The sequence below is a fragment of the Acomys russatus genome, chromosome 16, assembly GCF_903995435.1.
Source record: "Acomys russatus chromosome 16, mAcoRus1.1, whole genome shotgun sequence".
NCBI classification, from domain to species: domain Eukaryota; kingdom Metazoa; phylum Chordata; class Mammalia; order Rodentia; family Muridae; genus Acomys; species Acomys russatus.
In genome coordinates, this window is record NC_067152.1 from 22,320,608 (window position 1) to 22,455,227 (window position 134,620).

The 134,620-nt window shown below is 47.5% G+C and overlaps 4 protein-coding genes across 7 annotated transcripts; 2 read left to right on the forward strand and 2 right to left on the reverse strand.

Moving 5' to 3' along the window:
- Window positions 1–19,223: 19,223 nt before the first annotated feature.
- On the reverse strand, window positions 19,224–65,192 carry Igf2bp1 (insulin like growth factor 2 mRNA binding protein 1). Of its 4 annotated transcripts, none has more exons than XM_051157822.1 (15): window positions 65,018–65,192; window positions 63,799–63,859; window positions 37,065–37,113; window positions 36,618–36,669; window positions 31,595–31,658; window positions 30,343–30,624; window positions 29,432–29,566; window positions 27,352–27,474; window positions 26,264–26,399; window positions 24,550–24,672; window positions 24,134–24,250; window positions 23,387–23,461; window positions 22,567–22,698; window positions 22,128–22,241; window positions 19,224–19,488 (listed from the first exon to the last, which is right to left on the reverse strand). In XM_051157822.1, exons 1-15 carry the CDS (start codon window positions 65,190–65,192, stop codon window positions 19,396–19,398), a joined length of 1,731 nt encoding a protein of 576 aa, XP_051013779.1. In that variant the 3' UTR covers window positions 19,224–19,395. The 4 variants fall into 4 exon arrangements, with proteins under 4 accessions (XP_051013779.1, XP_051013777.1, XP_051013780.1 ...); XM_051157820.1 differs by having other exon boundaries at window positions 24,134–24,253; XM_051157823.1 differs by lacking the exon at window positions 23,387–23,461.
- Window positions 65,193–85,972: 20,780 nt separating this feature from the next.
- Gip (gastric inhibitory polypeptide) lies at window positions 85,973–91,576 on the forward strand. Its single transcript, XM_051157825.1, has 4 exons — window positions 85,973–86,058; window positions 88,378–88,524; window positions 89,807–89,896; window positions 91,471–91,576. Exons 1-4 carry the CDS (start codon window positions 85,973–85,975, stop codon window positions 91,574–91,576), a joined length of 429 nt encoding a protein of 142 aa, XP_051013782.1.
- A 6,798-nt stretch (window positions 91,577–98,374) lies between these two features.
- Snf8 (SNF8 subunit of ESCRT-II) lies at window positions 98,375–110,582 on the forward strand. Its single transcript, XM_051158377.1, has 8 exons — window positions 98,375–98,511; window positions 98,790–98,840; window positions 102,507–102,645; window positions 103,749–103,853; window positions 105,084–105,156; window positions 107,208–107,349; window positions 108,173–108,247; window positions 110,371–110,582. Exons 1-8 carry the CDS (start codon window positions 98,458–98,460, stop codon window positions 110,506–110,508), a joined length of 777 nt encoding a protein of 258 aa, XP_051014334.1. The 5' UTR covers window positions 98,375–98,457; the 3' UTR covers window positions 110,509–110,582.
- Window positions 110,583–112,836: 2,254 nt separating this feature from the next.
- On the reverse strand, window positions 112,837–133,423 carry Ube2z (ubiquitin conjugating enzyme E2 Z). Its single transcript, XM_051158378.1, has 7 exons — window positions 132,989–133,423; window positions 130,911–130,983; window positions 128,799–128,986; window positions 125,081–125,192; window positions 122,582–122,694; window positions 118,967–119,057; window positions 112,837–113,982 (listed from the first exon to the last, which is right to left on the reverse strand). Exons 1-7 carry the CDS (start codon window positions 133,309–133,311, stop codon window positions 113,812–113,814), a joined length of 1,071 nt encoding a protein of 356 aa, XP_051014335.1. The 5' UTR covers window positions 133,312–133,423; the 3' UTR covers window positions 112,837–113,811.
- Between the last annotated feature and the right edge of the window lie 1,197 nt (window positions 133,424–134,620).

The window sequence follows — 134,620 nt, forward strand, 5'->3', positions numbered from 1 at the left end:
GATAATAATTACACTTAATACCAGGTTGTGCTATTGCGTTATTTTCCTTAAAGTCTAGATGATGACGACGACGGCGACGACGACGACGATGTTCGGTATTTTTTGTTTTTGTTTTGTTTTCCAGACAGGGTTTCTCTGTGTAACAGCTCTGACTGTTCTGGAACTTGCTTTGTAGACCAGGCTGGTCTCGAACTCACAGAGATTCCTCTTGCCTCTGCCTCCCAAGTGCTGGGATTAAAGGTGTGCACCACCACTGCCCAGCATTATTTTTATTATTTTATTTATTGATTGATTCATTTATTTACTTATTGGTTTTTCTGTGTAACAACCCTGACTGGCCTAGAACCAGGCTGGCTTTGAACTCACAGAGATCCATGTGCCTCCGCCTAACCACCACAGCAGGCTTATTTGCTGCTTCTTGAGCTGGACTCTGCATAATCAGAGGCAGTAGGAAGGAGTTCAGTCCCTGACAAATTGGCTTCTGTTAGCCACTAGGGATATTTGGTTATTGCTGGATGCACCCCCCCCCCTCCGAGTGTCATGGACTGGAATACAATGGAGGAAGACCAGGCATTAGTGAGGAAATCCCCCGTGTGAAAGAAGGCTCGCTAGAACAGAAAGGACTAACTCCACAGCAGAGGTAATTCGTCAAGGAGTTTTGAAGAGACAACCAATGCAGCAATGGGATTGCCCATGCACTGTGTTGGACTTTGCTAACAGTTCTGTTCCTGTTTACTAAGGCCCCAGCTACCGCTATGTGCTTGGAATGGACAATGGTGGGTCTTAGGATTCTGTGTACCTTCAATTAAAAGATTCTGGAATAGACAGACTTGGTGGCACATGCTCTTAATCCCAGCACTTGAGAGACAGAGGCAGGTGGAGCTCAAGGCCTACCTTGTCTACAAAGTGAGTTCAGGACAGCCACTGCTCTGTTACACAAAGAAACCCTGTCTCAAAATAAATAAATAAATAAATAAAATGAATTTTAAAAATTAAAAAAGGCTGGGCGGGGTGGCGCACGCCTTTAATCCCAGCACTTGGGAGGCAGAGGCAGGCAGATCGCTGTGAGTTCAAGGCCAGCCTGGTCTATAAAGTGAGTCCAGGACAGGCAAGGCTACACAGAGAAATTGATAACTCTTTCCATAGACAGTGTTGAGGACCATCTTGCCTGGAGCAAGGACATCAATGCTTACAATGGTGATGAGCTCACAGAGAAGTTACCATTCCATGTGTCCTTGCAGCAAGTTCAGTAGAAACATCCTGTCGTGATCACACATGAAGTCCTTAGGTCACCATACTTCTGAGTCATTAAACGGAAATGGCACCAAAAAAAAAAAAAAGAAAAGAAAAAAGAAAGAAAAGCCGGGCGTGGTGGCGCACGCCTTTAATCCCAGCACTCGGGAGGCAGAGGCAGGCGGATCGCTGTGAGTTCGAGGCCAGCCTGGTCTACAAAGTGAGTCCAGGATGGCCAAGGCTACACAGAGAAACCCCTGTCTCGAAAAACCAAAAAAAAAAAAAAAAAAAAAAAAAAAGAAAAAAGAAAGAAAAAAGAAAAAAGAAAAGGAAGAGGCCGGGCATGGTGGTGGCATGCCTTTAATCCCAGCACTCAGGAGGCAGAGGCAGGTGGATCGCTGTGAGTTTGAGGCCAGGCTGGTCTACAAAGTGAGTCCAGGACAGCCAAGGCTACACAGAAAAACCCTGTCTCGGAATAACAACACAACAACAACAACAAAGTAGCAAATGCCATCTTCAGTGATACGGAGGCGTAAAGTCAAACACAGTCTTTCCTCCCCAAATTGCTTTGGTCCTGGTGTTTCCCCTTAGCAATAGTGACCCTAACTAGGACACTAGCTTATATAATGCCAGAAAGTGCCATCCAGGATGCAGAACCAGCGCCAGGGACCCTGATCAGCTATGATCGTGTCACCCAAGACACACCTGTCTCAGTAAGCAATAGGTGACTATACAATGGTGTTGGTCAGCTGCCTAGGTTCCAGCTGCCGAGAGCTGCCCTTGAGCCCATAAGGAAGCCCACACTCTTGCTCCTGTAAATTACCCTCAGTAAAGTCGCTTGGTGGAGTCATTTCCTTGGTTTGGCATTTCCCTAGAAAGGGCTAGAAAGGGTCTATTTAGAGAAGGGTGTAAATTGGGCCCATAAGGCAGTCAAGAGGAACTATAAAACAGGAGAGCAAACAGGATCTGTCTGGTTCATTCAAAAGCAGCTGTAGGGCTGAAGGGAGGGAGGGTTCAGATGTTAAAAAAAAAAAAAAAGAAAAAAAGAAAGAAAAGAAAAAGAAGGGCTGGAGAGATGGCTCAGTGGTTAAGAGCGCTGCCTGCTCTTCCAGAGGTCCTGAGTTCAATTCCCAGCAACCACATGGTGGCTCACAACCATCTATGATGTGATCTGATGCCCTCTCCTGCAGATAAAGCACTCATATACAATAAATAAATTAATTTTAAAAGAAAGAAAGAAAAAGAAAAAAGCACTGCTTTTCCTGAGGACCCAAATTTGGATCCCAGCAACCACACCAGGGAGCTTATAACCACCCTAGCTCTGGGGGATCCAATGGTCTTTTCGGGCCTCCTAGGCCCCCACATAGCCATACATAGCACACACACATAAAGTATAAAAAGTTGTAATATGCCGGGCGTAGTGGCGCACGCCTTTAATCCCAGCACTCGGGAGGCAGAGGCAGGTGGATCGCTGTGAGTTCGAGGCCAGCCTGGTCTACAAAGTGAGTCCAGGACGGCCAAGACTACACAGAGAAACCCTGTCTCAAAAAAAAAAAAAAAAAAAAGTTGTAATAATAGCTATTACAGTCTCACTTTAGGGTGCTGGGAGGATAGCTTGGTTGGCAAAGGGCTTGTTGTGAGAGCATGGGGGTTTGCAACTTGGATCCACACTACCCATGAAAAAGCCAGACCTGGAGACAAGGGTCTATAATCCTAGGACTGGGAGGTGAAGACCAGCAGCTTCCTGAGACCCTGCCTAAAAAATAAGCAGGAAAGTGGTACAGACAGATGCCTGCATCAACCTTTAGTCTCCACTTGAGAGCATTGACACACAGACAGGTTTGCTGGTACACAGCCGCCCCCTACACCCCCACAAACAGGCAATCACCCATGTGAACCTGTATATACATAACTTTCTCTCTCTCTCTCTCTCTCTCTCTCTCTCTCTCTCTTTCTCTCTCTCTCTCTTTCTCTCTCTTTCTCTCTCTCATACACACACACACACACACACACACACACACACACACACACACACATACACACACACACACTCACCCCATAGCATTTTGGCCCAGGAACCACCATGTAGAACTTAAGGAAACCGGATTTTGTTTCCATTTTCTAGAAAGAGTAACCCTTTTCTTTTTCTTGGTTGATATTTATAACCATAAATTCCTAGTGATGGATGTTTATGAGCATTAACGTGGTTTCCTAGACTCCCCAAAACAATACAATAATCATTATTTGAATTCTAAAAACCTGTCTAGGATATAGGATTTTCTGTTTTAATTAGTTTAAATATACTTAATGTCATATTCAGCAGATCTCTGATAAGCTTGAGGGCCAGCATCTCTGTGCTCAGTCCTCTTCTGTCTTTAGCTATCTGTTGTAATTTACATCTTACAAACATAAAGCAGAATGCTATAATCTATAATCTGCAGATAAGTGCTAGAGGACCACATCTATCTAATTTTAGTATATCTGAATTGCATGTTTCTAGCTATATATTGGCTGATTATTTTAGAAAACACCTGTGATTAATGGACCTAGTACCTAACAAAACCATACGTTTTAATTATTTTAAACAGTTTGTGATAGTAGCTCTTAACTTTACACACTAGGTGTGGTTAAAGTACCAGTACAGCCCAAGAATGCTTATTACTAGGCCTATAATTATTATTACAGCAGTATTTTCTAACCCACTAGCAATTAATCAAGACACAGATACCTGTTCTATTTTGAAATAGCCTTAGTTAACCTGGGGCAGGGCAGATATTAATCTCTTAAACTATTTTTCATAGTGGGGGAGGTATGGGATCCCTGTTCCAATCCCATGTCATCTGTTTTTAATAATTTTTATCAAGTTATCTCCAATCCATAATCTCAAATACTTGTTAATGTTCTTTATCTGGGCCAAATCTCCATCTATGTCAGCCATGTGTTTTTTATTTTTATTTTTTTTTTAAACTTTTTTATACAACTTACAGCTCTTTGTCCAGGGTCTGGCAATGATTTCCAGTGTCTCTCTGAGGACATCTATGTTAGGTTAATATCTACTTATAAGTGAATATATATCATTGTTTGTCAGAACACACATTTTCCTGCACTCCCAAATGCACCTGTTCTTTCTACTGGAGTGGCTTTGCCTTTAATGTAAGGAAACACTAACAGCTGAACAATTTTATCCCCTGCATTAATTTGTATCTCCTGCTTTACACATGCCCTGATTTTTAATATTTTTTATAATCTTTATCTATAATACCTGGATGCACAATAAGACCTTGAGGAATCACATACCATTTTTAAGAATTATATACAATACCTTAAAAGAGTTGATACACAGTATGCTTTAATCAAAATATAACCTTCCTGGCAATCACTCATGACCGTAAATACAATCAAAGATATTTTAGGAATATAATTATTCATGAAGCAACCAATAATCTGTATTTTTAAAATTATTTTTAACAGTTAATAATAAAATGAAAACCATTAAATTTGAGCTCTTTTACCTTCAGCATCAAAATCTCTAAATATAGCGGCTGGAAACTTTCCTGGCTCTTACATGGCATCATAGACTATAATTTTAATTTTATATCCATATATAAAGATTTGGACAACCAAAACCCATCTATGCCACCTAGGGAATGAGGCATCATTTTCTTGGAATTGTTTTATTAACTATCAGGTAACTAACTGACCCATTGATATAGCTGACCATGAACTGTATTAGTTATTAGGACAACTTTAAGTATATTTCTGAACTAATATCAAAGCTAAACTTTTAATCATAGATGCTGCTCGTTAATAGACTGGCAATCTTTTTTTTTTTTTTTTTTTTTGAGACAGGGTTTCTCTGTGTAGCCTTGGCTGTCCTAGACTCACTTTGTAGACCAGGCAGATCTACCTGCCTCTGCCTCACGAGTGCTGGGATTAAAGGCGTGCGCCACCACGCCCGGCCTAGACTGGCAATCTTGTTGATTTTTTCACACTCTGTCATTAAGACTGAACAGTAAAGGCTAGCTTAAAAGACAGGAGTTGTCCTTGGTGCTAAAGCAAGGCACTGAATGCCGTTGGCAGCCTTCAATAGAGAGGTAAATTTTTTTTTTTTTTAAAGATTTATTTATTATGTATACAGTATGCAGCAGATCACATTATAGGTGGTTGTGAGCCACCATGTGGTTGCTGGGAATTGAACTCAGGACCTCTGGAAGAGTAGAGTAGAGTAGTCAGTGCTCTTAACCGCTGAGCCATCTCTCCAGCCCCAAGAGGTAAATTTTCCATAACCAAACAGGCTGCCAGCCTTGTGACTATTTTTAGCCAAGGTGGCAGAGAGGCTACAGCCTTACCCATTTTTATCACTGAATTAATATGGCAGTAGCCATGTGGGGTTAGAGGCTGTGGCGGCCAATTAAACACATAGTTATATGGGCTGGAGAGGTGGCTCAGAGGTTAAGAGCACTATCTGCTCTTCCTAGAGGTCATGAGTTCAATTCCCAGCAACCACATGGTGGCTCGCAACTACATGGTGGCTCGCAACCATCTATAATGAGGCCTGCTGCCCTCTTCTGGCGGGCAGGCACACATGCAGACAGAACTTTGTATATACAAAAAATAAATAAATCTAAAAAATAAGAACATAGTTATATTTAGAAAATAAAGCCAAACATATTTTTAAGGCAGTGATTTTTACCTTTTTGAGAATGAAGGTAGAACATAATAACTATAAATTTAGAAAAGCCTAAATTTTAACAGTGAAACAATTCAGTTGAGTAGCTCTAAAATTAATAATTCTTTTTTTTTTTTTTTTTTAACCATTTTTCTTTTCTTTTTTAATATTTATTTATTTATTTATTATGTATACAGTCTCTGCCTGCATGTACACCTGCAGGCCAGAAGGGGGCATCAGATCACATTACACATGGTTGTGAGCCACCATGTGGTTGCTGGGAATTGAACTCAGGACCTCTGGAAGAGCAGACAGTGCTCTTAACCACTGAGCCATCTCTCCAGCCCAAAATTAATAATTCTTAATTTAAAAGTATCTTTAGAGACCACCATGCTCATGTCATTTGCTGCTTAGAATGGCTCCAACTCTAATTTCAAAGTTTAAGTTAACCTTTTTGTTACAGATGTTAAAGAAATTTTTTTTGTTAACCATCTTTTTTTTTTTTTTTTCTTTATTTTTTATTTTTTGGAGACAGAGTCTCTCTGTGTAGCCTTGGCTGTCCTGGACTCGCTTTGTAGACCAGGCTAGCCTCGAACTCACAGCGATCCCCTTGCCTCTGCCTCCCGAGTGCTGGGATTAAAGGCGTGCACCACCATGCCCAGCTTAACCATCTTTAATAACCAGTAATTTATAACCAAGGCGTGCAGAACATAATAAATGTATACATTTAAAATCAAACATACAGTGGCTACATACATTAATACATTTTAAGATAGGCAAACAAACCACACATGGAGGGCCAGGCTTGCGACCAGGCTGTAAACTGGAGAAAGCCTTCACCAAGACCAAACAGCAGCCACCCCAAAACCCTGCAGTTCCAGTATCATCTTGGTGCTTGCTTGTTCAGCGCAAGTGGTGGGACATTTTAAAAGACAAGGAGGGAGTAGGCAAACCTTAGCAATCCTGTTTCCACACCTCTCCTAAGGCCTTACACTCAAGCTAGAGAGCGCAAGCAGGTGGAGAGCAGGGCGTATATCTCTTCGCTGAGGGCTCAGGTGTTTCTAGCCAGCCTCAGGGATCCCCAGAGGGCCTTTTGTGCTTGGGAGGAACCTCTCTATCAAGAAGTCAGCAGCAGCTGAGTATCCAAGTGGGAGCTAGGCAGCACTAGACTCAAGTTGCCACGCTTGAGACCTGGCCCATTTTTAGAACTGAGCCGGTTACAAGCAAACAGAAACACAAACCGAAAGTTACAAGCAAACAGAAAGGCAAAACAAATGTACCAGTACGGGCAAGAGAAAAGGACCAAAATTTAAAACTGCCACTGTCCTGAGAGCCAGCAGGTTCTGTTTTACCAGAAATCAAACTCCAAGCAGCCTATCCTGTAACCAGGTTCTGTCTGAATCAGAAAACCAGACCTGGTCTGGAACAAGTGGCAGAAACCGACAGGTCTCTAAAGAGGAGGATGGTCGCCGGCGGTGGCGCATGCCTTTAATCCCAGCACTTGGGAGGCAGAGGCAGGTGGATCATTGTGAGTTCGAGGCCAGCCTGGTCTACAAAGCGAGTCCAGTACAGACAAGGTTACACAGAGAAACCCTGTCTCGAAAAACAAAACAAAAACCAAAAACCAAAAAAGAGGAGGATGGTCTGGATGAAGCAGACCGTTTGTGGCTGGATCTTTTTGGATGACAGGCAGTGGCCGGCTCTGGCTGGGAGATGGTTCCGGCCCTGCACACGCCTGAGGAGGTTACTGTAAGGCAAGAATCTGGGGGACAGGGTTAGTCAAGAAAGGGGCGGACCCAAGTTGGGGGCATCCATAATGAGCTCCTTTTAGACAGTGATGTAAGGTCAGGATGTCCAGATGTGTTCAGTCCAAAAACAATCTTTCTTACTGCCATAGTCGTAGGGAGATAGAAAGTCCCTGTCCAGAGTCGATGCAAAAAGCAAAGGAATGTTATTAGACCGATGCACCGGGGTCCACCCAGCTCTGAGGAGATGGAAGACCCCGTCCTACAAAACCTCAGGGTTTAAATCTCTTTTACAGAAACAGAACTTAGTGACAATGGTCAGATAAAGAGTGCTAGGCTAACAATAGGGGGGGTCTAAGGTAGTAAATTCTAAGTAGGGTGAGATAAGGGCAGTAAATTCCAAGAACAGGGTCGAGAATGGAGGCTGGTGGAAAATTTTTAACTTGCTCCTCTCAGTTAGCGGTTACTTTGTTTGCTATTGTTATCAGCCTGCAATTCTTAACTTGCTTGTTTGGCTGACAACGCTATTGTCATGGCGTTAGCTAATAAAATACCATTTCCTTAGCTAACAATGTCACTGCTGAGTTCAGGCCATCTAGAATCTTACAAGGGTTTCTGTGTATTCCTAGTTGTCTGGGACTCATTTTGTAGACCAGGCTGGCCTTGAACTTACAGAGATCTACCTGCCTCTGCCTCCAGAGTGCTGGGATTAAAGGTATAGCACCACACTAGGCTTTTGGGAATGTTGTTTATTACATATACAGTGTTTTGCTTGCACGCCAGAAGAGGGCACCAGATCTCATTATAGATGGTTGTGAGGCACCATGTGTTGCTGGGAATTGAACTCAGGACCTTTGGAAGAGCAGTCAGTGCTCCTAACCTCTGAGCCACCTCTCCAGCCCTAAAAAAAAAATTTAATTTTAAAAGAGAATTGGAAGTCAGGCTGGTGGCACATTATTCCTTTAATGCCAGCGCTTGGGAAGCAGAGGCACAGATGTCTGAGTTTAAGGCCAGCCTGGTGAAGGAAGGAAAGAAAAAGAAGAAGGGGGAGGAGGAGGAGGGGTGTGAAGGGAATATCACTTGGCTCAAAATTAAATCAGTCTTGGTGGGATCTTTTGAGACACCACAGATACCCCACTGAGATAAACATTGTGATGGACTGTGAGGAGCCATCTTGGGTCCAGGCTACTGTATTGCAAATCAACCATCTATGGGAGGAGGGAACCGCAGAGGAGGCCAGGGAGTGGCAGACAGACTGGAGAGAGAGAGAGAGAGAGAGAGAGAGAGAGAGAGAGAGAGAGAGAGAGAGAGAGAGAGAGAGAGAGGGGCCTGCAGGCTTGGACCTTGAAGGGTGGATTGCTTCCATGGGGAGAGGGTCTGCCTGCAGGCCCAGAGCCGCCTAGGGACTCATCCTGTGAAACTGAGACCTGGAAAGTTTATTCTTGTTCTTTTTAATCTCCTTTCCTTCTTGCTTAGAGTAATCGAGTTGTAAGGAAGCTACTTTCGTTTAATAAATTCATAATAAAACCTAATTGTTAAGGAGCAGATGTAATTTAGAAACAGTCTTGGAAGGGAAATTAAAGAGTTTTTCTTCTTCTTCTTCTTCTTCTTCTTCTTCTTCTTCTTCTTCTTCTTCTTCTTCTTCTTCTTCTCTCTCCCTCCCTCTTTTTCCAGACAGGGTTTCTATGTGTATAGCCCTGGCTGTCCTGGACTCAACTTTGTAGACCAGGCTAATCTCGAACTCACAGAGCTCTGCCTGCCTCTCTGCCTCATGAGTGCTGGCATTAAAGCCAGGGGTCACCTCCCCCGGCTCCCGGCTTCTTCTCTCCTCCCCCCCCACTCCTGTGTGACCCTGGCTGTCCTGGAACTTGCTCTGTAGACCAGGATGACCTCGAACTCACAGAGATCCACCGGCCTCTGTCTCCCAAATGCTGGGACTAAGGGTGTTCGCCACCACTGCCTAGCTTCTGCTTCTTCTTCTTCTTTCCTCTTAAGATTTATTTATGTATATGAGTGTACTGCCTTCACGTAACACCTGCACTCCAGAAGAGGGCACCAGATCACAGTATAGATGATTGTGAGCCACCATGTGGTTGCTGGGAATTGAACTCAGAACCTCTGGAAGAGCAGACAGTGCTCCTAACCTCTGAGCCATCTCTCCAGGCCAGCCAGCTTCTCCTTTTTGACACAAGGTCTCACTATAGAGCACTGGCTGCCCTGGAGCTTGCTATGTAGACTAGGCTAGCCTTTAGCGCTTAGAGATCCACCTGCCTCCCAAGTGTTTAGATTAAAGGCGTGAACAATCAAGGGGGGTGTTTTCGTTTATTTTTTTTAATTATGCGTACATCTTATATATGAGTGCTCTATTTGCATAAATGCCCACAAGCCAGAAGAGGCATTGGATCCCATTATAGATGGTTATGAGGCCTCATGTGGTTTCTGGGAATTGAACTAAGGACTTCTGGAAGAACAGGCAGTGCTCTTAACCTTCTGAGCCATCACTCCAGCCTGACTTTGGGCTTTTTTTTTTTTTTTCCTCGTTTTGTTTTTTTTTTTTTTTGAGACAAGGGTTTCTCTGTGTAGCCTTGGCTGTTCCTGGACTCGCTTTGTAGACCAGGCTGGCCTCGAACTCACAGAGATCTGCCTACCTCTGCTTCCTGAGTAATGGGATTAAAGGCGTGCGCCACCACGCCTAACTTCCACTCTGGGCATTTTAGTTTGTTCTCTGAAAGGCCCTTCTGCCTGCCATGCAGTTACTTGTTAGCATTACAGCTGCCTTGCTGAACCTTTTGGCTTTCTTGGACTCTCATCTCAAAAGGGATGGCTCCACTACCCATAGCTTTCCTCTTCTTCATTTCCACCCCCGCTCCCAACTTGAGATTCACAGCTCACCTGCCCAGGGGTTCTATTTCTGAAATTCTAGTACAATTGTCCTCAAGCAGGTGTTTGAGATACTCAGAGGATGGAGATGCCTACTAAACAAGCCTGATGATCTGATTTGATCTTTACAACTCACATGGTGGACGGAGAGAATTGACTCCTGCAAGCAGCTCTCTGATGTTATCTGCATATGTGCACTGTTAAAACGTAACTTTTTTTTTTTTTTTTTTAATTGTCATCAGTGGGCTGGAGAACTGACTCAGTGGTCAAGACCACTGGCTGCTTCTCCAGAGGACCCAGCTTTTGTCTATCAGCACCCATGTGGCAGATTACAAACCCCTGTAATTCCAGTTTGGGGGAAACCACATGCTCTCTTCCAGCCTCTACATGCGTGTGATGCACATACATACATTCAGACCCCCACAAAATATAAATACAAACTAAAAAACAAGATAAAATCTTTACAGATAAATAAGTCAAGGATGGTGACACACGCCTTTCATCCCATTGCTTGGGAGGTGGATCTCTATGAGCTTGAGGCCAGCCTGGTCTCCATAGTGAATTCCAGGCAAGCCAGGGGAACAAAGTGAGACCCTGTCTCAAAACAACCAAAAGGCCGGGCGTGGTGATGCACGCCTTTAATCCCAGCACTTGGAGGCAGAGGCAGGAGGATTGCTGTGAGTTCGAGGCCAGCCTGGTCTTCAAAGGGAGTCCAGGATAGCCAAGGCTACACAGGAAAATCCTGTCTCAAAAAAAACCAAACCCCAAAACAACCAAAAGGAACAAATGCATAAAAGTGGGGGAGAGCTGCGCAGTTCTGAACAGCTCAGAAGAGCAAGCAGGCTTTGCACTGCTGCCTGATGGAAACTGAAGCTACACACAGGAGGGGCTTCTGGGAAATGCGAGTTCATCATCCCACTAATGGGATAACTAGTCTCCGCTTCTCTCTATCATGTGCCTTAGTTATGGTTACTGTTGCTATGACCAAAAGCAAGCTAGAGAGTAAAGGGTTTAACCAGCTTAGGCTTGCCACTCAAGAAAATCAGGGCAGGGGAAGCCAGGAGGCCTGATGCAGAGACAATGTAGGGACGCTGCTTACTCCCCATGGCTTGCTCAGCCTGCCTCCCTCCCTCCCTCCCTCCCTCTTGTTTTCCGAGGCAGGGTTTCTCTGTGTAGCCTCGGCTGTCCTGGACTCCCTTTGTAGACCAGGCTGGCCTCGAACTCATAGTGATCTGCCTGCCTCCGCTGGGATTAAAGGCATGACCCATCACGCCCAGCTCGCTTTTTAAGTTTAGGACTTACTTCCAATTTAAGCAGCTGAGGCCTGGCCAGGAGTGGTATTATACTCCTGAAATGTCAGCACTGGAGACAGGTGCTTGAAAGTTTGAGGCCAGCCTGGGCTACACAGCGAGAGGCAGGTGTGGTGGCTCTAATCCCAATACTTGTGAGGCAGAGGCAGGAGGATCTATGCAAATTGAAAACCAGCCTGGCTGACAGAGGTGGTTCCAGGACTACTCGGTGAGGCCATCACCAAGCCAGGAAGGACCAGTGCTGATCCTTATACTTGCAGCGGACACTTGTCTCATTCTCTGGCCCTTTGCAGAATTGTCTGCAGAAGGCACCATGCTCCAACGTGAAGCAAAGCAGATCTCGAAGAGGGGGCCCAAACGAAGCGCAAAGTACCTTCTAAGGTTTCCACATAGCCAAGCTCCCTTCGTCAGTGGCCTCTCACAGGTGAATAGGCTGGAAACCCGTGTGGTAGATGATGGATAGGTCCTGAAACGAGCCCAGGCAGTAGAAACAATAGATTTGGAGCTATACTCTTATGAATAGCAGCATTTCTGTGGGGGGTTTGCCAAACAAGAAACTGTGCTTAGGACAAAGGGAAGGAACCCAAGACTTGATGACAACAATGCAGACCGGGGTTTGAAGCAGAAAGCAGCCATCTGAAGCCGAGGGGCTGCAGACTAAGGCAGCCTGGGCTACAGTTAGACCATACCTCAAAAAGCAAAGGAAGGAAGGAGGAAAGAAAAAGCTGAGCTTGTAAAGGCTATCCCTCACACATGGATTAGTAGTGCACTTTCACCCGTAGGACAACACACGGCAAAACTCAGGTGTTTCGTGGCACTGTTCCAGGTCTTCAATGCAAGGGCACAGCCGAGCACCGTGGCTCCTCAAAGCAGCAAGGGAGCGAGGCAACCTGTGCCCTGAGCTTCCTGCTCTTCATTTCTTGGAGCACAGATGGTGCCAAGCAGACACCAGGGAACACCCAGGGCTGCACTCACCTCCCCATCCCTTTCCAGAAGCACAAACACATTCGGGTTTTCAATGTTTCTTTTTATTTTGAGATTGAGTCAGTGAAATGAAAAATGAAATCGCGTAGTGGCTGAAACAACGTTTACCGGGAAGGAACCCCGGCCTGCTTATCCATCAAAAAACAAAAACAAAAGCCAAACTTGCCAAGTCCGAGCCAGCTGCCCACCTCCCCCAGCTTCAAGAACAGAGAAGGGGGGTGGTGGGAGGAGGGCACAATCAAATTCAGGGTCGCGATGGCTGGCAGAGTTCTGGTAAAGTACAATTTTCAAAGTTGTCGCCATTACAGAGTACAACAGTCACAAGCAGCAGCCCTCCACCCTCTCCCAGATTTCCACACACACACACACAAAAAAAACCCAATTCCTCACTAAAGTTGCATCTTAGGACTCCCTATCAGTCTGTTTTGTGCCTTAGGGGAGCGGGCTCTTTTGACTTAACTGTTTCAGAGACCGCAATCAAGAATCTGAAAAGGGAGACCTCCAAATGGTAGGAAAAGGATGCTTACTTGCTAAGCTAATCGATCATACGCTTAAATTCATTTCGAATGAGCTTATGAGCAGTGGTTCACAAGAAACTGTAGTCACAAGTGGTCCCCCCAACCACCTGCCAAGAGAAAATAGTCAGGACTCATACTCCCCCAAGCCACTCTTCCTGCTTGGGGGTCTTGAAGTCACCTGGCTGGGAGGTGGGTCTCACTGGCAGCCATTGGGGTGGGGATGTGACAAGCCAAGGAGCACACTGGGAAAGCTGCACCTGTTCATAACTACATGGCATTACCTTAAGTGAAAAAGATTGCCAAAGAGTGAAACTTATGTATATGGGGGGGGGGGGGGGAGAACAGTTTAGGAAATTCATCCTGGTTACTGGAAATTGTCTTCCTCCTTTAAAAGATTTTTCTTTTTTTTTTTTTGGTTTTTAATTTTTTTATTATTTTTTGGAAAGTATTTTTTAAAGGTAATATTTTTTTTTCCTTTGGAAAAAGAAACCTTTCCCCCCCCTAACCTAAGCAAGTGGAGTTGCCACTACCTAATTTCTCTATATTGTTTTTGCTAAGAGGTAGATAAAAACAAAAGTGAAATGGGGTTTCTATAAGGAGGTCCTTTAGAGGGCGAGGAGGGGCTGGGTCACCCAGTGGTGTTCCCCAACTACAAAGGTGGCGTGGGTGAGTCTGGTGGACTGGCCAGGCCCCAGGGCAAGGGATCCTGCTCCATCTCAGAGGCAATAGTCCACCCCCTTCCATGGAGATGGGGGGGGGGTGTTCAGTGGAGATAGAGGATCTTCAAGAAACCCTGTTGAGGAGGCCCAGGAGCTGAGGGATCCCAGGCCAGTCCCAGAACTCCCCTCCAACCAGCGCTCTAAAGGAGGAGCCAGTCCTTTCCTCACCAGCTGGTCCACCCAAGCTAAATGGTCAGAGAGGGACAAGCTGGAGGGAAAAGGGGTGAAAAAAGCAGAAAGGGGGAGGGGGGAGACACACGAGATGACGAACCCTGCCAACCCGACCTATGTGAGTGGGGGATCCCGGCAGGCCTGCCTGATCCCCAAGACAAACCTTTTGTGGCATAAGCCTCAACTCTCTTCAGGCTGGGAGTCACACCCGCCTTAGCTCCAATCTTACTGTAAGGACTGAGGTAGTTCATCCACTCATCATCTGTGATTACAAAGAACATGTGCTCCAGGAGCTTCCTGATATTTACGAAAAACAAACTCTTCTTTTGTCAGTCCATATTCAACCATTTGGGGGCATCAGCAATGGTGCCACCAGACCCTGTAGGGCTGAGGTTCTGGCCCCTCAGGCACGCGGCCTCTCCCATGTCACATACCCTCACCGAGATGTATTCAAAGGAAGAAACAGGGAGTTCCAGCTGGTGTTACTCTATGTCTGAATGCAAGAGAAACTTTTCTGCACCTAAAACCATCAAGTATCTATCTGAAAGGAAAATGGCTTTGTCCGTCCCCTGGTGTTGCTCTCTTCAATCTTCCTACAAACGTCCTGTCAGGCAGAGCTGTTTTCCTTCTACTGGTTTTCAACAAACAGGCAAAACAGTTGTGTGGTTTGAATGGCAAAGCCGCTAGGATCTCCCCCCCCCCCCCAACCTTTAGGGAAAGGAAAGGAGACCTCACCCTAAAGAGAGGGGAAGAGCTGCCTACTCCTGGGGCTCAGTTAGGCTTGGTGCCCTCTGGGGCTGAGGTAGTTAGTAGCACTGATGGTTCCCAGTTTGGCAGAGGGTGTCTGGGAAGGGAGGAGGGGAAGGCACCCTTGAGAGCTAACTGAGGCCCCTCCTCACTGCCAGTCTGCCAGGCCTGAAGGGAACTTCCCAGTGCCATCTCTGCCATGGGGACAGGAGAAGAGCCATTCAACAAGGAGCCCAAAATATTCCCTCCTTTCCCAAAGTGCAACAGGAAGCCAGAGGGCTCCCTTCATTCCCTGCTCCCTAGCCCTTAGCAAGCACCATCCCCAAATCCCCCAGCAGTTTCAGAAGAGTGGGCAACTTGTCTTTAGTGTGCAGCCTCCAGGCCCCTCCCCCTTGCAGACAGGCCTAGGAGAAGTAGAAAGCTGGCTGGCCACTGCTTTTTTGTCTCAGAAAATAGTCTCTCAGCCTCTGTCTGTCTGTCTTTGGCACAAAGGAATACGAACATACAGACCCGCTTGGGGGGATCTTGCTCCAGCATCCTCTGGGTTTTGACACGGGGTCTCTTCGGGCCAACGGTGAGGCATGAGATTTCCCCAGAAGCGGAGCGCTCAGGGAGAAAATGAGAAACAGAAAGGACTGGAAAGAGTCAAGGGCTACACAACTTCCCTGTCCTCAACTATGGTTCTCTCCTGCCTAGACCCCCTCCAGCAACCAAGTCCACAACTCAAACTGCAAAAGGCAACCAGACCCCAAAAGGGTTAAAGCCACTGCGGTGTACACAGCAGACGCAGCTTCAAAGTCAGTCAGTGAATCAAACCATTTGGCTTTTTATGTCTTTCAAAGAATTTAAAAAATAGATCCTAAGTAGATGGTCCTTTCATAAAAAATACATGTGTAGCGCGCACACATACGCTTCTCTCTATATATACACCTTAGAGCACAGAAGCATTTTTTTTGTTGCTTTTCTCAAAACGGTCCAAATCTCCCAAGTGCTTTTTGTAATAGTTTGCTATCTTACCTAGGACAGGGGGGTAAAAGAAAGAGGTAACAAACAGGCAAAGGAGCTGCCCTAAAATCTGGCCCAAGACAGGCCAGGCTCTCCCTTCCTGCTGACCTCTGACCCCTAATCCGTATTCTTGCTTTCTAGTACGCCAACTTCCACAATCCTCCTGCTGGGCAAGTCCAGCTCTGACTGGAACCTTGCTTGGCCAATCCAGGTAAGTTTTCAGGTCCCTTGCCACACTTTCTGATCTCTTCTGGGAGCTCAAATCGGCCAAAGGAAAGGGACTTGGGCTTCAGGTGTGAAGGGAACGGAACACTCAAACAATCTCAGTCCAGGTATTGCGGGATCCCCTCCCTTGGTCACTTGAACCGGGGATCGAAGCATGCTTGCTGCAAGAAATCCACTTGAAATCACTAAATGGCCGATGTCTGAACATTGTCAGCTTTGTTTGGGGACAAAGGACGAGCCAGGTGGAAGCTGGGAGACTCTTTTCTTTGTGTCTGGGACAGGTGGTAGGCTTTAATTCTATTGGCCTGTGATCATCCTAAAGACTTTGTTTCTCTCTTTGGACTATAAGGTCTGGAGCCTATGAGGGGCTGTGATGGGACCAAGTGGTAAGATCATAACAGGTACTAAGTGGTTAAGATCATGACCGGGACTGAGTGGTAAGATCCTGCCCCAGTCTTGTTCAGCATCTTCCCCGTCCCCCGCTGGCTACGCACCACCCTAAAGTCAAGAATGTCCTAACAGGTCCGCTTTTTAGAATCAAGCAGATGAACCTAGGGAAGGCAGGGAGCTGGGGGCGGGCAGTCCCTGAGGACCTGCTTGCCTTGCAGTCTATGAATGACACGGACTAAGAACAGCAAGGTGGGTGGGATGGAGATCAAACAATAACCAAAAAATAAAACACGAAAAGCACTGCAGTTTGCAGCGACAAACCAGGTGGGCCTCTCTGACGGCGAGAGGGTGGTCTTGTCTTTCTCCCATAAACGAAATCTTGGCTCCCATATTTTTTTCTTAAAAAAAAAAAAAAAAAAAGAAAGAAAGAAATACAGGTTTTCTTAAAAGGGTATATTTTTTAGTTATTATTTCTCTCCTCGATAAAACGGAGGCAATATCTTAAAATAACAGCACCACGGGCAGGACCACCCAGCTAAGGCACTGGCTCACTGGAGGAGGGGGAGGGGTGCCCATAGGCCATTTGGTTAGTGGACACTGCTGTTTGGTCCCCAAGGGTTCAAGCTCTGCTAGATCTTAAACCCTGCTTCGAGGTCAGAGATCGTAACCCAGCAAAGTCCTGGGCCCCTTAGGGTTCCCCGCTCCACCCTGGCCTCCTCCCCTGGATCCAGCCCCCAACTCCCCACCTTTCCCCATAGGGCCTGTCCTCCACAGAGCACCTAAAGAGTTACTGGCTCACGTAAGAAATTATGAAACATAACTTTCTCGTTTTTTCTTTTCATTAAAAAAATAAAATATTCAAGACTATCAGCTTCTCTTTTGCTTTTCTTTTCTTTTTTTATATAAAATATCAGCAAGCCGCAGAGAAAGAAAATAAAAATTAAAAAAGTTAAAAAAAATTTTTTTTTAAAAGAAAGAAAATTAAAACCAGGGTTTAGGGAACAAAAGGAAAATCATTGCTGAGGTAACTTTCACACCTTGAGGTAGTTTACTTTAGCACAGCACTGCCTGGCTCCGCCCACATATCATGGTTGCTTTGTCACTGTAGTCCTTGCAATGTCGGGAAGAGGGGAGCTCAGTGCATGGGCTTTCCACATGCAGAGAGGCCTTCCTTTCTTCCCAGCACACTTGATAGTACTGTCCAGGGTAGCTAAAGTGCATCACCTGGCTAATATGCATTACAATCAGTACAGTATTAGGAGGGGAGGCCTAGCCTCACTTAACTGGTGGCTGCCGTCCTCCAGAAGGGCTAAACTTCCAACAGGATCTCATCGATCCTGGTACATTAATAAATTAAGTGTGTCCGCCCCTTTGTGCACAATGCTGCTGGTATTCTGAGGTTTGTTTTCAGGCATGCCTTTCATAATGACAAGACAATTCATGGAGGCATAAGCAGTCAGTTAAATACTCCTCTAGAATAAAAAAACAGAAGCGATATTCTCCAATTTTCTAAGGTTGTCAGCTGATGGACTTCAGGCTCTACCGGGAGCTCAGGGCTGGGCTCTAGTGCCACCACCACAAGGAAAACAGTGCCGTGGCGGGGACGCGTCGTGATGCCTGCCCCAGCCCTTGTAAGAGCACATGGTTGGAGTGAGAGCACCTTTGGGCCACTCGACTCCTCCACAGAACTGAGACTTTAATCAAAGGGAACTCACACGCCCTTCCCAGAGCTCATATATCCGACCATTAAAATAGACTTTAAAAAAAATTATATAAAATCCGCCTGAGAATGATGGGAATCAGGGACAGTGACCAGCCCCTGCCCTGCCGAGCCCGGGCCACCATGCAGGACCCACAGGGAGAGAGAGGGGCATTAATGAGGTGGGCCGTCCCTACGCGCCAGCTGACTGGGAGAAATTTCTGTTGGGCCAATTTTCCGAGACGGCGATCCGCAACAGCTCAGCCACAAGGGCACACTAATTTATTTATTTTTTTTTCCCTTTTTATGATGCCAAGGATGGAACCCAGGGCTTTGCCCAAGCCAGGCGAGCACTGTGATCACTGAGCTCTATCCTTAGCCCAAGGACTCCTTTTAAACGTGGATCAGTATGCATTTTAATTATCATCTCTCGCCTTTGCATCTTATACTCTGCCCAGCGACTGGTTAAGGAAGGACCAGAACAGCAGGTGCTCTCCCAGCTACTACTGTAAACACAGCTGTGTGCCAGGCCTCCTCCCTTAGACCCCTCACCCATAGAAACAAAGCTGAAAGACTGTGAATTAATACAGGAAGGCGTTGGTCAAGGCATTAAGAAGGGGACGAATTTTCATCAGTTAACCAAGAAGTCAGGAAGAGGTGGGGATGGGGTTAAGAAACAAACCATCCTTTGAGGTTTTATTAAAACCTGAAGGAAATTTTATTTCTCTCCCCGTCTCTTCACCCCCCCCAGCCCCCAGGATCTGACCCATCCTTCTGATGGCTGGAGAGCTTCCCCCAAAACAATCCACGTTTAAAAGCAATCCAAGCTACAATTGCAATGGTAATATGCCAAAGGGTGGGCCGAGGCCAGCTGGCTCAATTTTGGGGGGGAAGGGGGGCACGGTGGCAAGAGATCAGGATTCCGCACTGAGCCGGTTTTCTCAAGACAGTGTGCAAACCTGATCTCCAGCCAGGCCCAAAGGCCCCTGATTCCCACTCATTCTCAGGCCTGCTGGGAAGAGCACACTGGCCCTCCGCCGGCCCTCTAGTTTTGTGGTGCGCCTGCCGATCTAGAGCCATAGGGACAGGAAGGGGCGGGGTCACTTCCTCCGTGCCTGGGCCTGGTTGCTCTGTCCTTTCTGATGCTGTTGCTTAACCTGAGCCAGGATGTCTCGGATCTTCCGCTGAGCCATCTGCATTGAGAAGAGGCGAGGAGGAAGGTGAGGACCACATTTCGCATAACAGCAACAGAGAAGCCACCTGCAACTCAGTAGACTATTAAATAGAGGAAGAAGCTAGATGGAACCACAACTCCTAGGCATAAGGACATCTTACGTCATCCCAATCGTAAGCCAGAAGGCACCATTTTTAAACTCCCATGCAGAAAGAGAAGGCGAAGTGCCCAGACACCGCATGCCCAGCAGTGATGTCCCAGTCCGCCCCCTATGAGACAGATGAAGCACCCAAGAGTGGCTTCCACTTTCCTTCCTAAAACTTTCCTCCCTTGGAGCTGGAAACATGGCTCAGCTGCCGAGAGCACTGGCTGTTAGTTCCGAGGACCCTGGGTATTCCAGTTCCTACGTGGAAGCTAACAATTATTAGCTCTTGTTTCCAAGCGAACCCAAGGTGATCGTCTACCTTCTGAGGACACTGTGCACAGCACACAGACATACGTGTGCTATGGCTGGCAAACACTCATTCACATTAAAAAAAAAAAAAAAAAAGCAGGGCTGGTGGCACACGCCTTTAGTCCCAGCATTCAGTAGGCAGAAGCAGGCAGGTCTCTGTAAATTCAGAGTCCAGTCTGGTCTACAGAGAGAGAGAGAGTTCTAGGACAGCAAGGGCTACACAGAGAAAACATGTCTCAAAAAACCAGGAAGGGGTGGGGGGGAGAATCTTTTTTTTTTTTTTTTTGGTTTTTTCGAGACAGGGTCTCTCTGTGTAGCCTTGGCCATCCTGGACTCACTTTGTAGACCAGGCTGGCCTCGAACTCACAGCGATCCGCCTTCCTCTGCCTCCCGAGTGCTGGGATTAAAGGTGTGCGCCACCACGCCCGGCTGCGGGGGGGGGGGGGGGGGGGGGGGATGGGGGATCTTAAAACAGTCTTCCCACAGGGTGTAGTGGCACAAGCCTTTAATCCCTGCACTCCAAAGGGAGAGAGGCAGGTGGATCTATGAGTTAGAGGCCAAGAAGCCTACACATCAAGTCTGTTTTGTGAGCACATGAGCGCGCGTGTGCGCGCACACGCACACACACACGTACATTCGTACGTTTCCACTGACTCCTTTTCCTGAACAAGCGCCATTAGTGTCTGCAATGCACCCAGCACCGTGTGAGCCAGGATGCGCTACTCATCCTTCCAAGCCTCAGTCCCCTCATTTGAATAATGTGGGCGTAACTGAGTCAACAGACACAAAGCTGGGTCCACTATGATCATAAGTCTCAGCTACAATTCCTGTCTCTCTCACTGCTTCTCAAAGATCCTTAAGGGGGCTAGAGAGATGGCTCAGGGGTTAAGAACACTGCCTGCTCTTTCAAAGGTCCTGAGTTCAATTCCCAGCAGCCACATGGTAGCTCACAACCATCTATAATTAGATCTGGTGCCCTCTTCTGGCCTGCAGGCAAAACACTGTATACTTAATAAATAAATAAGTCTTTAAAAAAAAAAAAAAAAAAAAAAAAAAAAAAAAAAAGATCCTTAAGAGAATGCGGCCAATACAGAGGGTGTGTGTGGGGTTGAGCTGAAAGTATGAGTTCTGCCCTTCATTGCTCAAGCAGCCCCTGGGGGCCACTGCACAGGTGTAAACTAAAGATGACTGAGGGTTTAAGAGAGCCCCTTTGTCAACCATCTTTTCCACCTCTTGCTGGCGAGGTCAATAAAAACTTTAACCTAAGACTGGCTCATCTTCCTGCCTTCAGAGCCACGCCAGGGACTTAAAAGGAAAGGCGATAAAAAGTTACAGATGGCACAGAGTGACAGGCATGTGTGACCCCAGCTTTCAGGAGACTGAAGCAGGATTACTGGGAGTGGCAAGCCAGCCTCATCTAGACAGTGGGCTACTGGTAGGCCAGAGGGTTAAGTATGAGAAAACCCAGGATGTCACTAATCGTACTGTCATCCTTCTGTGAACAAAGCTGAATACCAACTTCCTATCCAGTTCAAAGGGGGTTCAGGACACCACACAGACTATGACTATATAGCGGATAAAACCATTAATTCCATACATAAACATTTCCCTTTTTTAAAATTTTATATGCCTTGGTGTTTTGCCTGCATGTCTGTGTGAGGGTGTCAGATCTTGGAGTTACAGAACAGTTGTGAGCTGCCATATGCCTCTGGGTGCTGGGAATTGAACCCGGGTCCTTTGGAAGAACAGTCAGTGCTCTTAACCACTAAGCCATCTCTCCAGACCCCATAAACAGAGGTTGTTTCTCGGCCACCATGTGGGCACTGAAGACTACACTCAGGTTTGTGCTTGGTGATAAGCACTTCCACACATCCCCCCAAACACAAGATTTCTGTGTGTTAATAGCCCTGGCTGATCTGCAACTCACTCTGTAGACCACGCAGGCCTCAAACTGCCTCTGCCTCCAAAGTGCTGGGATTACAGGCATGTGCACTTTACCCAGGGAGCCACTGAAGACTAAGCAGAAACAGAACATCCTCACATTCACTTCTCGCAACCTGAACAAGACCAACCTAGCCCAGAGCATGCGGATCACGAGGTGGTCAGGCACAGGGCCTGTGCAAGTCACATAGATCAACCGTGAGCACCGTGGTTTTCCTGCTCCTGGCTCGAGTCCTCTGGAGATAGGGGAGCATGGCACGTACCTGGCTGGCATAGAAATGGCCGATGATCTTCACAATGACTTGGTCGTTCTCATCCGGGGTCTGGTCTCTTGGCACTACCACCTCAGCTGCGGTCAAGTTCTGCAGCTCGTTCACCTAGGGGTGGGGCGGTCAGAGGGAAGCTCAGAGTACTGGCAATGAAATGTGCGGGGGGGGGGGGGGGGGGGGGGGGGTGAGGGCAACTCAATGGTACAATGCTTTCCTTAGCACGTATGAGGTCCTGGGTTCAAGACCTAGCTCCACAAGAAGGGGTGGGGGTGGGGGGAACTGGAGCTGGGATAAAGAAGGACGGAAGCATTCGGGCACTGGACTTGGGAAGTACAATCAGGTCAGCAGACAAATGAGAACAGAGGTGAACCGCCTAGACAAAGGCGTGAGTTTTAGACACCAAGGGCTGCAGCGTCCAGCCCTCAGAGCTCACCGTTTTGCCGCCTTTGCCGATGACCCGGCCAGCGGCTGATGCTGGAACCCGTATGTGTGTCTCCAGTTTTACTTCCTCCTTGGGGCCAAAGAAATTCTCTTCTTTTAGCTTGCCATAGATTCTTCCCTGAGCCTAAGGAGAGGAGGTGACGGTTAATCAGCCCTGTAGCTAGGCAGAAGGAGTGTAGTGCTTGCCCGGGATCCCGTCCAGCCTTTTCTACCTAGGAATACTGACCAGCTAAGGGAGATGGTTGCAAAGCCCCAGTGGGTGACCTTCAATGGCACCCCTGATTTTCTGTAACACTGGAGACCTTCAGATTATGAGCCATGAATAAATGAATATGCCAGCACTTCAGAGGCAGGAGGATCACCACAAGTTCATAGCCAACTTGGTCTGCACGGCTAGTTCAGGGCCAGCTAGAGTTACATATTCAAGGCCCTGCCTTACTCTGTTCCCACCTCAGAGGAGATGCCACACTTATATGTTCTGGGATGACATATGTGGCCACAACTAGTGCGTCACAACCATAAACGGCAACTGACGCTCCTTGGATGCCTAGAAAGCTGCCCAGACTATCCCCTCACAGAAATCCATGGAGAAGGGGGGCTGCCACCAAGTGCAAACACCTTTGTTCTCACATTTCTGTGCAGACCATGAGGAAGTGAGGAACTAAGGGGACACGAGCAGAAATTAAGCTTGACAGCGCTTTGAAAGCAGCTTAGCCGCTGTGTGTCCTGGGGAAACAACCTCAACCCTTTTCCTGCATGTTCCCAACCTCAGTTCCCCTGTATCCATCGTGGAAAGATGCTATAGACCAAACCTTGAATTGAGCCTCTGGGGGTCCAGTGATGATAACCATTCGAACCTTGGAGTCTGGTGTCTCTGGTGGAGCAATCTACAAAGCAAAGTTGATCAGAAGGAGCTGCTTCCAGAGGAGATGAAGGCCTTTGGTTCCCTCCCACTGCCAATTCTGAGAGGGGGAGGGGAGTAAAAAGCCTCAAGCCCAAGTTCCTGTCTTCACACAAGAACTGTGGGGCAGAGGGCTAGGACGACCTGCCTCAGGGGCACTTTCACAGTATGATCATGCCCACCACCAACTCTATCAGAGTGCTGCTGAGAGGCAGAGGATTATGAGATGACTGGGTAGAGATGCACCCCTCTTGGAGTCAGGAAGGGAATCGCAGAGCTCTAAATGCCACCCAGTGTAACTCATGAATTTGGACCGGCGAGATCAACAGCACCGGTCTGCTTGCTCTGGAGGATCCTGGATCCAGAGCGGTGAAAGTCAGCCAATGCTGCCATAGTGCTCCCTGCTAGGCACCACCTGCTTCCTAGCATCCGACTCTGCCGCGGAGTCCAGCAAGAGGTGCACATGTTACTTTGGAAAGGGGTTGGGGCTAGGTCTGTTCCACTTCGTGGCAGAATCTCTCTTGGGCCTATTGTCTACCTTAGTCCTGCCTCCTGTCTAGCTGGAAACCTAAAAGCACTGAAGACACACCCACAGGGGACCGGGCTCTCTCGTTCCCCAAAGTGTGAAGAGAGCTGGAAGAACTCAAGAGCAATTCACCTTGATGGAGGCGCTGGCGAAACGGGAGAGCTGTTTGATGTGCTGCCCTTTCTTCCCGATGATGGCGCCCACAGCCTGGGCAGGGATGAACACCTGAACCATCTCCTGCTCTGGAGCCTGCTGCCGGAACAATGGATTCCTTACCAAAGGCCCAGGCAGAGGAGCAAGGCCAGACCCAGGAACCGCCCCCACCCTGGGCCATGGAAGGCCCGCACAAACTCTTTTTAGCTCTCTTCTGGCTAACGGAAAGCAAAATTCAGAGGAAAGCAGCTGCCACACTGGAGACTGATGACTCGGCTGGGCTCCTTTCCTTGAGGTTGGCATTCTAGCTGCCAGCCTCTCTTCCCTCCCCCTCTTGCCAAGGTCCCAAGGCCCCATATTCCCACAGGTCCCCAGTTATAAGACCTTCCACCTACCATGAAGGAGCTATAGGGAGCAGCCCCAGTGACGCTGCTGGGAGGTGGTGGGACAGCACTGGAGGAAGCTGGGAAGAGACCTACAGCAGCCAGGTTGAGACCCGGGATGAGGTGGGACTGCAACTGGGGGAAAGAGAGGTGAGGTACACATCAGCTTGCTCACGGGTCCCAGCTTCATGGGTCAACTTGCCGACGGAGCCAGATGGGCCCTGGTGTTTGGCTCTAGGGGCCAGGACCCCCAGAGCAAGTCAGGGTCCCACAGGAGCTACTTTGTACAAAAACCTGCCTGGCAGTGTGGTTTCCCTTGGGCCATGGAGATGTCCTCACTGGACTAAGCTGGTGTGTCCAAGCAGGGAGGCAGCCAGCAGGCCCACTAGCTGTTTCTGCCTTGTTGACGGAAGCAAACCCAACTCCTAACCTGAGAAAGTGATGCCCCTTCTATGGGAAGCTCAGGCAACGCTTCCATTGATTCCTGGGGCCCAAGTAGTTCTGAACCTTTTGGCCAAATATCCCATCACCAATTTCCTCTAAAAGATCCAAATGGGGCTGGAAATGGCGAGAATAAAATTCCAGCACCCGGAAGCAGAGGCAGGTGAATCTCTATGAGTTAGAGGCTAGCTTGGTCTACTTATCAAGCTCCAAGCCGGCCTGAGCTACACACTGAGACCCTGTTTCAAGTGAACAGGATGAGATGGTGACAAACAAAATCAGATGGTAGAGGCGGGGAGGATGATGGGTCAGTGGCTAAGCGGTGTGAGGGCTGGAAGGTGAATAGCGGCACCCATGGAAATATCACGCATGCTCCTAAGCCCAGTGGGGTCTGGGGTGTGTGAAGGATTGGGGGTGGGGGTGGGGTGGACAGAGACAGGATTACTGGGTCTTGCTGTCACCCACCTAGCTCCAAGGTTTGGTAAAAGAGGATGGCGAGAGAGCTGGACACCCGATGCCACCCTCTGGCCACACATACACGTCTAAAAAAAAGAAGGAAAGAAAGAAAACTCCTACGCACTGGGCGCGGTGGTGGCAAACGCCTGTAAGTCCCAGCCCTTGGGAGGCTAAGGTAGAAGGCTTGATTCAGCTCCAGCCTCCATAGTGAAGGCTTGTCTCAGAGAAAAACAGTTGAAATTGTGACCCTTCTGTCTACTCCAGTTTTACTGGAGGTGGATCACAGACTGGCTAAAGTATAAGAACCCATAAAACCCAGATTCTGCCCCAACCCAGGAGATGGAACAGGTGCCATATTGAACAGTTTCCCATTTTTAGCAGCAGACTGCTTACCTACAATGTACAAGACCCCAGATTTGATCCCCAGTGGCGGCACCACCACCACCAAGACAAATTCAGATGTGTTAAGTCCAAAAACATAAACTGAGGGGCTGGAACGGTAGCTCAGTGGTTAAGGCCATTGACTGCTCTTCCAGAGGACCCTGGTTCAATTCCCAGCACCCACATCGCAGCTCACAAGCATCTATAATTGCAGTTCCAGAGAATCTGACACCCTCACACACACAGACATGCAGACAAAACACCAATCTACATTTAAAAAAAAAAAAGCGATGCTCCAAGTTCCAAGATTGTTCTGGCTATCCAGACTGCTAAATTCAGAAAAGAGGGGCTAGGGATATATATAGCTCAGAGGCACAGTTTCAGCCTACTCCCAGGGACCAATTCAATTCCCAGCGACGCGAACGGGAGCATGCCACCCCTCACTCACGCTCATGGCAGCCACATCGTTCTCGTAGGCCTCCCGAACTTTCTTCATGATCTCCTGCTCGGCCCTGCAGCAGTTCTCAATGGCTCCCTTCACAGTGATGGTCCTCTCAGGGTTATAGAGCGTGAGGTCCTGGAGCCTGGCAAGAGATGACAACGTCAAGCAGTGGGCAGTGCAGGACTAGGACAGAAGAGCGGCTGAGTGAGTGGCCGGGCAGGCATTTCCAGAGGCTGCCTAACTTCTGGCAAGTAAGTCACTATCTCCAGCCTTCAGGCAACCAGGGCAAGGAGGCCCCTTCCATGGGAACATGACCTATCATGAAGGTTGTTGCAGGCTGGCCGCAGGCAGCCCATCCTTTTGTTGTTGTTTGTTTTGTTTTTTTGAGACAGGGTTTCTCTGTGTAGCCTTGGCTGTCCTGGACTCGCTTTGTAGACCAGGCTGGCCTCGAACTCACAGCGATCCGCTTGCCTCTGCCTCCTGAGTGCTGGGATTAAAGGCGTGCGCCACCACGCCCAGCAGGCAGACCCATTCTTTACTTGCGCAGTTTTACAGTAGGGTTGCTCTGCAAACAGATCAGTCTCCTCAGGAAATAGAGGCGCAGGGTGCTCACACAAAGCTAACCGGTTCCTGTCATTGGTCCTTCACAGGCAGCCCAGCACGCCCAGGCTGTACGGGACCAAGGTCTGTGCACCCCTCACAGTGCCAGACACATCGAAAGCCCGAGCGATTGCTGCAGTCTTTCCTGAGGGTGCCAAGGGGAGGTCCTAGGGTGCTCCTTATTGAGGAGAAAATGATCCCACCACTTCCCCATCCGCCCCAGTTTAAGAGGCGGGTGCTAAGCCGGGCGTGGTGGCGCACGCCTTTAATCCCAGCACTCGGGAGGCAGAGGCAGGCGGATCGCTGTGAGTTCAAGACCAGCCTGGTCTACAAAGTGAGTCCAGGATGGCCAAGGCTACACAGAGAAACCCTGTCTCGAAAAACAAAAAAAAAAAAAAAAAAAAGAGGCGGGTGCTAAGGCTCAGTGATGAGGTCCTTTGTAACCCAGGCCCTGCGCTCGGCACTGCTGTAAAGGGAGCCAGGGAGAGCCTTACGATGAGATGGTGATCTTTGTCTCCGTGTCTTGCTCCACCTTCTTCAAGTTCCTCCCTTCCTTGCCAATGAGTCGCCCCACAAAGTTATTATGGGCCAGGATCTTCAAGGGAACCTCGTCTGCCCTGGGGAAGAGAGAGCCCGGCTGAATAGTGCCAACAAAGACCCAACCATGTGGTCATCCACCGCAAACCCAGAACAAACCACAATTACAAAACCCAGCAGAGATCAGTTTTTTTTTTGGTTTTGGTTTTTTGTTTTTTTTTGTTTTTTTTTGTTTTTTTGGTTTTTTCGAGACAGGGTTTCTCTGTGTAGCCTTGGCCATCCTGGACTCACTTTGTAGACCAGGCTGGCCTCGAACTCACAGCAATCCCTGCCTGCCTCTGCCTCCCGAGTGCTGGGATTAAAGGCGTGCGCCACCACGCCCGGCTCAGAGATCAGTTTTACAGACAGAGAAATGGTGGATGAGGACGGACAGCGGAAGGCAGGCTGAAATTTGGGAGGCACAGCTTTGCCTCCACTGTGATCAGGCTCAACAGGTGCCACCATATACAAATCGAAACTCATCAAACTACACGCTCGAAAAACAGGTGGATTGGATTTGGGGGTTTAGCTCAGTATCCCAGCATGCATGAGGTCTAGGCTCCGCCCCCAAGGGGAAGGAGCAGAAAGGAAACAGATGCAATACACAGTGAGGTGATGCATGCCTGCAGTCCCAGCTGCTGAAGCCGAAGCGGGGGGACCCATGGAGCCCAGGCCAACCCAGGAAACATGTCTACAATAAACACAGCATTATTACACTAATTGAACTCCAATAAGACTATATAGAGAAAGTAACTGAGGACTAGGGAGATGGCTCAGAGATTAAGAGGACTGATTGCTCTTCCAGAGCCACATGACAGCTCACAACTGTGTGTACCTCCAAAATCTGACACTCTCACATAGACATAAATGCAAGAAAAGCACACAACGCACATAAAGTAAAGGTAAATCAATTAAAAAAGAAAGTAACAACTGAGCCAGGCAGTCAGTGGTGGAGTGTGCCTTTTAATCATAGCACTTAGAGGAAGCAGAGTCAGGCAGATCTCTGAGTTGGCGTTCCAGGACAGCCAAGGCAACAGAGAAACCATGTCTTGAAAACAGACAAACAAGAAAGGAGGGGGGGGGGACCCTGAAACTTAGTGTAACGATACACCTATTATCAGAACACTCATGAGGATCACAAGCTCATAGCTTGTGGAAGAGGGAGGCAGAGTGGGTTTGAGAGAGAGAGAGAGAGAGAGAGAGAGAGAAGGGAGGAGCTGGATCCCTTGGAGCTTGAGTTCCAAGGGTTTGTGTTCCAAACTCTGGTCTTTACCTACTCTTAACTGCTGAGCCATTCTTAAGAAAACAAAATTAAAACGGACGTCAGGCATGGTGGTGCATGCTTGTAATTGAGCGTTCAGGAGGCAGACTGACTACAGGAGTTCAGGGTTAGCTTGGGCTACAGTGACCCGCTTCAAACACCCCAGGACCAAGGGAATCCCTTACACAGATGTGCATCGGTGGGACCCACACCCAGGTTCTCATGAATTGCAGGCACCTGCGTCATGCTACTGTGCCGTATTTCAAACCCCGTGTCACCTCCCCCCCCCCCATATATGGGCTTTATATTTACTTATATTTACTGATAGGTATGCTGACAAAAAAATTTATAAAGGTATAGGATAGAGCATCAGCCTGATCCTGCACACTCCATCTATGAAGACTGTAATGTGTACACACACGAACACAAATATACACATCACGAGTACATAAACACAGGAATCTTAGCTCTCAGCTTCTATGTTTGTGTGTAGTGACTCTCTCCTAATCTGTTTCATTACTATGAACAAGTGTTAGAGGCTGAGGGGGTGCTCAGCCGCAAAGCCTCTGCCTGGGCTATCAAAGCAGAAAAGAAAAGGGCATGTGTGTGTGGGGTGGGGGGGTGTAGGGTGTGTGTGTGGGGTGTGTGTGGGGTGTGTGTGTGTGTGTGTGTGTGTGTGTGTGTGTGTGTGTGTGTGTGTGTGTGAGAGCAGCCTCCCGAGAGCAGCCGGGCCTTACGTTTTGGTGTCCTTTGCCTCTTTATGCATAATCTCCAGGATCATCTTGCACGCGGAGGAGCAGCCCTCGGGGGTCGAGTGCACACTGATGGCCTTCTCCGCAGCCCCCGCGTTCTCCTTCCTGTGCACGTCTATCCTGAGGACCCCAAGGGGAAAAGCCGGATTAGTCATCCCCAGTAACCCGGGACTTCCCCCGCCTCCTGTCAATCAAAAAGGCCACTCCCTCCTTGGAATGGAAGATTCGTAGTATAGAACCAGGAAAGTCAAGGGGCCAGGGAACCATGACCAGGTAGGTGTTGCTCTGCCCACCCCTGAGAGGACAGCACAGCCTGCCTCACAGCTGCGGAGTGGGGACACTCTCATGCTGTGTGCGGCTGTGGAGTTGTTTTCCCCTTCTGGTGTCCCTAGTGTATCAGGGAGATATGCCATCCCATCCCAACTACAAATAAGTAGTAGTGATTTGGGATGTTACGGACAGAACCTGAGCCATTCTTTCCCATAATCACCAATCATCTGTAACGATAAGGACAGCAGGTAATCACACTACAGTGTGAAGTGGGACATAACTATGACTTATGCCCAAGAGCCCCGACGTTAGCCAGGCTGGCCAGCCTGTGACCACCATTAAGTGGTGGATGAATGCCTAAAAAGTGAGTGGCTGACTCCCCAGCCCACAGGACTGGGTTTCCTGGAGGGACTCTTCCTGCTGGTGACCATGTATGGACCAGGGAGACCCACCCTGCCTCCTACTCTGCCCAGCTCTCACACACAGATAACACTGGCAACCGCGACCACGTATGTCCCAAGCATCAATTCCCAGGAGAAAAGTGCTGATGACCAAACCAAGAGCGCCCAGGAGCAGGCCCCAGGTCCTGATCTCCCAGCACCCACCTTCCCCTGCCCAGCACTCACTTGGACTGAGTTTGTTTTGTGATGTTGCGGATGGTGGCGCCCTCCTTGCCAATGATCGCGCCTACGTACTGCGTGGGTACCAGGAGCCGGAGGGGGATGTCTACTTGCTGTTGCTTGCCTGGCGCCCCTGCTGCCACAGGCGATCCTTGCCGGGGCTGGCCCCGAGAGCCAAAGCCTCCGCGGCGCCCGTTCTCGGGACCCTGCGTTATCTGCTCATCGGGTATGTAGGAGACCTTCAGGGCATGGTTCTCCAGCTGGTGGCCATTTAGCTTCATGATGGCTCTGTGGACAGGTAAGTCCAATGGTCACTCCACGCCAGTCACACCAAGTGCCTACTAAGTTACCGGTGGGCACATACTAGGGATACACGGAAGAAGTGGGGTGGGGATGACCACCTGTCTGCCACCCCCACCATTGCTATGGAACCTTCTGGTCTATGAGAGAGAAGACACTGTGGGAAAAGTAACTGACACATGCTTCCTTCGGATCTAGTGTTCACAAGAGTCTTCCACTTTAAGTCCACTGGAAAGTGTTGTAGCAAGAAAATTAAAAAATAAAATGTGGCAATACTCCGTGACAGCCACGTAGAGCTAAAAGAACAAATAGTCAATGTACACAACCTGTGTTCTGTCCACTTCCGGGAGTGAGAACTGTAAATGCTGAACCTAAGGACTAATGAGGTGGGCCTGTGGTGGGGGTGTGAGGGACAGTCAAGCTGCCTAGAAACGTATCAGCCCGGCTCCACATCACTCGACTCAGGGGCAGTAACCCACACCCATAATCCCAGTGCTCGGGAAATACGGGCAGAAATCAGGAGTTCAGGGTTACCCTTGGCTACTTAAGTGACCTGGAGTCCACGATGGTCTCAAAAGAAGAAGAGGAGGAGCAGGAAGAGGAAGAGGAGGAGGAGAAACACACACTTTCGATCCACCTGCTTTGAGCAAGGCAGTTCCTTCTTATAACCAAAAGATGGCACCATCGACACAGTACAAGACTCTAAAAGCCCCCAGGCACCTAGGGACAATCTTATTCCATTCATCAACACCCTCCTTTCAGTTAATTTATAGTGAGAAATTTCTAATTTCTGAAACATGCCCCTGAAATGACCTTTTGTGGGATCCTAGAGTTAGCTGAACCACTATCAAAAGCCAGCTGTGAAATTATAGCCACAGGGCCCTGCCCTGTCATGGGAGTCCAAGGACAACCCAGCTCCCAACACCCCTCAGAGACATCCCACTTCTGAGGTACTCACTGCCTGGTCTGCTCCCGGTTGGAGTAAGTGACGTTGACCACTGCTGTCTCACTCTCTGTGTTCACTGTAGAGACAACGCAACAGTGCCAGAGTTAGAGCTCAGCAGACAAACCTCAATCTGTTTGTAGGTCACAAGGACAAGCAGCAAGGCCAGGTGTGGTGGCCCACATCTGTAATCCTAGCACTCGGAAGGCAAAGGCAGGCGAATCGCTGTGAGTTCAAGGCCAGCCTGGTCTACAAGAGTCCAGGGCAGCTAAGGCTACGCAGAGAGATCCTGTCTCAGAAAAAGCAAACAAATAAGAGACAGAAGAAGAACTTCAGGCCAATCTCTGCAGTGTATACCTACAATCTTGGCACTTGGGAGAGGAAAGCAGACCGATCAGGAGTTCAAGACTATACTGAGCTAAAGGAGGCTTTGTTTAAAAACAAAACACCCGAGAGATGACTCCGTGGGTAAGAGCACTAGCTGCCCTACCACAGGACCCATCCACATGGTAGCTTCAAGCCTTCTCTACTTCCAGGGAAGCAGAAGCCATCCTATGCCTCTTTGGACACTGCACACACATGGTACAGAGACACAGCTGGAGGCAAAACACCCATACACACAACGCAATAAATAATTACATAATAAGTAAGGGGCCGGTGAGCTGCCAAGGCTGATAAGCTGACTCCCATTTCTAGGAGCCACATGAAAACCAACTCCAGGCTTGTCCTCTGGCCTCCACGCAAAGTGCAAAAGAATATATTAAAAAAAAAAAAAAAAGAAAGAAAGAAAAAACAGTGCTAGAAGGATAACTGGAAAGCACTGGCTGTTCTCCCACAGGATCCAGTTCAGTTCCCAGCTCACACCCACCTGGCTCGGCTCTAAGAGAGGCAGGTGGATCTATATCTATGAGTTCAAGGCCAGCCAAGGCTACATAGTGAGACCCTGTCTCAGAAAAACTAAAATAAGTAAATAAAACTTGCTTTTTTTTTTGGAGACAGGGTCTCTCTCTGTGTTAGCCTTGGCCATCCTGGACTCCCTCTGTAGACCAGGCTGGCCTCGAACTCACAGTGATCCGCCTACTTCTGCCTCCCAAGTGCTGGGACTAAAGGCATGCGCCGCCAAAAACTTTAAAAAAAAAAAAAAAAAAGATCTGTTCATTTAGTCATTTATTTATTAAATATAGTGTTCTGCCTTCAGGTATACCAACAGGCCAGAAGAGGGCACCAGACCATATTACAGGTGATTGCGAGCCACCATGTGTTTTGCTGGGAATTGAACTCATGACCTTTCGAAGAGCAGACAGTGCTCTTCACCTCTGAGCCATCTCTCCAGCTGGTAAATAAAACTTTGCAACAAAAAAAAAAAAAAAAAAAAAATTTTTTTTTTTTTTTTTTTTTTTTTTTTAAAGAAAGTGGCATTTGAAGCCTAGTGTGGTGACAAACACCTGCAATTCCAGCACTCAGAACGCCTAAGTCAGAAACACTGTCATGATTCAACACGAGCCTTTGCGGGCTGCGGAGATGGCTCAGCTGTTAAGAGCACTGACTGTTTTTCCAAAGGACCAGGGTTCAATTCCCAGCAATCACATGGCAGCTCACAACTGTTTTGCAACTCCAAGACACAGATAAACAAGCAGGAAAAACACCAATGAACATAAAAGTAAATCTATAATTTGGGGACTGGGAAGATGGCTCAGAGGTTAAGAGCACTGACTGCTCTTCTAGAGGTCCTGAGTTCAATTCCCAGCAACCACATGGTGGCTCACAACCATCTATAACAAAATATGGTGCCCTCTTCTAGCCTGCAGGCAGTATGCTGTATACATAATAAATCTTTTTTTAAAAATTAAATAAAAATTTAAAAAAAAAATAAAGAAGTTAATACAGACTAGCCTTTGCTACACAGTAAAATAAGTCAGCCTAGGCTAGAGAGCCTTCCTCAAATAAACCAGGAATTGGTGTTTGAAGCTGGGTGTAGCAGCACACACTGGGAATCCCCGCACACTGAGAGGATAAGGAAAGCTGTTATCTCCTGGGCAGCTGGGCTGAAAGTGAGTTAAGGCCAGCCAGGATGACACTGCAAGGCTCTGCCTCAAAGAAAAGTTGAGCTGAGTGTGGTGGAGCAGGTGAGCAAGGCTGTGTCTGTGGCCAACCTGGTGAGACTCTTCGGACAGGTTTGTATAAACTTTTTTAGGTGTTTTGCTGCTGTGGTTTTTTTTTTTTTTTTTTTTTGGTTTTTCGAGACAGGGTTTCTCTGTGTAGCCTTGGCCATCCTGGACTCACTTTGTAGACCAGGCTGGCCTCGAACTCACAGCGATCCGCCTGCCTCTGCCTCCTGAGTGCTGGGATTAAAGGCGTGCACCACCACGCCCGGCTTTTTTTTTTTTTTGGTGGTTTTGGTTTTTTGAGACAAGGTTTCTCCGTGTAACCGCCCTGGCTGTCCTGGACTCTGCCGGCCTCAAACTCCTGGGATTAAAGTGTGTGTGTGTGTGTGTGTGTGTGTGTGTGTGTGTGGTGTGTGTGTGTGGTGTGGTGTGTGTGTGTGTGTGTGTGTGTGTGTGTGTGTGTGTGTGTGTGTATTCGTTCACATGATTGGAGGTCAGAGCCAGCTGCACCTTGTGGGGTCCAGGGATAGATTCTGGTGGGTCAGCCTGACAGCAAGCCTGATCTTTTCAGGTGGCAGACAGCTGCCTGCTCAGTGTGTGGGCCTCAGTCTGTCTAACTCATGAGTACAGCTGAAAGCAGGACTGGGCAACAGCTAACAGCAAATTCAGCTGTGTCCTAGCATCTAGGATGAAAGGCTGCAACTTAGAAGGTTTGAGCAGACAATACAGCCCATCACTGCTGGGCAAGAGACATCTGTAATCACGTCAGCTCAGAATTTAAACCTCAGACAAAGCAACCACTGCTTCTTGAAGATTGCCGAAAGTGAGCTAATGCACTTTTCATAAGGAAGAAAGGCACTGATCTAAGCTGCGGACAGGAAAGACTCACTCTCCTGCCCACCCCGACCCAAGTCACACACTGGAAGACATGTTAGTCATAAAAAAAAAAATTGAAATCGGAGGCTGGAGAGATGGCTCAGAGGTTAAGAGCACTGGCTTCTCTTCCAAAGGTCCTGAGTTCAATTCCAAGCAACCATATGGCGGCTCATGACCATCTGTAATGAGATCTTCTAGTGTGCAGGTGTATATGCAGGCTTTTGTTTGTTGTTTTTTGAGACAGGGTTTCTCTGTGTAACCTTGGTTGTCCTGGACTTGCTTTGAAGACCAGGCTGGCCTTGAACTCATCTGCCTCTGCCTCCCAAGTGCTGGGACTAAAGGTGTGCACCACCACGCCCGGCTTATTTCAGTTTTCCATGTATGGATACTCTGACTGACTGTCCCCTTGAAGGTCAGACGAGGGCATCAGCTCCTCTGGAACTGGAGTTACAGATGGCTAGGAGCTACCTCTGGGTACTGGAAATCAAACCTGGATCGTCTGAGGTAGCAGCCACTGCTGCTAATCATCAGGCTACACTTGAGATCCATCTGCCTCTGCTGCACCGACACGCCCAAAAAGTTTCCTTTTTCCTTATAAAGACGTTAGGGGCGCTCTGGAGAGGTGGCTCAGAGGTTAAGAGCACTGGTTGCTCTTCCAAAGGTCCTTACTTCAATTCCCAGCAACTACATGGTGGCTCACAACCGCCTATAATGGGGTCTGGTACTCTCTTCTGGCAGGCAGGAACACGTGCAGGCAGAATACTGTACAAATAATAAATAAACAAATGCTTAAAAAAAAAAAAAAAAAAAAAAAAAGGACGTCTGCAGCCAAGAAGGCAGCATTAAGCCCAAGAACGTCTGAGAGAAGTTTGACTTTGACAGTGTGCCCAGCATCATGGCCTCCTCCTAGTAACTGTGTGTGCATTTAATAAAGATTTGTTCACTAAAAAAAAAAAAAAAAAAGATGGGCTGAAGAGATGGCTCAGAAGTTAAGAGCACTGCCTGCTCTTCCAGAGGTTCTGAGTTCAATTCCCAGCAACCACATGGTGGCTCACAACCATCTATAATGAGATCTTCTGCCCTCTTCTGGCATGCAGGTGTACATGCACTCAAGTACACTGTGTGCTTAATAAATAAATAAATCTTTAAAAAGAAAAAAATTATAAAAAAAAAAAAAAGAAAAGAAAAGAAAGAAAGAAAGGAAGGCCAGGTCTCTCTGTGTAGTACTGGAAATGATAGGTATGCCAGGCTGGCCTCAAACTCACAGAAATCCTTCTGCCTTTTACCTCTCAATAGCCGGGACTGAATGCACCCAGCATCTCCTTTCTCTTCCCTGGCCGCCCCCCACCCCGCCTTTTCTCAGACAGAGTTTCTCTTGTAGTCCTGGTTGGCCTGGACTCACTCTGTAGACCAGGCTGGCCTCAGACTCACAGAGATCCGTCTGTTTCTGCCTGAACACCTGGCTCAAATTTCCAGTCTTGAATTAATGAAATCTTGGGAATCCTCCAAGCCTGGGACTCAGAATCCTCAATGAGAGAGGGTGATAAAGATGGGTGTGTTGGTACACGCCTTTAATCCTAGCACTCAGGATGAGTTCAAAGCCAGACTCATCTGTATTTCGAGTCCTACATTGCAGTTTCCGGGCCAGGCAAGGAAGGTGACACTGTGAAAGCCTGACTCAAAAAAAACTGAAAACGAGGAAAAGAGAGATATTAAGACTGCCTATCACTGGACAGCAGAGGCAGGAGGATCACTGTGAGTTGAGGCCAGCCTGGTCTACAAAGCAAGTCCAGAACAGCCAAGGCTACACAGAGAAATCCTGTGTCAAAAAACAAAACAAAACAAAAAAGACTGCCTACCACAGAGTAGCCCAGTTTGTGGTTCCACACACAGTAGGGCTAGTGCCGGGGCCAGGGCCAGGGCCAGGCTTCCAGGGTTATGCCCAGGAGTACTATAGCGCACACCTGGGTCTTCCCGGTGGATCTGCTCACAAAACAGCTTGACGCTGAAGCCATTCAACTCCCTGCACACTCCCTCATTCCTCGGCCCAGTCTTACCTTGTTCACAGTTCTCCACTGTCCCGTACTGAGCCAGCAGGCTATCCAGCACCTGGAGAAGTAGAATAGGGGGTCTGAGTGTCCAGGAAGCCTGAGCGCCCCTTCCCCAAAGCTCTGGGGCCCCAGCAGGAGCTAGACACTATGGTCGCCTCTCAGTCCCATCTCCTTGGTCCTACATGCTGACTGTATCGCTGGTGTTCGTAGGATGTAGCTGGGCTCTGTGCTAAGGGCCTTTTGGAAGCAGACTCAGACTTCTGCCATCAGAAAGCTGTAGAAACACTCTTTCTACCCTCCTCTTGCCCCAGAGCATGAGTGACAAATGAGACCCTACTAGCCCCCTACACAAGGGGAAACCTCTCTAGTTATTTCTACCGAGCCACACGCAGAGTCCCAGTCCAGTCTCTGCCCTCCACCCAGCCTGGGTCGCCACTTCCCCCAAACACTTACTTCCCATCGGAGCTGAGGCGGGATATTTCGGATCTGAATCTTCCGACTCCTAAAATGAAAGAAAAAAAAAAAAAAAAGTTAAATAATTGCAGATGCTTTAGGCCCCCACGGACCTGAGTTTCTAACCCTTGCTCCAGCTAACATTCATTCCACAGTGCTTCGGACTGAATTCATGGTCTGGCACTTGATAGACCCCGCCCCTGCCCCCCAAGCCCTTAAAATAGCAACCTAAACCAGGAGCGGCGGCACACACCTTTAACACGGCTAGCACTCAGAAGACAGAGGCAGGCGGATCTCTTTGAGTCTGAGCCTGATCTCCGTAGTGAATTGCAGGAAAGCCAGGGCACACAGAGAATCCCCACCTCAGGAAAAACAAAACAAAGGACCAGCGACCCAATCGGAAGGCAGATTTTAGAGTGGGGACGGCTTCACCTTACAGACCCAGCTACAAACAGGACCACAGAGACGCTCGCAGAACCAGATATTCTCAGCAGAACGGCAGCAAAAAAAGATTGAAGCTAATTGTTTTGATGTTTGCTACAACTTAGCTTCCGTACAACACTCCCAATAAAAGGGCTGGAGAAATGGTGCGCAGGGCTCTGATTCCTAGAGCCCACGGGAGGCAGCTCCCAACTGCCTGGATCCCAGTTCCAGGGAATCCGATACCTCTGGCCACTTCAGGCACCGGATTCACAGGTACATACCCACACACACATCATTAAAAATAATATAAACCCAAAGTCAAGTAAGATAGTAATTATTAATTAACTCAACACCTCTAACTGGCACAGACTTCAAGGTCCTCTTTGTCCCTTGGCCTGGGGCACAGCAACGAACAAAAGAGGTGGAATGCCTGGCCCAGGTGCTCGCTTCGTATTAGAGGAAACAATATATGCGAACAATTGCATAAGATAATAGTACAGCGGTTAAGCCCTTGGCACAGCTAGGGATCTAAACCACTTATTAGCGCTGATTTTTCGGTCTCCCCCTTTGTACAACAGGGATAAAACCTATTCACAGGAGGTAGGTGGCATTAGATAATATTTGTAAAGCACTTAGTAAAGACTTGGAATAAGTCCTTAAAGTGTAACAATAGATGCACCCATGAATGGTTAAGGCTCTCCACACACGGCCCAGCATCAGGACCACCTTCTCCCTCCCAGGTACCATACTTACCCAGCTTTCAAATGGCTCTGGGAAAAAGTGTGATTTCCCTGGAGGAATGCTTTCAGGTTCAGGGCTAAATCCCAGAGGGACTGCTCACCACCTAAATCAATACCTTAATCCCGGAGTTTAAGACATTTAAATTGACTTAATGTGTTAGTCAATTGTCATTTAGATCTCCGTGTGTCTTTGATCCTGCACAAAGCCTTAGTTCAAAGATGAGGTCCAAGGGGTTGGGCAGTTGGCTCACCACCTCAGAGCACCGAGGCACACCTGTAGTCCCAGTCCTCAGAGAGGCAGAGGCAGGCGATACACAGGGCACATGTATACATGCAGGCAAAACGCTCGCGCACATAAAATAAAATAAAGATGTGCCTAGTCACGTGAGCTCAGGCCTCGGTGCCTACCAGATGCGCTGTTACCCAGCTTTGGCGTGGAGGGGCGCAAGGCATGCATCCTAACTGTGGATATGTTGGCCTTGGCTGTCCCGGTCGAGTCCCTTTTCTTTTCTTTTTTTTTTAGATTTATTTATTATTTATACAATATTCTGCCCACACATGTGCCTGCCCACAAGAAGGCACCAGATCTCATTACAGGTAGTTGTGAGCCACCATGTGGGTACTGGGAATTGAACTCAGGACCTTCAGAAGAACAGATGGTGCTCCTAACCTCTGAGCCATCTCTCCAGCCCCCGTCGAGTCTCTTTGCCAAGGCTATGTCTAGTATCTCAGGGAGTCTGAGACTCGAGAATGGCGAATCTCCCCCACCACCCCCCACACGGTTTCTCTGTAGCCTTGGCTGTCCTGGACACACTTTGTAGACCAGGCTGGCCTCAAACTCACAAAGATCTGCCTGTCTCTGCCTCCCAGAGTGCTGGGCTTACAGGCATGCGCCACCACGCCAGGCTATGAACCATTAGCTACAGCAAGGAAAATCTGGGATGAGCCAGGCGTGGTGGCGCACGCCTTTAATCCCAGCACTCGGGAGGCAGAGGCAGGCGGATTGCTGTGAGTTCAAGGCCAGCCTGGTCTACAAAGTGAGTCCAGGATGGCCAAGGCTACACAGAGAAACCCTGTCTCGAAAAACCAAAAAAAAAAAAAAAAAAAAAAAAAAAAAAAAAAAAAAGAAAATCTGGGATGAAATGGCTAAAAAGGAAGCTGGGCGTGATGGTGCACACCCAGCACTCAAGAGGCAGAGGCAGGAGGATCGCTGTGAATTCTAGGCCAGCCTGTTCTACAAAGCAAGTTCAGGACAGCCAGGGCTACAGAGAAACCCTGTTGGGGGTGGGGGTGGGGGGATAGGAGAAAGAAAGAGCAAGCTGAGCCGGGCGTGGTGGCGCCTTTAATCCCAGCACTCGGGAGGTAGAGGCAGGCGGATCGCTGTGAGTTCGAGGCCAGCCTGGTCTACAAAGCGAGTCCAGGACAGCCAAGGCTACACAGAGAAACCCTGTCTCAAAAAACAAAAAAAAATAATAATAATAATAAATAAATAAATAAAAAGAAAGAGCAAGCTAAAGGGCAATGGTAGTGGTGCACGCCTTTAGCTATTTCATCCCTAACCTTAACTGGCCCCCCCCAATCCTAGTGTTTAGGAGGCAGAGGAATCTCTGAGTTCAAGGTCACCCTGGTCTAAACAATGAGTCCCAGGACAGCCAGAAGTCAGGGTTACGCAGAAAAAAACTGTCTCAAAAAAAGGGAAAAATAATAGCTAAAGGAAAGATGGAGTTTTCAGTAGTCCAGCCCAGGACATCTCCTATTGGCAAATCCTTTCGGATGGAGGGAACAAGAGGAAGACTGCCTGCCCAGGAGCCCAAGCAAGGAGGCATAAAGCACCCGTAGCTCATACAGGAGCCTAGTTTGAAAATGGTCCATTAGTGCAATCCAGGGTCAAAGGCTAAAACTTCCCCCTTCAAATTCCACAGCAGCGCCTTCTGCTCAGGAAGAGCAGAAGAGAGCAGGGTGGTGACGTGAAATCTAATCTCTGCAAGGATGCTAATCCATGCCCAGGGAGCAATGGCAGGCAGATGGGCTGGAATGTCTGGAATGTTCCGGGAGAGGGAGGAGGGCAGGGCCACCCAGCCAATGAAAGAAAGACCTATCCTAGCAGCCGTCCCTCACCCCTCTAGGGCATACACCCCACCCTGGGAACCCACTTGAGGCTCCTCCCAGGCTTCCTTTTCTGCAAAGCCCCCAGCCCCGATTAAAACAGGAGGGATGGCCGGGAAGGGAGCTGAGGCGTCCAGGCACCTCTGTCTTGCAAGCCTGGTCTTCCATTGAGTGTGGTGCCACCTAATTCCTTTCAGGCCCAAACCACACAGGGCAATGCCGAGACCTGTAAGCTGAATTCCCTTGCTTACAGTACAGCCCCCCTTTGGATAACTCGTTCACCCCACATAGGGTAGGCTCAGCATGGGCTGGGTTAGGCCGGTGTACAGAAAGGGCTGGCAGTGCCTTTCCGTCTGTTGGTTGCACCCTTTGGGAACTACCTTTTCTGACGCCTAAGAGTGTCAGAAAACAGACACTTCATTACAATCCATAGCAATACCAAGATTAGTTATGAAGGAGGAACGAACATAATTGTGTGGTTGGGGGAGGGGGTTCCACAACCTGAGGCCCGCAGCATCGGCACCGTTGAAAACCACTGGCTTAGAGAGAGACTCCTGGTGTGTAACACAACTCCAATAAAGCCCTCGACAGTACTTAAAAGGAGGCCAGAAGGTAGGGTGAAAGGGACACACGGTGGCAGCCATTACAGAACTTAAAGTCGTTCACAATGGGGGTGGGGTGGGGGAATCTTACAAAATAATCAATGTTTAAGCCCCACCTGACTCAAGTCCTCCAGTCTACCAAGACTTACTTGCCTGACCAATAGACTCGGTTCTGCCTTGGCCAGACCAAGCAGTGCTTCCGCCCTACAGGAAAAAGGGCACAGCACACCTGAGCACACTCTTAGTGCCCAGAGGGCCAAGCTCCACTCCAGCCAGCAGACAGAACTAGGAGACCCTCGCTGACTCCCTAATCCTCAAACAGCCAATCTGCCGGCAGTGGCCACTAAAGGCCATGGTTACAGCTGCCCAAATGGCTCCTAAGTGCCAACAGCAGCCTGCAGCTTTCTCTTGTACAGGGATCTGGCCCTGGAGGGGGCAGCTCAACAGACACAAGGTAATTGGGAAACTCACCTCTGGCCTGCTGTCAAGGCAACCTGGGGGGTGTGAGGACCAGGCAGGGGGACCAGGCCAGAGGAGATTCAAAGAAGACAAAAAAAGTGCACTGTGCATCCATCTTGCGGTGCACACACATGCAGGGACAGGGGTTGGCGCTGGCTGAGATTAGAAGTGTCTGCCAGATCCATTTTATAGAATCCAACCCTCCCATTGCACAAGGCTATGTCTGACAGCCCAGAGCCCTGTGATTAAGATTTGCAAGGAACAGGGCTGGAGAGATGGCTCAGCGGTTAAGAGCACCGACTGCTCTTCCAGAGGTCCTGAGTTCAATTCCCAGCAACCACATGGTGGCTCACAACCATCTATAATGTGGTCTGATGCATACTGTATACATAATAAATAAATCTTTAAAAAAAAAAAAAGATTTGCAAGGAACGTCTTGTCTCCTTTTCTTTTCTTTTTTCAGAGTCTTGTTTTTTATTTCTTTTTTAAAAATTTTTTTTATTAATTTATTCTTGTTACATCTCAATATTTATCCCATCCCTTGTATCCTCCCATTCTTCCCTCCCTCCCTTGTATCCTCCCATTCTTCCCTCCCTCCCATTTTCCCCTTATTCCCCTCCCCTATGACTGTTCCTGAGGGGGATTACCTCCTCCTGTATATGCTCATAGGGTATCAAGTCTCTTCTTGGTAACCTGCTGTCCTTCCTCTGAGTGCCACCAGGTCTCCCCCTCCAGGGAACATGGTCAAATGTGAGGCACCAGAGTACGTGAGAAAGTCATATCCCACTCTCCACTCAACTGTGGAGAATGTTCTGACCATTGGCTAGATCTGGGTAGGGGTTTAAAGTTTACCGCCTGTATTGTCCTTGGCTGGTGCCTTAGTTTGAGTGGGACCCCTGGGCCCTTTGTCTCCTTTTCATAATCACTGAAAACCAAAGCCGGGAGGGTTTGTCATGTTTGGTTGGTTTTTGTTTTGTTTTGTTTTTTGAGAAAGTGTTTCCCTGCATAATCCTGGTCGCCCTGAACTTTGTATGTAGAGCAGGCTGGTCTGGAACCCAGAGATTTGCTTGCCTCTGCCTTCCAGTGTGCTGGAACTAGAGGCGTACTCCACTGCACCCTGTCTGAAGCTACTGATTTATTTTTCCAGCTGTATAGTTTTAGATTGTGTTGAAAAGCTATTTTTATAGCATACTGTATAACACTTACCGAGTTAAATGACATTAAGATAATATTATCTTTCTGGGTTTTGTTTGGTTTGGAGACAGGGTTTTTGTATGTTGTCCTGGACTCACTTTGTAGACCAGGCTGGCCTCGAACTCACAGAGACCCATCTGCCTCCGCCTCCCAAGTGCTGGGACTACAGGTGTGCGCCGCTGCCACCTGGCCTGTTTTGTTTCTGATACCCATTCCACCTCACTGGAATTACAGGTAAGGATGCGCCACAGTGTCCAGTTTTATAGGTGTCGAGGTGAGGGATTTTTGGATTCTAGACAAGCCCTCTACTACTAAACTTTTCCCCACGTTGAGTCGTGCTCTTGTAGCCCAGGCTGGCCTCCAACTGGGAGCAATCTTCCTGCTCGAGCCTCATTACTTTACTCTTGTTATTCTTTTATTTTTTATTTATGCATTTTTACATCCCAATTGTAGCCCCCTCCTTCTTCCTATTCCTTTTAAGGATATGTGAATTGTAGAGCTGGTTTGTTTTTTTTTTTTTTTTAAGGTTTATTTATTCTATGTGCATGAGCCTGCATGTATGAAAGTGCCCAACGTATGTTCGGTGCCAAGGCCAGAAGGGGGTCTCAGATACCCTGGAACCAGAGTTACAGGTGGTTGCAAGCAGCCATATGGATGCCGGGAAGCAAACCTGAATCCTCTGGATGAACAGTCGGTGGTCTTAACTGTCGAACCATCTCTCATGGTTTATTCTCTGCACCCAGAGCAGAAGGTGTCACCTGCCACCATGTTGCTGGCTTCACCTCCCTAGTTAAAGGAGTTCCTTCCCTCATATCAGGGCAGGAAAAGCTGAATGAGGGTGGGAAGGGTGGTGGCAGCAGCATTTCTTTGGAATCTGCTGAGGCCCCAGTCCTGAACCAAGGCTAAACTTTCACCTCCTTCCAAAACAACAATTAACTGGAATCTTTACACCCACCCCACCCTAAGGCCAAGCTCTGCCTCCACCTGTGGTCTCAAGTCAAACCTTCAATTCTCTGGGGGTCATTTCTCACAGCTGGAGAAATAGCCCAAGGATTAGTTTACTTCAAGTGTCTTGTGTCCCCAGAGCAGCCTGTCTACCTATAGGCAGCTTGCTTTCTTTTATTTGAGACAGGGTTTCTCTGTGTAGCTTGGCTGTCCTGGACTCATTTTGTAGACCAGGCTGCCCTCGAACTCACAGCGATTCACCTGCCTCTGCCTCCCAAGTGCTAAGATTAAAGGCGTGTGCCACCACCGCCCGGCCAGGGACCTTTCTTAAATAAAGAGAATCGGATCTCCTGTGCACTAATGGTCTGAGTAACTGACTGTTAGCTTTTCCTTTTAGGAATGTGATAGCCGGGCGTGGTGGCGCACCCCTTTAATCCCAGCACCTGGGAGGCAGAGGCAGGCAGATCGCCATGAGTTCGAGGCCAGCCTGGTCTACAAAAGCCAGTCCAGGACAGCCAAGGCTACACAGAGAAGCCCTGTCTTGGAAACCAAAACAAAACAAAAGCAATGTGATAAAGGCTAAAAAACACTCTCCACAAGATATAAAGTGTGCAGCATTTCGAGACAAAACTTTGAAACAATCCATAAACCCAAAGTTAAGACCCTCACACACATCCACACAGCAGACTTCATTTAAGGGAAGCCCAGGTTTTCAGCGAAGCCAGTAGGTACCTGTGAAAGAGAGAGCACGCTGCCCCAGGCGGTGAGGAAATACCGCCAGGGAACTGCAGCTGTAGCGCATAACTACGGCAGCCTGCCTAGCGCTGAAACCCTGGGTTCCGTCACTCATCTCAAAGCAATTTCATAATTTAAAATAAATGCCAGGCTAGTGGTGGAGCTGCGGCTGTAACTGGAATGCAGCAATGGAGTAGCCGAAGGGCTGGAGAGAGGGCTCGGCAGTCGAACAGTGGCTGTTCTTCCACATCCCGGGACCCACCTGGAGCCTCTCTCTCCATCTGCAACTCTAGTTTCAAGGCCTCTGACGCTTTCTTCTGACCTTTGGCATTAGAGGCGCATGTGATCCACATACATGCCCTAAAGGCAAAACACTCAAACACAAAATCTTTAAAAAAAAAAAAAAAAAAAAAAAGACAGAGGCAGCCGTGGTGGCACAGGCCTTTAATCCCAACACTCAGGAGGCTGAGTCGGGCGGATCTCTGAGTTCAAAGCCAGCCAGACCTACCGAGTGAGACGCTACCCAACAGCCCCCTAACCCCCCAAGCCCACAAAAGCAAGCCCAGGGCTGCTCACATTTGTATATACACCACACACCATGCTCCATTACGTCATAGGTACTGAATTCTAAGCCACGAACAGAAAGCTGGTTACAGCAAGAAAAAAAGAAAAAGAAAGCTGGTTACTACAATCCCATGACACCTAACAACACAAGGTGGAGCTTTAGGGAGTCCCTCCCGCCTGCTGGTCTTGAGCAAAGGGAGAGAAAATAGAAACCCGACAAGGTAGAAGGTGAAAACTACTCCCCAAAGTTGTCCAGTCCACTGACACACACACACACACACACACACACACACACACACACACACACACACACACACACACACACACACACACACCCCAAAATGTGAAATTCTGGCTTCTGCAACCTTCCTTGACATTTCCGGAAAATCAGACTGCTGGAGCTGTCTAATTCCACCACAGGCTATTTCGGCAGCTCTCCTGTGCTGTGGTAGCCACTAAGTACTCAGCCTCTGAGATGCAGCATGACCACGTGCAACTGAAGAAGAACTTAAGTCTTTATTTTTACTCTAAAGGTTTATATAATATTTAAGTTTGTTATGTTAGCGTTCAGCTTTTTAAAAAATACATACTTTTAATTGTTTACATCCTAAGATGCCAGAAGTGGTTGTTTCAGTGCCACCTGATATGGGTGCTACATATTCTTTTTTCTGTTTTGGGGTTTTGTTTTGTTTTAGAGACAGCGTTTTCCTATGTAACCCTGGCTGCTCTGAAACTCACTCGGTAGAGAAGGCTCACCTGCCTTTGCCTCTTTAGTGCACCCTCCACACGGAGATTATAATTCAAAACGTCCAAGTGTGAATACACACTAATAGTTTTTGGGTTTGCTGCTGCTGCTTCTTCCCTCCCCCCAAGACAGGGTTTCTCTGTGTAGCCTTGGCTGTCCTCGAACTCACAGTGATCCTCCTGCCTCCCAAGTGCTGGGATTAAAAAGCGTGCGCCACCATGCCCAGCCCCCTTTTTTTGTTCCTCATGTGGCTTTGGCTTTATTGCTACTCTGTGGGTCTGGATACTGCCCCATCGCTGAGCAGATTGTGATGGGAAATGTCCTCGTTCTCTCTGAGTTTCCAGTCCAGTGGTGGCCAGCTAGCTTGTTGGTGTGGAAAGGAGAGAGAGCAGATAAGGCTGGCTGGGGGAATGGTAATGGTGTCTGCTAGGCAGGCAATTCTGCTGTTTCCTTTCTTTCTTTTTTTTTTGGGGGGGGGGGGGGTGGGTTTCCTCTGTGTATCAAGCCCTGGTTGTCCTGGACTCGCTCTTAGACCAGGCTGGCTTCAAACACAGAGATCCACCCACCTCTGCCTCGGGAGTGCTGGGCTTCTATTTTCAACAAAAGGACCCGTACGTGATTAACCCAGTAACCAATGACGGACCCTTTTCCAGCTGAGAACGTGTTCATCATTGGCTCTTCCAAGATGGCTCTGGTGTTCCAGGTCATCAGACTATTAGTACTTCCTTCCCACCCTTCTTAACCACAGAAGATACAGAAGGGTGGGATCGAAACCGGGGCTGGAGGGGAGGGGAGAGGAGAGCCCAGGAAACTTCTGACGGAGGCCAGCCTGGCACGCTCCAAGCAGGGCAGTAGCTGAGAAAAGGGTGGTGCCGGGAAGGGAGGAGAAACTGGCTGCGTGCCCAGGGCTTCACGATCCAGAGGCAGGGGGCAGCCAGACAGACCAGGCAGCTGGCGGGCACTCTACTGAGTAAGCTAGCTGCAGGTTAGGACTCCAGCCGAAACAGTGACCTAGTGAGAGGTCTGGGACCAAGGCAGATGCCATCACCACCACAAGGAAGGAGTGTGCCTGCGTTTGCGCACACATGCACTCACTGCCAAAGATGCACAGAAGTCAATCACTATGTGCATACTGCCTTTTACAGATTCTTAAATTTCCATTTATTTGTTTTTTGTGTGTATGGGGGAAGTGCACGTGCCACAGCATGCATATGGAGGTCGGGTGACATGTTCAAATATATTTGGTTCCCTCCTTCAGGATGTGGGTCCCGGGGTTCAATCTCAGGTCACCAGGTTTAGCAGCAAACGCCTCTGAGCTTTAAATGTATGGAGCACACACACACTGTCCCATGTACACCCTGGTCCCTGAGCTGACGCTGAATGTGCAGGAAGCACCTCTGGGCTCAACCGTAACTTCTGCTCAGGATGGGTCGCTACCTGAGTCTAATGCCAAATTGGGGGTTGAGGGACTCACTGGGGTTCTTACAGGACATGCTACTTGCACCCCTCTTGTTACCAAGGGAATCAGATTCAGATTTCGGAGAAGCAATAAAGGGGCCTAAATGGGTGTCCCCCCTCACTTCACAGGCGTGGAGATTAGGGCTCTGAGGGAGCAGGGAACAGGACTAGAACTCAGCTCTGCGGGCGGCTCTGGGCTCATTTCAGTGACGGCTGCAGCTTGTTCACAGACAAGTTGTCAGCCCAGCAGAAGCCCTCAGAGCCCGGTGTTTGAGAGCAGGGAAACTGCCCATATTCTGCATGGTTAAACGCCTGCCAACTGGCTTTTACTGCATGCGGCTCTAATTTGGGCACCAGATTTAATTTGCAGAACAGCTAACTACCCTATAGTACGGCTGGATGGCTGTCAGGGATCTGTTACAGAGCCGGGAAAGCTCTTCTGTTACAAAAGACTAGCTACATCTAGAGCAGGCGAAGACGAAAAGGTGCGAACAAAGAGAGGGCACTGACTGGAGGACAAGAGAAAGCCTACCTTGGAAGTGCCTAACTCACTCAGGAATAAATGGGTTGACAAGAGCACAGGTTTTTGGTGTGTGTGTGTGTGTGTGTGTGTCTGCGCACGCACACATATGCCCCACCCCCCACTCATCTGGGCAGCCCCAGAGGAAGACAAACAGAGGCTTTGGGATAGCCAACAGAGTCTTTGGGATAGCCGGCTCTCTTTCCAGGCAAATTCCAGATCTGCCAGACCCAACAGTTTCCTCCTCCACCCCACCCTGGGCTTTTTAACTTTTTAACTTGTAGGGGTCTGGCCAAGCAGAGCCCAACAGCGGGTAAAAGCAGGCAAGAACCTGAGGGTGGGTGAGACGTGAGGAAGAGACCTCTGCTAAAGCTTAAAGTACAATAACACACAGGAGTTTGCCAGTATGAGCCTCCTGTGTGGGTGCAGGTGTTCCCTCAGAAACTGTCCCCACGCTTTTCAGGCTGGCAGCAGCAAGAGTTTCTGGGTCTTCCCAAGGCAGTGGGGGAAGGTTAATAAGGTGACAGACCCTCAATGCCCCCCACTACCCCTCAACTCTATTAGCTCCCATTAACTCTCTCTCTTCCGGAAGCCTAGGTGCCCAGTCTAACAATCATCCGGAGAAGGCAGGTGGGAAAAACCTTGGAGAGAAAAATCTGTCTGTCTCTCTCAGAAGAATCAGGCAATTCCTCTTGGGGGTGGGGTCGTGGGGGTGGGGGGGGATGGGGGAAGAATTAGCATAATACTGGAAATAGTAGAGTTAAGAAATAATTTATCGTTATCAGTAGAATGGACTTTGGTGCTGTCCTCTCCAGCTGCCAGCAAATACCTGTTGGTGTTTGGGTGAGTTGAGGAAGTGCATGTGCTAAGTGCGGGTGTCAAAGTTCTTAGAACTACTTTACTCTCCACCGTTCCTGCCCATCCTGAGTTCAGATGGGGTTGGGGTGAGGAGGCAAAATGCCCTCCAAAGGACCCTATCCTATCCCCCAGGTTCAGAGATCACTAAGAGGCGGGAACCATCAGCGCTCTCCAAAATGGCTCGCGGCCACCCTGACCAGGAAGAAAGGCGGGTTCAACAGCTCGGAGGACCTAGGCCTCGGACACAGCAGCCTTTTGCCAGAGAGGGTTGGAAAGCTGAGCAGTCAGGGCAACTGAGGAGGCAGCTCCTGGGAAGGGCGGCGGCAGCTGAGGTGGGGGAGGGTGGCAGCAGCTGGGGGGAGGAGGGGGAGTCCTGCAGGCCGTGCAATTGAGAAGGCCCGAGCAGCTGAGAGGCCCGGCCTGCGCCCCACGGGGCGCCCCTTCCCCCCCAGCCCCACACCTCACCCAAGGGGGAAGCCCAGCGCGCTCGCCCACCCCAGCCCCTGGGTGGGCTGCTGCACTACAGACGGAGAAGGGGGACAAGGATGCGCCCCAATCCCTGTGCCACGTCTAGAATGTTCGCACCAAGGTGCCCTGGGTACCCGGGGACGCTCAGCGGGTCCAGAGTGGCCCCGGCGGCCCCTGGTCGCCCGCGCAGGGCCCGGGGGGGAGGGGCCGCGCCGGGGGCGGTGGGTGGGGGTGGGGACCAGGACTTTGCCCTTTGTCTCCCTCTCTCCCTCTCTGCTGAGCCACCGGCCGAAACCCGACCCCATCGGTGAGCCAGGCAGGCGGCGCGGGGCAGGCTCCCCCTCCAGGGTTCTTTAGTAAATCCAGACCCGACCTCCCCGTGGTCAGGGCCGTGACTGAGGTGGTCCTGTGGGGGAGGGGGCTTCCCGCCTGCGAACAGGCCTGCAAACATTTAAGGGGGAACGGGCTGGGGGTTGGGGGCAGGGACGCCGGGAAGAGGGTGGGAGTGGGGCCGCAGAGGCTGGGGAGGAGAAAACGGCCCTGGAGGCAGCAATCCTAGGGGGACATCGTTGGGGCTATGCAAGGCGGCAGGACCATGCTGGAGAGGCCTTCCACAGACAAGGAAGAGAAACGGGACCTGAGACTGGAGCAGAACCGGGGAGCAGAACTTGGGAGCACAGCCCCCTGGGCCATGGCGAGGCCAGTTCCCTTCGGCCTTCCGGATAGCTAAGTTTTAATTGAAAATCCATCCTTGTCCCCATAATAAAATAGGGTGTTAGGGAGCGAAACGACCTTACTTGCCAATCCCTTTGGGGTGCCATCAATTATCTTACTAATACGTAGCTTTAGTAATGCAGCTTTGCATAGTACTTCCGAGTTTATAAAGTGCCTGTCTCTTAACACACAAAAATCTATGAACCTGGACCGTGAGGCTGGTTGGTGTGGGCTGCTCGGCCAGTAGGAGACTTCCATTTCTAGGTGGTAAAAGAGGCTCAGAGAGACTGACCAGCCAAAAGCAGCAGCGGCTGGTGACAACATGGGGACTGTTCCCTCTTTCCAGAAAAACAAGGTAATTGGGTTCTTGCTCCCTAGAAGCCAATGTAAGAAGTATGGTTCAGTAGGCATTAACAAAGGTCTCCTCCCCGTCCCTAACTGCTGGGGGAGGGAGCAGGAGGAAGACAGCTCAGTCCCTGTCCTGACCCAAGTTCCTGCTCCCCCCACCCACAAAAAACCACGGAAGAGGCAACCATTGGTAGTTGGAAGATCTGCAGATTTTTACCCATACTATTTCATCAGGTTTCTGGAGAAGGGGAGAATTCAGGCGAGGAGACTAGAGGCCCAGAAATAAACAATGACCCCCAGATCCCACTGCAGGAAGATGGTTGACACTCACCATCTTTGTTTCCTTCAGCCTGGGAAGACAGAAGGCTCAAGGCAGGGGACAAATGGACGTTGGCTGTGTTTTTCTTTGCAAAGTTTATGGTATTCCACTAAAGCCCAAGAAAAGATGCAGTCAGTGTGTAAGGCACCGCTGGGCTTCGGGTGCAAACGGTGGACTTTGAAAACAAGCACACCACCTACTGATGGCAGGCCCTTGGCCGTGTAACTGTTACAAGCATCACCAGAGCATCCGGTTTGTTTTTCTTTTCTTTTCTTTTTAAAACCTTCGGTTGAATGTGGTGGGTGGTTCTTTTGTTTGTTGAGATAAGGTGTCATCAGTAACCCATGATGACTTTAAACTCAGGGCACTCTTCCATCTTAGCTCCCAAGTGCTAGAATTACAGGTGTGAGCCAACACATGGGGCCTCCTTTGTAGGTCTCAGAGAACAGCGTGGAAGCCAGTTAGACAGACACTCAACATAAGCCCCTCCAATTGTAGGAGGGCAATTTTTCATCCTTGATCCTCCCACATAAATGCTCAAAGAGGCTCCAAGTCTACCTGCCCAGCGTTCCCACACACAAATGCCAACTCCACTCTTAAGGGATGAATTACCTTCCCACAAATGCCTCCCTGACAGCCAACCACTCTCTTTAATCCCCTTTTTTTCCCCTTGCCTATACTCCAAAATGCAATTTAGCTGCCACCCCCTCCCCGTTGAAGTCTTGAGTTAGGAGTTCCTCACAATCTCAGCCCTCAATCCCAGGGCCAGTTCGCGGCTTTTGTGGATCTAAAGGGAAAACACCAGAGGGAGGATACATGGCTTTCCTCCTCATGTTAAAAGTAGAAAGAACTCTCCCTGTACCTCCTCCCTCTTTGATATCTCTCTCTATCCTCTCTCTCTCCCTCCCCCCTCTGCCCCCCCAATCCCTTTCCCACCCTGACTGAAAAAGAGATCCAATAAAAACCTGATAAATAAAGCCAGGAGGCAGGCGGTTCTCTGTGAGTTTGAGGCCAGCCTGGTCTACAAAGCGAGCCCAGGATAGCCAAGGCTACACAGAAGACCTTGTCTGGGGGGGGGGGGGGGACACCTAAGAGTTAATTAAGTTTTCCAGAAAAACAACCTAAAACTGATACTTCACTTGTTTTTTACTTCAGGTATCTGACAAAGAAGTGACATGCTAACAAATCCCAGATTCATTCAACAGATTAAGTGGAAGGTGGATGAAAGTATGTAGACCAGGCTAGAAGTACCAATTCCTGCAACAGTATTTGGACTATCACAAAAGTCAGCATTAGGTTGATAAATGATCTCACATTTACCTGTTCCATATTTTAATTTTTAACAGCTAGTGGCTGATTGACAAAGCCTCACACCCCAGGCAAATGCTGCTGACAGCAGGGGGAAAATTTTTCTCTTGAAAAAGGAAAGCAAACGGCCTTTGAAACAAGATGGGTAGCATTCCTTTCCTAGTTCCCAAGTGCAGGGAAGCTGCTCATTTAAGGTAGCCAGAAAAAGAGGGGTCCAGCGGAAGCGGGCTTGGTTACCTCAAACAAGCTTGAGGTTCCTCCTGATGGTGGTCACTCCACCTCTACACAGAGCTCATTCTCAGTCACTCCACCCTTCTCAGAAACCTCCAGAAGCATTTCCTTCCTGAGGCATCTCACTGTGCAGTCCTGGCTGGCCAGTGACTCGATAAAGAATGAGGATGGCCTCAAACTTGAGAGTGATCCCCTGCCTCTGCCTCCCTATCACTGGGATCACAGGCATGCCCCGGCCTCATAAAATAGAAAAGCCCAGAGTAAAGGGGGCCGGGGGTAGGGTGGGGGGTTGACTGGCTGGTTAAGCAGCCCTGGCTTCTCTTCTAGAGGACCCAGGTTGGACTCCCAGCAGCAACATGGCAGTTCACAACTATCTGTCTATATCTCCAGCCAGGGGATCTGACATCTTCTGGCCTCCATGGATAATGCCCAAGTGATACACAGTTACAAATATGCAGGCAAAACACCCATGCAAACAAAAAGAAAGAAACACATTTTTAAAAGAGTAAACCCTGGGCTGGGGAGGGGGGAGGGTGTTCTCTGTAGAGTGTATGCCTTTCACCCAGCAAAGCTGGGTGGGGTTCCTCCCTAGGAAGAAAAGCCACTGAAACGCAGAGGTCCCACTGTTCGTTCTTGCTCAGGATTCACTGGCTCTGGAAAACCCAGCTCCCAGGACACAATCGCCCTTAACCGCTAGGTTCTCTCTAGTTAGGCTGGATTTCTCCACCCAAGCGACCAAGTACTTGGGAGGGCAGAGTAAAAGCTTCTAGCTCTGACCGGCCTTACCCCCAGCAACCCCACCTCAGTCCCTAGGCCCCCTCATTTTCTCCTCCTTGGGAGGTGTAATGGGAAGTTGATGAGCCCAAAGCTATCCCAACAGTGACACACATCACTGTGCACTAACAATTGTAAAGCCTTTTATAGTACCTGATTAAAGTCACAACCCTGTTAAAGGGCCAGAAACCACACCCAGATTGAAAGCCTTTCTATACCCAGGAGGAGATGGTTCACACCTCGGGCTGTGGACCTGTGCACGCAAGACATGATATGCCCACTTGGAACAAGGAGGACTGAAAGTGAACATGAAAATGGTTTTGAGTGGATTTCGCAGGACCGTTTCCAGACCAGTGCACCAGGGAGAGGATGTGAGGTCACAACAAAGGCAAACGAAGGAGGGAGGGACGATACCCAGTCCCCTCCAGGGCATGAAGGGTCCCTAACTTCTAAGTGCTTGTTTTATGAGCTTAATAAAAAACAGAATATAAAAACCAACACTCCTGTTATCCCCATCAGGGTAAGAGAAGCTGCTCTCCCTTCCTCAGAACTGCCCACTCCACTCCTCCCACTCTCACACCTTCTGTGGATACAAGCGGGTGGGTCCCCTTCCTACACACACCTGTGACAGCAACCTAGACAGAAAAATGGCAGAGGCGCCTGGACTGGGTTCAGGACATCAACGGAAATGTGCTAAATGATCCATTTCTCCTAATACCCAATCCACCACTCTGCACCACGCTTGCCCAGGTATGTCCCTTAGTATGCCACCAGTAGTACAATGCACGCCAAGGAACACAATGGGTTCTAGGCTTTGGGGCTACACAGTAAGACCCTGTCTCAACAACAAACCCAAACAATAAAATAAATGAAAATCAAAAATTATGTGCCAAACCCACCAAGTATGTACAAGTATGTTTAGACACCTAACCTAATGCCTCAGATTAATAATGCCCCAAGTTGCCGTACACAGTCCAAAGACAAAACCTTTCACAGACATGTTTTCCAAACACAAATACACTTGATCCATTCCAATTGTCCTGGAGCAACCACGGCTCTAACAGGATCAGAACTGCAGAGCCTGAAAAGGAGCAGCAAAGCCCATTCCTAGAGCAAAGCGGTGATGCTGCAGTAACAGAACTGTGTCTGCCCTCAGCACGCCTTACAGTCTGCGAGCCGCTGCCCCGAACACTGGTCCCCTCCCCAGTGAGGACCATCTTTCCTCCTGGCCATTTACAGAAGGACCAGGGCTGGATCAAATGGCCTTAGAAAGCTTCCTCCTTCCCGGTTCGAGGCCAGCCTGGTTTACAAAGTACGTCCAGGATGGCCAAGGCTACACAGAGAAACCCTGTCTCAAAAAAAAAAAAAAAAAGAATACTGGGCGTGGTGGTGCGCGCCCAGCAGAGGCAGGGGCAGGGGGATCCCTGTGAGTTCTAGGCCAACCTGGTCTACAAAGTGAGTCCAGGACAGCCAAGGCTATTCAGAGAAACCCTGTCTGGAGGGGCAGGGTGCGGAAAAAATACTGAATAATGCCACAAGGCACTCAGGAGGCAGAGAATCTATGTGAGTTTGAGGCCAGCCTGGTCTACATAAGGGAGTTCCAGGACAGTCAGGGCTACATAGAGACCTTGTCTCAACACACACACACACACACACACACACACACACACACACACACAAAACCAGGGATTTTGCATGATTCCTGCTCTTTTCACCCCCCCCCAAAAAAACTCCACAATCTTAACTAATAAGATCAATTTTTTTGTTTTTGAGATAGGATTTTTTTTTTTTTTTTTTAAATAAAACACAGCCCTGGCTGTCCCCCAGGCTGGCCTCAAGCTCAGAGATCAGCCTGCCTCTGCCTCCTGAGTGCTGGGATTAAATGTATGCACCACCAATTCTTTTTTTTTTTTTTTTTTTTTTTTTTTAAAGCATCTTTATTTTTTTTTTATTTTTTGTTTATTTATTATGTATACAGTGTTCTGCCTGCATGTACATCAGATCTCATTACAGATGGCTGTGAGTCACCATGTGGTTGCTGGGATTTGAACTCAGGACCTTTGGAAGAGAGCAGACAGTGCTCTTAACCTCTGAGCCATCTCTCCAGCCCCCTTTTTTTTTTTTTTTAAGACAGGGTTTCTCTGTATAATAGCCCTGGAACTCTCTTTGTAGCCCATGCTGGCCTCCAACTCAGAGATCCGCCTGCCTCTGCCTCAGCCTCCGAGTGCTGGGATTAAAGCCGAGTGTGTGGCTTAAAACCAACGTCTTTTTTTTTTTTTTTTTTTTTTTTTCTCCCGAGGCAGGGTTTCTCTGTGTAGCCTTGGCCATCCTGGATTCACTTTGTAGACCAGGCTGGCCTCGAACTCACAGCGATCCACCTGCCTCTCCCTCCCAAGTGCTGGGATTAAAGGCGTGTGCCACCACACTCAGCTCAGACCTACGTCTTTTAAAGCTTTCAGCAGTGTGTGTGTGTGTGTGTGTGTGTGTGTCTGTGTGTACACAAGTTTGTGGGAGCCAACAGCACACTGGTACCCTAAGTTGAATGTACAGATAGTAGGTAGTGAGCCATCAGGAATGTGACTTTTTTTTTTTCCCCCAGAGCTGAGGACCGAACCCAGGGCTCTGGGTTTTCCTGGGGAATTGACAAATGATTTTGTACATAAAAAGCACTGGCTGCTCTTCCATAGGACCTGGGTTTGATTCCCAGCATCCACACAGTGTCTGACAGCCATTTAAAACTCCAGCTCCAAAGCTGGGCGTGGTAGCACACGCCTTTAATCCCAGCACTCGGGAGGCAGAGGCAGGCGGATCGCTGTGAGTTCGGGGCCAGCCTGGTCTACAAAGTGAGTCCAGGATGGCCAAGGCTACACAGAGAAACCCTGTCTCAAAGAAAAAAAACAAAAAAACAAAAATACACTCCAGCTCCAGGGGACGATTCCCTCTTCCCACCTCCATGGCACTGCAACCACACGGTACACATACATGCAGGCAAACCACCCCCACACATGAAATTTTAAAAAATATATCTTTTGGGGGGGCGTGTTCAAGACAGGGTTTCTCTGTTTGGCCCTGGACTTCTTTGTAGACCAGGCTGGCCTCGAACTCACAGGAATCCGCCTGCCTCTGCCCCCCTAGTGCTGGGATTAAAGACGTGTACCACCACACTCAGCTAATTTAATCTTTAAGCCAGCCTAGCAATATGGTGAGACCCTGCCTCAAAATAAGTAAATAAATTTCTAGATTTTTTTTTTCCTCTTGAAGATTCAAACTCTGGGGGGGCTTAGAGAGATGACTCAGTGGCTGCTCTACCAGAGGTCCTGAGTTCAATCCCCAGCAACCATATAAGGGCTCACAACCATCCCTAATGGGATCTGATGCCCTCTTCTGGTGTGCATGAAGACAGAGCACTCATATACATAAAATAAATAAATACATATTTTTAAAAAACATTCAAATTCTGGCATCAAGCAGTGGTGGCGCAAACCTTTAAACCCAGCACACAGGGAGGCAGAGGCAGGTGGATCTCTGTGAGTTTGAGGCCAGCCTGGTCTACAAAGAAAGTTCTTGGTCTACAAAGAAAGTTCCAAGACAGCCAGGGCTATTACACAGAGAAACCCTGTCTCGAAAAACAAAAAACAAAACAAAACAAACAACAACAAAAGCAAAGTCAAACTCTAATTAACCTACTCACTCAGATTTTGCTCATACTGAACATTTTCATTTCAGACTTAACCTGAAATTAACACTAATGAAACATTTGGGAAATTCTCTCCTGGTCTTTCCATAGACTAACTAGAATGCACAGAACAAACATGGAGAAGTCAGTCATGGTGGCGTACACCTTTAATCCCAGCACTCTGGAGGCACGGGCAGGAGGATCTGAGTTTGAGGCCAGCCTGGTCTATACAGAGTGAGTCCAGGACAGCCAAGGCTACCCAGAGAAACCCTGTCTCAAAGGAGGAAAAAAAAAAAAATGGAGAAAACCCTTAGTGATTTTGCCACAGCAAGAGACAATTTCTCTTATGGGCCTCCTCAAATTCAACAAAAGAAATTCCCCATTGGCCCCATCAGTTTCCTCTGTGCCTTCCAGACCCCAACCTGCACAAGGCTGCCCCAGGGTCTTGAAACTATCTGGATAATCCAATCAGTTCTTTTTAGCCATCCAGCTCTTTTTTTTTTTTTTTTTTTTTTTTTAAATAATTTAAAACAGTGGCCTAATGGCCATCTCTACTCCTGGTGCGCAACTGCTCCGACAGGACTCATGGCTGATGTTTGGTCCCAGTGCTGCAATCAGATTCTTCTGTAACTATATTAAAATTACAAGGTCCAGACCTACTTTGGAAAAAACCTCATGATTTATCCATAATCAGCACACATCTGACATCGGTGCCTCCTGTTTTAAGAGAAGGCTGTTCCTGTTGTATTTACCCCAACTTACTGTACCACAAAGGTTTAAAAAAAATAAAATAAAATAAAAGAGCAGGTCCTACAAAGCTGGCGGTGTAATAAGTATCAGTACTATGAAGTACACATGGTCATCCAATTCCACCACAGTGGACGTCAGGCTGGACATATCTACCTGCTGCTAATCTGTCTTCACACACCCAGAAGAGGGCGTCAGATCATGTTATAGATGGTCGTGAGCCATCATGTGGTTGCTGGGAATTGAACTCAGGGCCTCCGGAAGAGCAGCCAGTGCCCTTTTAACCTCCCGAGCCATCTCTCCAGCCCCCCTACATTTTATCTTATACGATTGTTGCTAGGCAAATCAGATGATCAATAATCAAACAAGCCTGTCCCTTAAGTACAGTCTGGATGGCCCTTCTTTTTTTTTTTTTAAAGAGACAGTTGCTTCAATGGCTGGGAACATGGTTGGGAACACAATTTTCCTACCTAACAAGGAATGAGACCCTGCGTCAAAAATCTCCCCGGCAGTCAGCCCTTAAGACTTGTTTATCTTTATTCCTTAAAAAAAAGGCACAGATCCTCTTCTTCTTTTTTCTTTTTTATAATATTTTATTTCACCTTAATTTATGTGCATCGGTGTGAGGGTGTCATATCTTGGAGTTACAGACAGTTGTGAGCTGCTGGGAATTGAACTCGGGTTCTTTGGAAGAGCAGGCAGTGCTCTTAACCACTGAGCCATCTCTCCAGCCCTCAGACCCTCTTATTGCCACTCCCAGTTACAGTTCCAGTCAGCCTTCAGGACACACAATCAGGTGTCCCTGACAGTTTATGCTCAGGGTGGGGTAACCTCAGTGCCACCACATTTCACGGGATCCCCTTTTTGGTTTAGGATGGAAGGTCTGGTAAGGGCTCTGGGCCCCACAGATACAGAGGCAGGCAGATCACTGTGAGTTCGAGGCCAGCCTGGTCTACAAAGCAAGTCCAGGACAGCCAAGGCTACACAGAGAAACCCTGTCTCAAAAAACCAAAAAGAGCAAAACAAACAAACAAAATAAACCCACATCCACGTTTTAGAACCTTTTAAGACAGGGGGACAGACAAGACAATTTAAATTTTAAGAGAGGAGAAATGCCCTTGCTTCCTCAATTGCCTTAGGTTCTTTTTTTTTTTTTTTTTTTTTCCCTATGACACTTTTCCTGCCACCTTCCACACGCTGAGGTGCTCGGGAAATCTCTCAACTTCAAATAGCCAGCCAGGCCTAATGGCTCACACCTGTAATCGCAGCACTCCAGAAGCTGAGGCAGGAGGATTGCCTTCAAGTTAGGGTCAGCCTGGAATACACAATGAGATCCATTCTCAAAAGGAGAGTACCTGTAAGCCTTCTCCTTTTCAAGCTTAGTCAAACCAAATGTGAGGCTTATTTTTGTTTTGAGACAAAGTCTCTCTATGTAGCCCCTGGCTGTCCTGAAACTCACAGAAACCCAAGCTCTGCCTCCAGAGTGCTAGGATTAAAGGCAGGCATCACCATGCTCTGCTCAAACGTGAGATGGTGGTTTTTGTTTTGTTTTTTTATGTTTTAGTTGTTTTCCACTAGCCTGTCTTTTTTTTTTTTTTTTTTTTTTTTTTAAGTTTTCCAGACAGGGTCTTTCTGTGTAGCCTTGGCTGTCCTAAACTCGTTTTGTAGACCAGGCTGGCCTCGATCTCACAGCAATCCGCTGCCTCTGTCTCCCAAGTACTGGAATTAAAGGCGTGCGCCACCACTGCCCGCTATCTTTGTCAACTGGCTGTTATACATTAAAGCACAGGATAAAGTATAAAAACAAACAAAACCCCCTAAGCTTTAAAAGCAGCCACACACATGAACTAGAGTCAGATGACCTTTCAGGCTAACTGTAAAAGGTCAGACACCCAGACACTGAGTCAAGAGTCAATTGCTGCTGTGTGTTTCTTCCCCACAGCACTGTAAGACACTAAAACCCATACCATCAAAGGGGACAACTGGATAAAGTAAAGTCACTCTAAATTTAGTGATGAGAATCACTTTAATAAAACATTCTCCATCTGAGAAACCATCAGAGTCAAATTTCATCTTTCTAATTAGGGTCAGAAAACCCAGGGTTAAGAATTCATGGGGGGGGGGGGGGAGTGGCGGAGGCAGGAGGCAGAGGCAGGCGGATCACTGTGAGTTCGAGGCCAGCCTGGTCTACAAAGTGAGTCCAGGACAGCCAAGGCCACACAGAGAAACCTTGTCTCAAAAAACTGAAAGGAAAAAATAAAAAATACAAAAAGAATTCACACTGGCCAGGTGTGCTGGTGCATGCCTTTAATCCCAGCACACGGGAGGCAGAGGCAGTTGGATCTCTGAGTTCAAAGCCAGCCTGGTCTACAAAGTGAGTCCAGGACAGCCAAGGCTACACAGAGAAACCCTGTCTTGATGGAGAGGAGAGGCAGATTCACAATGTTTTCAAAGGACAGTTAGCTTTATACTCAGGCAAGTCTCATCTTCAAATATGAACCACCGAATTAAGAAGCTATGGATTAGCCAGGCGTGGTGGCACTCTTCTGTAATTCCAGCACTTGGGTGTTAGAGGCAAGCAGATCTCTTTAAGTTCCAGGCCATCAGCACTCAGGAGGCAGAGGCAGGCAGATTGCTGTGAGTTCAAGGCCAGCCTGGTCTACAAAGCAAGTCCAGGGCAGCCAGGGCTACACAGAGAGACCCTGTCTCGAAAAACAAAACAAAAACAAAAACAAAGCTCCAGGCCATCCTGGTCCTCATACAGATCAAGCCCACAACAACCAGGGTGACACAGAGAAATGCTATCTCAAAAAACAAAACAAGGGGCTGGAGAGATGGCTCAGAGGTTAAGAGTAGTGACTGCTCTTCCAGAGGTCCTGAGTTCTATTCCCGGCAACCACATGGTGGCTCACAGCCATTTATAATCTGATCTGATGCCCTTTTCTGGCCTGCAAGTATATATGCAAGCAGAACACTGTGTACATAATATATAAATAAATCTTTCAAAACAAAGAACAAGAACAAACAACTACTACTACTACAGGTTTTATCAGTGATACACTCTTGAGTTTATAAAATTCATTTCTAAGTGGAACCAGAGGGAAATGAACTTCCGTGTCTACACTGTCTCCAAACACTACAGAAAATTAAGATTAAACATTTTTTCTCACTTAAAAACACACAGGCTAACATCATTTGTACTAAAAAGATACAAACCGTTTCTATTTTAAACTTTGCTTTTGAGGCAGGGCTTTCTCTGAGTAGCCCAGCCTGTCTTGGAACTTTGCTTTGTATTCCAGGCTGCCCTGGAACTCAGATGCGCCTGCCTCTGCCTCCAGAATGCTGAAACTGAAGGTGGGCACCCAACTTTATGTGTGATTTTTATGTGTACGGGTGTTTTGCTCTATATATGATATGGTTCACCTTATCTGAGCTAAGGTCCTTTTGGATTTGGGTAATTAACACTTAATCACAAAGCTGGCATATGCCTTTAATCCCAGCACTCCAGAGGCAGAGGCAGGTAGATCTCCAGTTCAAGGCCAGCCTGGTCTACAAAGTGAGTCCAGGACAGGCAAGGCTACACAGAGAAACCCTGTCTTGAAAAACCAAAAAAAGTTAAAAATTTTTTAAAAAGTTTGTTTTTGAAGGTAGTTTTAAACATGTTTTGAAAAGACTTAAGGACTCTGTTATCCAACATTTCTACAGTTAATTTTAGATAATCTGAAAATATATTTCCTGCCATGTACAAAACAGCCCCACACAGATTTTAAGGTGATGAGTGCATAAAATTTAACTTTTAAAATAGAAATCAAATTGGGATACATTCTCTTTAGAGTTTTCACCCCTGGAAAACAGACCTAGTTTTCATTTTAATAACCGGAAATTTAGGAGAAAGTATGAACCCACTTCATTTGAAATCAATCTAAAGGAAAGAACTACTATCAGCCTGCCTAAAGAAGGCATCAAAATTGGAATCACTTGGAAAAGGAAGAGCAACACACATCTTTCATATGTTAATAGTAACATTTTCTTTTTGGATGACACCAGTTGATGGTACATAAGCAAGGTTTAGGACTCACTCCCCTTAAAAAAGGCCTCAGGGGTAAGAAAAGTTTCCAGACCACCTTCAATCCCTGCACTCAGGAGGCAGAGACAAAAGGGTCTACAAAACCAGTCCAGGACAGCCAAGATAACCAAAAATAAAAATAAGTTTCAGTCTCTTGAAAAGAAAATCAAGCCGGGCAGTGGCAGCGCACGCCTTTAGTCCTGCCACAGGCAGGTCGCTGTGAGTTCGAAGTCAGCCTGGTCTACAAAGTGAGTTTAGGACACCCAAAGCTACCCAGAGAAACCTGTCTCAAAAAAATCAAAAAGAAAAAATCAACTTGTTTCCCTAAGGAAGTTTAAGATGGCACCTCCTTCCTTACCTCAAGCACTCTTAGGTCTCCTGGAAGAAAACCCACCTAAACACAAAGGCTGAGTAACTTTTAAAAATTATTTTGACAGTGAATAATGTTCTCAAGGAGCAAAACTGATAAGCAAATTCCCACACAAGCTAAGAGAATGTTGGAGAAAGTACCAGTAAAATTCAATGTCTCCCATATTAGAAATTCAAATTATTTGCTGTATTCGTCTTAAATATGGTGTTCAGCCTATTGGGTTTTAAAAAGCTATGTATCATTTATCAAGCACAAAGGGAAAACACAGTACCGAGTATACCAAGAGTTTGATTTTAAGCACTGAAAACACAATACATAATGAAAAACCCCCACACTTCTACAGGTGTTCATTTGCTCACCCTGACACTCTCTTCCACTGAAAATGCCGGTAACAAACTCCACACAAGAAGAATGCTCAGGCACAAACTAGACAAATATCACACGTGCTTCCTCAAGGAACACAAAACTGACTTAATGAAAACAAACTTTTTTTTTTTTAAACCCTGGGACTTCAAAAATTAGCTCAGGCTAAAAATACTCTCTTCTCACAGCCACTAGCCAGAAGGGGCAAAGGGGCGAGACAACTGATTGGTTTGAAAAAAAAAAAAAAAATCTCAGAAAAAGGGAGAACACACAAAATATCCGATTTATTACATACATGAAAAGGGAATTTTTTTTTAAAACCTCCTTCTCTCAAACCCCCTTTCCAACCCAACTCAGAAGATAGTTATGTCCTTAGAGGGACCAAGAGCCAACATAGAAATGCCTCCACAGCAAGCAGACGACGGCCTGACCGCATTTCGCTATTTCTTTCTCTCTTCCTTCTTCGTCTTTCAATGTTAAACCATCCTCAAGAGCAGAAACCAGCAAGACCACACACTTCAGATTCCCAGCTGGGAGTTCCCAGCTACACAGCTTTGAATTGAAGCGTCCATAACCTTCCCGGAACTTAACTCACCAATTATGATTCCCACCTCCAAAAGAAAAATGCCCTTCCTTTACATGTTAGTGCCTCTTCCCTCCTAATTATAATCACCTTCCCAGAAACAGTATCTCAAGCCTTTTGACACCAAATCCCGCTCCAAAAACACAGACTCAGCCATATTGATCACCTAGATACACAATACAGTTACTTACAAATCTGAAGCCAAACCAGGGAAGAGATTATCTCTGGCTAAACTTTCTGGATCCCTTAAAACTCCTCTCCCTCCTCCCCCAAAAAGAACACCCACATACACCTTTCCACCTGGGAGGACCACAAACTGTTCAGAAACACAGTAAGTTTCCAGCTTAAAGAGGAGTTGAGGGGATCAAAAAATGTACTGTCCAACCAAGGACAGGAAAGAAAACTGCACTGTAAACAGATTCAAACAGTCTCCTTACACTCCACAGCCAGAGTTCAATCAAACACTTCAGAATTCAAGGGGACTGGAAATCAACCCCGGGTTTTCAGGAAGCAAGATGGTGATACCCCACTTTTTCTGGAAAAGATTATATGGGGTGGGGGTGGGAGGGAACTCACACGAGACCACCACACACACACCCACCACACACCCATTAATCCACGGAGTTCTAGACCCTTCAGAGCCCCAGCTCGCAGCCTGAGCACAAAGCTCTCACCCCAGATGGTCCTTGTAACAATGGGCTGAAGGAGTGGGGGGTAGGGGGGCTGGAAAGGGATAAGACAGCCAAAGCATATTCTTCGAAAATCCAGTTGAGGGGCAACATGAGATGTGAGAGAATAAGGAGGAAGATCTGGGGGGGTGGGGAGTGGGGGGGCAACAAAATCCACGCCTGTAACAGAAATTATTAGCACAGCATAAGGAGATTCGAATGGGGGTAGACTGCGGTTATTATGCACACGCAGGCGCACACACGCAGGCATGCACGCGCGCGCACACACACACACACACACACCCAATAAGAAGAGGATTCCCTTTAAATCCACTTACAAATTATGTGGAAAAGATGAGAAACAGAAAAAGAGGAGGCCTGGCGTAAGTCACAGAAATCAACACTGCCACGAGTTTGAACTCTCCTTATTTAAAGGGTCCCTACAAAAAAAAAATGGTCCCACACTTTGAACTAACTCCACAGGGAGTCTGCCCTATTTTTTCCCCCCCTCTTCAATTTCTTCAAGTAACATCTTCTAGCCCACCCCAGTCCCAACTTGTTGGTTTGTTGTTGGTTTTTTTTTTTTAAAGCTGTAAAACACCCATTACAAGATCTTGGCCAACCTCCTCTCCCAGCCCCAACATCCGGAGTTGGGAGTGGAAAGGCCAGTGATGGGTTTATTCCACTGGAGACACTATGGACCCCTGAATATTCCTCTCAGTTCCCCCCCCAAAAAAACTCTTTTCCTACCTTTGTTTTTTGGGGACCGAGTGTTCAATCTCTAGGCGTTTTCCTTGCAATTCTACTTTCCCTAAAGATTAAAAAAGAAAAGAGAGAGGCATGAATGAGCGTACAGGAGTGGGGGGATGGGGGAGGAAGGATGGGTAAGGCGGGGAGGAAGGGTAGGTAAGGGACAGGAGCTAAATTCAAGAGTTCCTGGGCCCTCCTAGGAATCCAGGCACTGGCTGCAGAAGCGGGGGAGGGGGAGCGTTACTTGAGACATGGTAGAACCCGTAGTTTCGTTGTTTTTCAAATTTTCGTTTTATTTCCATTAATCACGCGGCTACTTGAACATTCTGCTCTGAGAGCCAGATTTAGTGAAGGTGTGAGAGCGTTCTGCGTGAGCGCGCTGCTTCTGCCGCTCCAGGACAGAGGCAGGGGAAGGCAGCACCCCGTTTTCTCAAAGTGGGGTGGAGTAGAGTATTGAACTTTATTTTCTCGCTGAGCCACGGAGACCTACTTAGGCGACCAGGCGTCACCTGTCGGGGCCGGAGGGCTAGCGGAGGGCCCCCGGGGGGCGCGGCGCGGCGCGGCTCGGTGGGGAGGGTCCCTCGCGGCAGCCGCGCGCCTCTCGGCCCAGCCTCGGCGTCTCGGGAAGCAGCATGGCGACCCGCCGCCGCCGCCGCCGCGCCACCCGGCTCACGCCCCACTTTCAAATCAAAATGGCTCAAGCCCCAGGCCTTGGGCGGGAGGCGGGAGCCCCTTCCTCCCACGTCCTGCCTCAGGGCTAGCCTCCAGGAAAAGCGGAAGGATCCGAGGTGCGGGAACCCCACCTCTTGGAAAGGCCTAGGATAGAGAGAAGGGACTGGGGTGGGGGTACCCTAGCAGGAGGGACTGTCCAGGGCTGGGGGCCACGGGGAAACCACGCCTAGACCAGGACCCAGTGCCCGAGAGACACCCCCACCCCCACCAGTTGCCAAAGGGGGCTCCCGCCCCGTCGAGGGGAGGGGGGGCTGGGAGCGGCGAGCGTATCGGGCTGGGGAAAGGGGTGAGGAAATCCCAAAAATTTCTAAGCGGGGAGGGGGCGTCCAGGGAGGCCGGTCGTGGCTGGGTACCCAGGCCGAGCCCTCCCGGCCCCGGGAAAAGTTGGCGGGCAAGGAAAGAGAAGCTGCAGGTCTCCGTTGTTCCGGGATTTCGTTGTGGGTTTTGTTTTTTTTTTTCCTCCCCGGGGAGGTGGCCGCGCTCTTACCCGAGAAAGTTTCGATGGCCTTCATCGCCCAGTGCTCGTCGGGGCAGTCCACGAAGGCGTAGCCGGATTTGACCAAGAACTGGCCGCTGTAGGAGATCTTGTGCTCCGCAAATACTTTCTCCAAGTCTGCGGGGGTCACGCTCTCGTTGAGATTGCCGATGTAAAGCTTGTTCATGGTGGCGGTGGCGGTGCAAGGACACGGTCCCGGGCAAGGCCGAACGGGCGGGCGCGGGCGCAGATCCTCCCTAGGCCGAGAGGCGAGGAGGCGGGAGCCGCAAACTTTCTGCGCACCCCACCCCTGAAGTTGTCCGGAGCTCCGGGCGGGTGGGCGGCCTGAGGGCACGCGGAGGTCACGGGAGAGTTCGGGTTGGCCGGGGAGAAGTGCCCGCCGAGTGCAGGGAGGCGGACGACGCGGCGCGGCTCCTTCCCTTCGGTCCGAAACCCCTGCGAGCGGGCTGGTGTGTCACGTTTCTCCGCGGCCGCCCTGGCGCCGCCTCTAAATAAAATCGACTCGGAAAAAAAAAAAAAAAATGGAGCGGAAAAAAAAAAAAGGGGGAAGCCACGTGGTGACAGCCCCCACCCACCCGGCACGGAAAGACCCCCGACGCCACCGGGCCCCTTAGCCCTCCAACCTGGACCAACCCAACAGTCTCTTGCCTTGCGGGGGGGGGGGGACACTCAGGGTACCCCAGGGGTAAAGCAGGAAGGGAGAGTCCCCGAAGCTCTCCTAGCCCCCTCCCCCTTTGCAAGAACCTGGCCCCTAAAGGCGGCTCCCCGCCCCCACCCATCTTTCTTCTATGGCCTGCACTGGGGGGTGGGAGAGTGGTGGCGACCCAAATCTCTCCAGTTCTTAGGAATAAAATGTACGATATTTTTTTATTCGTTTTGTGGAGACTGGGTTGCCCACCCCTCCCCGGTAAACTGCTAGCGACTGACAGGCGGGGGACGGCCGAGACAGACAAAGAGAAGCTGAGGACTCTGGGGTCTTCTGGAGGGGGGTCGCACGAACCGGTTATTTAAAAGGAAAGACGCCTTTCCTCTACGTTTCTAAGTAGGGGGTCCCTGTCTTCCCCGCCACACCCCCACGAGACTTCCAGGGCACCCTGAGAGCGCGGGACCAGGGAGCTCAGAATACGGGGGACAGCGCCTGAGAACGAGGGACCCGCAGGAAATCGTGTTTCGGGATCCCCACTGGAGGAAAGCTGGCTCGCACCTAGTCCAGCTGCTGGATGACAACACTCCAGCATTCTTGGGGGGAAGCCCGCGACCTGGCTCGAGGTCACCCCTGAAAACCAGCAGGGTGGAAAGAACGATGTGAGGAGCCAGCAAACCAAAGGGGGCTGGTTTCAGAAGGGAGTGACCGAGTGGAGACCCGAGGGTCCCCTCGCCTTCCCCACGCAAGGAGCGGACAGGTGGCGTCGCCTCCACCCGAGACGCACAGCGGCCGTCCACGCGCAGGGCCCAGGTCTCAGAACTTAGTTTGGGGTGCTGGATTTTGGAAGGCCGTGGGGAGGGAGAGGTGGGGGGTGGGTGGGATGCGAGGCCCCGCCCACGTCCCCAGGTCAGGCCGGAGCGGGGAGGGGGTAATTTCCGCTTGGCGCTTCAGGAAGCAAGCGGCGGGGGAGGGGGCTGCGGCCCTCCCCCTCACTCATGGGGAGGGGGAAGTGGATCCGCCCAGGTCCCTTCCCTCGGCTAGGACCGACGCGTTCCGGATCCTCCGACTCCCGGGAGCCCAAGGGAAAGACCCGACTGGGCAAGGGGCGACACGTGGGCGGTCGCACCCCGTCTACGCGGTGGGGGAGGGTGCTGCGCGCTGGGAGTCCGGGACACGCAGCGGAGCGCGGGACGAATTGCACGCGCGATCTTGGGATCCCCGGCTCGACGCGGGGACACTCGAGTTCCCAGCGGCGGGGGCTGGGAAGACCCCAGGGGCTAGAGGAGAGCGCGGCGCGGGGACCCCGGAGAAGCCCCCTGCCTGGCCACCGTGGAAAAGGGGTCCAACGACTCCACTCCCCCCCCCAAGAGGGATGTTCCCTGAGCCGCGCGAGTCTGCGGGAGGGAGGAGGGCAGTCTGGGGCACGAGTGCTGAGAGGGCAGGTGAGGAAGGGGGTCACTCTCCCCTTCCCCCGTCCCGACCCCATTGTCTCAGTCGTCTGCGGCCCGGGCCGGCTCGGTAACACGTGTTGACTGCACCGAAATGAATGGCTTGAATTTTTTTTATTGTTATTTTTTTTTTTTCTCGTTTACAGAGTCCTTAAGCCAACTCCGACTTCGGCTCACCGCCCTTCTGCCTGCTGATTTCCTACCGTTCGAAAAGTCGGGAGTTAAAACACAACACCCAGCACCTTTGTCCCCTTCCTCTCTTTTTCCCGGGGCGCCGGGAAGAAATGGGGCGGGGGAGAGCTTCCAACTCGGTTCCTGAGTCTCCCTCCACCACCTTCAAAACCCACTCTCAAATCAGCGTTTTGTTCTGGCTAGCCACGTGTTCGTCGGGTTTTTTGTTTTTGTGACATTTTTCTTCCCATGAAGCAACAGGAATTTAAATATTATGGACTATTAGTTGCTTACTAGGGAAGAAAAATGTTTTCTGTCCACGAAAGTGGAAGACATCTGCGTCTCTGGCCCCACACGCCCTCCCCGACTTCCCCCAGCCCCCACTAACTTCATATTTTGTCAGCTCTTGGTCACAGCGCAGTTTTGTTTTGTTTTGTTTTAGCGTACTAAGCCAATGAGGTGGAAACAGCGCCTGCCACATAGTAGGCTATCAACAATAAACATTTTTGAATGAAAAACAAAACTACAGACTAAAGAGAATCCAGGAAAAAAAATTGAAAGTCCAATGGAGAGAGATTATCTTGGCTCGAATGTGTGGATCTGTTGGGGGACTTTTAGTAATGTGTGTGGGTTTTTCAAAAGGGCTAAGTAAGAGATGGTCTCAGAGGCTGTCAGTAATAGTCTTTGGGTCTTCATAAAATAGTAACTCTGTCTCCAAATCTTTCCTTATCTTGGGGCACGCGGAAAGTACCTAGGCAGGACATCCCAGCTCCCAAAAAACTTTAGGTACTGTTTGCTTCATTTAAGTCTTTCTGGTTGATAAAAAGACTTCAGATAATCCCCCTGGGTAACCTAACCACTACTCACTTACTAAAACAAAAGCAACTTAACCCTCAAAAAAAAAAAACCAGACTTCTAAGCTCCTGCAAAATGCAGCCCATCCTTTTCTACCCTCGAGTTCAAGAGAAACAAACCGATTAAAAATAGCAATTTAGTTCAATTCACTTTTAGGTTGACTTGTTCTCCATTTAAGAAATAATTTTAAGTGTTAGCTGGAAGTAGCCAGGTTTTTTGTTTTGTTTTGTTTTTAGTTTTTTTTTTTTTTCTTGAAATGATAGAAGGGAAAAAAATAGAAATTTCAGAGTAGATTGCTTCTACAGTATTTTTTTTTAAATCTTTCAAAATCATTTCATTAGCAAAGTACCAACTATTTCTGTTCACACTGATTCTTTTTAAAGTTAGCTGTTTCACTAAATTCTAATCCTCTCTCCACCCTTCCCCTTCCCCCCACAAAGCAGAGCTTCTATGTTTACAGTCAAGAGCTGCAAGCGTTTTTTTAAAGAGGCAAGAGTAGGGGCAGCTGGGGTGAGATGCAGATTTAAAGTCCCCCACATGAGTTTTGCCTCAGTGACCGCCTGGCTATTTTAGGCTGGGGCTGGGGAAACAACATGGTGTGAGCTGTTGCCTTATTCCTCTGCAGTGAATGCTCCCAACACTGAAATGAACCTGCCAGGAGGGATATTCCTTGTAGGACTCAGATTCCTAGATCAGTGGAGGGAAGGAACAGACATTTCAACTCCCTTTGCTAGTGTTTTGCTTTGGTTTTGGTGTTAAAAGACAAACATTGTGGGTTTTGTTTTGTTTCTCCTACTTTTCTTTTTGAAGGAAAAAATGAATCTTTACAGAAAATTTATTTGAGTTAAAAGTACATCTGAAGGAGTTAAGTTTCTCTTTAACCATTACATTTATTATGTAATAATAATATTCACTTGTTACTGCACTTCTTGCTCTTTGTGTCCTCCAAAAGTGTCTGCCCAACTCCCCTCTGACTTTAGAACACTGAAACTGGGTTACATTTTAAAGATAGAATTCTGTCCATTTTTCTCCAATTTGAATGTGCAGAGGGGGAAAAAAAAGTAAAAGAATAAAGCCACTTTTTATAAAGTTGAAAACTGAAAAAGCAATTCCAAAAAACAAAAACACAAAAAAAATCCAACGATCCTATCATTACACAAACACAAAATTCAACTTATTTTCAAGTGTTTCTTGCCAACATTTTCAGTTTGTGAATTTTTTCATTTTTTAGTTTTTTAGTTTTACCTTTCTGTGTCTGTTTTTCACTGGGTGCGATTCCACAGAACTCATTACGCTTCACAGTTTCCAGAACCATGTATTTCACTCAGACTAATAGACACAGGTCCTTTATTATTGTGAGACAAATAAGTTACAGTTTAAAAAAAAAAGTTTTCTAAGTATTGCAGGAGGGAAAAATAATGCAGAAGAGATTTTTTTTTTCTTTTGGTTTTTCGAGACAGAAGAGATATTTTTGTACATAGAATTTTTTCTGCTTTTATATTAGCTCCTTTAGATGAATCCCCAATATACATATTGCAATTTAAATCTAACATTTATCCATGATTTCTATCTTAGAAATTTGGTATGTTCTATAAAAGAGAGGGCACACACACATACACACACAAAAGGAGTGAGGGGAGAAAGGAGGGAAACCTAGAAAGCTGCTAGGGAAATAAAATAGATTTTGTGTGTGTGTGTGTTTTCTAGTGAATCAATTAATTTTTACATAATCATGGTTGCTATGAGATACAAAACAAAATGTAAAAACATCTCCTAACAGCTCTGACTTCAAAGTTTCTGGACATTTTGAGGTGTTTTTGCTCTGAGTTGTATGTTGTTTACTTTTGTTGTTGTTTGCCTGTTTTATTGTAGTTACTGCCTTGGGATGTTTTCTTCCTACAGTTTGAAGTGTGCTCCCTTTTAGATGCCTGTAAACTTTGAGAAAGTGTAAATGAGTCTGTTTTAGAGGACAGGTAGTGTTTTCTCCTGTCAAATATATAAGGATGATTGTGTGTTTAGGATTTCTCATGATATATAAGAGGGTCAAAGGCAAAAAAAAAAAAAGAAAAAGAACATTTTCTTCATTCAAATCATCATTCAAACCTGTTACAAACCTTTAAAGGACTGTTTTTTCATTGTAGAGCTGGGACTCAAAGGAGGGGATAAACTTTAAGAACAACTTTGATTTACTGTGTCAGTGTGTGTGAGACACAAAAATCTTTATTTTTACTTTTTAATCAGAATTACTGTGGAAATCTTAAAGCATGGAAGTAAATACTTTATCCTAGTAGCTTTTTCCACACTCCTGTTGCTAATAAAACAGCTCTACGCTGCCTCTTTAGCAGAGGTAAAATAGTCCAAACTGTTCCTCAGACCCCTGTTGCTTCTGCGTCTTCTGTTTTACTCCAAAGTCGTTTTGTCAAAGATGATATCAGTTTTGTTCCCTGTACCACAGAATGCAAAGGAGATCCCTGATCTCGTTTGTAGGAAACTGCACAGTTCCAGAAGAGACAAACAAATTATGGAATCAAGGACTCTACAGCCAACCATTATTTAACATGGAAGGAGAAGGTGATTTCACACTTGAAACCAGGGTGTCTTCTAAGTATTAGAACTATTTTTGACTCAAAATGAATATGCTCTAGACAAGCCAGACGAAGTTAGCTCGAACTGAGCTTTCCAAGACGTGTGCATCTTAGAGGCAATATTTCTCTAGCTGAAAAGGAAATTTGTTTTCGTTTGCTTGCTCCAAGTTTTAGTCTTGTTAAGATGAATTGACTTTTCTACTCTTACTTATAAGGATTCCCCCCTCACCCTACCCCACCCCTCCTCAGGAGCTGCCTCAAATATTGCCAAATTCTTAGGGGAAATTTTTGCTGCTGGTTTTTAGTTTTTTTAATTTTAAAAACTAGTACCATGGGTTATTTCACTAGCATTTCATCACACACACACACACACACACACACACACACACACACACGGAAGAAATAACTAAAAAGCAAGCACATCACTGCTTCCATGTACAAACCTGTTTTACAAATAGAAGGCAATCAGCCTAAGTGTTTTGTTGTTACTTTGGTTGCTCAACCAAACCAGGATACGATTCCTGATTTTTCAGCAGTTAATCTAGGAAAAATGTCTGATTCATCTACCTCTCCCAGAAACACTCTGAATTGCATTAAAAAAAAAAAAAAAAAAAAAAGTTCTTAATGTGACAACTAGAATTTCCACTCTTGAGCGTACCATGAAAAAAAATATCTGTTCAACATTTTTGTGATAAATGACTGAATAATTTTTTTTTTTTTACCCCTTCATTTCTTTCTGCAATGTGTTTATAAAGTATGCAGGAGACAGATACTAGAGTTATCTCTAAAACTGTTTTCAAATGAGGCTTCTGACCCCATCCTTTTCCCTTCCCCTTCCTCCCTGCCCCTCCCCCTGCCCTCCCCTTTCTCTTCCTCCCTGCCCCTCCCCCTGCCCTCCCCTTTCTCTTCCTCCCCTCTCCTTTTGTTCCTCCATTTTTCTTCCTGCTCCCGACGCTGTCAATTCCTCTCCCCCTCCCCCTTTACCTTTACCCTCTTCTCAGTTTTTCTTTTTTTCATTGTTCTTCCTCTTTCCTGGTTTATTGTGCTGCTGCCCCTCTGCCCCCTGGACTCTTGTCTTCCCTCTTTTTAATCAATATGCTCATCCACGCTTCTTCTTCTTCTTCTTCTTCCTCTGCCCCCTTCCCTTTCCTCTCCCACTTGTTAGCATTCAAACTGTTGTTATCGGAGAGGATGCAAAAAAAAAAAAAAAAATGCTTGAATTACTGTAAACTCCAAGATGGGAAAGGTGCAGTTTGGTTTGGTTTTGTTGGTTTTTGTTTTTTAAGAGCAGACCCCAGAACAGCGCCTTCACCCAGCGTTCACTGCAGAGCAGTCACCAACACTTTGATATCTTTGTAGGTTTTTCCCAGTCTCCTGGTGCTTAGGATTAATCTTGTTACTTAGTTATCTAACACAGCTTTGAGAACCAAGCCTATGTATTACCCAGGGAGTTTAACACGTTGTTGACAGATGTCCACCAGAAAATACGTTTGAGCAATTGCGATTAGGTAAAATGCTTTGAGGCTGTTGGTTTTTGCTGTTTGTTTGTTTGTTTGTTTGTTTGTTTGTTTGTAATAATAACAGCATAATCACACAGAAAAGGCCACATGCAGGTCTACATGAAGAACAGCAACCAAGGAGCACCTCTGGGCTCAGCGTGGCCCTGACTCTGAGCTCATGGCGATCCTGTGCTGTGAATCAACAGCCGAGCCCTTTCCTGAGTTCACTCAAACAGCCTGAGACTCCTTCTCCACCCAGGGTTTCAGGTAGGCAGGCAACCGGGTCAGCTGCTTGCCACATCCCTTGATTTCCTGGGTGCCCCTGGGGCCAAACAGCCAGGGTAGCAGTCTCAAAGAAAAACTCTGCTTAATGCTTTCTGCTAAGAGCCATCTTAGCATCCTCCTTCAGGGAGTGTCTGGCAGACCCCATTAACCATATAAAGACGCCTTATTTTGTTCTGTCACTCAAAACTGTCACTTTGAAAGAGCTTTTCTTCTTGGTGATTCCCCAAATCCTCTGGGGTTCCCTTATTCATCTCAGACGGATGGTAACTGAATGTTCTAGTTATCAGTTCTGCAACCAATATTAAGGGAAGGTAAAAAAACAAAACAAAACAAACAACAACAAACAGTTTTTATAGTTATATAAATTAAATCTAAAATTAAGTAGATCATGAAAGTAGAATTTGATTTTTAAAAGAATTATAGGATTAATTACTAGGAAGAATAGAGTGAAATGGTGTACCTTTAACCCCAGCACTTGGGAGGCCGAGGCAGGTAGATCTCAGTGACTTTGAGACCAGCCTGGTCTACAGAGTGAATTCCAGGACAGCCAAGGCTATAGAGAGAGAACTTATCTAGGAAAAAAAAAAAAAGAATGTAGTGAAATAATATCCTACACACCATATGGTTGTGTGAAAATTTTTTAACCTTTTGAATAATTGGAAAGAAATTTTTTTTTAATCTTACTTTATTTTTGGTTTTTAGAGACAAGGTTTCTCTGTAGCCCTGGCTATCCTGGACTTGCTTTGTAGTCCAGGCTAGCCTTGAACTCACAGCAATCCACCTGCCTCTGCTTCCAGAGTGCTGGGATTAAAGGCGTGTGCCACCACCGCCCAGCCTTGGAAAGAATTTTAAAACAACAAGAAACACCCTTTAGCTAGGTGTTATGTACACATGAGATGCAGAGACAGAGGCAGGCAGATCCCTGTGAGTTCCTGGCCAACAGTCTACAAGGAAGCAAGGAAGGAAGGACAGACAGCCAGGACCTTATAGTGGAAGGAAGGAAGAAGGAAGGAAGGAAAAAAGGAAGGAAGGACAGCCAGGACTTTATAGTGGAAGGAAGGAAGGAAGGAAGGCAAAAAACCCTTTCAAAGCAGAGCATGCTGAGTGCATGCGTTAGTCCGTGTAGACACATACAACACAGCGTGACCAGTGGAGTAGCTCAAAGGCAAAGGTGCTGTTGGCAAGAACTTAGTTCAATCCCCAGGACCCATATGGTGTAAAGAGAGGCAATTTCTGTAGGTGCCAGCTCCCACACACCCATCTGTACATGTGCACACACACAGTAAAGAAATGTAATAAAGAGTTTTAATAAAATATTATTTAGTGGGATATCTGTCATAACAAAATCAGAAACCCCTAAAGCCTGCCATAACCATGCCTTGGGGGTAGCCATGAGCAGTGACAATAAAAAAGGTGACATGCGCCAGTGTGGCTGACTCTCACGAGGACCCAGAGCTCTGAAACTGAGGAATTACACGCATTATGGCTCTAATTCTGTAAGCTCAGGAATGCATAAAACTAAGCAGTAAGTTGCTTTGCTATACATCCAGAGGAAGTGGAGCAAAGAGAACAGGAGATGTGAAAGTGCAGGCTGTGCTTGACTTCTGCAGAGCAGCATTGGGCTGATCACAGAAAGACAAACGGAGTGCTTCAAAAATAGTGAGGTAGTGTGGCTCTGTGGCAGCTAGGTACAGGTTCTTACTGTTTCTCAGGAAACTAGGTACTTTACATATATTATCTTTTTTGTTTGGTTTTTTTTTTGTTTTGTTTTGTTTTTCTTCAAGACAGAGTTTCTCTGTGTAACAGCTCTGACTGTCCTGGACTCACTTTATAGATCAGGCTGGCCTTAAACTCAGAGATTCGCCTGCCTCTGCCTCCCATGTGCTGGGATTAAAGGTGTGTGCCACCATGCCCAGCTTATCTTTACTTATTTATTTTTTTCAGGTTTTTAGTTTTTCCAGACAGGGTCTCTCTATGATATTTTGGCTGTCCTAGACTGGCTTTGTAGACCAAGCTGGCCTGGAACTCACAGTGATCCCTGCCTCTGCCTCCCAAGCGTTGGGATAGAAGGAGTGCGCCTTAATTACAGATCTTTCATACAAGAGCCCAGTGTCTGCCTGCCTGCAATCCCAACGCGTGGGAGGTGAGGATAGGAGGATCAGGAGTTCAAGTTCATCCTCAGCTAACGAGTGGCAAGTCTGAAGGCAACCTGGGCAACATGAGACCCTGGACAGAGAGAGAGGAAGGAGCTGAAATAAAAAGTCTGATAAAATGAGCCGGGCGTGGTGGCGCACGCCTTTAATCCCAGCACTCGGGAAGCAGAGGAAGGCGGATCGCTGTGAGTTCGAGGCCAGCCTGGTCTACAAAGTGAGTCCAGGACAGCCAAGGCTACACAGAGAAACCCTGTCTCAAAAAAAAAAAAAAAAAAAAAAAAAAAGAAAGAAAGAAAGAAAAGAAAAGAAAAAAAAAGAAAGAAAGAAACTACAGGAATGGGAGGGCAGCTAACACACTGTAATAAGAACTCTGAGCCATGCCAGGCATGGTGGCACTCACCTTTAACTCCAACACGCGGGAGGCAGAGGCAGGTGGAACACTGTGAGTTTGAAGTCAGCCTGGTCTACAAAGTGTATATGTATGTATGTACGTACGTGTATATATGTGTGTGTGTGTGTGCGTGTACCAAACTATTAAAATATCAAATGAACGTTCAAATAAACTATACAAGAAATTGTTTACAAACCAAAATCAGGAGTTGTTTAAGATCCTTTGCTGAAGCCCGGTGGTGGTGGTGGCGCATGCCTTTAATCCCAGCACTTGGGAGGCAGAGGAAGGCGGATCGCTGTGAGTTTGAGGCCAGCCTGGTCTACAAAGTTAGTACAGGACAGCCAAGGTAACACAGAGAAACCCTGTCTCGAAAAACAAAACAAAAACAAACAAACAAACAAAAATCCTTTGCTGTCCCAAGACTTGATGCCACCAGAATTTCTTCCATTAGCACCAAGAGCTGAAGGTTAACTGCAGCTCCCCAGATCAATCCCGGATGTGGCCTGACTTTAGCTAACGGTCTGATTAATTATACATGTCTTCGTAGTAAAATGAGATGGGACGCACTGAGCCTTAGAGCCGACACCGTAAACAACAGAGGGACAAGCCCTTGGGTTCACACGTGGCCCCTGTGTCCTGGATGTTGGGATGTTGCAGGCACACCATGCCTCTCAAATCCTAACCCTTTTCATTAGCTACCCTAGAATCCTCTGGAGATGAAGCCAGAGAATCTCTTTCAACAGTCCTAGAGTTTCTTGCTGTGGGATCATGTTCGACAACACACTGGAAACCACAGGACTGCGGCGTTCGTGCTGCTCTCACTCTCTGAGTGACTGGTTTCCATTATTTTCACCACACAGATGCTCTGTTATATTTCCATGAGCCCAGTGGTTTAAAAAAATTAAAAAAAGTTAAGTCGGGCGTGGTGGCACATGCCTTTAATCCCAAAACTTGGGAGGCGGAGGCAGGAGGATTGCTGTGAGTTCAAGACCAGCCTGGTCTACATAGCAAGCCCAGGACAGCCAATATAACACAGAGAAACCATGTGTCAAAAAAATAAAATAAAATAAACAAAAGAAAAGAAAGAAAAAAAAATGTTACCTATCAAAAATGTCACTGTTCAAGCAACTGCAAAGGATTCCAGGGCCACACGGAACTTCTGCTCTATACAAATTGCAAAATTCAGCTGGGCGCAGTGGCATTTGCCTTTGATCCCAGTATTCAAGAGGCGGAGGCAGGTGGATAACCGTGAGTTTGAGGCCAGCCTGGTCTACAAAGCAAGTCCAGAATAGCCAAAGCTACACAGAGAAAACCTGTCTCAAAAAACAAAAACCGGGCAGTGGTGGCGCACGCCTTTAATCCCAGCACTCGGGAGGCAGAGGCAGGCGGATCGCTGTGAGTTCGAGGCCAGCCTGGTCTACAAAGTGAGTCCAGGACGGCCAAGGCTACACAGAGAAACCCTGTCTCGAAAAACAAAAAAACAAACAAACAAAAAAAGAAATCTGCCTATCCAGCCTTGCCCTTGCAGGAGCAGGTGTCACAGTCCTGTGAACACCCTAAGGATGGGTCCCCTATGGTTTCCAGCATGCCTTTCATCCCTCCTACAGCCTGTCCTTTCTGGAGTATGATTTTTCAAGTCAAATCCAGTTCTTTGTTTCTAGCATTTTCCCAAGAAGAGAGAGAGCGAAGAACTTTCCAAAATATGGCAAATAACCATGAAGTAGATTATATGACTATTTCTGTTTTTAAAATGTCATTCTATGTTAAGAGGGTTTTGCCTGCATGTACGTATGTACGCGTGCACACTCACGCCTTCCACCCTTGGAGGTCAGAAAAGGCATCAGGTCCCCTGGTGCAGACAGTTGTGAGCTAGCACGTGTGTTCTAGGAACTGATCCTGGGTCCTCTACAAGAACAACCAGAGCTCTTAACTGCTGAGCCATCCTATCTCTAACCTTTGTTTCCATAGTTTCAGGTTTTATTGTTGCACGCACACACGACTTCTGTGATTTGGGGCACAGCACGTCACGGAGTGCTTATGGACATCAGAAGCCAGCTTTCTGTGAGGTCTGTCCTCTGCCTCCACCTCCATGTGGCATCTGGTGAATGAACTCAGGGTGTCTGGCTTATGCGGTGAGGGCTTTAACCCACTGAGCCATCTTGCCAGCCTCGCTTTTTTTGTTTGGTTTGTTTGTTTGTTTCTCAAGACAGGGTTTCTCTGTGTAGCCTTGGCTGTCCTGGACTCACTTTGTAGACCAGGCTGGCCTTGAACTCACAGCGATCCGACAGCCTCTGCCTCCCAAGTGCTGGGATTAAAGATGTGCACCACCACCACCACCGCCCGGCTGTTTTCTTTTGTTTTATTTTTCAAGACAGGGTTTCTCTCTGTAGCTCTGGCTGTCCTGAACTTTTTGTAGACCAGGCTGGCCTCGAACTCACAGAGACTTACCTGCCTTTGCCTCCCAGAGTACTGGGATTACGGGCCTGTGCCACCATGCCTGGCTCATCTGCCTCACTTTTTTACTTTTTTTTTTTTTTTTTTTTTTTTTTGGTTTTTCAAGACAGGGTCTCTCTGTGTAGCCTTGGCTGTCCTGGACTCACTTTGTAGACCAGGCTGGCCTTGAACTCACAGCGATCCGCCTGCCTCTGCCTCCTGAGTGCTGGGATTAAAGACGTGCGCCACTACGCCTGGCTCTGCCCTCACTTTTTAAATATAGCTTTTCATTTATTCTTTGACAGTGTTATATGTGTCTATACATTTTGGTGACACACACCCCTCCCCCGTCCTCCTTTCTCATCCCTTCCCACTCCCTTAAGTCTTTATAAATGTTTGTTTTTATATTACTTTTATTTACATTTTAAAAATATTTTTAGATAGGGGTCTCACTATGTAGCCCTGACTAGCATGGAATTTGCTGTGTAGAGCAGGTTGGACTCGGTAGAGATCCTCCTGCATCTGCCTCCCAAGTGCTGGGATTAAAGAGTAAGGTGTACACCTCCACCCCAGGTTGCAGGATGGACTTTTAACCTCCCAGCCACTGTTTGAGCCGCTCCTTTGAGGACCCGGAACTTCTTACTATCTCTGTGTAGCCTTGGCTGTCCTGGAACTCACTCTGTAACCCAAGCTGGCCTTGAACTCAGAGATCTGCTGGTTTCTGCCTCTCAATTGCTGGGATTAAAGGAATGTGCCACCAACTGCCTGCCTTATTTTCTTTCTTTCTTTCTTTCTTTTTTTTTAATTAAAAAACAACAACAGGGGCTGGAGAGATGGCTCAGAGGTTAAGAGCACTGACTATTCTGCTGCTCTTCCAAAGGTCCTGAGTTCAATTCCCAGCAACCACATGGTGGCTCACAACCATCTATAATGTGATCTGATGCCTTCTTCTGGCCTTCGAGCACTGTATACATAATAAATAAAATCTTTAAAAAAAATAAAAAATAAATAAAAAAAGAAAGAAAATCATCATAAAACATTTAAAAAAAAAACAACAACAACAACAACAACTCACTGGGGCAGGCAAGATATAGCTCAGAGGAAAAAGGTGCTTGCCTCCAAACCTGACTGCCTGAGTTCCAGCACCAGGAACAAAATAAGGGAGGGAGAGCCACTTCCAATAGTTGTTCTCAGAACTTCACATGCTGTGGCACGCAAGTACCCACCCCCACACACAAAGAAATAAATGAAATTTTAAGCTGTACCCGGGTGTGGTAGTGTACACCTTTAATCCCAGCACTCTGGAGGCAGAGGCAGTTGGGTCTCTAAATTCAATCCAGCCTGGTTGACAGAGTAAATTCCAGGACAATCAGGGCTACACAGAGAGACCCTGTCTTGAGGAAAAACAAAAACAAAAACAAAAACCAACCAAACAAAAACCCAATAATTCTAGGCTTGGAGATTCACCCCTTTAATCCCAGCACTCAGAAGGCAGAGGCAGGTGGATCCCTGTGAAATTCAAGGCCAGCCTGGTCTATAGAGTGAGTCCAGGACAGCTAAGGAAGGCTACACAGAGAAACTCTGACTCAAAAAAACAAAATAAATAAATAAATAATAATAAATTAATTTAAACAACTTGTATGTGTAGTGTGGTGTTTGTGTATGTGTGTGTGTGTGGCATGGGTTCTGTGTGTTTGTTTGCAGCTGTCTACTGAAACCAGAAGTATTAGATTTCCTGGAGCTGGAGTTACAGACAACTGTGGACAGCATGACGTGGGTGCAGAAAGCAAACTGTGTCCATACTCCCAAACCTGAGCCACACCTCTAGCCCTAAACATAATTTTCTATTTCTTTCTTCCTTTCTTTTTCTTTCTTTCTTTCTATCTCTCTCTCTTCTCTGTCTCTCTCTCTCTTCTCTGTCTCTTTCTCTCTCTCTTTTTTTGGGGTGGTGTTTTAGAGACAGAGTTTCCCTGTTACACAGAGCCCTAGCTGTCCTGGACTCTCTTTGGCAGACCTGGCCAGCCTCGAACTCACAGAGAACTAAACATAATTTTCAAGTATTTATACATTTATTTTATTTTTACATGCGTGGGTGTGTGCATGCGTGTGCGTGTGCGTGTGTGTCTGTGTGTGTGTGTGTTGGGTGAGGTGCTCACAGAGATAGAAGAGTCTCTCAGATCCCCTAGAGCTAAAGAGCTAGAATTACAGGCAGTTTGTGAAGCACTGGGTTGTAGATTTTGTTGTTGCTGTTTTGGGTTATTTTTGAAAGAACATCTTTTTTTGTTGTTTTTTTGTTTTGTTTTGTTTTGTTTTGAGACAGGGTTTCTCTGTGTAGCCTTGGCCATCCTGGACTCACTATGTAGACCAGGCTGGCCTCGAATTCACAGGGATCCGCCCGCCTCTGCCTCCCGAGTGCTGGGATTAAAGGCGTGCGCCACCACGCCCGGCTCTCTTTGGTTTTTCGAGACAGGGTTTTTCTGTGTAGCCCTGGTTGTCCTGGACTTGCTTTGTAGACCAGGCTGGCCTTGAACTCACAGAGATCCTCCTGCCTCTGCCTCTCTGAGTGCTGGAATTACAGGAGTTGCCACCACACTGGCCAGCCACCACACTGGCCAGTCTTTTCTTTTCTTTTTTTGAAGAGCCCCCTGGAAAGGAACTACTTTCAACTAAGCCAGGTGGACGATGGGGGTGGGATTGTGCCTGCAGCGACTGTGCCTGTAGCAACTGGGGAGTAACTTCTGGGAATCAGGGGAACCAGATGATGCACTGTCGCCAGACTTTGTGTCACCTCTGGTCTCCTGCTCTGATAGGGGTATCAGAGGGATCTGAGAGGGGCAGGGCTTTCTGAGTCATCAGGGAGTTTGGAGACCAGAGAACTTCAAAAGCAGAATCCAAGGCAGGGAAGGCCTGCTCTGAGTCAGCTTGCCAGAGGCAAGCTGAGCCCGAATGACTGCAGTGTTTGTAGGGGGAGGTGGTGGTGAATCAGTAGTGGAGCCTGGAAGAGCCAGCAAAGGCCCTGAAAGGAAACCCAGGAGAGGCCAGGAAGTAAATGAGAGCCTGCCTCTCTCTCCTGCCATCTCTCTCTCTCTCTCTCTCTCTCTCTGTGTGTGTGTGTGTGTGTGTGTGTGTGTGTATGTCAGACAGTGTTTTACATGGTAGCTCAGGCTAGCCTGGAACTCAGTTTGTGTCTAGGCTAGCCTCACACTTGGATTTCTCCTACCTCAGCCTTCTGAGGTGTGCAAGTATTCCGGGCATGACCCAGACCCCAGCTTCTCTCTACCTCAGCTTGAACATCTGGTTTTCAGTGTTCCCTAATATCTCCTATCCTATGCGTTCTCTCCATTTGTCTAAGTTTAGGGCCAGTTGGGGTGTCCTCATGACTCCCATTGTCTGTGTCCTCTGACCCCTCCCATCTTGAACTTCTCTGTAGTGAAGTAGGCAGAAGGGGCCTCTCCCTCCTCCCCCTGAGCCCCCCTTCTCCCACCTGAAACCACACAGGACTCCCAACCCCAGGGCTCTGCTCCTTTTAGTGTGGTCTGGTTTGCTCAGCTGTCACTTGGATTTATTGAACTATTTTGATCAAGTCCAGCAGGCCTGCCTGTGCTAAGGGTGCTAAGTGACAAGAGTGCCTACTTAGCATTTGCAAAGTCCTGAGTTTCATCCCCAGCCACCACAATTAAAAGGAGGGAAAAAAAAAAAAAAAATTCCATCAGGTCTTTCCAGCCTTCAGAAATTTCCCAGGGTCCACGTCTTCACTTTCTTGCCTCCCTAGGTGCCCTTTGGGGAAGCCCTGGGGCACGTGGCTTTTCTCGGTTCTTCACTAATCCTCTGCTCTTTGCTTTGTTGCTCCTCAGAAGTGGAGAAACTTCTAGACTCTAGCCTACCACCTGCCCTTCCCAGAGCCTAAGACACATTATCTTTGATTTGCCCTGTTCAGGGCACAAGGACCACCTCAAGACCAAGGGGGGCTTTTGATGGTGGTACATGCCTGCAATCCCAGCACTTAGGAGACTGAGGTCGGAAGACCATCCTCCTAAACTCAAAACAAACTCTATTCATAAAACCAAACAGCCTGGGTGTGAATGGTTAGCTCCTGTACTCCAGTATGGTGAAAGTGAAGGCTAGGGGATTTCTGTGGCTCAGTGAGTCTCAGGACAGCCTTGGCTACAGTGTAAGACCCTTTCTTAGGCTGGGCAGTGGTGGTCACACCTTTAATCCCAGCACTTGGGAGGCAGAGGCAGGTGGATCCCTGTGAGTTCAAGGCCAGCCTGGTCTTCAAAGCAAGTCTAGGACAGTCAAGGCTACACAGAGAAACCCTGTCTGGAAAAAAAAAAAAAAAAAAAAAAAAGGAAAAAGGAAAAGAAAACAAAAACAAAAAACTGGGTATGAGCCGGGCGTGGTGGCGCACGCCTTTAATCCCAGCACTCGGGAGGCAGAGGCAGGCGGATCGCTGTGAGTTCAAGACCAGCCTGGTCTACAAAGTGAGTCCAGGATGGCCAAGGCTACACAGAGAAACCCTGTCTCGAAAAACCAAAAAAAACCAAAAAAAAAAAAAAAAAAAAAAACCAAAAAAAAAAAAAAAAAAACAACTGGGTATGGTAGTGCACACCTGGAATCCAAAAACACTTGGGAAGAAACAACATGAAAATCAGAAAGGCGCCAGGCGGTGGTGGCACAAGCCTTTAATCTCAGCACTTGGGAGACAGAGGCAGGTGGATCTCTGTGAGTTTGAGGCCAGCCTGGTCTACAAAGAGAATTCCAGGACAGCCAAGGTTACACAGAGAAACCGTGTCTTGAAAAAACAAAACAAAAAAAAAAAAATGCCGGCGTGGTGGCTCACGCCTTTAATCCCAGCACTCGGGAGGCAGAGGTAGGCAGATCACTGCGAATTTGAGGCCAGCCTTGTCTACAAAGTGAGTCAAGGACAGCCAAGGCTCCACAGAGAAACCCTGTCTCAACCCCCCCCAAAAAAAAAAAACAAAAACAACAACAACAACAACACACACACACACACACCAAAAAAAAAAAAAAAAGAAAAGAAAAAGAAAAAAGAAAAGAAAATCAGAAAGGCAAAGACAGTCTCAGCTACACAGTGAGTTAGTTAGTTTGAGGCTATCAGATGAGGGCTCTCAGACCCTGTCTCAAACAAACAAACAAAATGGAGACGGAGGCCCATTTCTGTATTGCCAGCGCTAAGAGCTAAGAAGGTTGAGGCAGGAGAATTACCACAAGTTTGAAGCCAACTTCAACTAAACAGTGAGCTCCATACCAGCCAAGCCTACAGACAAGACCCTGTCTCAGACAAACAATCAAAACAACAACAATAACAACAAAGAAATCGAGCCGGCCGTGGTCGCGCACGCCTTTAATCCCAGCACTCACTCGGAGGCAGAGGCAGGTGGATCGCTGTGAGTTCGAGGCCAGCCTGGTCTACAAAGCGAGTCCAGAATGGCCAAGGCTACACAGAGAAACCTTGTCTTGAAACAACAACAACAACAACGAAATCAAGGGGAAACTGGGAGATGGCTGCAGAGGCTGACAGAAGGGGCGGTAAGGAACCATCTCAGAACATGTCAACAGGGGACCCGTAGGCGGCGGAGGCCTCCCTGACTTGCCTGGCTTTGGCTCCAGATTCTAGGGCCCAGAGAATGGTGTCTTCCTCCCACCCCCTCAGATACCCTCTGTCTTCAGACAGAAGTGTCCAGGCTTTGATAAAAACCCCACAAGCCCATTAACTATGTTACTGGGCAGCGTGCAAGCTCTCAAGCTGTGTCTGCCGCCTCCCCTCCGGAAGTTAAATCTGCCCTGATGTCTAATCCCAGCCCCTTGGTAGCCGGGAGATGCAAGGCGAAGCTTGCTCCCAGGGGAAAGTGGCTGCCTAGATGAGCAGTGATGGCTGAGTAGGCGGCCTAGGTTTCCAGGAGGCAGAAGTGAGCAGTCTTTCCAGTCCAGCGACCTCTCATCCCACTGCCGCCCTTAACTCAAGCCTGGATCTTCCACCCAGAGTCACAAAGTGACCATGATTACGCCCTGGGGCTATAGGTAGGAAGGGAGCTTGCTGGGTTAAGGGTTCCAAGACCAGGCTGAGTGAAGAAAGAAAGGAAGGGCCCAAGAAAAAACTCCTTCCCGGACTGCCAAAAATGGTGTCGGAACCCTGTGGCCATAGCAATGTCCTAAGCACTTGTAAAAAGACAAATAAAGGTTTTCAAGGGTCTCTTGGACTGAGGGGGAGGGGCAGGAACAGCACTGAACCCCAAGAAACTGTACTATGCTGAGAGGTGGTCCCAGTGTCATGGCTTCTTCGAGAGACTGACTGACTGATAAGGGATAGGAGGGCCTGATTCAGGACTCAGAACAATGAAGTGGCCTCAGAGGGCCTGTGACAGGAAAAGATATGAGGGGATGACAAGTTTGGGCATTGAGAAGGGGCCTGGGTTGTGTTTGAGATAGGAGTTTTGATGCTTTGTTTATTTAGTTTTTTTTTTTTTTTTGGATTTTCGAGACAGGGTCTCTCTGTGTAGCCTTGGCCATCCTGGACTCACTTTGTAGACCAGGCTGGCCTCGAACTCACAGCGATCCGCCTGCCTCTGCCTCCCGAGTGCTGGGATTAAAGGCGTGCGCCACCACGCCCAGCTTAGTTATTTAAAGTGGGACTTCTGAGATAGTTTTTTTCTTTTTAAAAAGAATTTTGCTTTAAAAAAAAAATTTTTTTTTTTTGGTCTTTTGCTTTTGTTTTTTGAGACAGGGTTTCTCTGTGTAACCCTGGTTGTGCTGAAATTTGCTTTGTATAACAGTCTAGCCTTGAACTCTTAGATTTCCCCTGCCTCTGCCTCACAAGTGCTGAGATTAAAAGTATGTGTCACTGCCACCACCCAGCTTTTTAAATTAAAAAAAAAAAAAAAAAAAAAAAAACTTTTTTTTTTCTTTTTAAAGATTACTTTAGAAAAGCCTGCTGCAGTGCTGGAGGGGCAGAGGCGAGTGGATCACTGTGAGTTCGAGGCCAGCCTGGTCTGCAAAGTGAGTCCAGGACAGCCAGGGCTATACAGAGAAACCCTGTCTCAAAAAAAGCAACCAACCAACCAACCAACCAACCAACCAACCAACCCTCCCACCCCCAAAAAAAAACCCAGGTGGTGATGTGGCACACGCCTTTAACCCCAGCACTTGGGAGGCAGAGGCAGGTGGAACGTTGTGAGTTCGAAGCCAGCCTGGTCTACAAATCAAGTCCAGGCTACACAGAGAAACCAAAAAACCAAAAAAAAAAAAAAAAAAAAAAAAAAAAAAAAAAAAAATACAAGAGAGAGAGAGAGAGAGAGAGAGAACCACTCCAGTTGACCCCCTCACCAAGGTCACCCTTTCTAGACAGCATCCAACAGGAAGCAAGGCGAGAGCAGAGAGCCTTGTGCCCAGAAAAGGAGAGGGGAGAGAAAATGGGGTGCTCAAGCCACCCTGACCACCAGGCAAGCCCCAGATAAAACTAGAGATACCCAAATGTTAATCACCCATTAGCACAGTCCAGATGGAAAGGGAACCACCATCATTAGGTAGACAATGGGCTCCATTGGCCCAGAGCAGTGGGCTTTTAAGCTTCTGAGATAAGAAGCTTTCAGGGTAATCAGTGGGTCTGTGGTGCCTGCATATAAAGGAGCTAAGGCAGGGCCCTGAGGCAGGATCCCGAGAGCCAACAGGTGGGAGGAAGGGACCTCATTCTGCCCTCCTGGGAGAGCTAGGAGAACAGTGAGGTAAGAGAAGCTGGGACAGCCCAGGCTGCCCTGGAGGAAGTGGGCGTCCTGGCTCCTTACTCAGAAGATAGTTTAAACAGATTCTCAGGAGACCAGGTCTAGTAGCCTTGGGCTAGCTCTCTGGCCTTTAGGCAGAGGGAGGAAGGTTTCTCAATGCTTGCCTTCTGCTATCTCTCCTGAAGACCGATATGGGTCCAGACCCCAGGAGTTCAGATGAAACTTTAAGAACTTCTGAGTTGAGGTAGTTAATTAAGCCTGTGGGGGATGGGGAGGGGATGGGGGTGGGGGACGACTGTGCAGGATGGCTCCCTGTGTGGTTTTCATTTAGGGGAGGGAATATGGTGACTGAGTAACAGCTTAGTTGGCAGCAGGAGGGTGGGCTGCTCTGAACTTTGTTAGGGCTTTAAGGGGATAATCTTACCAAAGCCTAGCCCTGTGATGTCTGGACGAGAGCCAGGAAAGGAGTTCCCACCACCTAGGCCCTGGCTGCTTTCTTCTTCCTAGACCATCCATCCCATCCATCTCTGCATCCACAAAGCAGGATCAGCTCTGGGTCAGGGCTGCATGTCTCTCCCAGTAATGCCTGGCGCTCCCCACTTGCTCCTGTCCCATCCCCACCCCCCCAGCTCTCAGCACTTGCCCGCCTGCCTAGGCTCCAGCATCAAGTGGCCTCCTGGGTCCCTGCTCAGTACAGCACTGGCCTTTTTCCTCCTCAGCTCAGGGACACAGTCTAGGAAGATGGTGGCTATGAAGACCTGCTCTCTGCTGCTGGTGCTCCTGTTCCTGGCAGTCGGGCTGGGAGAAAAAGAAGAGGTTCAATTCCGGTAAGAGTGGGAGGAAGGGGCTGGAGAGATGGCTCAGTGGTTAAGAGCATTGGCTGTTCATCCAAAGGTCCTGAGTTCAATTCCCAGCGACTACATGGTAGCTCACAATCATATGTAAATGTGATCTGATGCCCTCTTCTATCTGATGCTCTGTCCTGTCATGTAGGCATACGTGCAATAGAGTGCTTATATAAATAAATAAATATTAAAAAAAAAGAGGGTTAGGGTTAGGGTTAGGGCTCAAATACAAGTCGGGTTGGGGATAGGGGTGGTAAGAAAGACAGTCCGCAGCCTGGGCATGCAAATGAGGACAGAATTAGGGTTATTTATTATGAACAGTTTTTGGAGCTGGGAGTGGTGGCACATGCCTGTAATCCCAGCACTAGGGGAGGCAGAGGCAGGCGGATTTCTGTGAATTCGAGGCCAGCCTGGTCTACAAAGGGAGTCCAGGACAGCCAAGGCTACATAGAGAAACCCTGTTCTGGAAAAACAAAAACAAAACCCCCTCAAAACAAAAAATGATAGCACAGAGGATTCTTGCTGATGAGAGAAAGGCTGTGGTTAGCTAGGTCGGTGGAAGGACTTTCTGGTGTCTGGGAGTCATCGCTGATGCCTACATGCATTCACTCAGCTCTTATGGGAACTTCCTGTGCACCAGGCACAGAACACATGTGAATGAAGGTCCAAGATGCCTCCTGCCTTCAGTGCGAACAAGACCCAAGGCAGATGCAGAAAAGAACCACACAAACTTGTTCAGAGTACTGTGGAGCCAAGTCTAGACAGTGACAGACAGGGTAATGCCGAATGTGGCAGCCTGCTCCTGTAACCTCACACTTGGCAGGCTTGAAAGTTTGAGGCTAAGCCAGGTGTGGTGGCGCACATCTTTAATCCCGGCACTAGGGAGGCAGAGGCAGGCGGATTGCTGTGAGTTCGAAGCCCGCTTGGTCTACAGAGTGAGTCCAGGACAGCCAAGGCCACACAGAGAAACCCTGTCTCAAAAAAAACTTAAAAAGAAAGAAAGAAAGAAAGAAAGTTTGAGGCTAACCTGGGCTGCACCTGGGCTGCATACCAGGACCAGAGTCTGGAGAGAGAGAGAGAGAGAGAGAGAGAGAGAGAGAGAGAGAGAGAGAGAGAGAGAGAGAGAGAGAGAGAGAGAGAATACAAATAGGACTTATTTCATAGGGCTGTGGTAGAATAATTTTACTTACTAAAAGTCTTCTATAGACTGGGGTGTAGCTCAGTGGTAAGACAAGGCACTGGCTTCATTCCTCAGCACTCAAAAAAAAAACACAAACAGGGGCTGGAGAAATGGCTCAGCTGCTTAGCGCACTGGCTCTTCTTCCAGAGGACCCGGGTTCAACACCCCTCACCCACATGGCAGCTTGCACTGTCTGTAACTCCAAGATCTGACACCCTCACACAGATATACATGCAGGCAAAATATCAGTGCACATAAAATAAAAATAATAAATTATTTACAAAAATACAAACCAAAGAGGCTTATACAGTCCTCAAGTCCTACTTAGTAAGCACTTTCCATGACTTCACCAAGTAATGTTATCGTTGGTGTCCTTTTATCAAGACAGGGTCTATTTATGTAGCCCTGGGGTAGTTTAAAACTTTGTCATCTGGAGCCAATGAGATGGCTGAACAGGAAAAGTCTCTTGCTGTCCACTGTTGCAAGCCTGACAGCCTGAGTCCAATCCCTAGACTTCATGAAAAGGTGGAAAGAGAGGGAAAAATCCCACAGAGGCGTCATACACTTGGTCATGGGAAACCCTTCATAATAGTGGGAAAAAAATTTTTTTGAGACAGGGTTTCTCTGTGTAGCCTTTGCTATCCTAGACACACTTTGTAGACCAGGCTGGCCTCGAACTCACAGAGATCCACCTGCCTCTGCCTCCCGAGTGCTGGGATTAAAGGCATGTGCCACCATTTCCGGCTCTTATTATTATTTTTTGTGTGTGTGTAGCTCTGGCTGTCCTAGACCAGGTTGGCCTTGAACTCACAGAGATCCACTTGCCTATGCCTTCCGAAAGATGGGATTAAAGACATGTGCCACCAACGACCTGCTTATTTCATTATTATTATTATTATTATTATTGAGATGGTATCTTGCTATATTGAATAGGCTGGTCTTGACCTTTCAGTAATCCTCGGGCCTTTTCCTTGCAAGTATTGGGATTACAGGAGTGCACTCTCATGCCCAGCTATGGTCACTTTATTGTCGTGACTACGAACCAAAGAACTGAATCAAGCAATATGGTTCTCCTGACCTTCTCTTCATTGCTATCCTGGTTTCTACCTGTCACCTCTCAGATCCCATGCTAAGGTTGGTGGCCCCCGACCTCGGGGCCCAAGGTATGCAGAGGGGACTTTCATCAGCGATTATAGCATTGCCATGGACAAGATCCGCCAGCAAGACTTTGTCAACTGGCTGCTGGCTCAGAAGGGGAAGAAGAGTGAGTAAGTAAGCCCCTACACCCCTCCTGCCTCCTGCCAAACTCTGCTATGCTCAGGCCACCTCCTGGGTGAACACATGGGCTGCGAGGCCCACAACTCCACAGACATCTTTCAGTAATTGAGGTTGAGGAAAGGAGATGGCCATGACTGGGGCCCTGAGACTGATGGGCAATGGACCAGTCTGGTACAGGATGAGTTCTCCCATCCTTTACTTTTTTTTTTTTTTTTTTTTGAGACAGGGTTTCTCTGTGTAGCCTTGTCTGTCCTGGACCAGGCTGGCCTTAAACTGACAGTGATCTACCTTCCTCAGCCTCCTGAGGGCTGGGATTACAGGTGTGTGTCACCGTGCCTGGCTCCATCCTTTCCTCCTCCTCCTCCTTCTTCTTTGAAGATTTATTTGTTTATTGCATATACAGTGTTCTGCCTGCATGTATACCTGCACATCAGAAGAAGGAATCAGATCTCATGACAGATGGTTGTGACCCACCTTATGGTTGCTGGGAATTGAACTCAGGACCTCTGAAAGAACAGATGGTGCTCTTTACAGCTGAGCCATCTCTCTAGCCCCACCTCCTCCTCTTCCTCCTCCTCTTCTTCCTCCTCCTCCTTCTTCTATTTTGGCTTTTGGAGTCAAGATTTCTCTGTATAACACTGGCTGTCCTGGACTCACTTTGTAGACCTGTCTGGCCTCGAACTCACAGAGATCCGTCTGTCTCTGCCTCCCAAGTCCTGGGGTTAAAGGTGTGAGCCACCAGGCCAGGCTTTATCCTTTACTTCTAAGGAGAGGAATCAGAGAAAAGTGTGGAAGAGCCGGGCGTGGTGGCGCACCCCTTTAATCCCAGCACTCAGGAGATAGAGGCAGGCGGATCGCTGTGAGTTCGAGGCCAGCCTGGTCTACAAAGCGAGTCCAGGACAGCCAAGGCTACAAAGAGAAACCCTGTCTCGAGAAAAAAAAAAGAGTGTGGAAGACCCAGAGGGGTTCACAGAGGTCTGGGGATGAAGATGGAAGGAGAGGGGTTGCCTATTTATGGTGGCTACTGCAGACTGTGGAAATAAACCACCACTGTGCCTCTCCCAGCCTCTCCCCTGCTGTTTGGTCAGTCTGGTGGGTTGTAAAGAGCTGTCAGTGATGGAGGCAGCTGAATACAGGCAGTGATGGGTGGGGGAGCAGAGGTGTCTGTTGCTCCTACGCTTGACACAATAAAGATTTCAGTGTCCATGGGTGGGGGAACTCCAATTGTCCCCTCCAGCCCAATTCACTCCTGAATCAACTTCATCTCACCAGCTGGAAACACAATATCACCCAGAGAGAGGCCCGGGCCTTGGAGCTGGCAGGCCAATCTCAGAAGAATGAGGAGACAGAGGCGCAGCGGAGGTGAGGCCACTGTGGGAGAGGGGAAACAGAGCCTCCTGCCTGATGGTGTCACTGCTCCCTCTTTCACTCTGCAGAGGAAGGCAGGGACCTCATGATAGGCACCTCTTTGTCTAAGAGCTCAGAGAAGGGGCTCCGGAGAGTAAAGTCCTGCAGGGTCCCCTGAAGGTTCCCAGGATCTGTGCCTGAGTGTGTACACAGATTCCCTGACTCAAGGAGAGCAGGAAATGGGGCAATAGGGACCTAGACTGGAGCTGGCTTCTCTCATCCTTGCCGAATCTCCGGAAGGTTGCTGAGGAGACCACTGGGAGAGCTGGGCATCCTCCCAAAGCCAGCCCCCTGCTCTATGAAGAAGTGATGAGTCTGAGGCTCAGGGAGGTTCTCTCTGGGGTCACTGAGGTACATTCTCAGAGACTTTCCCAGGTGAGTGGGTGAGCTATCTTACTGCCCTGCATCTTTGTAGTTGCTTTTGCCTGGACTTTGGACGACCCTCTATTCTCTGGGTAGGCAGAATCAGGCAGGGCCCAGCACAAAAGAGGCTTGGGATCCGAGAGAGGAGACAACCCAGAGGCAGCAATCTGTATTGGTTCCCTGGCTCTTTTGTTATTGTTGTTGGGTTTTTTTTATTTTGTTTTGTTTTGTTTTTTCCGAGACAGAGTTTCTCTGTGTATCCTTGGCTGTCCTGGACTCACTTTGTAGACCAGGCTGGCCTAACCCTCAAACACACAGTGATCTGCCTGCCTCTGCCTCCCAAGTGCTGGGATTAATTGGTTTTTGTTTTTGTGAGTTGACTCTGTTGACCAGGTTTGGCCTTGATCCACTTGGCTCTGCCTCTGGAGTACTGTTGGGATTAAAGGGATTCACTACCACTGCCCAGCTTTTTCTTGGCAGGAGTAGGTGGAAGTGGGGAGTGGGGGGTGGGGGAGGCCAGGTTTCAAGACAGGGTCTCTCTGTGTAGTCTTGGCTGTCCCAGACTCACTCTGTAGACCAGGCTGACCTCGAACTCACAATGATTCACCTGCCTCTGCCTCTCTAGTACTGAGGAGTGTGCCATTACACCCAGGTCTGCCCAGCTTTTTCTTTTCGTTTTTATTTTTCAAGATAGGATTTCTCTGCCTTGGCTATCCTGGATTTGCTTTGTAGACCAGAATGGCCTTGAACTTACAGAGATCCACTCGTCTCTGCCTCCCCAAGTGCTGGGATTGCAGATGTGTGCCACCCAATCTGGCTTTTTAAATTTTAATTTGATTTAATTTAATTTTATGGGCATTTGTGTGAGGGCACCAGATCTCCTGGAACTGGAGTTACAGACAGTTGTAAGCTACCATGTTGGTGCTGGGAATTGAACCTGGGTCCTCTGGAAGAGCAGCCAGTGTTCTTTGCTACTGAGCCATCTCTCTAGTCCCAGCTCCCTAGCTTTTGACACATGCTTTAATCCTAGCACTCCAGAGGCACAGGCAGAGGCAGAGACAACCCAACTTGGGTTACATAACAAGTTCTGGGCCAGCCAGGGCTACAGAGTGAGACTCTGTCTAAAAGCAAAGCACCGTGGCTCCTGCAATCTGTTTCTTTTGCAGTGCTTTGCCCAAGAACCCCAGTGATGAAGATGTGCTGAGGGACCTTCTGATTCAAGAGCTGGTGGCCTGGATGGTGGACCAAACATCGCTCTGCCGACTCAGGTAGGGAGCATGGGGGGCATGGGGGTGACACAAGGTTGTTTGAAGTTTAGGCTTCCAGGTGACACATATTCAGATTTGTGTGTGTTTTTGTATGTCACTGTCTGTGTGTTTTTGTATGTCACTGTTTGCATGCAAATGGACTTCTTGTTGGGAACTGAACCCAGAGCTTTGCAGTTGCCAAGCAAATGCTTTACCACTGAGCCTTATCCCTAGTCCTGCTTATTTGTTTGCTTAGCCCAGGCTGGTCCAGTGTTCCCTGTGTAGCCCAGGTTGGTCTCATACTCACGATCCTCCCGGTACTGGAATTACAGCTGTGTGCTGTTGCATGCCCCGTTGTCTCTAGTCCTTATTCAGATCTTTGTCTCAGGACACACTGGCAAAGTACTTACCCTTACAGAACCTCAAAATATTCACTAAAATCAGATCTATTATGGGGTGTGGGATCTCAGGATGGTTGGCTAGAAACTTGAGTTCAGTCTACATTTGTGAGTTCTAAGACAGCCAGGGCTACATAGTGAGTGGTAACCTGTCTCCCAAATTAAAGTAACTAAAACAGCAAAGCCAGCGGTGGTGACACACATCTTTGATCCCAGCGTTCCGGGAGACAGAGGCAAGAGGATCAAGGCCAGTTAGGTCTGTAGAGCAAGTTCCATTATGAGAAATCCTATCTCAAAGACAAACTCTCTCTCACACACACACACACACACACACACACACACACACACACACACACACACACACACACACACACACACACGCACACACGAAAAGAAAGGAAATTACAAAATGTGTGCTGTCGCTTATTTAATCCCAGCACTGGGCTAGAGAGACTGCTCAGTGTTTAAGAGAACTTCCAGAGGTCCTAAGTTCAATTCCCAGCAACCACATGGTGGCTCACAGCCATCTCTACTAGGATCTGATGCCCTCTTCTGGCGAACAGGTGTACATACAGATAGAGCACTCATATAAATAAATACATCTTTAAAAAAAAAAAAAAAAAAATCCCAACACTGCAGAGGTAGAGGCAGGAGGATCAGAAGTTCAAGATCACTCTTGGCTACCGATTAATATTTGAGCCACAGACTAGTCTCAAAACCAAACCAGCCAGCCCGGTGTGGTGGCACATGCCTTTAATCCCAGCACTCAGAGGCAGAGGCAGGTGGACTGCTGTGAGTTTGAGGCCACTCTGGTCTACAAAGTGAGTCTAGGACAGCCAAGGCTACACAGGGAAACCCTGTCTCAAAAAACAAAAACAAACAAACAAAGAAAAAACCCAGAAAACCTGTCTTGATAAACCAAAAAAGAAAAAAGAAAAAAAAGGGGGGGGTAGGAGGGTGGGGAGAAGAGGTTTGGAGAGACAGCTCAGAGGCTGAAGTGCTTGCTGGGTTCCATTGCTTGCGCTTATGTGAAAGTTCCGGTGTTGAGGCAGATGCAGGTAAATTACTGGGAACTGCCAACCAGTCTAGCTGAGTCAGTGAGGTCCAGGTTCATTGACAGATCATTCCTTAAAAATAAGGTGGGAGCCGGCCACAGTGGTGGAGATCTTTAATCCCACCACTCTGGAGGCAGAAGCAGGTGGATCCAAGACCAGCCTGGTCTATATAGTGAGTTCTAAGACATTGAGAGAAAATAGTGAAACCTTGATTTGAAAGAAAGAAAGAAAGAAAGAAAGAAAGAAAGAAAAAAGGTGGACAAAGGCTGGAGCAGGTTCAGTGGTTACACACTGGCTGCTCTTCTGGTGTTCTGTCCTGCTCCCAGCACCTACATGATGGCTAACTGTCATCCATAATGCCAGTTCCAGTAGATTCTTTTCAGGCCTCCACAGGCCCTGTATGCACATTGTGCACATACACACATGTGGACAAAGCACTCAAATACATAAAATAAAATGAAATAAACTTTAAAAAATTAAGGTGGACAGCAACTTATAGCCTGTACATATATGCACAGACACATGGGTACACATGAACATGTATACACACACACACACACACACACACAGAATGTGATTAAGCCAGTGGAGATGACAAATATCTGTAGGAAGGTGGGGAACTGTCTCTGTACTTGTGTGAATGATTTTGACTACTGATCAATCATTAAAAAGGTTGTTTGCAGGTAGGAGTGGCTTATCTATGCCTGGAAGCCAGGATAAACTTGCTGAGCTGACACCCTCCTTCCCACCCCCTCCTTTCTTGTGTCCCCCCTCTTCCAGGTCTCAGTGACTGACTTAGCCCAGAGCAGGACTGGACTCTGACCTTTGCTTGCTCAGCTCCTGCTTCCGCCCTGGTCCAAAGTCTCTGAGAGAAGCAAACCAATAAAGTCTTGAGCTGAAGTTAACCTTGGTGTCCTCCCGTGAAAACTCATTCAAATGTCAGCTGAGCACTCACGGAGCATGGCTGTGTGTATCTTGGGTGTGTCCATGCCCCCCCCCCCTCCCGTCTTACAAGCATGCTTGGAAACTCAACCTAGACAAGACAGATGCTGACAAAGTCACTGTATATAACACTGAAGCAAACACACACAATGGAGCCAGGAGACGGTGGTTCACACCTTTAATCTCAGCACTTGGGAGGCAGAGGGTTTGAGGCCAGTCTGGCCTACAAAGTGAGTGCAGTACAGCCAAGGCTACACAGAGAAACCCTGTCTTGAAAAATAACTAAAACAAACAAACAAACAAAACAAAACCCAACAAAACAAAAAGAAAAGAATAAAGAAAAACAACATAAGGGTGGTGGTGGTGCACGCCTTTATTCCCAGCACTCATTCGGAGGCAGAGGCAGGTGGATTGCTGTGAGTTCGAGGCCAGCCTGATCTACAAATGAGTCCAGGACAGCCAAGGCTACACAGAGAAACCCTGTTCCCCCCCAAAAAAGAAAAAGACTGTGTATTCAATGAAGACTAAAGTTGTGTGTGTGTATTTGAGACACTGTCTCATTATGTATCTCTGGCTGTCCTGGAACGTACTATGTAGACCAGGCTGGCCTTGAACTCACAGAGATCCTTCTGTCTGTGCCTCCAGAGTGCTGGGATTAAAGGTTTACCCTATCATACTTAGCCTAAGACTGAAGTTCTTGAAGGATTTGAAAGAGCAAGTCAGAGAATCTACTTGCGTTCCCAGACTCTGGCTCACATTGAGGATTATAATGAGTTGCATGGATTAAATGGAAAAATAGAACTATGTGGTGACACCTGCAGGACTCCAGGGGACAGATGATGATGTGAGAGAGCAGGTGGTGGCCGCTGGAGAGAAGGAAGTAGAGAAACCACCCTGATGTGCATCCCTTTATCTTTAAAGCTACTGCAGTGTAGAAGGGGGCTTCTCCTGATGGCTTCTCCTTTCCCACTTTGGTTTCCTGCCTGGAATGCTGTCCCCTCTCTTCTTATTCAAATCACTTTAGCAGACCACGGTCTAACACACCAGTCAGCTCATAGGTCATAGGCTAAAGCCACTATCCAGATAATATCTGACTTTAAAGCATGTGGCCAGTAGAAATTACCGTTGGTTATTATATTTCTCACACTTGAGTCAAATATTGTAGTACACGTTTTGAAAAAAATATTTTATTTATTTACTTTGAGACAGGCTCTCACTATGCAGCTGTAGCTGATCTGGAACTTGTTGGACAAGGCTGTCTAAGGTGTGTGTGTGAGAGAGAGAGAGAGAGAGAGAGAGAGAGAGAGAGAGAGAGAGAGAGAGAGAGAGAGAGAGAGGGAGAACACACACGCAGTGATGAAGGTAGAATGCAGTCTTTGAGCGTACTACACAGCACCACGGCTCAACTGCCCTTTCCATTCCCAGAATTGAATCAAGGGCTGCTGGTTTACGATATCTGGACTGCAGCTGACTTTAATTTAATTTCCTTTTTTTCCAAGACAGGGTTTCTCTGTGTGTATCCCTGGCAGTCCTGAACTCACTTTGTAGACCGGGCTGGCCTCGAACTCACAGGGATCCACCTGTCTCTGCCTCCCGAGTGCTGGGATTAAAGGCATGTGCCACCACGCCTGGCTTACATTTTCTTTATTAATAGTATCGAGTGTATATAATGTGTGTGCATGGGCATGCTTGCACCACAGTGTGTACAGTTAGATGACAATTTGAGGGAGTCTAAACTCAGGGTCACCAGGCTTACATGATAAGTGTCTTTGCTCCCTAAGTCACCTTGCTAGCCTCTCAGTTGACATCTAAGTTTTCTTTTTTGTTTGAGTTTTTGATTTTTTTTTTAGACAGGATTTCTCTATTTAGCTCTGATTGTCCTGAAACTTAGTCTGTAGAACAAGGTGGCCTGGAACTCAGAGATCTGCCTTGCCTCTGCCTTCCAAGTGTTAGGGTGCCTGGCTGACTTTTAAGTTTTCATGCATCTTTGATGATGAGAAACTTCTGCCATTTCTCAAGTCTGTGCCTTGCAATTATGAGACAATCCTTGCTCAGAGGATTATTCATTTTAGTCATTCTTCCCTGATGACGCCCCTTTTGGCAATGCTCCCCAGGACCTATGCAGCGGCTTATGTCTGAGCTACACTTTTCATCCGAGTTAAGTAGTTTTTGTATGTGTGCCTGTGGGGCATGTTTGCATGCATATGGCTGCACTGGAGCTCTTGTGGAGGACAGAGAGCAACCTTCAGGAGTTCTCTCCTTCCACCATGTGGGCGGGCTGCAGGATCCCAATTCTGGTCACCAGGCTTGACACCAAGGCACGTGCCTTTGGATGCTGAGGCCTCTTATTATTACTGTTTTAAGGAAGCAGTTAAAAGGTATTAAAAATAAATTTTTTTTTTTTGGTTTTTCAAGACAGGGTTTCTCTGTGTAGCCTTGGCTGTACTGGACTCACTTTGTAGACCAGGCTGGCCTCGAACTCACAGTGATCCGCCTGCCTCTGCCTCCCGAGTGCTTGGATTAAAGGCGTGCGCCACCATACCCGGCTAAAAATAGATTTTATTTATTAGATCTTTCTGTGTCTCTGTGTGTGCATGCATGCTCCTGTTGAGGCAAAAGAACAGCCTCAATTTTCATTTTTCAGAGCCAGCCACCTTAGCTTTACAAAAATTTAGCCAGACCATGGTGGCACACACTTTTGATACCAGCAACTGGGAGGCAGAGGCAGGCGGATCTCTAAGTTCAATGCCAGGTTGGTCCACCAAGAGAGTTCCAGGAGAGCCAGGGATACACGGAGAAACCCTGTCTTGAAAAAAGAAAAGATGCTGGGTGTGGTGGCACACGCCTGTAAATCCCAGCAGTTGGGGAGCCAGAAGCAGGTGAGTCACTGAGTTTGAGGCCAGCCTGGTCTGCAAAGTGAGTCCAGGACAGCCAAGGCTACACAGAGAAACCTCGTCTCAAGAAACCAAAGGCCCCCTACGCAGATCTAGCCAATGGACAGGACATTCTCCACAGTTGAGTGGAGAGTGTGGGGTCTTACTTTTACACGAACTCTGGTGCCCCATATTTGACCACATCCCCCGGATGGGGAGACCTGGTGGCACTCAGGAAGGATAGCAGGCTACCAAGAAGAGACTTGATACCCTATGAGCATATACAGGGGGAGGAGGTCCCCCTCTGTCACAGTCATAGTGGAGGGGAGTAGGGGGAAAATGGGAGGGAGGGAGGGAGGAATGGGAGGATACAAGGGATGGGATAACAATTGAGATGTAATATATATATTTTAAAAAAAGAAACCAAAGGCCAGGCATGGTGGCGGCAAATATCTTTAATTTCAGAATTCAAGAGGCAGACGCTGAAGAATCTTTGTGAGCTCCAGGGCAGCCTGGTCTATGTAGTGAGTTCCAGGACAGCCAGGGTTATTGTCTCAAAGACAAAACAACAACAAAAACAAGAAATGAATTTACGGTTAAAATTTTGAACTGGGCTGTGGTGGCACATGCCTTTAATCCCAGCACTCGGGAGGCAGAGGCAAGAGGACCTCTGAGTTCTTTTTTTTTTTTTTTTTTTCGAGACAGGGTTTCTCTGTGTAGCCTTGGCCATCCTGGACTCACTTTGTAGACCAGGCTGGCCTTGAAATCACAGCGATCCACCTGCCTCTGCCTCCCGAGTGCTGGGATTAAAGGCGTGCGCCACCACGCCCAGCGTGGACCTGAGTTCTAAGGCAGCCTGGACTACAGAGCGAATTCAGGACACCCCCTCCCGCCCCAAACAAACAAACAAACCATAACAATTTGAATTTGAGTCAGATTGCCTGACTCATAACTAAATTCTATTCCTTGCAGTTAAGTATTTTAAAGGCAGATTCCCATCGCGTGTGAAATACAATATCAACTCATGAATTTGAGGGTTTTTAAATAAGTGTAGATCAAGGCAAGTTGTGCAGTGCGTGGCACAGAACCATCAGAGTGCTGCTTTTTCTTCTATGATTTAGTTTTATTATTGGCTTTTGATCACGATGACACCCTCAGCTGGGCGTGGTGGCATATGCATTTAATCCCAACATTCGGAGGTAGAGGCAGGAGATGTGTAAATTTGATGCCAGCTTGGCTTCGATAGTGATTTCCAGGCCAGCCAAGGATATATAGTGAGATCCTGTCTGGAAAAAAAAATGGCACCTTCCATGGCCAACACAGCGCTTGGTGATGTCCCAGAAGCAGCAGAACACCAGGCGCCCACCTTGGTGGGATGCATGGGGATATACAATAGGGAACGAGGTTCCCGCCTTCTATGCCCTTTGGGCTCCGTGGAACGTGGCCCCCAGCAAAGGCGGGGCAGGGACCCCCGCAAGACACTCTTAGGCTGGTCACAGGAAGTGAATCGGGAAGCTTCTTCCGGCGCGTTCGGATGACGCAGGGCATCGGGCTTCCGGGTTGGGAGCCGGCTTCAGAACCTGGGACGCGGAGAGCTGGGGTCCGAGCGCCGAGGCGGCCCGCGGGCCCGGGGCGGGGATGCACCGGCGCGGGGTGGGAGCCGGCGCCATCGCCAAGAAGAAACTCGCCGAGGTGAGCGGAAAGGAAGCCGGGCCGAAGCCTGTTCTGCCCGCGAGACACCGAATTCTCCCGGAGCCGAGTTCTCTCTTTCCCCAAATCGCCTCCTAACAATCCGTAGAAGGGAGTCTTCTGCGGAGCCCGGGAATGAATGCATTGGGGTGTCAGGAGGCCTCCTGTTAAATCACTATTTAAGACGGATCCTTGCCGTTTCGTACTAAAGCTGTGTGTGGCTGCACCATGGGAGCCTTAGCGCTCACTGTCTCAACTCACGCCCTTCTTTTGTCTGACAGGCCAAGTATAAGGAGCGAGGGACTGTCTTGGCCGAGGACCAGCTGGCGCAGGTGAGTGATTGTAAGGCCCTAAACAGGAAGGGAGATGGAACAGGACTGGCCAATATACTTTGGGTGATATAGGTTGTCTATCCAGATTTTGTTTTAGGGAGATTTGCTAATAATAGCTAAGTTTTTGAGTGATTAGACTTCTGCATACCCCCTTCCCTTTTTATTTTACCTGATTATTGTCTCTTTTTTTTTTTTTTTTTTTTGGTTATTTTTTTTTTTGAGAGGTATAGGTAAAATTTATTATTGACACACCAGAAGTCCCAATTATTGATGTGTCAGGTTCCCTAAGCACTCGGGAGGCGAAGGACCTTTTTTGGTTATTTTTAAAAGATTGTGTCTCTCTTTGCTGCCCAGGCCGGGCTCCCAGCTTGTGAGTCTCCAGTCTCAGTCTTCTGAGTAGCATATGCCTCCTCTTTTACTTTCATGGCCATGTTCAATTCGCATTACAATTCCGTGTCAGCCTGAATTGAAAAAAAAAAAAAATCCTGAGGCAGAGGCAGGCGGATCGCTGTGAGTTTGAGGCCAGCCTGGTCTACAAGTGAGTCTAGTACAGCCAGGGGCTACACAGAGAAACTATGTCTCGGGGAAAAAAAAATCAGCCCACCCTGGTGGCGCATGCCTTGTTGGAGGCCAGCCTAGTCTACAAAACCAGTTCAGGATAACCAAAGGTACACAGAAACCCTGTCTTGAAAAAACAAACAAACAAACAAACAAACAGACAAACAAAAACATTCAAGGGCTGGAGAGATAACTCAGAGTTAAGAGCACTGGTTGCTCTCCCAGAGGTCCCGAGTTCAATTCCAAGCAATTACATGGTGCCTTATAACCATCCAAACTGAGATCTGGTGCCCTCTTCTGGTCTGCACGTGTACATGTAGGCAGAACACTGTACATGATAAGTAAATCTTGAAAAAAAAAATTCGGTGAGCTAGGGATGTACCTCAGAGGTAGAGTGTTTACCTTACATGCACAAGTACCTGAAGGCCATTCTTTTTTTTTTTATTTTTTTTTTTATTTTTTTATTAATTTATTCTTGTTACATCTCAATGTTTATCCCATCCCTTGTATCCTCCCATTCCTCCCCCCCCCATTTTCCCATTATTCCCCTCCCCTATGACTGTTCCTGAGGGGGATTACGTCCCCCTATATATTCTCATAGGGTATCAAGTCTCTTCTTGGTTACTTGCTGTCCTTCCTCTGAGTGCCACCAGGTCTCCCCCTCCAGGGGACATGGTCAAATGTGAGGCACCAGAGTACGTGAGAAAGTCGTATCAGTGAAGGCCATTCTTAGCACAGCAAACATTTAAACAAAATTTCTTTAAAAATCAGAATGGTAACTTCTCCTAAGAATACCGACATTTGGCAGGGCAGTGGCAGTGGTGGCACACGCCTTTAATCCCAGCATTGAGGAGGCAGAGGCAGGTGGATCTCTGAGTTCGAGGCCAGCCTGGTTTACACAGTGAGTTCCAGGACAGCCAGGGCTACGCAGAGAAACCCTGTCTCAATAAACAAAAAAGAATACTGATGTATGTTTGGTAATAATATTGCAGTGGAACAGCATAGCATTAGGAAAGCACAAGCCAGTGAAATTCATGAGCATATCTAAAAGAAGTTATGGCCCGAGCATAGTGGTGTATGCCTTTAATCCCAGCAGTTGGGAGGCAGAGGCATGCTGTGAGTTCAAGGCCAGCCTGGTCCATATGTGAGTCTAGGACAGCCAAGGATAAACAGAGAAACCCTGTCTCGAAAACAAACAAACAAAAGAAGTTGAAACAAAAAGTAAAAACATTAATATTACATGAGATATTTTGAAATGATAATTTTAGTCATAAGATTTTAATAATAAGAATGGCATTGTTTAAGGTTGAACCATCTGCTGGGAAAGTGCCTTTTTTGAAATTCTGTTTTATTTGCCTTTTTAAGACATAATCTCTATGTAGTCCTGGCAGTCCTGGAACTCACAGCAATCCTCCTGCCTCTGCCTCCCAAGTGTTGGGATTAAAGCCATGTGCCACCAAGCCAGGCTATTTTTTTTTTTCTTCTTTTCTTTTTTTTGAGTGAGGGTCTTACTGTATATCACTGGTTTGGAATTAGCTGTGTTGAACGGGCAGACCTTGAAGTAGCCTATCCACTTGCCTCTGCCTCCCAAGTGCTGGATTAAAGAAATATAACATTCACACCCTTTATTACATTGTTTGTGGTGCTTTGTATGAAACCCAGGGTGTGGCATATGCTGAGTGTGTGTCCCATCACCCAGCTGTGCCTCAACTTACAGCTTTTCTTTTAAATATCACACACTAATGAACACAGGCCTGACTTGGGGCACCTGTCCGTCATGGCAACGGGGAACGCACAGGAGGCAGGATGAGGGATGGATGGCTCCAGATCCCTCTTCTCTCACATTACCTGTTTGTGAACGTCTTGGCCTTGACCAGATCCTTACACCTCCTCACCCTCCCAAATGCTTAATCCCATTTCCCAGCTAGATTACGCTTTTTGTTTATTTTCTTTTTCTTTTCTTTTCTTTTCTTCTCCTTCCTTCCTTGTTTTCTTTCTTTTTTTCTGAGCAGGGTTTCTTTGTGCAACAGAGCCCTAGCTGTCCTGGACTCACTTTGTAGACCAGGCTGGCCTTGAACTCACTGAGGTCTACCTGCCTCTGCCTCTGAGTGCTTGGAGTAAAAGAGTGCGCCACCACTGCCTGGCTGATTATACTGTTAAGAAGCACTTACGTAGGGAATGGAGAGATGGCTCATCAGCTAAGAGTGCTTGTAAGTGCCTATAACTCCAGGTCTAGGAAATCCAAAACCGTATAACCTTCTCAGGCTCAGGCGGTGCACATACATACACTCCGACATGCACACAGAAGATAAATAAATATTAAAAGATAAGTAAATAGCCAGGCGTGGTGGCGCACCTTTAATCCCAGCACTCAGGAGGCAGAGGCAGGCCTGTGAGTTTGAGGCCAGCCTGGTCTACAGAGCGAGTTCCAGGATAGCCAGTGCTTCACAGAGAAACCCTGTCTCAAAAAATAAAAAACAAAACAAAAGGAAAAAAAATCTCCAAATGTGTTATACTTGCCTTTGGGCCGCATTGTGCTGCGCCATACCATTTCCTCATCTGGAGTTGTCCCCTGGGAGGCACAAGATTTAAAGTTCAGCTGTGTGCAGTGGCACACACCTTTAATCCCAGCACTTGGGAGGCAGAGTTCGAGGCCAGCCTGGTCTACAAAGTGAGTCCAGGACAGTCAAGGCTACATAGAGAAACCCTGTCTCAAAAGCCAAAAAAACCAAAACAAACATAAAAAAACCCTGTCTCGAAAAACCAACCCCGCCCCCAAGAATCCCAAATTCATAATGTAATGACAGATTTGAAGGAAGCAGGTTCCTTTTTTTGTTATATTTGTTTGTGTGTAGTGTGTGGCTAATGCCACAATACATGTGAGAAGGCCAGAGGACAACTTCAGGAACTGCTTCTCTCCTCCCGCCATGTGTAGCCCCGGGATAAACACAGGTGTCAGGCTTGACAGCAAGCGCCTTTACCGCCTGAGCCATCTCAGTAGCCAGAGACTGGTTAGTTTAGATTTTTCCCTTCCACTGGGCAGGGGACCTGTCTTTAGCCTCTGATTACACTTAGGTTGCTCTAGTCTCCCCTTGTTTTTCTTAACAGATGTCAAAACAGTTGGACATGTTCAAGACGAACCTAGAAGAATTTGCGAGCAAGCACAAGCAAGAGATCCGGAAGAGCCCCGAGTTCCGAGTACAGTTCCAAGACATGTGCGCCGCCATTGGGGTGGACCCTCTGGCTTGTAAGGAGTTGTCTGTGGGGTCTGGTGTCCTCGGAAGACCCGTGTCCTCATCACTTCTGCAGGGATCTCTAGATGGGCCTGCAGGGAAGTGTGGGGGCTGTGTGTTCAGAGGACACTTAGGTGGACGGTGTGGAAGGGGGAGAGCCTGGAGTGCCCGCTGCAGGCAGCATCTTTCCTTGACCAATCTGTACAACCTTTTTCTTTTATTAGAAAAAGAAAAGTATTTTAAAGATAGATTTTTAGCCAGGCGGTGGTGGCGCATGCCTTTAATCCCAGCACTCGGGAGGCAGAGGCAAGGTGGATCAGTGTGAGTTTGAGGCCAGCCTGGTCTACACAGCGAGTCCAGGACAGCCAAGGATATACAGAGAAACCCTGTTTCGAAAAAGAAAGAAACAAACAAAACCAATAAATAAATAAAATAAAGATTAAAAAAATATTTTTAATTATGTGTGTGTGTTGGTGTGTATGTGTGTGTGTTGGTGTGTATGTGTGTGTGTTGGTGTGTATGTGTGTGTGTTGGTGTGTATGTGTGTGTGTTGGTGTGTGTGTGAGGTATGACGCGCAGGTGAGCACAGGTGCCCTTGGCGGCCAGAGGGCTGCAGTTATAGGCTATTGCAAGCTGCCCGCGTAGGTGTTGGAAATGGAACTTGGGCCTCTGGAAGAGCAAGAAATGCTCTTAACTGCTGAGCCACCTAAAGAGAAGCCCCATAAAGACAGAAGTGTTTTGTCTTTGTTTTCTTCAGATAGGGTCTCACTGTGTACACCAGGCTGATGTCTAATTCATAGAGATCTGCTCACTTCTGTCTCTCTATTTCTAGGATTAAATCTAGGATTGGTTTGGGTTTTTTTTTTTTTGTGTGTGTGTTTTGTTTTGTTTTTTTGAGACAAGGTTTCTCTGTATAGCCTTGTCTGTCCTGGAATTCACTCTGTAGACCAGGCTGGATCCGCTACCTGGATCACAGAGATCCACCTGCCTCTGCCTCCCCAGTGCTGGGAATAAAGGTGTGTGCCACCATGCCTGGCTTAAATAAAAATCTTAAGAAAGAAAGAAGAAAATGGATTAAAATGAATGAATAATACAGCTTTTATTTTTCTGTCTTCAGCTGGAAAAGGGTTTTGGTCTGAGATGCTGGGCGTTGGGGACTTCTATTATGAGCTGGGTGTCCAGATCATTGAAGTGTGCCTGGCCCTAAAACATCGCAACGGAGGTAAGGGGACTTGGGGCTTGTAGACTGGGCTTTATATGTAGTTTTCTTATTTTCTTTTCTAAAGTTTTATAGCTTGCAGGCCTGCAAGGTTTTGAGACATACCTGGGCTGTTTCATGTGGTTGAACCCTTGTCTGGTCTCCATAGCCAAGGTTAAATAATACAGAGGTAGGAGGTTGGTCTGACACTCTGGTGTACAGTGGTCTGGATTAAAATGTTCTCATTGTAACTGTAAGCAGACCTGCGGACCTGACCCAACTCTCTGAAGTGTAGTGAGGCCAGCTGAGCCATTAAGTGCCCAGATTTATGACTTTAAAATTGATCATCTGGGGCCTGTGAGATGACACAGTTGTACAAATGTTTGCTGTGCAAGCCTGATTACATGGGTTTGATCCCTGTGACTCACATAAAGGTGCAAGAAGAGAGCTGCCTCCACAGACATTTTTTCTGATCTCCATATGCGCATGGCGCCATATCTCCACATGCATCCCACACATCTGACAGACACTCACAGTAATAATAAACACAGTTTTAAAAACTTAAAAAAAATTTTGCTGCTTGCCAAGGGACACACCTGTCATTTCATTACAAGTAGCTCAGGCAGAATCATGAATTGGAGGCCAGCCTGGGCTATACAGGAAGGGGTCAGCCTGGGCTATACAGGAAGGGGTAAGGCTACATACATGAGGTACATAGTGACCCTAGAGCTCAAGAAAACAGAACCAGGTGTGGTACAGTAGAGCCCTCATCCCACACGCTCAGGAGGCAGAGGCAGGCAGGTCTCCGTGGTCTCCGGGTGGACCAGGGCTATATAGTCCAAGACTCTGTCTCAAAAAAGTTCAGTCACTCTCACTGCATAGTTGGAGGCCTACCTGGCAGAGACCTTGTCTCAAAGAAACCAACAGGACAATCAAATTGACCGTCTGGTAGAGCCATCTTTTTGTTGTTTTGAGACAGGGTCTGGCTGTGTAGCTCACTTTGGCCTGCACCTCGGTCTGCCTCCGGGACCAGGGAGGCCAGGGGTAAACCAACATGCCTGTTTTCAGATTTTCCTGGGCCTCCCCCATTGCAAGGCCTAGCAAGGGCTCAGGGCTCGTTCTCCGTGGTCTGACCTGTTATGCTAGGAGATCTGGAGGGACTAGGGTGACTTCTGTCCCGTGTCGTAGGCTGGACTCCAGGGGTTGTAGCCGTGTAGGTAATGTTTTCACTCTCTTTCTGTCCCTCTCTGACAGGTCTGATAACTCTGGAGGAGCTACATCAGCAGGTGTTGAAAGGAAGGGGCAAGTTTGCTCAGGATGTCAGCCAGTAGGTCCTGCTTCCAGCCCCTGCTTCCAGCATTAAGGGATTAAAAAAAAAAAAAAAAAAAAAAAAAAAAAAAAAAAAAAAAGACAAGGTCTCAGCCAAGCAGTGGTGACACGTGCTTTTAATCCAAGCATTTGGGCGGCAGAGGCAGGCGCATCTCTGTAAGTTCGAGGCCAGCCTGGTCTACAGAGTGAGTTCCAGGGTCTCTGGGTAGCCCAGGCGCAGTGGAACCTCACTTTGGAGTTCAAGAGTGGTCTTGAATTCACAATCATCCACCCACCTATACCCCTTTTAAGTTTTATGTGTATGGAGAGTTTTGCCTGCATGTATGTCTGTATACTATGTGTGTGCAGTGCCCATATAAGCCATAAATGCCTTCTATTGTCTGGAACTGGAGTTTTCGTTGTGAGTTGCCATGTGGGAGCTGGGACTCAAACCTAGGTCCTCTGAAAGAGCTGCCAGGGCTCTTAATCAATGAGCCGCCTCTCCAACACCACCACCTTTTGAGTGTGGGGACAGGCATGGTCAACGCCTGGCTAGAAAGAATACTTTAAAAATCATTTAGGGGCCTGGAGAGATGGCTCAGTGGTTAAGAGCGCCGCCTGCTCTTCCAAAGGTCCTGAGTTCAATTCCCAGCAACCACATGGTGGCTTATAGCCATCTGTAATGTGATATGGCGCCCCCTTCTGGCTTGCAGGAGCACATGCAAGCAGAGCATTGTATACATAATAATAAATAAATAAATCTTTAAAAAAAATCATTTAGAATACTTTAAAAATCATATAGCAAGCTGGGGGTGCTGGTACACACCTGTAATTCCAGCACTCTGGGAAGCAGAGGCCAGCTTGGTCTACAAAGTGAGTCCAGGATAGCCAAGGCTACACAGAGAAACCTTGTCTTGAAAAACAAAAACCTGAGTTCAAGTCCCAGCAACCACATGGCAGCTCACAACTATCTATAATGAGATCTGGTGCCCTCTTCTGGTGTGCAGGTGTACATGCAAGCAGAACATTATATAAAGAAATAAATGTATAAATCTTAAAACAAAACAAAAAAAAAGAAAAATCATATAGCATTCTTTTTTCCTAGTCCTCTAATGCCTAGACTAGCTTTAGAATCATTCTTTTTCTTTTTGGTTTTGTAGATAGTGATCTGCCAGCCTCTGTCTCTCTGAGTGTTGGGATTAAAGGCCTGTGCCCCATGCTGGACTCTTAGAACCATACTTAGTCTGTATGATAAAATACATTCCTTTTTCCTGTTTTGGTGGTATGGATCAAACCTAGGTCCTTATACTATGAACTATGATGTCCCTGGCCCTATAAAACCTTTTTTTTTTTTTTGAGACAGGATCTTACTATGTAGAACAGGCTGGTCTCAAACTCATAGAACTCCCATCTGCCTCTGCCTTAGCAGTATTAAGATTAAAGGTGTGTGCCATCATATCTGGCACATGTTAAACTTTTTAATGTGTTGAGATTATTTGTTGTCAAGTTGACTAGAGCAGGCACCTAAAGACTGGGGACCAAGGTGAAGGTCAGTTGACAGGGCATAAGTTGGCTGAGTTGACCCATCTGTGTTGAGGAAAAAAAAAAAAAAGCTATTTTAGATGTAGCTCCCAAGAGACCAACCTCAAATGACATAATGCAAATCAGGACTATTGAAAAGAAAGCAGTGACAGAAGAGGCTGCTAGCTATGCTCTGTGCATCAGTTTCTCAGGAGAGAGAGGAGCTAGTATATTCCAACAGCTTTGAGTCAGCTCCTGGAAGGCACTGGAAGGGCATTCAGACCATTGACGTCCTTTCCCTGCCGGGGCATGAACCTCCTGTATGTGCTGGCTGTGTGGGATCTGCATGTGTTCTGTGGGTTCAGTTGTCAACTATAATCAGAAAACAGCAGTAATCAGCTGCCGCCCCTTTAATAATGGACAAGCACTCTCTTGTTTGCTGTAGTTCACAATACAGCCTGTTGGCTCTTCGGTTGCTGTTCTACTTAACATTTCTGAGTGTCAGGCCTGATTTGCCAAGGGTCTTTAAGCTGCATTTGCTCACTTCAGAGACGACCTGATCAGGGCCATCAAGAAGCTGAAAGCACTGGGCACTGGCTTCGGCATCATCCCCGTGGGCGGCACTTACCTCATTCAGTCAGTTCCAGCTGAGCTCAATATGGATCACACCGTTGTGCTGCAGCTGGCCGAGGTAGGGTGTGCCTTGCAGAGTGCTGAGGGCCAGGGACAGCCTGGGCTGGAGTCAGGAGCAGATTCTACCTGTCTGTTGCTCAGGCCTTCTGTGAAGACTGTCTTAGCGATGAACTACTCAAGCCTGTGCTCAGTCAGCAGACATTTATTGAACAGCTACAGGGCAAAGAACCTCCCTGGGCTCTGGGACCGAGGCTGCTGCAGGCCCTGTTCCCGAGGAGCTTAGTCTAGTCAGGTAGACAGACATACAGACAACTACATTTCCTGGGGCAGGCCCTCTACTGTCTTAAAAGTGATTTGTGGGTTCCTCACAAATGTAAGCCTTTTATTTGTCATCCCCTTGGCCTAGTTTCTCAGCATGCCTGAGCATAGACATCCTGCATCGTCCTCATCTCCATGACATATGGAAGATATGTTCATTTTTCTTTTGTTTTTTGCTTTTTCGAGACATGGTTTCTCTATGAAGCCCTAGTTGTCTAGGACTCGATTTGTAGACCAGGCTGGCCTCGAATTCACAGTGATCCGCCTGCCTCTGCCTCCCGTGCTGGGATTAAAGGTGTGCACCACCACACCCAGCATGCTCACTTTTCTTAATTCTGTGACATAAAACAAAACTAGATAAGCGGTGGCCTTTCTGTGTTGGAGGATGGGTAGGGTGAGGTGGTGCAGTGGCTTTGAATTTCTTTCACGTTCTTTTTCTACATGCTCAGGCTTGTTGAAGGGCAGCCTGGCCACATGTATGTCCTGCTTCTGGGCAGGCGCTGGACTGCAGGGAATGAACACTCTGAGCTGATTCAGTTCCTGTTTATTCTTCCTTTCTCCAGAAAAATGGGTACGTGACTGTCAGTGAAATCAAAGCCAGTCTTAAATGGGAGACGGAGCGAGCGCGGCAAGTGCTGGTATGTGACAGATGGCGGCCCTGGGGTCAGAGGCAGCCTTGCTTTGTTCCTCTAATCTTGAAACCTGCTACTTGACTACTAGCAGGTGTAGGCACTACTTTTTAAATTTTTAAAAATTTTAATTTAGATTACATCTTTTCTTTTTTAAAAATTTATTATGTCTACAGTGCTCTGCCTGCATGTACACCTGCATGCCAGAATAGGACATTAGATCACATTATAGATGGTTGTGAGCCACCACGTGGGAATTGAACTGGGAATTGCACTCAGGACCTGTAGAGGAGCAGTCAGTGCCCTTAACCTCTGAGCCATCTCTCCAGCCCCTTTTCAGTTTTTCAAGACAGGGTTTCTCTTGTAGTTCTAGCTTTCCTAGACTTGCTTTGTAGCCGAGGCTCACAAAGATCCACCTGCCTCCTGAGTGCTGGGATTAAAGGTGTATACCACCACACCCGGCTAAGCACTACTTTTTGTTTTTAATAGGAGAGAAAGGTTAGAAGGGACAGGGAACATAGACCTCTTTAGACTTAGTTCCAGTGGGTTAGCGTCATTGGTTCTTTGGGAAAATGCCAATCTCAGTCATCAGGATTATCAGCAAACGTTAAATGCAGCAGGATGAACAGCCTTCTTCCTCCTCCGTCTGTCTGCTTTGAAGCCCTGCTTTCTCGCTCTGGTATTTATATTCTCCCTGAGTCCTCAGAATTCCATTAATTCCAGCTGACACAGACCACACCCCTCCCTGAGCCACACAAGGCAACTACCAGCTGTGGATAAACTAAGGCAGTCCCATATCCCATACTTAGGATTAAAACAAAAACATGTTTACATAACTGAGGTGGTTTTTGTTTTGTTTTCTCAAGACAGGGTTTCTCTGTGTAGCCTTGGCTGTCCTGAACTCATTTTGTAGAGCAGGCTGACTTTGAATTCACAGCGATCCTCCTGCCTCTGCCTGCCAAGTGCTGGGATTACAGGTGTGTGTCACCACGCCCGGCTATAACTGAGGTTTTTTTGTTGTTGTTGTTGTTTTTTTAAGATTTCTTTATTTATTATGTATACAGTATCCTGCCTGCAAGCCAGAAGAGGACACCAGATCTCATTATAGATGGTTGTGAGCCACCATGTGGTTGCTGGGAATTGAACTCATGACCTTTGGAAGAGCAGTTGGTGCTCTTAACCTCTGAGCCATCTCTCCAGCCCCCTTTTTTTAGTTTTTCAAGACAGGGTTTCTCTGTGTAGCCTTGGCTGTCCTTTACTCGCTTTGTAGATCAGGCTGGCCTCTAATGCACAGCAATCCGCCTGTCTCTGCCTCCTGAGTGCTGAGATTAAGGCGTGTGCCACCACGCCTGGCTATAACAGTTTTTTAAAGAAACCAAAACTTCCAATGCACATCTCTGCCAGGAAATCTGAGAAGGCAGAACCTCCTAAAGCCAACTTCCAACCCTGATATGCACAAGGCTACTGAGGTACCAGTGGCACCCACTAGCTCTCCTGGACACATGGAACCTGGAGCTGTTTTTCAGGGACATGACAGTAATATATAGTTTGCACTTGAAATATTAGTACAGAGCCAAGGAAATTGGTAACCACTGAAAATTATCTGTAATTACAGACTGTGTTATATGGTGCTTATACAAACTTATTCTAGTTTCTACACCTGGGCTTGGAAGATGGAACAGATGAAGGAACATTGTTTCAGTACCCTGTCCTTACTGCAGCCATTCTTTGCGCTTCTATCTATAAAATGGGAGAACATAACGTGTCTAACCCTGGATGGCCACAGCTTACCTTAGGAACTGAGTTGGTTGTAGTTTAAGTAAGGTCCTTCCCATTTGCTCCCTGCTAATGACCTCGAAGCCTCCAGGACACTTGATCTCCATTTTGCTCTGGGAAGCTGGAGAGAGCAGCAGCGACTCTAACACCATATAGCATGTGCTGCTGGAGCCCTGCCCTCTTCCCAGTCTCCCGGTGTCCTGCAGCTGGACAAGTTAGAACACTGGGTGTCATTCACGTCTTGACCAAAGTCAAGCACCATCCCTGTTTGGGTATGTGAACAATGAAGGCACATGTAGGCTGTCTGGAAACTTCTGACCTCCCTGCTCTCACACCAGTCCTCTTCCCTCCTCCAGGAACACCTGCTGAAGGAAGGACTAGCCTGGTTGGATCTGCAGGCGCCAGGGGAGGCCCACTACTGGCTGCCAGCTCTCTTCACAGATCTCTACTCCCAGGAGATATCAGCTGAGGAGGCCAAAGAAGCCTTCCCTTGACTGAGTGTGGAGGGACACAGCAGCAAGCCGCAAGGGGCCTGTGAATAAAACTGAACAGTTTTGTTTATAAAAAAGTTCATTCCAAGTCTTCTTTGTTCCTCCAGTATTTATTTTTGGTTTTTTGAGACAGGGTTCCTCTGTGTAGCCTTGGCTGTCCTGGACTCACTCTGTAGACCAGGCTGGCCTCGAACTCACAGTGATCCACCTGCCTCTGCCTCCCTGAGTGCTGGGGTTACAGGTGGGTGTTACCATACCTGGCTCCCCAATATTGTTTAAAAGTGCTGTCACATTTCATCTGTTTTGGAGGAAGCCTCATCTACCCAGTAAGGATAACCTGAGGAAGAGAAAGCAGCAAGCACATAAAATGACTAGGACACAGCATCTACAAATTCAGAGTTGGTGCAAGATGCAGTCTCATGGCTAGCCTTTAATACAGCTGTGAGACAAATTGCCATCCACTGATGCAAACCTCTTTTTCATTGTTTTCCACCCTAGCTGACCTAGGCTCTCATAGTAAGTCACTCCGATTTACCCTCCTGTGTCTTCTGTAGAGGTTTTAGATTAAGAGACTGAACTGTGTGAAACTCAAATCTGGTGTTTAGAGGAAAGCAAGCAGTACAGTTCATTGGGAAGTCAACCCTCCAAGTGAACAATCTGTTCACATTCCTCACTAGCTCCCATCCTGTAGACTCAAGGTAGGGAATTACTAATTGTACTCTTGTTACATACAGCCCCCACTCGTCCTGTGGTTGAATTGTTATTTGGTTTATAGGGTACTGAATGCCAGAGGCCACTGGTTTAGGCTGTGCCAAGTCTAAAGCCAGGCTGTACTGGCCCCAGCACCCACTTTTCCCTCTCACAGGCTGGGCAGAACATAATGTACATTGCCTGTTGCCTGCACTTGTGATCAACCAAGAGGAAAAGCCTTCCCTTAGAAAGAAGCAAGATTCTTTTAATCCTCAGCACTTGGGAGGCAGACGGATTGCTGTGAGTTCAAGGCCAGCCTGGTTTACAAAAGCAAGTCCAGGATAGCCAGGCTGTTATGCAGAGAAACCGTGCCTCAAAAAAAACCTTAAGAAAAAAAAAAAAAAAAAAAAAAAAAAAAAAAAAAAAAAAAAAAAAAAAAAAAAAAAAAAAAAGCAAGATTCTCACAGCATGTAAATGAGATGGTAATAGAGAAGAGGCACGGATTTATAGCCCAGTCTTCCAGGACCTAAATGTCAAATGTTAAGTATCTGGACACTGAAGCACAGTGGCTTCTCTAGAGACCTGCTCACAGGACATGGTCACTCCCACCCAGCCTTGAAAGCTACTTTTGAATCTGCTCAGGGCTGGCTGTTCTTTCACTGACTGCTGAGGGCACAGCACACAGAGAGCAACTCCATTTCCAAATGATGTAAAATTAGCCACAAATAGTTCTACATACGCTTCAGTGCTCAGCTTCCAGAAAGCTGAGGACCTCCCTCCTGTTAAGTGTTTTGCCCAGGTGAACTGCAGCTAGCAATGATTCCATGTTGTCTTTACACAAACCCTCCCACACCCACAGGCGCTTCCTCCTTCTGCCAAAACAAACTTTATTGCACCAAAAAGGAAAAAAAGAAAACTTCATTTATGTACAGTCAGATATAAAGACATCTCTTTGACTCCTGTGCATATATTTCCTCAACTTAGGATTAGGGCATAAAAGTCAGGCTGCTATGCCAGCCATGCTCTGCCCCATGGCAGGGCCAAGGAGAAGATTGTCACTTGAAGTGGGAACACTTAAATGGATGACAGACAACACTGGACCCACAGACCAAAGGCATTCTTCTCGGCCCTGGACTAGCTCTGGGAATGAAGAGGGAAATGCAAGTAGGGCCCCTTCTCAAACTTCCACATCTGACCAGCCTCCAGGAAGCCAAAACAAAACTTCTACTCCCCAAGTGAACCTTCCCTGTCCAGTTCTCTGCTTTCTGCCCTCCCAAGAGGTCCCTCTTTGTGCCCTATCTTCTCCCTGTCTCTCCAAGGGAGTCCCATGATCCACAAGGCAGAGACCTTTATAGCAGCGGGCAGGGCAGGCAGGTCTCTTTGTTCCTCAGGGCTAGACACTGACCAGGAGGCCTGCTCGTGTGGACCACCAACCTACCACTGGGAGCTAGAACAGCAAACCTGAAAGTGTCAACTTATCAAACTGGGAAGGATGAATTCCTCTGACTCCAGCCACTGAAAACATATTTTTTTCTGACTCAAACAGCTGAAGGATCACTGTAGCTAAATTCAAAAAAGTAACAGAGCCAGTGACAAAGAGGGTAAAGATAAAGGGAGGAGTCTGCAGAGTCCCATTCACAATCCTCTCACCATTGACTGTCCAGGCTCACAAATCCTGAGAGACTGTAGGTAGGGCAGAAGGGAGGACAGGGACCACAGACAGTAACAGCTAAACAAAACAAAATCAGTCTCCCTGTGCTCCTCCCCAAGAAAAACACCCTCATTGACTTGTACCCAGGAAAATCTGTAAGGAACTATTTTATGTAGTGGCTCAAACCCCATACATGCTGCAGCTGCCTGTGCTGGGAACCTTTCAAATCAGTGATTGTGGGAAACAGTAAGCAGCTTCCTGACGCCTGTGCAGGCTTCACAGAGACCTAGGCTTAGTTCCAGTCAGGCTTACCTTCTACCTGTAACCTAAAATGCAGAGGAAGTGTTGTGAGGAAAAAGGTGCTCAGGTGCTAGGTAAAGCTTACTGATCAGCAGCCCAGACTCCACCACTGTTCCTTGTCTTTGGTCTGTCTAGAACAGTGACTATAAATTAGGAAAAACAAAGTTATGCTGGCCCATGGGAAATAATAGGGGAGGGGAAGATAAAGGTGTTGGGAAGCCCTGCTTCAAGACTGAAGACAAACAGATAACCAACCAGACTGCTTAAAGAGTCACGGACAGCACTCCCACCCAAACTCCCAGATATCCCTATAAATCCACGTGGGCATGCTCCCTCTTGGGTTCTCATTTTCTGTCTTCTCCTATCCCTAATTGGCTGGCCCTGCAGAGAGGTGTGTTGGTTGTTTAGCTTCCCAGAGGCCATCACTCCAGGTACTCTTGCAAAAGTACCCTGGCCCTGATCCAGGATGGACTACAGCCCAAGGTGCTCCAGCACCAAGGAGGTCAGGTTGGAACAGCCCCACTCCCACACCCTGGGATTGAGTTTGCTTGCTTCTTGCCATCTTGCAGGATGCCGACACTTTTGAAGGGAGATGCACAGTGCCTCTCCATCCATGGGGTGAGGGGAGGGGCTCTCGAGTTGGGGGAAGGGCAGGGGAGCAGGGTCTAGACCCTCAGGCTCCCATGCAGGTCTGTCTCTGTCCCAGATGAGCTGCTATCAGAGTCCATTTCAGCGTTCTCATTATGGAGCCTTTCCAGCACTTTCTGCCGAATCAGTCCCAGACGCATCAAGAGGGACTGGTAGTCAAAGTGGCCCCGCTTCTCTCCAAAAGGGTCCTGTGGGGAAAGGAAGCCAGAGGATGAAGAGTAAATACTATGTCTCAGGCCACAGTACAGCTTTGAAATGCAAGCTCACCTGCTGAGCCACAGGGACAGAGAAAGGCACAGTGCAGAGCACAGGTGGCCCAAATGGTTCCAAACGAAACAGTGTATTATGGCCTCAAATAGGTCTAGCTTGGATCACACTGAAATACGTTTGCATTCTGGAAAGAAGCCAACATGCAAAAGAAAATACTAGGAATTCTACGAAATATCAAGGGAGACCATAATCATTAGGTGGGCCTGTTTGTTTTTCCTTTTTTTGAGTTTATTTACGATGTACAGGTGCACTGCCTTCATGTATGTCTATGCTGTACATATGTGCAGTGCCCATGGAGGCCACAGGATAACTTCGGATCCCCAGGAACTGGAGCTGCAGACAGTTGTGAACTGCTATGCCAGTGTTAGCAATCAAACCCTGGGTATCTGGAGGCAGTCAATGTTTTGAACTGCTGACTCATCTCTGGCCCTGAGGACCTGTGTTTTCAACTAACCTCTGAAAACTCAAGAAAACAATCTCCCGTCTCTTCTGTCTTTACCAAGGATACTGTTTTTCTTAGACCACAAGTAAGTCTAAAGGTCAGGAGTGGTGATTTCCTGATAAGCACCTGTACTCCTCCCCAGAAACCGGCCGCCACATTCCTATTCAGGTTTTGGGCAGTGCTCTGGGGTCCACCTAGTCTGGACCTTAACCTGTGTCCTTCTAGATCAAAGATCTTTGAGACAGGGTCTGTTAGGGTACAAGCCCTTCAGGGTCCTAGCAATTGCTTATGTCATCACCTGCTGCCTTCAGGGGAGGGTGAGGCGTTTGAGGACTCCCGCCACCCCAGCTCTCTTTCTGTCCCAACTTCTCTCTTTTCCAACCCCTCCCCCCATTCTAGGAGCCCCCATGGCTCACTTGATGCCTTTACACTTTCTCCAGGTCCTTTCCCTTCCCCCAATAAAAACTTCCTTATACCAGATTTGTTCCATGGACTAATTCCTCAGGGGCACACCTTGGCATGGGCCTGCTATGGTACGCCTTGGCCAAATCATTCATTAATATAATATATATTAATTATATATACAATATATAAATATAAATAATTATGTATTATATATATGTATCAATAATAACAGGGTCTGTCTTGCTGTGTAGCTGAGGCTGGCTTTGTAAATTACACTGGCCTTGAACTTAGATAGGCCCGCCTCTGCTTTCTAAGTGTTAGGATTAAAGGCATGTGCTACAACACTAAACATTTTATAGATTTACTGTCTTCAAAATATCAGAAATAGTTATAGCTGGAATGGAGCATACAAAACAACAATAACAAACAAAACCAAAGAGCAAAAGCCTAACCAAACAGCCAGGCGTGGTGGCGCATGCCTTTAATACTAGCACTTGGGAGGCAGAGGCAGGTGGATTGCTGTGAGTCTGAGGTCAGCCTGGTCTACAAAGTGAGTTCAGGACAGCCAAGGTTACACAGAGAAACCTTGTCTTGGGGGAGAAAAAAAAGTCCTAAACAAACAAAAATAATAATAAAAGAGGTTTTGAAAATTATATTAAAAAATAAAATAAAATAATATATAGGAGTAAGCTTCAGGCCAGCCAGGGTTACATAGTAAAGCCCTGCCTTTAAAATAAATACAGAGGAACCCTGTCTTGAAAACCCAAAACAGCCGGGCGTGGTGGCGCAGGCCTTTAATCCCAGCACTTGGGAGGCAGAGGCAGGCGGATCACTGTGAGTTCGAGGCCAGCCTGGTCTACAGAGAGTCCAGGACAGCCAAGGCTACACAGAGAAACCCTGTGGGGGGGGGGGGAGAGAAAGAAAAAAAAAAACCAAACCAACAAACAAATCCTAGATAGGGATTTAATGGTAGCAAATTCACAGGGCCAGCATTTAAACAATGGGACCTTCCTTTGCATGGTAGTAACACACACAGCCTGGTCTACAAAACAAGTCCAGGACAGCTAAAACGACACACAGAGAAACCCCATCTCAAAAAAAAAAAAAAAAAAAGCAACTTACATTTGTGGCTGCGAGATTCCACTAAGTCTCACGCACTCTGTGCAAATGCACTGCCAAGGAACTACATTCAAGACCAACTTCTATTAGGGCTCACATATTAGTCTTAGGAGCAGGCGTCAGAAGGTCGTTGTAACAGTGGCCTGTCCTTGAGCCGGGTGTGGTGGCCCACGCCTTTAATCCCAGCACTCGGGAGGCAGAGGCAGGTGGATCGCTGTGAGTTCGAGGCCAGCCTGGTCTACAAAGTGAGTCCAGGATGGCCAAGGCTACACAGAGAAACCCTGTCTCGAAAAAAACAGTGGCCTGTCCTTTTCATTCATGAGGGTTATAGTCCTTTTTTGTTTGTCTGTTTGTTTTTCAAGACAGAGTTTCTTTGTGTTAACAGCACTGACTGTCCTGGACTCACTTTGTAGAGCAGGTGGCTTCAAACTCACAGTGATCTGCCTGCCTCTGCCTCCCAAGTGCTGGGATTAAAGGCATGTGGGTTATAGTTCCCCCGCCCCCTCGAGACAGGGTTTCTCTGTGTAGCCTTCGCTGTCCTGGACTCACTTTGTAGACCAGGCCACGGTTATAGTTCTTAAAGCGAGAGTCTTTATTCTTCAAATAGTCCCTCATCCTTGGGCTCCATTTCCCCTATTCCCTTCTCCCAGATACTGCTTCCAAGTAGGCCTTGTCTGTCATTGAACACAGTTTTCCTTCACAACCTGAATGTTGGTAACTGTCACCAGGGATAAAGCTTCCTCATGGAGAACAGACCTGGGCAGGCTTCCTCTATATGTATCCTAAAAAGTACAGGAACTTTGTTCAGGAAACAAGTGTATCCTCAGCCTGCTTTATCCTTTGTCCTTCAAGGCAAGTAAGTAGACAGAGAAGTTACCAGGAGCCTACTATAAGGGGGCTGCATAAATAGAAACAGCCCAAGAGGAGCTTGGGAAAGCCATGGGCGCTTAGTCAACTGCCTAAGTCACTCCATTTTTCTTTCCTTTTGGGGTTACAAATTTTGAATTCAGAAGCTGGGTGGTAGTGGCGCATGCCTTTAATCCCAGCACTTGGGAGGCAGAGGTGTACGCAGATGACTGAGTTCGAGGCCAGCCTGGTATACAAAGCAAGTCCAGGACAGCCAATGCTAACACAGAGAGACCCTGTCTCAAAAACTCAAAAATAAAACAAAACAAAAACAAAAAACACCACCACCACCACCACCAACAACAACAAAACCACACACACACAAAAACAAAAAAAAATTGAACTCAGGGTATCCTTCATGCTGGACAATTTTACTACTAAGCTAAAATCCTCAGTCCTTTCTTATTTAGAGAAGAATTCTCACTAAACTACCTGGGTAGCCTTAAGCACTGTATGCTCCTGCTATGTCTCTCCTGGAACTGGGATGTAGGGCCACACCCAGCCAAGTCATCCCACTTCTAAGCAAGGAATCCAGATCCAATGAACTGATGCTCCAAGACAGGGGGGACGCTCAGCTTTTCATCAAACAGATGATTCTATGAATGACGTGGGTAATAAGACTCTCTTTGTTAAAGCCAGCTCTTTTTTCTTTTTCTTTTTTTTGAGACAGGGTTTCTTTCTCTGTGTAGCCCTGGCTATTTCAGAACTCAGAAATCCTCCCGCCTCTGCCTCATCAGTGAAAACAAGGTCTTCGGAAGCTGGATGTGGTGGTACATGCCTTAATCCTGGCATTCGGGAAGAAGGCAGATCTCTGTGAAGTCTAAGCCTGACTGGCCTACTTTAGGGTTCTAGATTGGCTAGGGTAACATAATGAGACCTTGTTTCAAAACAAATAAGGTCCCCTCCTTAATTTGCATCTCGAAAAATCTGCATCAGGGTCTTACTATATGTAATCTAGGCTGGCCTCTAACTCACAGCAATTCCCCTGCCCAAGCCTCTCAGGTGCCAGGATTACAGGCATGCACCACTGTGTTGCTATTACTGTGTGATGTGTGTGTCAAGGCATGCATATGGAAGTCAGGGGCAAAGAACCATCTTGTAGAGTCAGTTCTCTCTTCCCACCTATATACACATGGGTTGCAGAGATTAAACTCAGGCCACTAGGCTTGTGTACAAATTGTCTTATCCACTAAGCCATCTTACTGGCCCCAACACAGCCTATTCTTTTTTTTGCATTGGTATTTTGCCTGTCTGTATGTCTGTGAGAGGATGTTGGATCTTCTGGAACTGGAGCTACAGAGAGTTGTGAGCTGCCATGTGGGTGTGGGGAACTGAACTCAGGACCTCTGCAAGAGCAGCCACTGAGCCATCTCTCCAGGCCTACAGTCTATTCTTCTATGAAGAAGCCAGAATGCATTTCCTCAGTATAGGCAGAGAATGGACTGGTTACCACCTGTAGAACAGGAGTCAACATGATGCTGCCCACCCATGGCTATTCTGAGCCATCTTTCTCTGTGAGCCCTTAGAGTCAGGGACAGAATCCCTACAGTGATTCTGTTTACTATCTTTGAGGTTCTTAGGCTGGATATTCTTGGAACAGTTAAAAAGACTTCACTAGAAAGGAAGGGGTTATAATGTACATTTCAACTTGACTCTGAGTATGACCATACCATGACTAGGAACCATCTTTTCATTGTTTTTTTAAAGACTTATTATTTTTATACAGTCCTCTGCCTGCAAGTATGCCTGCAGGCCAGAAGATCATGTTATAGACGGCTGTGAGCCACCATGTGGTTGCTGGGAATTGAACTCAGGACCTCTGGAAGAGCAGCCAGTGATCTTGACCTCTGAGCCATCTCTCCAGCTCTCTTCATGTTCTTAAGCAAGTCAGTCTTCTCGATGGCCTCAGCTTCTCAAATGACACAGGGATTTTAGGTTGTGACATGCTATGAGATGTGGATGTGGCCGTGTAAGAGGGGACTATTTGTGTGTGTGTGGCTTCTAGAACTAGCAACAACAGACTATATTACCTGCATAGTCTGGCCTTGAAGATGCAGGCGATCTTTGCAGGCCACCTCATAGAAGTCATAATACTCCAGGAAGGACTTCTCCATTACTCCCCTGGAAACAGAGAAGTCAGAAACATGAGCCACAGGTCCCCCTTTCATTTCCTAATTTTAATGCCAAATTAAAGAGTGAACCTAACTGGTTGGGTGGTGGCAGGCACACCTTTAATCCCAGTCCCCAGGAAGCAGAGATCTCTGAGGTCAAGGCCAGGCTGATCGAGCTGATATACAGAGATACCCTGTCTTGAAAAAAGCAAAACAAGCCAAGCATGATGGCGCATGCCATTAATCCCAGCACTTGGGAGGCAGAGGCAGGGGGATCGCTGTGAGTTCAAGGCCAGCCTGGTCTACAAAGGGAATCCAGGACAGCCAAGGATAAACAGAGAAACCCTGTTTTGAAACACCAAAAAGAGAGGGGGCTGGAGAGATGGCTTAGTGATTAAGAACACCACCTGCTCTTCCGAAGGTCCTGAGTTCAATTCCCAGCAACCACATGGTGGCTCACAACCATCTATAATGAGATCTGATGCCCTCTTCTGGCCTGCGGGTGTACAAGCAGACAACACTGTATTCATAATAATAAATAAATCTTAAAAAAAAAAAAAAAGAAAGAAAGAAAAGAAAAACCAAAAAGAGTACCACCTGAGGGGGCTGTAGAGATGCCTTAGTGGTTAAAAGCACTGATTGCTCTTCCAGAGGACCTGGGTTCAATTCCCAGCACCCACATGGCAGCTCACAACTGTCTGCAACTAGACAGCCTTACACAGATATACATGCAGGCACAACACCAATAAATAAAATTGAGGGGGGGGGGAATATATATACCACCTTGAGCCCAGTGGCACCACCACATCCTTAACCCCAGCACTCTGGAGTTAGAGGCAGGTGGATCCCTGTGAGTTTGAGCCAGCCAAGTCTACACAGAGAAACCCTGTCTGGGGGGAAAAGGGGAGACCCTCAAAAAACAGAGCACCATCTGTGGGCTGGAGAAATGGTTAAGAGTGCCACCTGTTCTTCCAGAGGTCCTGAGTTCAATTCCCAGCAACCACATGGTGGCTCACAACCGTCTATAATGAGATCTGATGCCCCCTTCTGGCCTGCAAGTGTACATGCTGGCAGAGCACCGCATACATAAAAAGCCCCATTTGTTCTTCCCAAGGACCTGGGTTTATGTCCCAGCACACACACAGCAGCTCACAACTGTCTGTAACTCTAGTTGCAGGGCATCTGACTCTTCAACGTCATGATCTTGCATGCATGCTTGTGCACACACACACACACACACACACACACACCCCATCCAGTCCTCTTAGTAAGTTTGAACTATGCTTTGTTCATCTAGTTTTAGCACTCAGAAATAAACTGAAATGGGTTTTTATGGAGCTCACTGTCATTTGGCTCTTCACACCTTCATGAAATTAGGGACTCCCTGAATATACACTCTGCCTTCCCCATCAAACTTCATACTCTTAAAAGAACCAAGAGGCTGCGGCCAGCCTGGTCTACAAAGGGAGTCCAGGACAGCCAAGGATACACAGAGAGAGACCCTATCTCAGAAACCAAACCAAACCAGAACTGAGAGGCCCAGCAAAGTGGCCCACACCTTAATCCCAGGACCTGGGAGGTAGAGGCGGTGATCTCTGAATTCTAGGCCAGCCTGGTCTGAATAGTGAGTTCCAAGGCAGCCAGAAGTATATAGTAAGATCCTGTCTCAAGTGTGCACTGACACACCTAGCTCCTAGCAAGCTTCTCACTCAGCTAATTTGTTACATTCGTTGATGTAAAACTTTTTTTTGGGGGGGGGGGCGGTTTCAGAGACAGGGTTTCTCTGTGTAGCCTTGGCTGTCCTGGACTCCCTCTGTAGACCAGGATGGCCTTGAACTCAGAGATCCACCTGCTTCTGCCTCCTGAGTGCTGAGATTAAAGGTGTGACCACCGCTCGCTGATGTAATTTTTAAAAGCTGGGCATAATGGCACTCAGGAAACAGAGGCAGGTGAATATCTGAGTTTGAAGCCAGCCTGGTCTACACAGTGAGGTCCATGATAGCCAGAGCTACATAGTTAGACTCTGTCTTAGAAAAACACAACAACAACAATTACAACAAAACCCAGCCTCCCTCCGAAACCTAAACAAACAACAACAAAAACATAAGAAATTCTGAACAACTTTTTAGGTAACCACAGCCACTAGCTCTTTAAAAGCATGAACCAAAAGCTGGGCGAGTCCAGGACAGCCAAGGCTACACAGAGAAACCCTGTCTCGAAAAACCAACCAACCAACCAAAAACCAAAATGAACCAAGAGAAATAAACAAGCATAAAGCAGAGTGGGCACGATGTCTGTTTTTCTAGAATTAAAGGGGCTGAGGCAGGTGGATCAGGAGTTCCAGTTCAGCCTAGGTTGAAACCTTAAACTGTAGGGCTGTAAAGATGGCTCAGAGGTTAAGAGCACTGGCTGCTCTTCCAAAGGTCCTGAGTTCAATTCCCAGCAACCCAGTGGTGGCTCACAGCCATCTGTAATGAGATCTGGTGCCCTCTTCTGCTGGCAGAGCACTGTATACATTAAAAAGAAAACTAAAACTGTGTAGGATCGACTGGTAGGTAGGGTGCTTGCCAAGTAAGCATAAGGATCTGAGCTCACATCCCCACACTCATGTAGAAACTGCGTGTGGCACACATCTGCAAACTCCGGGTACTCCCAGGAATGGATAGGTGGATCCTAGAGTCTTGCTGGACCCCCCAATCTAGCAGAAACTGTCAATTCCACCTTCAGGGAATAACCCAGTCTCACAAAACAGAGAAGAAGAAAGGAAGACCCAATGCTGACCTCCGGCCTCCACACAAAAGCACACCCACAGGACACACAAACCAAGGAGGAACAGATAATTAAAAATATTGGGACTTAGTAGTAAAGTGCTTGCCTAATAAGCAAGTCTAAGCCAGGCATGGTGGCGCAGGACTTTAATTCCAGCACTCAGGAGGCAGAGACAGGATCTTTGTGAATTCGAGGCCAGCTTGAATGATTTCTAGGATAGTCAAGGCTTCAAAGAGAAACCTTATCTTGATTGTTGTCCGTCCGTGCCCCCCCCACCCCCCAGAGAGGGTTTCTGTGTAGCCTTGGCTGTCCTGGACTCCCTTTGTAGACCACACTGGCCTCCAACCCACAGAGATCCGGCTGCCTCTGCCTCCCGAGTGCTGGGATTAAAGGCACGCGCAACCATGCCTGGCTGAAACCCTATGTTGAAAAAAGACTGTAAGAGCCAGTTGTGGTGGCACACACATTTCATCCTAGTACTTGGGATGCAAGATTATCTCTGTAAATTCTTTTTTCTTTTTTGAGGCAGGGTTTCTCTGTAAATTCAGGGGCGGCATGGTCCACATAAGTGAGTTCCAGGACAGCCAGCCCTACATACATACTGAAACCCTGTCTAAAACCACATCAAACCAATGAATTAAAACAGAAACCCATCTTTTCCCTGCTTTTCTACTTTTCTTGACAATGGGCTCTGATGCAAAGCTCACACACACAAACCGAGTATGCAAAATAAACGAGCACTTAGTGGGTGCTCTGAACACATACCGTAGAGGCTCAGGGCAGGGGCACTTTCCCTCCATCATGTCACAGACTGCAACTCTGATGGTCTCATGCCGGATACATTCATTATAGTTTTTGCTGTCTCCTGGATGTCTTTCCTGTAATTTGACAGATGCCATAGTACGAATTTAGCCAAAGAAAAAAGCCAGTGCAAAGATACTTCAGGGTCAGTATGGAGTACATGACCCAAACACACACAGTGAAACAATGAAAGAAGCTGGGTAGCGGTGGCGCACACCTTTAACTCCAGCACTTGGGAGGCAGAGGTAGGTGGATCTCTGTGAGTTCAAGACCAGCCTGATCCACAAAAAGAGTCCAGGACAGCTAGAACCACAAGAGAAACCCTATCTCGAAAAACAAAACAAAACCCCTTAATGACTAGCTCCTTAAAAAAAAAAAAAAGAAAGAAAGGAAAAACAAAAACAAAAAAAACCAAACAACAACGACAACAACAAAAAACAGCTGGGTGCAGTGGCACAAGTCTTTACTCCCTGCAGTTGGGAGGCAGAGGCAGGCAGATCCCTGTGAGTTCAAGGCCAGCCTGGTCTACAAAGTGAATCAGAACAGCCAAGGCTACACACATAGAAACCCTGTCTTGAAAAACAAAAAAAAACAAAAAAAAACAAAAAAAAAAAAAAAACAAAAAACAAAAAAAAAGATTTATTTGTATATATAAGCACTCTATTCCAGGTCTACCTGCATGACAGAAGAGAGCATCAGATAAAAGTGGGCACTAGATCTCATTATAGATGGTTGTGAGCCACCATGTGGTTGCTGGGAATTGAACTCAGGACCTTTGGATGAGCAGCCAGTGCTCTTAACTGCTGAGCCATCTCTCCAGGCCCATGACTAGCTCCTTTAACTACAATACTTCCTTTCTCCAAAATAATAGATAGCTAGAGAAAGACCTGGTAACACAGGCCTATGATCCTCACTGCTGGGAGAGATTGAAGCAAGGCATCAAAAGTTGAAGGTCTAGGAGGCTGGAGAGATAACCCAGTGGTTAAGAGCACTTGCTGCTCTTCCAGAGGACCCAAGTTTGATCCTAGCACCTATACCTAGCAGCTCACAACGCCCTGCAGTCTCAACCCCAGGTTTTCATGCTTTATGCAAGTATGTACACCACACAGCACACCTACTCCTGCTCAAGTAACAAAAACAAATCTTGTGGAAAAAATGTTCAAAGTTTGTGGGAATATAAAGAATTCACGACCAACCTATACAACCCTTAAGAACCCGTTTTAAAATGGAAAATTCAAAAAGGGTTAGAGATATTGCTCATGGTGGAGTTCCCTAGATTAGCAGGGCAGCAGTCACTATGGAGCACCTTAAGGCTCAAAAGCCCACAGGCATGGAGCTGCAGAGATGCTCATCACTCACGAAAACCCAGGTTTGATTCCCAGCACCCATAGGGTGGTTAACGTCTATAGCTCCAGCCCCTCTTCTGACTCTGTGGGTATCAGGTACTCATGTGATACACAGACATACACATAGAAAAACCCGCCCATAGACATGAAATAAATTAAAAAACAAAATAAGCTGGGCTCAGTGGCACATACCTGTAATCCCAACAATCAGGGAGGCACAGGCAGGTGGATTGCAGTGAGTTTGAGGCCAGCCTGGTCTACAAAGCAAATCCAGGACAGCCAAGGTTACACAGAGAAATCCTGTCTGGAAAAACCAAACCAAAAACCAAACCAAACCAAAAGCCGGGGAGGATGGCACATCCCTGTGACCCCAGCACTCAGGGAAGCCGAGGCAGGTAGACATCTGAGAGCTCGAAGCCAGCCTGGTCTACAAAGTGAGTCCAGGACAGCCAGGGCTACACAGTAAAACTGTCTCAAAAAATAAAACAAAACAAAATAAACAAACCCCAAAACAACAACAAAACCCCCACCACAACTGATTTCCAAATGACATTTACTTCCACTAAGTAGGTTAACCCAAGCCAAATACCTAGACAATGTAGCATAACATTTGCTCATTTGTTTTCTTCAATCCTTCCCTTTTTTTGAGGGGGGGGTGGTGGTGGCAGGGTAGGGGCAGGTCAAGGCCTCACTATGCAGTCTTAGCTGGGTGGCAATCACTACATAGACTTTGCTATCCTTAATCTCAGAAATACGCCTGCTTCTGGTTCCTAGTACTAGGATTGAAGGTGTGCTTCACCATGCCCAGTTGTTACTATAATTCTTGTTTGTTTTTCGAGGCAACTGTTCTGTACTTGCTTTGTAGACCAGGCTGGTTGAACTCAGAGATCTACCTGCCTCTGCCTCTCTGAGTGCTGGGGTCACAGGCATGCACCACCGGCCTGGCATGTACTGTAATTCTTATAAATAAAGAACATGTCAGTTCCCTTTCTCTCTATAGTGGTATTATGTGGAGCTACCCTAGGTGGCAGAGAGAAAAAGGACTCTCAAAGGATAGCTCACAGCACATACAGCCCCTGATAGTGCAGGCCTCAGCACATGGCCCAATAGTCCTTACCTGTTCAAAGCCTGGTTCGTTGTGGTAGGGATTCTCAGTCATCAGGGACTGGATGGAAATAAGCACAGAAGAGATGCTCTGGGCTGGGCTCCAGGCAGGGCCAGTCCACGTACTGCAAACACAGCAGAGGGAAGGAAGAGCGTGATGCTGAGAACAGCCAGGGAACCCTGACAGCAGCAGCACCACCATCATTACTGGCTCACTGTAAGTTCCTCTTTCACTATTAATGCCTGTCTTACCCTCATTCACTAAAACAGGCAAATGCCTAGATCCTCTTATCAACTGAGACAGAAAAAAAAACCAGAGCAAACAAGAAAAAGTAGCCACAGAAGGTTACCCTACCAAAACAAGAGCCCAAGCTAGGGGAAATAACTCTAAGTGTTAAGCACTGTGGCTTGTTTATTTATTGGTGGAAACAGAGCTGGTGAAGGTAAGGCATGCTAATCAAAGGCTCCAAGGTGCCTGAGCTTTGCCTATGAGGGCACATGTTGAAATGCATGGACCCAGCTCTGTGACAAGACAAGCAGGGTCAAATTCTCTGAAGATACACAATTCTGCTGAGAGAGACAGGTGGTGCATATTCAGAATGTGGAAAGCCCAACACTGTAACACTATCTGAGGGAAAACAACCAGGGAAAATACCCCCCCCCCCAACATCCTTTTTTTTTTTCTTTTAAGACTGGGTCGTGGTATATAACCCTGGGTATTTTTACAATTAAAAAAAATATATTTATTTATTGTATAGGAGTATTTTATCTGTAGAAGAAGGCATCAGATCACATTATAGATTGTTGTGAGCCACCATGTGGTTGTTGGGAATTGAACTCAGGACCTCTGGAAGAGCAGGTGGCACTCTTAACCTCTGAGCCATCTCTTCAGCCCAACCCTGGGTATTCTTTTTTTTTTTTTTAATTAATTTTTTTTGGCTTTTTGAGATAGGGTCTCTCTGTGTCAGCCTTGGCTGTCCTGGACTTGCTTTGTAAACCAGGCTGGTTTCGAACTCAGTGATCCACCTGCTTCTGCCTTTCGCGTGCTGGGATTAAAGGTGTGTGCCACCACGCTTGGCTTAAATTGAACCTCCTGCCTTTGCCTCCTAAATGTCAGAGATTATAGGCAGGTACTACACCATTCCTGGCTAAACCACACCAGGCATTAAACAAAGTGAGGCATTTAAAAGCCATTACCTTTTCTTTTTGAGATAGGGTCTCACTAATGTCAACCTAGCTGTCCTAGAACTTACAGAGATCTGCCTCACCATGCACAACAGGTATTTATTTTAGCTCAATTAATTAACAAGATGGCATGAGAGTTGAAAGCAGAACACAACCCGAGCCAAGATTAGCTTATTTAAGTTAACTGACCACTGCTCGTTCCCTTCTACACTGGAGCAAGGCCTAAGTCACGGTGTGGAATAGTAACTTCAGAGCTGCTCTCTCCAGTACTGTTCCCCACTTTACGTGTGTGGGAACTCAAGTCAACAGAGCCAGTCGCATTTCATTTACTTTGGCAGAGAGTCAGCCCAACTGGCTCTTTCTAGGTAGGAAGAGAAGAAATTAGACCAATAAAGCTAATGTAACCAACTAAAATTACCTAAGAATCTTTCTACTCCTGATTCTTTTTTCCTTTTTTGTTTTTCCGAGACAGGGTTTCTCTGTGTAACAGCCTGGGCTGGCCTCAAACTCACAGGGATCCACCTGCCTCTTCCTCCCAGAATGCTGGAATTACAGGCATGCACCTAGCTTACTCCCTGACTATTAACTCTTAACTGTAAAATCTCTATTTCACAATGGGTCTTTTTTTCCATGCAACAAACTTCTGCCACTTTCTTTTTTAAAAAATAATGACAAAAAAGATTATTTATTACGTATACAGTGTTCTGCCTACATATATGTCTGTACACCAGAAGAAGGCACTAGATGACATTATACATGGTTATGAGCCACCATGTGGTTGTTGGGAATTGAACTCAGGACCTTTGGAAGAGCAACCAGTGCCACTTCTGGCACTTTTACTCAATCACAATTCTTTGCCTGTTCTTTGCATGAGCTGGTAAGTGTCCAAAATAGCTTTGTATTTAGCTTACTAAAGGAAAACCTACTACACACACACACTGTCAAGAACAAATTTCAGAGTTGAGCATGGTGGCGCATGCTTTTAATCATAGCACTCAGAAGGTAGAGGCAGGTGGATCTTTGAGTTTAAGGCCAGCCTGGTCTACAGAGAGAGTCAAGGACAGCCAGGGCTGTTACACAGAGAAACCCTGTCTCGAAAAACCATAAAACAAAACGAAACGAAGCAAAGAAAATTTCATTCCAAACCCATGACTCGATTTCCGTACTACCGCTGGGCATGGTAGTACACACCTTTAATCCCAGCTCTTGGAAGGTGGATTGCTGTGAGTTCCAGGCCAGCCTGGTCTACAAAGCAAGTCCAGGACAGCCAAACCTACCCAGAGAAACCGTCTCCACAAACCAAAAAAGAGAGAGAGAAGAAAAAAAAGTCCATACTACCAAGGGACATACACATAGACCAATCCCACCAGCAGAGACACTTATTAGCCTAATAAAATGAAGGATTTATTAAATCATAAGCCTAACAGAGTATTCATATTCCTAGATTTGAGAGTTTTAGGGAAAAAAGAAGAACCACATTTCTAGCATCCCTCAGTTGTCTTCCTCACACACAAACCTAGAAATGTACTAGATAAAAATAAAGAGGGAGGCAGGCATGATGGCACACGCCTGTAATCCTAGTACGCTAGGAGGCAGAGACAGGTGGGTCGCTGTGAGGCCAGGCCAGGCAAGGCTACACAGAGAAACCCTGTCTCAAAAAATAAAAAATAAAAAGAGAAGCAACCTTTTCAATATTTTATACCTTAAGCAAACCTGGATTGCAAAAGAATCCAAACCATGCAATAAGTCTTCTTTCTGAATTTTAACTTGCAAAGGCAAATGATACAGGATGAGTAACTCTACAAAGCAGCATCTAGGAAGTGTGTTTGAAACCTGTTTCATATCTGATGTGACTTCCAAGCTCAGACTTTTTATTCAATAATTAAATTATCACCACCACTGCCTCCAAAGGCACCCACTACAAAGCCAAGTGTGGAGGTGCACGGCTGTAATCCCACTGCCTCCAAAGGCACCCACTACAAAGCCAAGTGTGGAGGTGCACGGCTGTAATCCCAGCACTAGGGAAGGCAGAGACAAGCGATCGCTGTGAGCTTGAGGTCAGACTGGTCTACAAAGTGAGTCCAAGACAGCCAGGGCTGTTACACAGAGACCCTGGTGTGTGTAGGGGGATGACCCACCAGAGAGTCGTATGACATCCACTACATGAAATACAACAGACCCGAAGCCTTTGGGGGAAAAGAAAGAAATAGTTCTCAAAGGAGTATACAGCATAATCACCTGCATGACCTCTAAAAAGCAGATGCCGGCACATCCAAGTTTCTGATACACTTCTAGGATGCAAAGTCCAAGTCTGTAGACACTGCTATGGCAGCTCCACAGCCACACTTAGTAGAGCACTTCATTAAGACATCCCTTACATGTAATGATTGATTTTACTCCTTCCCATCTAGAATGTACCCTCCTGAGAACCAAATCATCGATCATGTCTACCCTGCTGGTTCAGATGAGGAACCGTAGTTGATAAAGGCTGCCCTAGAGTGATTATTTGCTGATACCAACTTGGCCACTTAGACGTCTCCTCTTACCCTAGAATACTCAAGCAGACTTTCCCATTGCGGTAGAAGTTGGGGTTAAACCGCACTGTGTTATTGCCCGTTGTCATCAGTTTGACCCGAGGTGGGTGGATGGGATAGTCGGGTGGACACCGAAAGACGAACAGGAAGAAACCCCCTTCATAAGGAGTGTCAAATGGGCCTGTGATCAATGCATGAATCTGCAAAATAAAACCCCATCTCAAAATTGTGAGGTGATACCCAACCACAACCCCTCCTGGCTTCCACGGGCTACCCCCACCAGACGCAGTGGGCAGTAACAAGCACTGCCTGGCATTCACACTCCAGGTCCTCACCATACAGAAAGAACTGCCTGGACTGATGTAAACAGGTCCTCAGCGTAAGGAAATCCCATTACAGTGGAGTAGCATCGCACTCCACACTCGGAGCTTATATTAAAAGGTCAGAGCCCAAGGAGCAAAGTGACTCTAGTCAATATTACCTTAAAACAAGTTGTTTTGTTTTGCTTTGTTTTTTTTTTTTTTTTTTTTTACCAGACCTCCCTGATTGGTGTTATGGACAACAAACTGAACCTAAACATAAAATATACATTATAAAATACCAGCAATTTTAACCATGCTTATGATGCAACTCCACTCTACATCTGTATGATAGGAAGGGGACGTTAGGCTATGCCCCAAAGTCTTGCCAACACTGTTGTTTAATAAAAAAAAAAGAGCAGACCCTATGAGCATATACAGGGAGAAGAGGTCCCCCTCAGTCACAGTCATAGGGGAGGGGAGTAAGGAGAAAATGGGAGGGAGGGAGGAATGGGAGGATACAAGGGATGGGATAACAATTGAGATGTAATATGAATAAATTAATAAAATATATTAAAAAATGTTAAATCAGTAATCCCTCACAACCATAACACTGACCACAATTTCCCTTTGAAAAGGGAAGCAAACCTGAGCTGTCTCAATTCTCTGTCATTTTCAAAGGCTTCTAAGTAATGACTTAAGTGTGCTCAGAATTTACACAGCAAGCAGAAAAAAGGCCTTGCACTCCCATGCTTCCATCTGTAATCCTACCTTGCCCTGGCAACACAGGTTTATATTCTAGTCTGCAAACTCTGGAAATAGTCAAGTCACCTGGCATCAATTCTAAGGCCTCGGAGACTAGCATATTACCCTAGCATTTGACGGGCCACAGCAGGTCACAGGAAAAACATTTCCAACCACATGAAAAGAAAAGGGGAGAAAAAAAATTTAAAAGAAAGTCTATTAAAAAAATTAAAAAGTATGTAACAAAAGCTGAGTTTTTATTTTAGAAGTCTGAACTCATTAGTGTTTGCTTAAAATACTAGATTTAGAAAATTTGATTTTGCCGGGCGTGGTGGTGCATGCCTTTAATCCCAGCACTCGGGAGGCAGAGGCAGGCGGATCGCTGTGAGTTCGAGGCCAGCCTGGTCTACAAAGTGAGTCCAGGACAGCCAAGGCTACACAGAGAAACCCTGTCTCGAAAAACCAAAAAAAAAAAAAAAAAAAAAAAAGAAAGAAAGAAAGAAAGAAAGAAAGAAAGAAAGAAAATTTGATTTTTTTCTCAGGATAAGTCTATGTCCAAATTCACTCAAGAGAATGTAAGATTCAGTGACAGAGAAACCCAGGTATGCATGCTAGAGTAAGAGCACGGAGAAGCTGCTTGTGTTGAGGGCAAGGGAGGTCCCGGGGGTGGGAGATGTTCCAAATCAGTGAGAACAGCAGCCTTTACCACAAATACCTCAGCCAAGATGGCCTCATCCCCAGCCTCCTTGCACCTGACTTGCAGCACCACAGTAAAAAACCAAGCTGCTAAGATGGAACAACAGCTGGGGAGTGCGATGGATAGCGTGACCACACTTACTACCTAGAGTGGAGTATTTGGGAGGCAAACAATACCTGTGTGCACCCTAACAACAGTCCTAATTAGGACTCTGCTCTATCGCTCAATGTATAGCTTTGGGCAAGCAAGCCACTTACTTTCTTGGAGTTTTGATTTTGTCATCTTTATAATCAGAGAGGACAGCTGAACTTTTAAGCTCTTTTAATTTTATGGGCTGAATTTTCCCGTAATTCCCCTGCCCCCTCCCCCCATCAAGCCACCTACCTTCGTCATGTCAACAGTATCAGGCACAACGAACATTCCTGGAGGCGGCTCCTTATAAATGGACATGATGTCCCTGTACAACACCAAGAGGAAGGAGCAGGAGTGAGGAAGGGAGAGGGGAATCCCGTGAGAGGGACAGCTATTAACATCTCAGTGAGCCCAGGGTTTCACAAAGTGGTGCTTGGTACCGAAATGTCTGCACTGTCCTGTTGGCTGAGAAATCTCAGCTGAATACTTGTCAGGCAAGCAGAGGGCAAATTATTATCAAAAGGGCATTGTTTCCTGGGGGTGGGGGGGAGAGAGGCACTGAGAGAGGAAAAAAATAAGCCAACACCCCAATGGTTATCAGATGTCACCCTGGAAAAGCCACACCCCATTTACTCTCACTCCTTTCCACATGGAAATCCCTTTATTTCCCATCTCCTGGATTCCCAGGTACTACAGGCAACTGACCACAGAGATGGTTTAGAAAGCCATTAAGTCCAATACAACACTTGCTCCATAAGCCACACAGTGGATCTTTGCTGCTAAGGAGACTGCATAACACTATCAGGAGCAAGTCGACCATGGCCTGTGTGTTCAGGAAACTCGTTAGATGAAGTTGTTTGTTTTAGGGAAAGGGAACCCCCTGAAACCACCAGAAGCTTGTATCTGGAAGATGACTTTTAATAACTAGACTAGATGAAGTGTATAGGTTGGAATCTAATCAACTAGAATGGATCATCTGAGAACTGGCTCAGGAAAATGAGGAGGAGGAAGTCCGGAGACACAGTTCAAAGGCATATGAAGACTGGGAGACTCAAAAAAGAAAGAAAAATGAAAAAAGTGTGAGACGGGTGTGGTAGCGAACACCTTTAATCCCAGCACTTGGGAGGCAGAGGCAGGCAGATGGAGGCTGGCCTGGTCTACAAAGTGTCCAGGACAGCCAAGGCTACACAGAGAGACCCTGTTTGTGGGGAAGGGGAAAAAAAAAAAGACTGGGAGACTCAAATAGCTCTTTGAAGTTGTTCTGTTTCAAGCACTGTGCCAGGTACTTACATGCATGGTGTAGTTGATTTTTTTTTTTTTTTTTTAATTAGAAACTTGAAAAATATGTAGGTGGGCAGGTACCCGAAGGGACTGTGAATATTTGGAGTAATACCTATCTAAGGGGCATGAAGAAGAGTACCATCTGGTCATCAGGAAACAACAAGTTACTCTTTCCTGTGCAATAGGTACTATTCAAGGAAGGACTTTTGCAAAACACATTTATCTGAATTGATATGATCTAAGAGCAGTCACCCAAGAAAAAAGCACAGGAAGGCCTTAGGGCTCTTGTCCCTATATTTGAAAGGAGTACATCTGCTTCCCAAAAGTAAACCAGACAATCTAGGGAGTAAATACAGAAAAAAGTTCTTGAATAAGACACTACAATTCAGAGTGAGACTGGGAGAAGGGAGGATTGCTGGTTTTCTGAAACAGGTGTGAGAGTGGGACAGCTTTAGGGAGCCGGGAAGGGGGGTTCAAGAGATGATTTGTTAAGTCAGGGAGGCTATCTAGATCTGGGGAAGGACCATATGGTGGGAATATCAGCAAAGGAAAGGTAAAAAGTAAGCCTGGCTCGAGTCTGCAGCTGAGCAATGCGGGGAGAGTATGTCCAAGCTGGGATCCAGAAGAGACGAGGGGGGACCGATGGGTGGGGCCCGAGGACAGCCTCTAGGTAGGTTGGAGGGGTAGGTTAGAGGGGAGGCGCGAAGGGCGGGACAGAGTGTTTACTGAACAGCAAAAGGGTCGGGTTTCGGGCGCTCGGGAGGGGATAGGGATAGGGCGTCGGGAATGGAGCCGCAGGGCTCACCGGAGGTCGCTAAGGGGCGGGGTAGGCCCGAAGGCAATTCTGCATTGGTTTAGGCTGGCAGAGCCCGGCGCTGAGGAGAGTAGGAGGGAGCGGGCGACACGAAAGCCCCGTCAGCAGAGGCTCGAAGGGTTTGGGCCTGGGAGACGAAACCTGAGGCGGGAGTGAGCCCCGAAGGGGAAGGGTGGGGGGCGGGGAAGGTCGAGCCCTGGAGCTCCGGGTTGAGGGAGGAAAAACCCCGGCTCACCGCTTGATCCGAAGTAGACACTGAGGCGCGGTCCGCTCGCCGTCCCAGTCAGAGCTGAGCGTGGGGTCCCAATGGCTAAGAAGCGCGGCCCCATGGGCAGCGGCCGAGGGCGGGAGTCCGGGCAGCGGAGCCAGGCCGCTCCCCGGCCCCCCGGCCCCGCCCGCCGCGGCCGCCGCCGCCCACACATCCGGCAGGAAAGGCGGCCCGAACCCGCCGCCGCTCCCGCTAACACCGACTACACCGGCAACACCACTCGCCCCTGGGCCTGCTGCCCCGGCACTCGCCGTCGCCGTCGCCGCCTCCTCAGTCGGACTCTCCGCCATCGCTGCTTCGCTTCCGGGACTGCTCAGCCGCACGTCCGCCGACCAGAGCGGCCGCTGCTCCCGCACCACCGAGAGCCGGGCCAGAGTGTCCCCACCCTCCGCTTCCCCAGCCCGAGCGGCGCTAGCTCCGCCCACCTCCGTCCGGACCAGCGAGAGGCGTGCTGCCAGAGCGTCCACCCACGGTCCTCCAGGGCGGGGGGCGGGGACTAGGGGACTAGCGGGCGCCCCAATCCCGCGCTGGTTCTGCGCTCCGCCCGAGGCGCTGGCAGTCCACCACCTCCTGGGGAGGTTTCGTATTCAAGTGCTGATCTGGGAGAAGGAAATTCAAAGAACTTGGAAAGAACAACAGCTTCTGTTTTAAAGGGAGGGACCATCCGATGCTCAATCCTGGGGTAGGACTGTGGTCCAGTTGCCCTGTAGGCCGCTCAAAGGAAGAGCTTGACTAGTTTAGGGCCTTGCACGTCCCGACGCCTCCGTGATGGATCATGCCTCGTCGGCTTCTCCTCCATCAAGGACTACTATTGCCCCCTGCCTGCGGCTGGACCAAGAGAGAGAACGGAATCTAACTGCGAACACCACACCACCTCATTTCAGTTTGTTGACTATGCATGTATGAAGGGCTGTCGCTGGGCATAATGACACGGGCCCTGGAGATAATGACACAGAAGCAGACAACTTGGTTGAAGGAGTCAAACATCAAGCTTGATTCCAAGTTCAATACCTTTTCTTCCTGCTAATCCTGTAATCGAAATTCTGGATTCCTTAGAACTGTGTTGAGATTTGTGAAAAGAAAATGAATTCTATGACTAGGGGGGAAAGACCTTAAACCTTGTTCTCCTGACGACACGAATGTAAGAGAAAGAGATTTTGTGTGTGTGTGTGTGTGTGTATGTTCGTAATACTGCCTGAAAATCAGCGGTACCACATGATTGAGAGTTTAAACAACCCTTTCAGCCAGACTGAGGCAATATCCATAACAAACATACTGAGACTTCACAGCAAAGTATTTGTTTTGTTTTTTTGTTTTGTTTTGTTTTTTTTGAGACAAAAAGTTTCCTTATGTAACTGCTTACTTCAGCCTTCTCAGTGCACGGGTCTTCTGCACATTTAGTTATACACATTCTAGAACAAATAGCCAGAGCCTCACTTTGGATTACGTTTCCCCAACACTAAAAAACAAACAAACAAAAAAACCTCTCAAAGAAGCTTGGCTTCTACAGTTGGCACAGTTTAAGACCAATCTGGGCTTCAAAGTGACACCTGTCTCAAAAAAAAAAAAAAAAAAAAAAACCCAAACAAAACAAAACTA

Bases quoted from the DNA above. Each gene is read 5' to 3' on its own strand.
- Gip (XM_051157825.1), top strand. From the start codon at position 85,973: ATGGTGGCTATGAAGACCTGCTCTCTGCTGCTGGTGCTCCTGTTCCTG. The intron at 88,525-89,806 runs GTAAGTAAGCCC...TCATCTCACCAG, and splicing joins CAGAAGGGGAAGAAGAGTGA to CTGGAAACACAATATCACCC. The intron at 89,897-91,470 runs GTGAGGCCACTG...TTTCTTTTGCAG, and splicing joins GAGACAGAGGCGCAGCGGAG to TGCTTTGCCCAAGAACCCCA.
- Igf2bp1 (XM_051157820.1), bottom strand. From the start codon at position 65,192: ATGAACAAGCTTTACATCGGCAATCTCAACGAGAGCGTGACCCCCGCA. The intron at 31,659-36,617 runs GTAAGACTGGGC...TTGTCTCTACAG, and splicing joins AGTGGAGAACTGTGAACAAG to TGAACACAGAGAGTGAGACA. The intron at 19,489-22,127 runs GTACGTGCCATG...TTCTCAATGCAG, and splicing joins GCCATTTCTATGCCAGCCAG to ATGGCTCAGCGGAAGATCCG.
- Snf8 (XM_051158377.1), top strand. From the start codon at position 98,458: ATGCACCGGCGCGGGGTGGGAGCCGGCGCCATCGCCAAGAAGAAACTC. The intron at 98,512-98,789 runs GTGAGCGGAAAG...TTTGTCTGACAG, and splicing joins CCAAGAAGAAACTCGCCGAG to GCCAAGTATAAGGAGCGAGG. The intron at 108,248-110,370 runs GTATGTGACAGA...TCCCTCCTCCAG, and splicing joins AGCGAGCGCGGCAAGTGCTG to GAACACCTGCTGAAGGAAGG.
- Ube2z (XM_051158378.1), bottom strand. From the start codon at position 133,311: ATGGCGGAGAGTCCGACTGAGGAGGCGGCGACGGCGACGGCGAGTGCC. The intron at 119,058-122,581 runs GTATGTGTTCAG...CTCTGTTTCCAG, and splicing joins CCCTGCCCTGAGCCTCTACG to GGGAGTAATGGAGAAGTCCT. The intron at 113,983-118,966 runs GTAATATAGTCT...CTTTCCCCACAG, and splicing joins TTCAAGGCCAGACTATGCAG to GACCCTTTTGGAGAGAAGCG.